Source organism: Rana temporaria, chromosome 2 (assembly GCF_905171775.1).
Source record: "Rana temporaria chromosome 2, aRanTem1.1, whole genome shotgun sequence".
NCBI classification, from domain to species: domain Eukaryota; kingdom Metazoa; phylum Chordata; class Amphibia; order Anura; family Ranidae; genus Rana; species Rana temporaria.
The window spans coordinates 452208697-452352875 of record NC_053490.1 but is presented as its reverse complement, the minus strand read 5'-3'; the positions used below and the strand labels follow the sequence as shown (position 1 = coordinate 452352875).

Below are 144179 nucleotides of genomic sequence, written 5' to 3'. Positions count from 1 at the left end.
CTGTGACATACTGAAGCAGAGCATAATCCCCCTCCCTTCGTGGACTGAGCCGCAGGGCAGTATTTCAACATGATCACGACCCCAAACACACTTCAAAATCCACCACTGCCTTGCTAAAGAAGCTGAGGGTAAAGGTGATGGACTGGTCAAGCATGTCTCCAGACCTAAACACTATTGAGCATCTGTGGGGCATCCTCAAATGGGAGATGGAGGAGCGCAAGGTCTCTAACATCCACCAGCTCAGTGATGTCGTCATGGAGGAGTGGAAGAGGACTCCAGTGGCGACCTGTGAAGCTCTGGTGAACTTCATGCCCAAGAGGGTTAAGGCAGTGCTGGAAAATAATGGTGGCCACACAAAATATTGACACTTTGGGCCCAATTTGACATTTTCACTTAGGGGTGTACTCGCTTTTGTTGCCAGCAGTTTAGACATTAATGGCTGTGTGTTGAGTTAATTTGAGGGGACAGCAAATTTACACTGTTATACAAGCTGTACACTCACTAGTATAATTTCTTCAGTGTTGTCACATGAAAAGACATAATAAAATACTTAAAAAATGCGAAGGGTGTACTCACTTTTGTGAGATACTGTGTATGTTTGTGTATGTATATATAGGGCCAGATTCACGTACCTCGGCGCATCATTAGGCGGGCGTAGCGCATCGCAGTTACACTACGCCGTTGAAACTTCGAGAGGCCAGCAGCCTATTCAGCAAGCAAATGTGCGCTGCGATGCGCCATCGTAACGTAAATTAGACGGCGTAAGCCAACGTAATTCAAATTGGGAAGGAGGTGGGCGTGATCCATTTAAATGAAGCGTGACCCCATGCAAATGAAGGGCTGAACGAACGGCGCATGCGCCGTCACGTGATAGCATGACCCGCGTCTCACTGCGCATGTGCACAACTTTGCCTATCGTATTCCCCGCGATAAGCCGGCCCACTGCTGATGCCCCAGGGTTTAAATACGCCCAGACATGCGCCCGTCCAGCGCAAAAGTACACCTGCAGGTTTGTTTGTTTCGGTGTGGGTACTTTTGGCTGTTTTGGTTCTGAAAATCATGGCTGAAGATGCAGCTGCAAAAGTAAGGAGGCTCAAAAATTTCTCCAGACAGGAGAGGGCCATAATAATTGATGCCATGGTAAGGTACAACAAGTACCTCCATGGTTCTGAAAGTGGCTCTACCAGCAAGGTCCGGAAGGATCAGATCCTTGCGGAGATTGCAGCAGAGGTCAATGCCCTTGGTCATGAGGAACGGACCCCTGAAAAAATTGCCAAAAAGATTAATGACCTGCGGCGTCTTGTGAAGGAGAAGGTGGCCAAGATAAAGAAGCACAGAAGGGGCACCGGAGGTGGACCAGCCCTGAATATATCCCTGACACCTGATGAGGAGGTAATAGCCAGGTGCTTGGAGAAGGAGCAGGTGGAGGGCCTGGAGGGATATGATTCGGTTGATCCGCCCTTGAGGACAGGTGAGTGTGTTTTATCTTTTATCTGGTGTGTAGCATGTGGGGGGGGGGAGGGAATATGTGACAAGTGTGTGGGTCCTCCAACATGTGAATGTTTTGTGTCATCCACAGATGACCAGGATGAAGCGGGCCCATCCTCGGCTGCTGGACGACCAACCCCATCCCAGGATACCAGTGTCCACACCTCTCCTTTAGAGGAAGTGGAGGAGGAGCACGGGGACCTGGAGGATGGAATTTACCTGGGGGACGAGACCACCATCCCGGGAGCCTCCCATACCTCCACCTCCATAGGGGATAGCCCCCCAAGACCCTCCTCCAATGTGGGAACCCCCCCAAGACCCTCCTCCAATGTGGGAACCCCCCTAAGGGCCTCCGACCTTTTGGGAAGCCCCTCCTCCACAAGGGAAGTACCCCCAAGGGCCTCCCCATACAGTCGTCCCGAAGCCACACCTGCACCCAGGAAGGCTTCTAGGAAGTCAAGGGGTGATCTAGACACCCTCGAAGAAACATTAGCGAGGGACCAGGCCAGGCAGACCCAGCATGTCGGTTCCGTGGCATCTGACATGCACCGGATGGCAGCCAGCCTGGCCTCCATGCAGCAGACCCAGGCTGCTTACACTGCCGCCATCACAGAAAATGTGCAGGAGGTCAGTGTTAATAGCACTGCCCTGGTGACCTGCGTGAGGTACCTGGAGGTCACAAATACAGGCCTTGTGGCAGAAGTGAGGAGCCTGGCAGTGGCCATACAGGCCAATACAGCAGCCATTGAGGCGGTGGGGACTCAGACCAATGCGGTCCTCACCCGCATAGCCATGGCTTTAGAGGGAATCCAGGCAGCCAGGGAGAGACCAGGGGATGTTCATCCTCCCACTGACCCACCCCCCCCACCCGTGGCTGCCCCCAGGCAACAGAGGGCCAGGAGCCTTGGCACTAGGCGGAGTCCGCGTCAGGCCAAATGAGTGCCATTTTGACCCAACATTTTTATGTACTCGATATGAGTCTTATTTTGATTTTGTATACTCAAGTTGAGTCTTATATTTATTTTGTATACTCAAGTTGAGTCTTATATTTATTTTGGGGTAAATTAATATACAGCAACATAATTGGAGCCTTGACGTGGCGTTGCTGCTCCCAAGTACCGCACGGTGTACTTCGGTCTAATCCAATTTAATGGGGTTGTGGGGGGGGGGGTGTTAGGGACCACAGTGGTGTGCATGCATGCATTCTCATTGTGACATGTTTCATGTGCGTGTTGAACGTGAAAATAAGCCTACCACGAGGCATCTCCGGACTGCTCTTCCCTCAGCAGACGGGGTAGCCTCGGTTATGGGGGGAAGGTCTGGTTCGGGGGTCAGGTCATCACGTAGGTCAATCTGCAGGCCCTTTCTCATGGCGTAGTTGTGCAGAATGCAACATGCTCCGATGATCTGGCACACAAAGTCTGGGGCATACAACAGGGTACCCCCAGACCTATCTAGGCATCGGAACCGGGACTTCATGAGGCCAAACGTGCGCTCCACCACTGCACGGGTACGAATGTGGGCCTCATTGTATCTTCTCTCTCCTGGTGTTTGTGGATTCCGGAAAGGGGTCATGAGATGGGGTCCAAGGGCATATGCAGAGTCACCTGGAAGGGAAAAGACAGGAGGATGTTAGTCATGCATGTGCCCCTCGTGATGTCTGCATCATGGGGGGGGGACATACCTGACACCCATGTCACTCACCAAGCAGCCAGCTGTCCCCATACACGTTCTCTTCAAATTGTCTTGGGATGTCGCTTTGCCGGTAGATAAAGCGGTCATGGGTGGCCCCGGGGTGTTTGGCACGGACGTGCCATATCAGGCATTGAGCATCGGCTATTACCTGTACATTAATGGAATGCCAATTCTTCCTGTTACGGTACATGTGGTCTGCGTCACGGGGGGGCTGGAGTGCCACATGGGTACAATCTATGGCCCCGATGGTGCGTGGAAATCTGGCTATTTTGTAAAAATCAGTTCTTGCCTTCGCCTGCTGGACCTCCTGGGTGGGTCTGACAATGTGGTGTGACATCCGTCTCAGGATAGCGGGTACAACTTGGTGCACGCACCTGCTCATTGTGGATTGTGACATCCCAGCCAAATTTCCACTGGTTCTTTGAAAAGATCCACTGGCCAAAAAATGCAGGGTTGCCATGACCTTGAGCAGTGGCGGCACTGCTTGTGATCGATGTGTTGGGCTGGTGAGGTCATTCTGCAGGGATCGTACTATTTCCAGGATGGCTTCATTGTCAAATCGGAACAAGCGATACACCTCCGATTCCACTATGCCAAAGAGGTCCATGCGATCTCGGGGTACCCTCTCCTGTGCCCTCCTCCTCCTCCTACGTGCGCGTAGACGCAGTAGTGCTATGACCACGGCTGCCCCTGACATGTTGGCACACAGATGTGTTGTCCTGCAAGTGTTGTTGCTCAGCTCCTCTGTCACGCTGCTGCGGTTGCTGCTCTCCAGCTGACCTGTGCAAGTCTGTTGCAAAGTTACCCCTGCTTTTATGAGGGGTAACTTTAGACCAGGCGTGCAGCTTACGCGCACCGCGCGTAGCCTACGACGGACAAGCGTACGCTTGTGAATCGGCATTTCTCCCTCATTTGCATAACTGAATAGCAAATCAATGGGAACAAAGGATGCGCCCAGCCTAAATATGCGCCTAAGTTCCGCCGGCGGAGGATAGTTACGTTGGATGGGTGAAGACGATTTTCAACGCGTATGTGCTTCTGTGGGTACGGCGCATCGATACGACGGCGCACATTTACACTTACGCCGCGCGTTTCGAGATACACCATCGTATCTCTTTGTGAATCTGGCCCATAGAGTTGTGCTTATACACACACACAGACACAATAAACACACACAGTATACATACACACAGTATACATACACACAGAATACACACACAGTATACATACACACACTGAGAAGGTACTGGAGAGGATTTTTAGACCAAAAGGATGTCGGTAAGGGACATTTCAGAGACAGATTTTTTTTTCTGTTGAAAAGCCTGTGGCGTGCAAAACACAACCCAAAAACTCCACCCGGTGCAGAGAAAAATGTGCACACACATAGAGTGACATCACAAAAAACTGCGACAGGTGCATACGTCAGTGGTCCTCCGAAGAGGACCCGTCTCTGATCCCCCGGGGCGTTAGGCTCCTGACAGGGAAAAGAGTTACTGTGGTCCATACAGCCGAAGCCATATGGACCCATCTTGGTCCAGGCAGCCGAAGCCACAAGGACCCAACATCCTCGGAGGGACTGCCGAAACAGAACCCTCCTCGGTGAGGCTCCCCCGAAGGGAGACCCCATGAGAGCCGGCGAACTTAGCCAGAAGGCCGGGTCCACCAACTCCCAAGACTTTCAGAGGCAGGCCCCGAGGACCAGCACCCTACTCGCCACACATAAAGTGCCAAGCACCAAACAAAAAAAGTGACAAAACAAACAAACACGGGGTAAAATAAAAAAGGAAAGTGGGGAGAAGGAAGATGGGAGAGTGAGGTAAAGTGGCCGGCCCTCTGGCCAGGAAACAAAAATTCCTCTGGTCCTAGCCAAAAGGCCCGGCCCTAGAGGCAGGTGTGAAAAGTGTGTTGTGGAGATCCGTGACCTGAAGGTGCCACACGATGAGTGCCCCTCAAACACTTGTGCAATGTATGGCACCCCTGGACTGCCACTCCAGGGGCACAATCTCCACGGGCTTTTCAACGGTCCCTAGCCCCCGGTCCGGACCGGCAGCATCCTTCCCAGCCAGGAAGGTGGGAGAAGAGGTCGGGGAGAACCCACCTAAGCAGGCTCTACCCACAACCCCTATCTCTCCCACCTAATCACATTCTGGAAGTACTACCCGCTCCTTCCCGGTTAAAGGAGAAGCAAGGGTTCCCTCCAGAACAACTGACTGGGGCAGATACCGCCAAATCCAGGCCAACGGCCAGGGACCCGGCCTCTTGGCTTCGACCTCATGCCTCTCTGTCCCGATCAGAAGGCTTCCACCTTCACGCCAACAGGCTTAGCGTCCGCCGACTGCCATCCCTTTCCCCCTGCCACAGGGTACCGGGGACAGTCAGCTTAGCACCACCTATTGGCAACTGATAAGAACAGATACTACACTTGATCTTAGCCAAAAGGCCGAGAAGCGACATTTCAGGGACAGATGGGTAAGAAAACACAGATATTTACATACTGTCCCTGGTTTTACTGAGGCTGGCAACCCTGATGGGGCCCCCTAGTGGCATGGGGCCCTCGGGCAGTGCCTGAGAGTCCGAATGGTCAGTCCGCCCCTGGCTGTAGCCAATGACAAGCCGACTTGGCCTTGTGTTTTGGATCATTGTCATTTTGGAATGTCCAAGTACATCCCATGGGCAGCTTCCTGGCTGATGAATGCAAATGTTCCTCCAGTATTTTTTCATAACATGCTACATTCATCTTTCCATCAATTTTGACCAAATTTCCTGTGCATTTGTAGCTCACACATCCCCAAACCATCAGCAATCCACCTTCGTACCTTTCATCATAGGTCTTGTTGACTCCTCTCCAAATGTAGCGTTTATGGTTGTGGTCAAAAAGCTCAATTTTGGTCTCATCACTCCAAATGACTTTATGCCAGAAGGTTTGAGGCTTGTCTCTGTGCTGTTTGGCGTATTGTAAGCGGGGTACTTTGTGGCATTTGCGTAGTAATGGCTTTCTTCTGGCGACTCGACCATGCAGCCCATCTTTCTTCAAGTGCCTCCTTATTTTTCATCTTGAAACAGCCACACCACATGTTTTCAGAGAGTCCTGTATTTCACCTGAAGTTATTTGTGAGATTTTCTTTGCATCCCGAACAATTTTCCTGGCAGTTGTGGCTGAAATTTTAGTTGGTCAACTTGACCGTGGTTTGGTTTTAACAGAACCCCTCATTTTCCACTTCTTGGTTAGAGTTTGAACACTGATGATTGGCATTCCTTCAATTCCTTGGATATCTTTTTATATCTCTTTCCTGTTTTATACAGTTCAACTACTTTTTCCTGCAGATCCTTTGATAATCCCTGTGCTTTCCCCATGACTCAGAATCCAAAAACGTCAGTGCAGCACTGGATGAAAGATGCAAGGGTCTGTCAGTAGTCCAGAAACGCCTTGACCTTTCATACACACACCAGGGCCATCTTTAAGGCAGGGCAAAAGGCCCTGTCATTGTTGTGGGGCCCAAATCAGTTGTCTCATACTTGCCAACTATCCCAGTTTAAATTCCCTTGTCCCTTGAAGTTTTATGCCGCATACACACGAACATTTTTCGGCATAAAAAAAAGACGTTTTTCGGCATGTAGAAAAAACGAAGTTTTTCCAACTTCATCATTAAAACGACGCTGACACCCGCAATCACATAGAGACCAATGTATGTCCCTTTTTCATCCGTAAACGGATGGATGAAAAAGCAGACATACGGTCCGCACGTCTGAAACGGGCCTTATAGCGCACACATCCAAGAATGACATTTATCCTGCAAGGCTAGTTAAAAACACCTGAACATATTAAAAAAAATACGGGGGTTTTGTCACACTATGGTCATATAGTGCTAAGCCCACTTACTGCGACAAAGTACCCCGAATTAGTGGGTCCTACCCTAGTAATAGAATGAAAGATCCTGCGTCTCAACCATGGGAGCCAAACTCCTCCACTTTTGCAGCAGGTTTCTGATCTTCACAAACACTTGCAACATGTCTGCAGCAATAAGATCTTCTCTAGCATATCTGTAGTTGCTGAATATTAAACAACCTTTGATGCTTTCAGGGGCCACAGATGAGGCACCCTATACGTCAAAGTTTAACTATCACAGGTGTGCATACTTAAACTTAAGTTTGTAAATTAGTACTTACCGGTACACTTTCAACATATACTTAGAGCATTCTCAACCTGGCCCCTGTGTGTAGGCAGGTGCAGTCTACTTTCTCCACTGCAGGTTGCGGTCAACTGCAGCGTCATTGCAGAGGGAGAGGGAGAGGGAGTCAAGGGCATCATGGTTCCTCTATGGTTTCCTGGGTCACTCTGGAGGCCATCTTGGATCAGGCAGAATCTATTAAAGACCTTGGCTCCCAAACTTGGCATGCATTTTCCAGTGTGAATAATGTGTAATGTGGTCACCCATCTGGTATGGACAATGATTAGCAGTAGGGAGAGGTTCCAGATGAGTAGGGATATAGACATGCCATCCTTCCTGGAGACCTCCCCATTTGGGTACAGACTGGCCAAGCTGAATTCTGCCCCTCAAGACAGATGCTGTTGACACGTTAGGCCTGCTCTGCTACACAGTGCTGTTACATGCTGTGAGTGTTCCCAATCAGACACCTTCCCACAGGGTTTGTTGTGAAATATTGAATTCTACATTATTACAAATTCTGTTCTGTGCAACTGAATTGTGAGTGTTTTACTGTCGCTATACCTTGCTGCACCTCCCCAAAAATGGAACCCTAAGATTCCTCCAGAGGTTGCTAGTGATTCCTGAAGCTGTGGCTGATTTACCTCTCATCTGATGGTGTCTGCAGAATTCCAGATCCAGTGCCACCTGGCAGAGCCATCTGTACAGCGGTGGCCGGTCCATAAAGGGTGCAAGGGCGCCACCCCCCTAATTTCCATGCAGGGTGCCAGACTCATAGGCCCAGATTCTCAAAAGAGATACGACGGCGCATCTCCAGATACGCCGTCGTATCTCTGCGTAGCGCCGTCGTATCTATGCGACTGATTCTTAGAATCACTTACGCATAGATATCCATTAGATCCGACAGGCGTAAGTCTCTTACGCCATCGGATCTTAACTGCAATTTTTTTTTTGCCCGCTAGGTGGCGCTTTCGTCGATTTCCCCGTCTAGTATGCAAATTAGCTAGATACGCGAATTCCAGAACGTACGCGCGGCCGACGCAGTAAAGTTACGACGTTTACGTTAGGCTTTTCCCGGCGTAAAGTTGCCCCTGGGTCTATGAGGTGCAGCCAATGTTAAGTATGGCCGTCGTTCCCGCGTCGAAAATTTAAAAATTTACGTTGTTTGCGTAAGTCGTCCGTGAATGGGGCTGGACATCATTTACGTTCACGTCGAAACCAATGACGTCCTTGCGGCGCACACTGAGATATTTTATGGACGGCGCATGCGCAGTTTGCGCAGTTCGTTCGGCGCGGGGACACGCTTTATTTAAATGAAACACGCCCCCTACCTCTTGTGATATTAGCGAATCAATATTCGCTATTGTCTTCTGACTTCTCCTCCCAGCCAATCAGGACAGGAGGTGGATCTTAAAGAGGTAGTAAAGTCTTCCTCTTTAATTGTACCTACAGGTAAGCATAGAGTAAGGCTTACCTGTAGATACTGTAAATATCTCCTACATTTGCACCGTTTAGGGTATATTTACTATATACGATGCCACCGACGTCATCGGTGCATGTGCACTGAAGGAATGGCCCTCTCGTGCAGTTTCTTCAGGGCCCGCGCCGTACAAGAGTGATGTCTTCGTGGCTCCGGCCAATCACAAACTCGGAAGTAACCCTAGGAAAGATGTCAGTCCTGTCAGCAGTGTGCCAGCCTCGATTCAGGGCCTTGTTTCATAATAAACTAGGTAAGTAGTATTTCATAGTAGTAGTATTTCATAATAATCTAACTTATTATGCCTTCGTCTTGCAGGTTGTTTTTTTTTTTGGAGGTTTACAACCTCTTTAGGATCGCATTAGCTGGGAGAAGAAGCTGGGGATGCCACGACCATGGATGGGGTGAGTGTGGACCTTGCAGGGGGTTTGTTTGTCGTTTTCCCCAAAAATTGAGCACCAGCCACCACTGAAGCTGTTTGACAAAACATATCTATTTAGCTGTTTGTGAGGATGGCATTCTGACCAGGGCCGGATTCCAGACAAGGCCAACAAAGCCAGGCCTCGGAGCGGCAGTGGGTGCAGGGGCGGCACTGTGGCTGAGGGGTGAGGACACTTTCACCACTTTCATTTCGGGAGTTCCCCCCTGTCATGTCACGGATGGTGAGAGGAGAGAAAACTGAGGGAAGAGGTGGTGAGCACCCCCCCAGTTCTCAATGTCATATTCGGCTATTCGGCAGCAGCACTCCCCCCCCCCCCCCCCGCTTCTCAGTGTTTTGCCAAAAAAGTCCCCCGGCGGATAATGTCCCCCCTGTACTGCGCAGGCGGGGGCAGCAAAGGGAGTAAATCCGGGCCTGATTCTGACCAGTGACCACCACTGTTAGGGCCCTTTCACACGTACGGACCATATGTCCGCATTTTCATCCGTCCGTTGCGGATGAAAACGGGACATACATGGGTCCCTATGTGATTACGGGTGTCAGCGGATGACCATCCGCTAACATCCGTAATTTGTCCGCCTCCGCAAAGATCCACATTTTCGGACGGAAGAAAACCCTATTTTTCTTTCGTTTGCCGGATCAGATAAACACGGACATACGGTCCGTGTTCATCCGATTCCCTATAGGGGAGAGCGGAGGAAAGACAGGGCGGTCCCTGCACACTGTGCAGGGACCGCCCTGTCAGCTCCCAGCTCAGCGGGGATTTTACGGAGGATCCCCGCTAAACTGTATGGACACACGGAGGCAAATCATTACTGATCCGCCCCGTGTGAAAGGGCCCTAAGTGGGGCATCTTTCTAACTCGCCAACAATGTAATGGGCGTTATTCCCACTGAGCCCGACCAATGAATTTTTAGCAGGGGTTCCCCAAGATCTGAACATTATTTCATGGGTTCCTCTGTAGTAAAAGGTTTGTGAAAGGCTGACTTTGAGCAATTACAGATTTGGGTAATACATTTTAACAATCCCGTCTACTGTAAGGGAGGCTGGGAAAGAAACAGCTGATTATATGGGACCAATCCCAGAGGCACAGTCTGCACAGCTGTGGAATGTATCCACATACCCAGCTTTCCCCGTAATCCCCTATGAAAACTCCACTGGGTTTCTTAATACAACTTTGATTAGTGTGCTGTAATAAAGAAGGTCTTTCTTTTAAATTCCTTGCAGATCACAGACTAGAAATAGGTCACAGGCTGTGCCACAGTGCACAATGGGCCCTTCTCCTAGGGGGCGGAGGGAACAGTAATAATAAAGGACAGCAACATGAAAGGCAGGATGACAAATGACGGCGTAGTATGGGGACAAATTTTAAAAAGAAGCTCATTCCTATGGGTCCATTTACATCACACCACCAGCCTAACACAGCAACACTGGCCACATACGCCCCTGTCACACCCTCCTAGGGGAGCCCGGGAGGTAACTAAAGTTCACATCGCTATGGGAAAAGAATAACACAGAGGGATTAATATTGTACATCCAGACTAGGAAGAAATCTGTTTCACACTAGAACTCGGTTAGAACATTTTGTCTATACAGATACTGCCACCGAGAAAGTGAGCCAAAGGTCTATGCTTTCATTTATTTTATGATAAAAAAAATGTGACATTTAACGTTTCCTTGACTTCAGGCAGACATAACAATTTTAAAGATTAAAATACGCCTGGCTTGAGATAAGGGGACTGCCATTGCTGACCCCCTTTTTGAAAATGTTCATTAACTGGCTGTCATACTAACTAAAGCTGAACTCCAAGTAGAGATAAAATACAAGAAATGATTCTGCTCTGTGGTCATTAACCACTTAACCCCCAGACCATATTGCTGGTCAAAGACCAGAGCACTTTTTGCGATTCGGCACTGCGTCGCTTTAACTGACAATTGCGCGGTCGTGCAACGTGGCTCCCAAACAAAATTGGCTTCCTTTTTTTCCCCACAAATAGAGCTTTCTTTGGGTGGTATTTGATCACCTCTGCGGTTTTTAGTGTTTGCGCTATAAACAAAAATAAAGCGACAATTTTGAAAAAAATCTATATTTTTTACTTTTTGCCATAATAAATATCCCCCAAAAATATATATATAAAAAAAAAATTTTCCTCAGTTTAGGCTGATACGTATTCTTCTACATATTTTTGGGTTAAAAAAAATCGCAATAAACGTTAATTGATTGGTTTGCGCAAAAGTTAAAGCATTTACAAAATAGGGGGTATTTTTATGGCATTTTTATTAATATTTTTTTTTGTACTAGTAATGGCGGCGAGCAGCGATTTTTTTTCGGTACTGCGACATGATGGCGGACACTTCGGACACTTTTGACACATTTTTGGGACCATTGGCATTTTTATAGCGATCAGTGCTATAAAAATCCATTGGATTACTATAAAAATGCCACTGGCAGGGAAGGGGTTAACACTAGGGGGCGGAGAAGGGGTTAAGTATGTTCCTTGGGTGTGTTCTAACTGTAGGGGGGGTGGACTGACTGAGGGAAATTACTAATCTTCTGTTCATACGTTGTATGAGCAGAAGATCAGCATTTCTCTCCCTGACAGGACCGGGAGCTGTGTGTTTACACACACACAGCTCCCGGTCCTTGCTCTGTAACGAGCGATCGCGTGTGCCCGGCGGTGATCGCGCCCACCGGGCACGCGCACGGGAGTCGGGGGAGAGTGTGAGAGCCGACGTATAGCTACGGGCTCTCGCGCAGGGGAGCCGGCCTGCCGCTGTATAACTGCGGCGACAGGTCGGCAAGCAGTTAATACAAAATTTAAAGCCTAATAAAAAAAAATATATATATATATATATATATATATATATATATATATATATTTTTTTTTTTACAGTAAAAATAAATGAAGTGTGCCACACCTATGGCTGATGCAACATTCTTTAAGCCTCTGGTCACACTGGTGCGATTAATATGTTCAAATCGCCATGACAAGTCGCACCCAATTGTCGACAATGGAACTGCTCAAATCGGTGCGACAACGATTTTTCAAAAACAGGATTTTTATAACAGCTTACCTGTAAAATCCTTTTCTTGGAGTACATCACGGGACACAGAGCAGCCATAGTAATTACTATGTGGGTTATACGCCACCTATAGGTGAATGGACACTGGCACACCCAAAAGACAGGAAGTCTCCCTCTATAAAACCCCTCCAATACAGGAAGTACCTCCGTTTTTGTAGCAAAGCAATATATATCCCAATAAGAGGGGAGGGACCTCTGTGTCCCGTGATGTACTCCAAGAAAAGGATGTTACAGGTAAGCTGTTATAAAAAATACTATTTTCTTTTTTTTACATCACGGGACACGGAGCAGCCATAGTAATTACTATGTGGGATGTCCCAAAGCAATGCCTCTGAGAGGAGGGAGACCTTGAGACACTGGTAAAAAAAAAACGGAGGTACTTCCTGTATGGGAGGGGCTATATAGAGGGGGACTTCCTGTCTTTTGGGTGTGCCAGTGTCCATTCACCTATAGGTGGCGTATAACCTACATAGTAATTACTATGGCTGCTCTGTGTCCCATGATGTACGATAAAGAAATGTAATTCCTGCACTACTTTTTTTCGATATCAGGTGTGACTTGACATAGACATCTGTGCATGAAATCCCACAGATGTCAGCCAAGTAGCACCTGATGTCGCACTGACATGCGGCTTTGAAATAGTGCGATTTCAAGTGAAGTCGCATGATTCCAAAGTCGGATTTGGTGTGACCGGGGGCTAAACCTTTTAGGTCCCTTTTTACATGGGCGTTCTGATCAGATCCGCCTGTCACTATTTCAAATGAACCTGATCAGAAGCTCCATCTGAGTCTATAGGCAGGCCATTGGTGTGTGCAGCCTATTATGTAAGGGTGTGCACCCCAGAGCACACAAACACACATGCGTGTATACATTGGTGTGCACAGCCTATTGCATTAAGGTGTGCGCTCCAAATCACAAACACACATGCGTGTATATCAGCAGAGCAGTGGACGGTTTCAGTAGAGAAGAGATTGGTGGGGGGCTTTGGTGAAATATCAAGAGTCTTAAGAGACCCCTGATAGCTCACTTTTGAAACAGAGAAAGGGACTGAGGACAATGATTTCCCTGTAAAATCTTCAGAATTTACTAGTATAGTAAACAAGGCCCATAGGGCTGAAACGCGTTTACCTCTGCTGTCTGTTAGGCCGGGTACTCACGAGCAAACGTGTACGGTGAAACCGGTCCGTCGGACCGTTTTCACCGTACATGCCTGCCAGAGGGCTTCTGTACGATGGTTGTACTAACCATCGTACAGAAGTCCGCGAGTAAACACTACGCGGGGCGTGTCCGCGTCGTCGCCGCGACGATGACACGGCGATGGCGCGGCGACGTGGGCGGGCCTGCCATTTAAAGGCTTCCACGCATGCGTCAAAGTCATTCGACGCATGCGAGGGACGGCGGGCGCTCGGACATGTACGGTAGGTCTGTACTGACGACCGTACATGTCCGAGCGGGCAGGATTCCAGCGGACGGTTTTAAAACACGTCCAAGAATATTTGCCCGCTGGGAAAAGGCCCGGCGGGCAAATGTTTGCTGGAATTCGGCCCGCTCGCGCCTACACACGACCGAACATATATGCTGAAACTGGCCCGCGGACCAGTTTCAGCATACATGTTTGGTCGTGTGTACGGGGCCTTACTGTGTCTTTTATGGAGAAACAATAAATTCTGAAGATTTTAAAGCGCAAGCAAGAAGTTGCAGACTTTGGGCTGGATTCACGTAGCTCGGCGCATCTTTATACCGGCGTAGCGCATCTCATATGCGCTACGCCGACGTAACTCAGTGAGGCAAGAACAGTATTCACAAAGCACTTACGCCAACGTTGCGCCGGCGTAACGTAAATTGTCCGGCGTAAGCCCGCCTAATTCAAAGTAGGAAGGAAGTGGGCGTGATCCATTTAAATGAAGCTTGACCCCATGCAAATGATGGGTCGAACGAACGGCGCATGCGCGCCCATGGTCAGAATCACGTCGAATTTACTCCCTAAAATACAACGGCTCAATGCCTATGACGTGAACGTAACCTACGCCCAGCCTCATTCACGTACGACTTACGTAAACGACTTAAAATGCGACGGCTGTTCCGTCGTCCATACCTTTGCATGGGTTGTGCCTCCCTATAGGTGTTTTAACTATACGCCGGACGTACGCCTTACGTAAACGGCGTATACTTATGCGACGGGCGCAAGTACGTTCGTGAATCGGCGTATCTCGGTCATTTGCATATTCGATGCGTAAATCAATGGAAGACTTACGTCGGTCAGATGAAGCCACATTTCAGGCGTATCTTGCATTGAGACTCAGGCGCATAGATACGACGGCGCATCTGTGCACTTACGCGGCGTATCTACACATACGTCGGCGTAAGTGTTACCTGAATCCAGCCCTTTGTCTTTTCATTATTGCCATTGCAGCTGTGCGACTGCCTTTCCACACCCAGATAGCAAGATTTCTTATCTTATTTTATCCCCAGCATCCAATCAGACAGCAGCATGGAAAGTTCTGTATATACACTGTTTTTTGTTTTTTTTTAACAGAAGGTCCCAATGTCACTAATAACTCTTCAACTGGCCCTACACTTTAGATTCAGGTTGTACAAATTCCATACAATTGTCTTTGAAATTATCAAAATCAATATGGGGATAAATCCAAATAACCTATCCAATTGGTATCCAATCAGGCAAGCCCTTGATTGTAGATCTAATGGAGATTGTACAACCAGATTGTATGGCCAGCTTTACAAAACCCTAAGGCCGCGTACACACGGTCGTTCCAAACCGATGAGAATGGTCCGACGGGCCATTTCCATCGGTTCCAAAAACTGATCGGGTCAGAACGCGGTGACGTAAAACACACGACGTGCTGAAAAAAACGAAGTTCAATGCTTCCAAGCATGCGTCGACTTGATTCTGAGCATGCGCGGGTTTTGAACCAATTCTTTCTGTACTAACCATCGGTTTGGACCGATCGGGCAGTGGTCCATCGGTTCGATTTTAAAGCATGTTTTAAAATTTTGGACCAAAGGACAACAGACCGATGGGCCATACACATGGTCGGTTTGGACCGATGAAACTGGACTTAAGGCCGTTTTCATTGGTTTGGACCGACCGTGTGTACGCGGCCTAACTGGCTTACCCTACTGTCTTCCACATGCATGTGTACACATATTTGAAAGCATCACTAGAAAACCTTTCTAAGCAAATTTTGGTGACTACTTATCACAACAATTGGCTAATATCAAACCGTTAGCTAATATAATATAGAAATAAAGAAATTAGAGACAGTTGTTTAATTACCTATAACTGGGGCGATGTAACAAAAAGTGGATTTAAGAGTGTTTTTTAGAAAACCAAAATTAAAGGCTGACTTCTTATTCTGCAAATGTTAGTTATCTGGCTGTTATGTGGCTTTGTGACATGGTGCATTATCCTCCTGGAAGTTGCCATCAGAAGATGGGTATACTATAGTCATAAAGGGGTGGACATGGTCAGTGACAATACTAAAGTAGGCTGCGGCATTTAAACAATGCTCAATTGGTACTAAGGGGCCCAAAGTGTGCCAAGAAAATAACCCCCACACCATTACACCACCACCAGCCTGATCCGTTGATACAAGGCAGGATGGATCCATGCTTTCATGTTGTTTACGCCAAATTCTGCTCCTTTAATATGAATGTGGCAGCTGAAATCGAGACTCATCAGACCAGGCAACATTTTTCCGATCTTCTTTTGCCCAATTTTGGTGAGCCTGTGCGAATTGTAGCTCTAGTTTCCTGTTCTTAGCTGACAGGAGCGGCAGCCAGTGTGGTCTGCTGCTGTAGCACATCTGCTTCAAGGTTCGATGTGCTGTGCATTCAGAGATTGTATTCTGCATACCTTGGTTGTAACGGATGGTTATTTAAGTTACTGTTGCCTTTCTATCATCTTGAACGAGTCTGCCCATTCTCCTCTGACCTCAACAAGGCATTTTTGTCCACACAACTGCCGCCCATTGGATATTTAGGCCCAGATTCACAAAGAGTTACACCGGCGTATCAGTAGATACGCCGACGTAACTCGGAATCTAAGCCCGTCGTAAGTTTAAGTGTATGCTCAAACTGAGATACACTTAAACCTAGCTAAGATACGACGGCCTGTGCCGTCGTATCTTGGGGTGCAATTTTCCCGCTGGCCGCTAGGTGGCGCTTCCGTTGATTTCGGCGTAGAATATGTAAATGACTAGATACGCCGATTCACGAACGTACGCTTGCCCTTCGCAGTAAAGATACGCCGTTTCCGTAAGAGGTATGCTGGCGTAACGATAAACATGCCCCCTTGGTGGCGTAGCCAATGTTAAGTATGGCCGTCGTTCCCGCGTCGAAATTTGAAAATTTTACGTCGTTTGCGTAAGTTGTCCGTGAATGGGGCTGGACGTAATTTACGTTCACATCGAAACCAATACGTCCCTGCGGCGTACTTTGGAGCAATGCACACTGGGATATGTACACGGACGGCGCATGCGCCGTTCGTAAAAAACGTCAATCATGTCGGGTCACCACCCATTTACATAAAACATGCCCCCCCATCCTCATTTGAATTAGGAGGCAAGTGCTTTGTGAATACAGCACTTGCCTCTCTGACTTACGGCGGCGTAGCGTAAATACAATACGCTACGCCGCCGTAATAATGCGCCGGACTACGTGAATCCGGCCCTAATCTTTTTCGGACCATTCTCTGTAAACCCGAGAGATGGCTGTGTGCGAAAATACCAGTAGATTAGCAGTTTTTGAAATACTCATACCAGCCTGTCTGGGACCAACAACCATGCCACATTCAAAAGGCACTTAAATTCCTTTTATTCCCCATTCTGAAGCTCGGATTGAACTTTAGCAAGTTGTCTTCACCACGTCTAGATGCCTAAATGCATTGAGTTGCTGCCATGTGATTGGCTGATTAGCTATTTGTGTTACAGAGCAATTGAACAGGTGTACCTAATAAAGTGGCCGGTCGGTCAGTGTATATAGTGAGAGAAGGGGGAGTCACTGGTGAAAAATAATAATAAAAAAATAAATTAAAAAAAAGCTGATTTATACTCAACTCCCTCTCTCGTGTGTAAAAATGAAAAAAAGATCAAATGATCAGCTCTCTGGACTAAATACAAAAATGTTCCTTTATTACATTATATATCAAAGTTAAAACCACACCAAAAACACCACCCATTCATAAACACACCTTAAAAACATGTGCCTGCCTCTTTTAACCACTTAAGCCCCGGACCTTTAGGCAGCTAAATGCCCAGGCCAGGTTTTGCGATTCGGCACTGCGTCGCTTTAACAGACAATTGCGCGGTCGTGCGATGTGGCTCCCAAACAAAATTGGCGTCCTTTTTTCCCCACAAATAGAGCTTTCTTTTGGTGGTATTTGATCACCTCTGCGGTTTTTATTTTTTACGCTATAAACAAAAATAGAGCGACAATTTTGAAAAAAATGCAATATTTTTTACTTTTTGTTATAATAAATATCCCCCAAAAACATATCTAAAAAAATATTTTTCCCTCAGTTTAGGCCGATACGTATTCTTCGACCTATTTTTAGTAAAAAAAAACGCAATAAGCGTTTATCGATTGGTTTGCGCAAAATTTATAACGTTTACAAAATAGGGGATAGTTTTATTGCATTTTTATTCATTATTTTTTTTACTACTAATGGCGGCGATCAGCGATTTTTTTCGTGACTGCGACATTATGGCGGACACTTCGCACAATTTTGACACATTTTTGGGACCATTGTCATTTTCACAGCAAAAAATGCATTTAAATTGCATTGTTTATTGTGAAAATTACAGTTGCAGTTTGGGAGTTAACCACAGGGGGCGCTGTAGGAGTTAGGGTTCACCTAGTGTGTGTTTACAACTGTAGGGGGGTGTGGCTGTAGGACTGACGTCATCGATCGAGTCTCCCTTATATAAGGGATCACTCGATCGATACGCTGCCACAGTGAAGCACGGGGAAGCCGTGTTTACATAAGGCTCTCCCCGTTCTTCAGCTCCGGGGAGCGATCGCGACGGAGCGGCTCCCCGAGGGAACCCGACCGCCGCATGTAGCGGGGGGGGGGGGTCACGATCGGACCCACCACCCGCTAGAAGGCAAGGACGTACATGTACGCCCATTTGCCTGTACGTGCCATTCTGTGGACGTACATATACATGCGGTGGTCGGGAAGTGGTTAAGAGGTGATCACCCCTACCCATAATATCTCATCCTGTATTATACTCTATTAATAAGGTTATAATGGTAGAAGTTTGGGTGATCCTGTGGTGATTTTCCAGATGGAAACACTCCCATGCACTGAGCCAGCCAATAAGCAAACAAGTTCAAGGAATATACACTATATTACCAATAGTATTGGGACACCTGCCTTTACATGCGCATAAACTTTAATGGCATCCCAGTCTTAGTCCATAGGGTTCAATATTGAGTTGACCGACCATTTTCAGCTATAACAGCTTCAACTCTTATGGGAAGGCTGTCCACAAGGTTTAGCAGTGTGTCTATGGGAATATTTGGCCATCCTTCCAAAAGCGCATTTGTGAGGTCAGGCGCCTATGTGGAACGAGAAGGCCTGTCTCCACTCTAAGTCTCCACTCTAATTCATCCCAAAGGTGTTATATTGGGTTGAGGTCAGGACTCTGTGCAGGCCAGTCACCCCAAACTCGCTCACCCATGTGTTTATGGACCTTGTTTGTGCACTGGTGCGCAGTCATGTTGGAACAGGAAGGGGCCATCCTCAAAATGTTCCCACAAAGTTGGGAGCATGAAATTGGCCAAAATGTCTTGGTATGCTGATGCCTTAAGAGTTCCCTTCACTGGAACTAAGGGGCCAAGCCCAACCCCTGAAAAACAACCCCACACCATAATGACACCATAATCACACCATAACCCCCCCTCCACCAAATAATTTGGACCAGTGCACAAAGCAAGGTCCAAAAAGACATGGATGAGTGAGTTTGGGGTGGAGGAACTAGACTGGCCAGATCGAACACCTTTGGGATAAATTAATGCGGAGACTGTGAGCCAGGCCTTCTTGTCCACATCAGTGCCTGACCTCACAAATGCGCTTCTGGAAGAATGGTCAAACATTCCCATAGACACACTCCAAAACCTTGTGGACAGTCTTCCAAGAAGATTTGAAGCTTTGATAGCTGCAAAGGGTGGGCCAACTCAATATTGAACCCTACGGGCTAAGACTGGGATGCCATTAAAGTTCATGTAAAGGCAAGTGTGCCAATACTCTTGGTAATATACTGTATATCCACTGAGGGTGCAATCCACAAAAGGTAAGCAGAATCCCAGAGTTTAATAATGTTATTTGCTGAAAAGCCCCCATATGGTACACTGATAATGCCCTCATAGGGCACTGTGGTCCAGAATATGTGTATTTCCTTCAAACAAATTCCTCGTACACATGACCGGTTTTCCCATGGGGAAAAACTGCCATGAGAGCTTTTGGCCAGGAAAAGCGGCCGTGTGTATGCTCCATCGCAGGAAAACAGACGGAAAAAAAATAGAACCAGCTCTCTTTTTTCCCGTCAGGATTCCCGGCGGTCTTTTTCCCGGCAGTTTTCCTATGTGAATAACTGCGATGGAGCATACACACGGCCGGGATTCCCGACTAAAGCTCCATCGCAGTTTTCCTGTCGGGAAAACCTCTTGTGTGTAGGAGGAAAAACTTACTGAGCAGGTTCTCGGTTTTCCCCTCGGGATTCCCGGCAGACTTTATACCGCCGGGAATCCCGTACGTGTGTACTAGGCAATAGTGATCCAGAACTGTTCTGTGCATTTTGATCTCATAGACTTCAAGTGATTTTGTGTGTTTTTGTGCAATTTTTTTTTACGCACCACAACCTCCTCTCTTCTCGCCTAGGAGCTAAAAAAAAATACACATGACAAAAATAAGCGTATATACATGCATAAAATGCCTGTAGAAAGTGCTTTTGAAAGGCACTTACTAGTAGGTAGATTCACGTACGGCGGCGCTTCTTTAGGTTGGCGTAGCGCATCTCATATACGCTACGTCGCCGTAAGTTAGAGAGGCAAGTACAGTATTCACAAAAAACTTGCGTCCTAAGTTACGGCGGCGTAGTGTAAATGGGCCAGCGTAAGCGCGCGTAATTCAAAGTAGGCTGTAGTGGGCGTCCGTGGACGTATCCCAGTGCGCATGCTCAAACTTACGTCGCAAATACTCAATGCTTTCGATGTGAACGTAACTGACGCTGAGCCCCATTCACGGACGACTTACGCAAACGACGTAAAACGGGGAATATTCGACGCTGATCCGACGTCCATACTTAACATTGGCTGCGCCATATTTTTGGTGGTTTATCTTTACGCCTGAAAACGCCTTACGTAAACGGCGTATCTTGCATGCGACTGGCGTGCGTATGTTTGTGAATAGGCGTATCTTGATCATTTGCATATTCTCGGCGTAAATCGACGTACACGCCCCTAGCGGCCAGCGTAAATATGCAGCTACGATACAACGGCGTAGGAGACTTACGCCGGTCGTATCTTAGCAACAGATAAGCGTATCTCAGATTGAGAATACGCTTATAGATATAGATTCGGACTTACGACGGCGTATCTACTGATACGCCGTCGTAAGTCTTTGTGAATCTAGCCCTAGGTGTGAAGCTCATGAGAGGAGCAGGCAGTGTTTTTGTAGTCCAAATCAGAAGTGAGTAGTCTAAGGTGACAACGCTACTCCTCCATAGATATGGTATAGTGATCGTTGTCACTCTAGGACGGGGATTAGGTTACCAACAGCTAATGCAGCTATCACAGGATTTGTAACATTGTTGTTATTGGGTTTAGATACACAGGGCACTCGCTCCACAATAATTCTGACTGCGACAAAACAGTCATCAGAATAAAACATTTTCATCACTATGAGTAGCCAGTAGTAGGAGTGTCTGGCTTTCCATTCACTTACTGCATAGCACAAGATCTCTCTATACAATAGGCGACACATTGAATAGATGAAAGGAGATAGTATTCCTATTATTAATAAAGAGAAGCAGGGGGTTTCCTCAGGAAGGGGGTTTTTGTGACTGGCTTAGTGCTATGTAAGGGATCACTCTGTGGAGTGCTATGAGGAGAAGTAGTGAAGAAGTTGGATGTTGCCAGTCTAGCACCTCCTCCTCCTGCTTTTCATTTGTGTGAAGATCAGACCACCTCATAAAGCCCCTGATAAATGCTGCAGGCTCCGGCTGCTGTCTCCTGCTTGTGGTGCTGAACTGAGTCAGCCATGAAGGAGATCCTGACTCTTCTACTAAGCTGCATCACTTGTAGAGTTCTGGGGTTAGAGAGCAGCCTTCATGTACAGGACTGTGCACTGCTCTCTGTCCAGGGACATCACACCCACTACCAGGTAACAGATGGCCAGGAGCTGGTGACCTCCACCTGGGGCACCAGGAGACAACTGGCATCATGTTCTGTGGAGCAGGATGAAGGGACAGTCAGTTCTTTCCTTACCCAGTGCAGCAGGCAAGATGATGTGTTGTACAGGAGCTATGGGGGCTTTGCTGAAGCCAGGATGGCTTGCTTATATTTCCTGCAATCAAATCAGCCTGGAAGGAGAATAGAATCAAATGATCAACATGCAAGAGTCAAGAGGGGCCTTACCTATCCAGGGACCCTGTGGTGTGGAGCTGGGAATATTGCAGACAAAGAAACTGATCTAGGTAAGAGCAAAGCTTGTACCAATTTCTAGATAACCTTTAGAGCAGTGTTTCTCAACTCCAGTCCTCAAGGCACCCAACAGGTCATGTTTTCAGGCTTTCCATTATTTTGCACAGGTGATTTGATCAGTTTCACTGCCTTAGAGCCGGTTCACACTGGGGTGACTCGTCAGGCGACTCAGCCGCCTGACAAGTCGCATCCCATTGTAGTCAATAGAACCGTTCTAATAGGAGCGACGCAAGACGACTTCGGAGGCGACTTGCATTGACTTCTATACAGAAGTCATTTTGCAGGTCGCCTTGCCGAGTCGCCCCCGAAGTCGTGTCGCCCTAGTGTGAACCGACTCTTAGTAGTTACCACAGCTGTTAAATCTGAGGAAAATCCTGAAAACATGACCTGTTGGGGCGCCTTGAGCAGTGCCGATCCTGACCTCCCTGGGGCCCTAAGCAAAATGACATGGCACATTAAATTTGAGAAGCGCGGGGGGGGGGGGGCGCTGCCGACAGTGACATGTCACATTAAAGAAAGTTGAGAAGCGGGAGGAGGGGGTGTTCTGCTGTCAGAAATTACATCTTACATTAAAGTGAGAAGCGGGGGGGGGGGTGCTGACTTCTTACCTCTTCTTCCATGCAGCCAGCGAGTTGAGAAGCGGGGTGAGGGGCCGAAAATGACTTCTCACCAGGCGGGGCCTCTAGTAATTTGGGGGGCCCTTCGCAGCTTTGCGGGGCCCTAAGCGGCTTGCATAGTGAGCCTATAGGGCGGATCGGCCCTGGCCTTGAGGACTGGAGTTGAGAAACACTGCTTTAGACAAGCCTTTGGTTCCTCCAGAGTTGCTATGGGTTCCTTGAGCAACGTCTGCCTCTCAGATGAGTAACCCCTGACATCAATGATCATTTTAGCCACCTGTAAGCTCCTGATGACCATGAAAAAAAAGAATATTAATCCCACAGACCAGTGAGTTGTATATATAGTAATTTTTTGCAGGGCTTCCCTGAGCCCAGGAACTTATTTTAAGGGTTCCCCCATGTTGAGAGGGTTCAGAAAGGCTGGACTAGACAGAACAATGACCTGGTAGATACATTAAAACCTTGAATTGCAAGCATAATTCATTCCAGAAATATGCTTGTAATCCAAAGCACTTGTATATCAAAGCAAATTTCTCCATAAGAAATAATGGAAACTCAAATGATTCGTTCCACAAGCATTTATTCATAGGTTCTTTCGTTTATAGTCCCTATAAAAATATTATAGCAATGTGATAGGATGTGTAACCATAAAATGTCCCTCCACAAATAGAAGCCTCCCTAAGGGGATTAGAAGCAAAATCCAGCAGGAGCTACAGAGTATAAGGGCCACTTCACACCTGACGCAGTTCCGTACGGTTTTGTGTGCATTTTTCTGCACTAAAAATGCATGCACAGTGTTTTCCACGTATGGCTCTAGTTCACACCATGCAGTCAGTTTCTGTTAGTTTCCGGTGCAGAAACTGACCGGAAATTGACTGCATGGTGTGAACTAGAGCCATTGGAATACATGGAAAACACTGTGGAAAAAAACGCACACGAAACTGCGTTTGGTGTGAACTGGCCCTAAAAGAGAAGAGAGGCGCCTCTAAGTGTAGCAATATGTTGCTAAATGTTGTACCTTCATTAAATGTAACCATATTGCTACACTAATGCCGCATACACGCAATCGGAAATTCCGACAAGAAAAGTTCGATGTGAGCATTTGGTCGGAAATTCCGATCGTGTGTAGGCCCCACCGGACTTTTTCTGTTGGAATTTCCGACAGCAAAAATTTGAGAGCTGGTTCTCAAATTTTCAGACAGGAAAAGTTCTTGTATGCAATTCCGACGCTCAAAAATTCGACGCATGTTTGGAATCATTGGACTTTATTTTTCTCGGCTCGTCGTAGTGTTGTACGTCACCGCGTTTGACGGTCGGAATTTTGTGTGACCGTGTGTATGCAACACAAGTTTGAGCCAAAATTCAGTCGAAAAAAAAATCCACGGTTTTCGGAATTTCCGATCGGGTGTACGCGGCATTAGAGGAGCCTCTTTTATACTCAGTTGTGACGTGACACTACTTGTATATCAAGACAACGCTTGTATATCAAGACAAAATGTATTTAAAAATGTTGCTTGTCTTGCAAAGCGCTCTGAAACCAAGTTACTCTCAAACCAAGGTTTTACTGTATATGAAGGTGGAAGAAGGTCCTAAGAATTCAGTGACTGCTGAATTCAGAAGGTTGACGCTTGGCAGGTCTAGGCAATTGATTTTTCAAAGGTAAAAGTAGAGCCGTTGTCCTTAGCAACCAAAGAATGTCCTTATGTCATTTCACCAAAGCAGAATAATTGGCTGATTACAACATATAGTCACCTGCATCAAAATCTAACAGTGCAAAACATTTTTTTACTTTTTTTTTTTTAATGATATTAAAGCTTTTATTTCTGATTTATTGAACCAGATAATAAGTATCCTTTACTAGTTTTTTGTTTTCCTCCAAGAACATTTGCCTGGATTTCTTTGGAAACACAAAAAGTGCTGAATCATAAAGTTTTGTTCTGCTGGAGAGCACACCCTCAGCATACCATGAAAGTGACAACACAAGAATTCCCTTTCACTGGCTTATTGGCAATCTCAGACAAACGCTTTTCAATGTTTCAGTGGGTGTCATTTAGGAACAGCTAGAAAAGCTAGAATTACTCATAGCAACCAGCTTTTGTCACAGGAGAATAGGATGGGGTGCTGAAGAAGGAACTGAAATTTTCCAATGGTCTCAGTTTTATTATTCGGGAAAAAAGGCAGCTTTTAAAACAAAGTCCCTGTCTAGATTTGCCCTGTGTTATAATTTATTATGATGTGATAATTACTGTATTTATCGGCGTATAACATGCACAGGCGTATAACGTGCACCCTAACTTTTTAAAGGGGTTGTAAAGGTTTGTTTTTTATTTCCTAAATAGGTTCCTTTAAGCTAGTGCATTGTTGGTTCACTTACCTTTTCCTTCAATTTCCCTTCTAAATGTTTATTTTCTTTGTATGAATTTCTCACTTCCTGTTTCTCCTCAGTAAGCTTGCACCCATCATCCGAGCCGTTCTGGCTGGAGGTTAGTCAGCCAGAACAACAGGAAGTGAGAAATTCAGACAAAAAAAAACAAAGAAAAAAAAACATTTAGAAGGGAAATCGAAGGAAAAGGTAAGTGAACCAACAATGCACTAGCTTAACCACTTAAGACCCGGACCAAAATGCAGGTAAAGGACCCGGCCAGTTTTTGCGATTCGGCACTGCGTCGCTTTAACTGACAATTGCGCGGTCGTGCGACGTGGCTCCCAAACAAAATTGATGTCCTTTTTTTCCCACAAATAGAGCTTTCTTTTGGTGGTATTTGATCACCTCTGCAGTTTTTATTTTTTTACAAAAATAGAGCGACAATTTTGAAAAAAATTCAATATTTTTTCCTTTTTGCTATAATAAATATCCCCCAAAAATATACAAAAACATTTTTTTTTCCTCAGTTTAGGCCGATATGTATTCTTCTACATATTTTTGGTAATAAGCGTTTATCGATTGGTTTGCGCAAAATTTATAGTGTTTACAAAATAGGGGATAGTTTTATTGCATTTTTATTATCAAAACTATTTTTTTTTACTACTAATGGCGGCGATCAGCGATTTTTTTCGTAACCGCGACATTATGGCGGACACATCGGACAATTTTGACACATTTTTGGGACAATTGTCATTTTCACAGCAAAAAATGCTATAAAAAATGCATTGTTTACTGTGAAAATGACAATTGCAGTTTGGGAGTTAACCACTAGGGGGCGCTGAAGGGGTTAAGTGTGACCTCATATGTGTTTCTAACTGTAGGGGGGCGAGGCTGGACGTGTGACATCATTGATCGTGTTTCCCTATATCAGGGAACACACAATCAATGACGGCGCCACAGTGAAGAACGGGGAAGCTATGTTTACACACAGCTCTCTCCGTCCTTCAGCTCCGGGGACCAATCGCAGGACTCCAGCGGCGATAGGGTCCGCGGGTCCCGAGGCCGCGGTCACGAGGCCGCGGTCCTTAAAGAGGACGTACAGGTACGTGCTTGTGCCCAGCCGTGCCATTCTGCCGACGTATATGTGCAGGAGGCGGTCCTTAAGTGGTTAAAGGAACCTATTTAGAAAATAAAAAACTAACCTTTACAACCCCTTTAAGAGGGAAGTTTCAGGAAAAAACGTTACCCTCTATTTTCAGAGTAAAAAAGTGAGTGTTATACGCCAATAAATACAGTACTTACAGTTCAATGTTATGGAAACTGAGCTGTCAAAACCTGGTGATTGTACATATTTGTTGAAGACAATCTGTCACCAAGAGACCTCAACTGCTGTCAGTTGAGAACATTAAAGTTGAACTAAAGGCAAAACCTTTTCTTTTTTCTTTCTTTTTTTTTGGATAGAGTAATGCCGCATACAGACGGTCGTTTTTTGTGATGAAAAAAAACGACGTTTTAAAAAACGTCATTTAAAATGATAGTGTGTGGGCAAAACGTCGTTTTATGTCTTCAAAGAAACGACAAAAAAAAAAATTCGAACATGCTTGAATTTTTTGTGTCGTTTTTCAAAACGTCGTTTTTTACTTCACAGAAAATGACCGTGTGTAGCAAAAAACGACGTTTAAAACGACGTTTTTACACCCGCGCATGCCCAGGAGCTAGTTATGAAGCAAGCTTCAATGGAAAAAAGTAACCTCGCTTTGCTAGAGCATTGTGAAAAAACGATGGTGTGTAGGCAACTTCGTCTTTGAAAATGATGTTTCAAAAACGTCGTTTTATTTCATGATTTAAAACGTCGTTTTTTTTTTCATCACAAAAAACGACCGTCTGTACGCGGCATAAGGGAGGGTTATAACTCTTGTAAGGTTTATTTTTGCCATCTGTGTCCCATTGAAGAGATTTCCCTTCACTTCCTGTGCCATAGCTAAAAAAGTGAGAGAAAATCCCTCTAAAGTGAGGGAATCCCTGAACTAAACTTGTCCCCATTGGAAGATTTACCCTCTATTTATGTTTTGATGACACTTTTAGCTATATCAGTAAACAGAACAAAAAAACAGCAATACAAAACCTGACAGGTGCTCTAATCCCTCTCCACTTCATCCAAAACTGAATAAAAAAAGTTTAGCCTTAAGGCTTTTTTTTCCGGCGTTCTTTCGCGCGGATTCATGCTTATTTTCGCATTTACATACAGCGTCGTCCGACGTTTTTGTACTTCAACGTTTTTTATTTTAGCCAATAGGAAAAATGATCATCTTTTCATCACTTGTTGCTATGTTGGTAGATTTTTTTTATCTTCTGCCTGGGTGAAATGTTCTATTGATTAAAGCGACAAAACGCCCGTAGCAAACGCTCGTTGTCGCGCTAGTCGTTTGAATCGAGCGCTTCCATTACTTTCTATGGGAAATGGAAACGCTCAAAAATGCCCAAACCGCCCGATTCTTGACAGGTACCCTTTTCCACTTCCGGGAGTCCGGCCGCAGCCATGACGCGGCAGTGAAGTCACCGCAGGGCTCCCTCCTCCTTCCCTGGCTGCTGGGCTAATAGGAGAGAGGATCGGGGCCTCCCGCGCATGCGCAGTAGGGTTCCCAGCATGGAGCCGAAAGGTTACGCAATAGCGGCGGCAGTGTAGCCTTTTGGCTTCACGCCGGGAACCATACTGCCGACATCGCTGGACTCCAGTACAGGTAAGTGTCCATTTATTAAAAGCCAGCAGCTGCAGTATGTGTAATTTTTTTTGTTCCCTTTTTTACCTCCTCTTTAACAATTAATGGCACTGCTGTGTATTTGCTAAAGGGAGGCACATTTCTGTGGTGTGTATGTCGAGCCTTTTTAAAAATTTGCATAGAGTAGGGGAAGGGTTAACACTAGTGTTGTTTTTGCTGTCGGTATCCCAGAACAAAGTTTGTGGAGAAAACCAACAGCTCTCCCTTCTTTACTAGTCATTTTTAAGTTATGCAATTCAGTATCTTCAAATTGGAAGGTGCCTGATCTCACAAATGCATATCTGGAAGAATGGTCAAACATTCCCATAGACACACTCGTAAATCTTGTGGACAGCCTTCCCAGAAGAGTTTAAGCTGTTATAGCTGCAAAGGGAGGGCCAACTCAATATTGAACTCTATGGACTAATGCCACGTACACACAATCGGTCCATCCGATGAAAATGGACTGATGGATTTTTTCATCAGTTATCCGATGAAGCTGACTGATGATCAGTGGTGCCTACACACCATCGATTAAAAAAACGATCGTGTTAGAACGCGGTGATGTAAAACACAACGACGTGCTGAGAAAAATAAAGTTCAATGCTTCCGAGCACGCGCCGACTTGATTCTGAGCATGCATGGATTTTTAACCGAGGGACGTGTCCACAGACGATCGTTTTTTTCTATCGGTTAGTTAACCATCAGATAATTTTAAAACAAGTTCCTCGTTTTTTTTAACCGAAGGATAAAAAACCAATGGGGCCCACACACGATCGGTTAGTCTGATGAAAATGGTCCATCAGACTGTTTTCATCAGACAAACCGATCGTGTGTACGCGGCATTAGACTGGGATGCCATTAAAATGTATGTGTGTGCAAAGGCAGGTGTCTCAATACTTTTGACATGTGTGTTTTTTGTATTTTATATATATATATTTTTATGTGTGTGTATGTATATATATTTTTTTCAGGTGAACACAGAGAAACCGACTTTTGCTGTCGGACACATGACCACTGTGAGCACGTAATCCACCCTTTAACATCCAACTATGGCCACTGGAACCTCCGTTGGCACACCCTCAGTCACTGCCAATGTGACAACAAGTACGTTTCTTATTTGTCATTGTTGGGGTGACTGGCAGGGACTGGTATTTTTTAAAAAGAAGTTTTGTTGAAATATGGAATTGTAAAAATGTACAAGTGGTCGCTGCTAAATCGGTAGAAGTCCTATGACATCTTTAGTACTGGCAAAGATATTGCTACAAAATTCTTAAAGCGTCAGCGGTAAAATGCTGCTATTTTTACCGCCGATGCTATGGGCGGATTTGCGGCGCAGTTCGGCCGCTAGCTGGACGCATTTAAATTCCCGCTAGCGGCCGAGAAAGGGTCGCACTGGCTGCACTGTCCCATTGATATTAATGGGCAGCAACGGTGGAGGAGCGGTATACACACCGCTCCTTCACCGCTCCAAAGATTCGGCTAACAGGACTTTTCTTACCGTGCTATTTTTAACGCTATAGCGCCTGCAATACGCCCTCAGTGTGAAAGGGGTCTAACTGACAATTGCGCGGTCGTGCGACATTGCACCCAAACAAAATTTACATCCTTTTTTTCCCACAAATAGAGCTTTCTTTTGATGGTATTTTATCACCTCTGCGGTTTTATTTTTTGCGCTATAAAACAAAAAAAGATTGACAATTTTGAAAAAAAAGCAATATTTTTTACATTTTGCTATAATAAATATCCCCAAAAAATATACAAAAAAAAATAATTTTTTTTTCCTCAATTCAGGCCAATATGTATTTCTCTACATATTATTGGTAAAAAAAAAAAAAATCACAATAAGCGTATATTAATTGGTTTGTGCAAAAGTTATAGCATTTACAAAATAGGGGATAGATTTATGGCATTTTTATTCATTTATTTTTTACTAGTAATGGCAGCGATCTACGATTTATATCATGACTGCGACATTATGGCGGACACATCGGACACTTTTGACACTATTTTGGGACCATTGTCATTTATACAGCGATCAGTGCTATAAAAATGCACTGTTTACTGTGTAAATGACACTGGCAGGGAAGAGGTTAACCACTATGGGGCGAGGAAGGGGAAGTGTGTTCTAGGGAGTGATTCTAACTGTGGGGGGATGGGCTACAAGTGACACGACAGTGATCACTGCTCCCGATGACAGGGAGCAGTAGTTCCTGTCCTGTCACTAGGCAGAAGAGGGAAATGCCTTGTTTACATAGGCATCTCCCCGTTCTGCCACTCCCTGAGACGCTCGCGGGCACTTGGCTGACATCGAGTCTGCAAAACCCGCGGGCACGCTGACCGAGCGGAAGCGAGCACATGCCCGCACGGCGGAAAATTCAAAGGGACGTACAGGTACGTCCCTTTGCGCAGCCGTGCCATTCTGGCAACGTTTATATACATGCGGCGGTCGGCAAGTGGTTAATGGAGATACATTTTTGACTATGTACAAAAAAAACGTATGAACGCAAACGCGGCTAAACGCGTGTAAATTAATGTTTCTAAATGTCGGTTACTATCTGTCAAGTTCAATTATTTAGGAAAGGTTTTAAAATGTCCTGTGTACATTTAAGCCCTGTACACACGATTGGTTCGTCTGATGAAAACGGACCGATGGACTCTTTTCATCTGATGAACCGATCGTGTGTGGGCCCCATCGGTTTTTTATCCATCGGTGAAAAAAAATAAAACCTGTTTTACATTTTTCTTATGGTTAAAAAACAGATAGAAAAAAAGCGATCGTCTGTGGGCACGTCCATCGGTCAAAAATCCACGCATTCTCAGAATCAAGTCCACGCATGCTCGGAAGCATTGAACTTAATTTTTCTCAGCACATCGTAGTGTTTTACGTCACCGCGTTGGACACGATCGGATTTTTTAACCGATGGTGTGTAGGCATGACTGATGAAAGTCAGCTTCATCGGATAGATTCCATCAGATATCCGATCGTGTGTACAGGGCTTAAGCCTTATGCACAGTACTTCCTTCACAGTTGACCAGAACACATCACAAGTAGACTTTCATTGCTGTTACAAGGGGAACAAAACTCATCCAGCCAAGAGTCCAGTCTATCACCCTTGCAATTACAATAATTGTACATTTTCCTTATATGTGTATGGAATTTCCGCTGTTGTTATTTACTGATTAGGGAGAAATTCACTGATATTGTCTCACCAGTGTATAGAATGAGCCACACTGTACCCAAACAATAAAAGTCTGTCCTTGGTAACATGGGCCCAGATTCACGTAGAATCGCGGCGGCGTAACGTATCGTAGATACGTTACACCGCCGCAAGTTTTCATCGCAAGTGCCTGATTCACAAAGCACTTGCGAGAAAACTTACGCTGGCGGCCTCCGGCGTAAGCCCTCGTAATTCAAAGGGGCATGTGCCATTTAAATTAGGCGCGCTCCCGCGCCGGACCTACTGCGCATGCTCCCTTTTGAATTTCCCGCCGTGCTTAGCGAGAAGTAACGTAATTTTTTCGAACGGCGACGTGCGTAGCGTACTTCCGTATTCCCGGACGTCTTACGCAAGAAGGAAAATTTTTTCAATTTCGACGCGGGAACGACGGCCATACTTTATACAGCACATACGTGTGCTGTGTAAAGTTAGGGCACCTAAAACGATGACTAACTTTGCGACGGGAAACTAGACTAGCAGCGACGTAGCGAATGCGAAAAACCGTCGTGGATCGCCGTAACTACTAATTTGCATACCCGACGCTGGTTTACGACGCGAACTCCCCCCAGCGGCGGCCGCGGTATTGCATCCTAAGATTCGACAGTGTAAAACAATTACACCTGTCGGATCTTAGGGCTATCTATGCGTAACTGATTCTATGAATCAGTCGCATAGATACTCTGAGAGATACGACGGCGTATCTGAGATACTCTGTCGTATCTCTGCTGTGAATCTGGCCCATGATTTCTTTCACTTAAAACCTCTTAAGCAGTTTCACGAACAATCTAATAAGCCTAAACCAGAACAAATCCAACAATGGAGTGTGATCTGATACTGTCAGTTACTGTACTTGCCCATGAGTTTTGCCTTTTTTTTTGCTCTGGCTTAAATTAGCCAGGTCGTTTTAATAATTAACTCCACTGTACTTTACATTTTTTTGATGTGGAACATTTTCACAGAGGACAAGCAATGCTACATTTTTATGTCTTATGGATTCTTTCTTGGAATTCATAGAACATTTTTTAGAATCTCTGCTAAACAAAACTCACTGTGAGTTGGTTATGCCTATTGTAGCACTACTCCCATAGGAGCCATAGGAATTGCTGTCCAAATCTTCCCGAACAGACACACAATAGGTTCATTCACTCACTAACGACCAGTCTAGGGGATGTTGTATTTTTATTTTTGGAGAACTTGGATAGGGATGAGGGAAGTGGTGGGATACTCCAAAGATAAGAACTATGGGCCAGGTTCACAAAAGGGATACTCCGTCGTATCTCTGTTTCTATCTATGCGACTGATTCATAGAATCAGTTACGCATAGATAGCCAGAAGATCCGACAGGTGTAATTGTTTTACACTGTCGGATCTTAGGATGCAATACCGCGGCCGCCGCTGGGGGGAGTTTGCGTCGTAAACCAGCGTCAGGTATGCAAATTAGGAGTTACGGCGATCGACGACGGTTTTTCGCGTTCGCTACGTCGCCGCTAGTCTAGTTTCCCGTTGCAAAGTTAGTCGTCGTTTTGGGTGCCTTAACTTTAGTCAGCAAACATATTGCTGTCTAAAGTATGGCCGTCGTTCCCGCGTCGAAATTTAAAATTTAACGTTGTTTGCGTAACACGTCCGGGAATACGGAAGTACGCTACGCGCGTCGCTGTTTGAAAAAATGACGTCACTTTGCGCAAAGCACGGCGGGAGTTACGAAACGGAGCATGCGCAGTAGGTCCGGCGCGAGAGCGCGCCTAATTTAAATGGCACACGCCCATTTAAATTATGCGGGCTTACGCCGGAGGCCGCCGGCGTAGTTTTTATCGCAAGTGCTTTGTGAATCAGGCACTTGCGATGAAAACTTGCGGCGGTGTAACATATCTACGATACCGTATAGAGCCGAGTCACAGTCCAGCTTCTTTCGGCAACTCGTGACGCGCTGTATGTGCCGGTCGGAAGCATGTCAATCAATTAGGAACACCCAGTCCCGCAGAAGCCGCGGTGAACATATATATATAAAACGGTATGTACGGCAAGGATTTTAAAAAAAACAGCCAATTGTCATTCTAACAACTCGCCTGAATGTAATGTTAAAAAAAATTTTGGGGGTGAACCCCGCTTTAAAGCGGAGCTCCGCTGAAAAAAAAATATTAAAAGCCAGCAGCTACAAATACTGCAGCTGCTGACTTTTAATATTAGGACACTTACTTGTCCTGGAGTCCAGCGCCGTCCGCAGCAGAGGACGAGCGATCGCTCGTCACTCTGCTGCCCCCCCACCATCATCGGTGAGGGAACCAGGAAGTGAAGCGCTCCGGCTTCACTGCCCGGTTTCCTACGGCGCATGTGCGAGTCGCGCTACGCCTGCCGAGTGTTCCCAGAACACAACCGTGGGGGGACGGGAGGTGACCTCATGCCCGCAGTCTGCCCGAGACTGTGTGGCCGGAAGTGGGTGCAAATACCTGTCTTTAGGCAGGTATCTGCACCCCCCTCCCCCCTGAAAGGTGTCAAATGTGACACCGGAGGGGGGAGGGTTCCGATCAGCGCTTTAAAGCTAGTGCATTGTTGGTTCACTCACCTTTTCCTTCAATTTCCCTTCTAAACGTTTTTTTTTCTTTGTTTTCTTTGTCTGAATTTCTCACTTCCTGTTTCTCCTCAGTAAGGTGTTCAGTAAGCTGTTCTAAATGACTTTCCACCACTCGGATGATGGTGGAAAGCTTACTGAGGACAAACAGGAAGTGAGAAATTCAAACAAAGAAAAAAAACATTTAGAAGGGAAATCGAAGGAAAAGGTAAGTGAACCAACAATGCACTAGCTTAAAGGAACCTATTTAGAAAATAAAAGACGAACCTTTACAACCCCTTTAAGCTTAAAGGAGAAGTATAGCCAAAGCTTGTTTGGCTGTACTTCTTCTGTGGATCACAGGAGTTCAGTTCATTCTGCACTCCCGTGACGCGTTTTCAGCTGAAGCCCGCTGTCGGCTGACATCACAGAGCAGGTCCAGGCTCAGGCAGGATCACGACAATGAAGTCAAGATCCACCCACATGCCTGGACTGGCACCCAGCTCAGCCTCTCCACAGTCTCCCACTCTCTCCACAGCCCAGTGCTCCAGTGAGTGAGGAGGGGGCAGAGCAGACAGCGGTGATAGACAGTCACCAGCTCTCTGCTCAGGAAGCCCTGAGAACCGAGCGATCGGCGGTGTTAGATTGCTCAGTTCTCAGTGTTAGAGCCGGTGGAGAACAGATGCAGCATCGGACCGATGAAACATCCAGCTAGGCAAATATAATTTTTAAAATTCAAAAAAAAGTCCATACTTCTCTTTTAAGTAGAAGTGGAGACATTAGAGCAAATTCCCTTTAAGTAGGAAAATGGCTAGACAGAGTTCTTCAGGACACCAGCTGGTGTCCCTTTTTATACACCCACAGCTGACTATAACAAGGCAGCAGAGAGGGTGGCTAAAGTACAAGGTCCCCAAGATCTCAGAGGGGCAGAATGGGGATCTGTCAATGTAAACAAACAGATCCTGGTTCTGTCAGTGCCGGTTCACACAGGGGCAACACGATTCTGGGCGCGACTTGGGGTGACTTATAACGTGTCTTCAAGTCACCTCAAGGACAGGCAACTTTGCCAATGGCTAATCAAACAATTATCAGCTCTGTGGGAGGGAGGGGTTTGCCTGAGAAAACTAGTTTCTCTTCCTGTAACGTTGCTTCAGTTAAGATGGAGATCCAACGTTGGAGGCGACTTCCATTGAAATCAATGGGTACAAGTCGCCTTGAAGTAGTACAAGAACCATTTCTGAAGTCGGAGCGACTTCAGTAGTGTGCATCAAGATGGCTCTCATTCACTTCCATGTAATTTGTCATGTTGTGCAACTTGGGGAGACGTGGGGCAACACAAGTGGCCCCCCAGGTCGTGGTAGTGTGAACCAGCTCTCAAGGGAGTAGAGAGAAATTGTCTGTTCCCAGTGATCAGGAACAGCAATCTCTCTGTACTCCCTGTCAGTCTACTCCCCCACAGTTAGAAACACCTCCCTAGGACACACTTAACCCCTTGATCGCCCCCCTAGTGTTAACCCCTTCTCTGCCAGTGTCATTTATACAGTCATCAGTGGCTATTTTATAGCACTGATCGCTGTATAAATGTTACCGGTCTGAAAAAAAGTGTCCCATCTGTCTGCCACAATGTCGAATGTCTCACTAAAAATCGCTGATTACTGGCATTACTAGTAAAAAAAAGACAAATCTATTCCCTATTTTGAATAACTTGTGCGAAAACCATTTAATATACACTTATTGAGATTTTTTTTACCACGTATATGTAGTAGAATACATATTGGCCTAAACTGATGAAGAAATTACATTTTTTTTTTTTTATTTGGGGGATATTTTGTTATAGCAAAAAGTAAAAATTTTTGCTTTTTTTCAAAATTGTCGCTCTTGTTTTGTTTATAGCACACAAAATAAAAACCATAGAGGTGATCAAATACAACCCAAAAAAATCTCTCTATTTGTGGGGAAAATGGGAACATCAATTTTGTTTGGGTACAGTGTCGCATGACCACGCAATTGTCAGTTAAAGTGACGAAGTGCCGTATCACAAAAAATGGCCTGGTCATTAAGGGGGTAAATCCTTCCGAGGGCTGAAGTGGTTAAGGACATTTAAAATGAACAGACTTACTGGAAGAATTGCAGTAACAGTTGAAAAAAATTTTTTTTTTGATGTCACAATGTAGAGAATAAGATTTCCTATCATCTGTGCCCAGTCTTGCCACACAGAGTTAATCCAGCTCTGAGCAATCCTCTTTTTATTGTTCAGGGAAATAAAACAGACTTCCAGATAAAAACCAAAGTCCTTGCTTGAGTGACAGGTTATTTGCATATCTCGTGCACTGCTTGCAGACATACACAGCTTCTGTAAAAAGTGCTCAATTCACATCCCCCTCCCCTCTTCCCTCCAGCTCTATGTATATTCTGATGGCTGTTGCATTTTCTCATGGCACTGAACTGTGACTCACCCCATGTTTTGATAACATGTAATTAAAACACAGGGGAGGGGATGTGAATTGTGCACTTTTTTTTCAGAAGCAAGGACTTTGGTTTTTATCTGGAAGTCTGTTGTATTTCACTGAACAATAAAAGAGGATTGCTCGGAGATGGATTAACTCTGTGTGGCAAGACTGGGCACAGATGATAGGAAATCTTATACTCTACATTGTGACATTGGGTTTACATCCACTTTAAGCCTAAAAAGAAAGCTAATGCAACTATCACATCTAATAACTTGTAAGCTGTAATATATTAAAGTGGTTGTAAACGCTTACATATACCCAGTAAAGTGAATAGCCTCAGGTAATACACAGAAGTGAAACAAATCCTCCTACATAAGTTGTACCTGTTTATCTGCTTCCATTCAAGCCCAGAATTTATATAGCTTGTTTGGGCCTCCAGAAAACGGGGCAGAAAGCTGAAATTACACATTGCAGAGCTCAGGGAGGAGAGCTCTGAGAGCTGATTGGAGGAAAGGGGCACACCCCCTTCACACAGCACACAGGAACAGAGCTGAGGTTGTCAATCACAGACTGTATGCTTGAGGTCTGTCCCGTCACCTTTTTTCTCTTGGTGTCAGGAACATTTATCAGAAGTGATTCATGCTGATATCAGAGGAACAAATAAGAAGATGGGAATGACACATGGGGGACATCCCCCAGCACTCAAAATCTGGTGCAACTGTGCAGTTAGCCAATCAGCTTCTCACTTGTTCAATTAGGCTTTGACAATAAAATCTGGAAGCTGATTGATTTCTATGCAGCGCTGCCCCATAATTTGCACGCTCCAGTTTTAGTAAATTTTACTATTAGTGCTTAATAGATACAAGTACACTATAGAGCAGGGATATGCAATTAGCGGACCTCCAGCTGTTGCAGAACTCATGAGGCATAGCAAGACTCTGACAGCCACAAGCATGACACCCAGAGGCAGAGGCATGATGGGACTTGTAGTTTTGCAACAGCTGGAGGTCCGCTAATTGCATACCCCTGCTACAGAGTGATAAACTTAAATTTTCATGTCTGAGATTTACAACCACTTTGATTTGTTTTTGGGTTTAATACGGCATGAAGCCTGTTGTTAGCTACGCAATTGACAGTGAATAAGTAAATGAAACTTTGCACTTAAAGTGTATGGACCTTTTCACACAGGCTTTCCGACTAGGTCCGCCTGCCAGTTTTTCAGGTGGACCTGATCGGAAGCTCCATTCACTCCTATGTCAGTGGTGACATGTCTGCTGACACCCGCGGCTATCCGATCCGTGAAATCCAGATGAATGGAGACCCTATTTTCCATCAGAACAGATCGGATAAAAACGGACAGGCGGTTTCGTTTTCAACCAATCTCCCCATAGAGGAGAGCTGGGCTCTGACAGGTCCATCTATGCACAGTGAGCAAAAACGGACCTGTCATTTGCCTGGTCAGCGGGGATCAGTGGAGACAAGCCCGTGTGAAAGGACCCTATGAAAAAGACCTATTGCCTTCTTGCAACGCAACTTTACCACTGCATTAATGTGCTGTTGATTGTTACGTTTTTCTCCTAGGTTTAAAGATTGCCTTCGAAAAGTCAATGATACAGCTTCACGGGTGGTGGGGCAGGCTTTCTTTAATGTAATTAAGGTGCAGTGCTTTGAGTTGACCTACAAGGAGCAATGTGCAAAAAGGACCTGGTATGGATGGTAAGTACAGTGAAAGCAGACATTTTTTTGCCAACACATATAGGTATGTCAGTGTTATACTGTCCATATAAAACCAATACACTGCCTGAGCTAGTCCACAGACCTTGGTAAAGACAGGTAGGTAGATTCAGGTAGAGTAGTGTATACTTGCGGCGGCGTAGCTTAGCGTGTTTAGGCTACGCCGCCATAAGTTAGCTAGGCAAGTACTTGATTCTCAAAGTACTTGCCTGCTAAGTTACGGCGGCGTAGCCTAAAGCGGGCGGGCGTAAGGGCGCCTAATTCAAATGTGTCTAAGGGGGCGTGTTTTATGTTAATGGTGCTTGACCTTACTGCGGTCTATTAGCTAGATTCAGGTACGGCGGCGCATCTTTCAGGCGGCGTATCGTATTTACGCTACGCCGCTGTAAGTCAGAGAGGCAAGTGCTGTATTCACAAAGCACTTGCCTCCTAAGTTACGGCGGTGTAGCGTAAATGGGGCCGGCGTAAGTGCGCCTAATTCAAATGAGGATGAGGGGGGCGTGTTTTATGTAAATGGTTGGTGACCCGACGTGATTGAAGTTTTTTACGAACGGCGCATGCGCCGTCCGTGTACATATCCCAGTGTGCATTGCTCCAAAGTACGCCGCAAGGACGTATTGGTTTCGACGTGAACGTAAATTACGTCCAGCCCCATTCACGGACGACTTACGCAAACAACGTAAAATGTTCAAATTTCGACGCTGGAACGACGGCCATACTTAACATTGACTAGGCCAGCTATTTGTTCGACTAACTTTACGCTGGAAAAAGCCATACGTAAATGGCGTAAAAAAAATGCAAGAGTTAATTTGGACATTATTGGGTTAACCCGACGAGCACTGCAGTATCTAAGAAACTGATGCCAGGTAGGTGAGTGTCAGCTTTGGCAAGGTCACTGAGCTTTTGCAACATTAGATTGTCTGGTGTACTGAAGGAAAAGTAGGCAGATTATCTTGAGAGGTGGTAGGAGTAGTGTACTGACCTTGGTTGAAGGATACAGCTGCTCTGACTGCGAGCTAAAGTTATGGGTGAGGAATATGACGCAACAGAGTGTCTGCTACTGTTAAGTCCTTCACTTTCACTAACAGCTTGCTCTAAAACTTTTAAAGGAACACTAAAGGCAAAAATTTTTTTTTTTTAAATAACAAACATGTTATACTTACCTCCACTGTGCAGCTCGTTTTGCACAGAGTGGCCCCGAACCCTGTCTTCTGGGGTCCTTCGGCGGCTGTCTCGGCTCCTCCTCGCAAAAGCTTTCCACCTTCATGCAAGCGAGCTCGCTTGGTGGAAAGCTTTTGCCAGCACGCTCCCGTGATACAGCGGTGGGCATAGCCGCCGACTGTATCACTCGGCCCCGCCCCCCAGTGCGCAGCGTCATCCGCTGTGATTGACAGCAGTGGCAGCCAATGGCAGCGCTGCTATCAATCCGTCCAGCCTAGCCAATCAACGGCCAGGCTGGAAACCGAAGAGGATCACGTGGACGCGCGCGGGAGACTTTCGAGGGGTCAGGTAAGTAAAAAGGGGGTTCGGGGGGGGGGGGGCGGTACCGTTGGATGTTTTTTCACCTTAATGCATAGGATGTATTAAGGTAAAAACATTTACCTTTACAACCCCTTTAACCTTGTCATTGGCTGTGGCTAGCGTGTTCGCATTGTTTCTTTAAAGATTCCACCTCGGCTCTCTTGCATGCAGCTTCTTCTTCCATCTCTGCTTTCTTGCAGGCTGCTTCTATGGCTTCTGCTTTCATCTTTGCTATCTTGCATACAGTTTGTTTTTATCTCTGCTTTGCTTCAAGCAAAGGCTCTCTATATTTTAGAAGCTTCAGCATCGTTTCTTTAATTGGCTTTAATTGGTTTTAGGCTGTGTGGAAGATGTTGATTGTAGAGAATTTGCAGATCTTGTGTAGTATTTTGTAGAGTGATGAGAGTAAGGCCGACCATACGCGGTTTGATATACACATATTCGCGAGCACACCAAGGATCATTTAAAAAAGTCCAAAAATTTAATGCATATTAGCAATCCAAAAAAGCAATGTTTCGAGGTCGCGCAGGACCTCTTCGTCAGGCAAAAGATCTTTTGCCTGACGAAGAGGTCCTGCGCGACTTCGAAACGTTGCTTTTTTGGATCGCTAATATGCATTACATTTTTGGACGTTTTTTAAATGATCCTTGGTGTGCTGGCGAATATGTGTATATGATTTGCTTTCCGGTTCCCAGCCGGTAATCGTTTCAGCACCCTTTTATTCATTGGCCATTTTTCCTGGAAGGTGTGCAATTGGAATATTTTTGAAACCATACGCGGTTTGAATCGCAGTCGGGTCAGCAGGAACCGGACGAGATTCGAACCGTTATGGGCAGGCTGAATGTACCAAGCTGATCAATAAATCTGGGTACAATCCACCTGCCGGATTAACATGCTGATTAAGAGCAGTGCATTTGCCTGCAGGTTGGGAACATGCAATTTTTTTTTTTTTAATAAACATTTTATTGAAAGTTTTTCAATAATTACAGTATAATCCAAGACATATATATGTCATTCATTTTCCAAATAAAGTCTTAACAGGATCTTATGTTAACAATTGATCATAAATAATATGTCATACAAGACAAAATAACGACATTGTTGTTTATAAATGGGTCAGATCCTGCGAACAAGTATCAAAGTGCAAACAATAAATTCCACGTTAACAGAAGAAAATGAAGCATTATAGCTCTCCGCTAAACCTTTGTGACAGCGGCCCCCTTCCGCCCTACCCACCCCTTAACGGGGACATTCTGTGGGCAGCGCCGAGAGGGGAAGGGCAAAAGTCGGAGCAAAATAGGCTTAACTTCCAGTGTTCCAAAAGGGCAGTAAAAGTAACAGCAGGGGTTTGGCATATCAGAGATGTATCTCACCCCTTTTTCCCCTTTATTATCTTTTGAGAAGAGTCAAGTCAGACTCTATGTTCAAAGGAAGTGTGTGGGCCTATGTGTGTGGGGGGGGGGGGGGGGGGGGGAGGGGGTTGAGGCCAGATGGAAAGGAAAAAAAAAAGTGAGAAAGTACCTAACTATTAGGTTTTTGGGTGAGTATAACTCCAGATGTTATGTTAGAATTTCTCCGGGTATCAGATGGTATTTGTGTAGGGGGGTTTCTATACAATGACCAGCATGACCATGTATGTCTGTATTTCTCGTGCATGTCCTTAGCTTGGTGAATAAGGCGCTCCATTTCCTCCACCCTGTCAACACGTGCATGCCAATCATCAATTGTTGGAATAGTTTTGGACTTCCAGTATACAGGGATGCATTGGGTAGCTGCATTGACAAGGTGGAGTGTTAGGGATCTCCGGTATTGCGATCTTGGAATGGGAGTGTGATGTAGCAGGAATTGCGCTGGGGTAAGACTTATCGGTATTGTTGTTATTTGTACAATACGATCATGTACCTCTTTCCAGAACCGGACTAGTAGCGGGCAGTCCCACCAGATATGTAAAAGCGAGCCATCCGCTCCATCACACCTCCAGCAAGACGGGGAAACCGCTGGAAAAATTTTATGGAGTTTTTCCGGTGTTCGGTACCACCTAGTACAGAGCTTGTATCGATTTTCTTGTGCTGAAACATTAATGGATCCTCTGTGTGTGTGATCCCATATAACACATGATGAGCTAGTAAAAGCCAGAGAAGAACTCCTTGAGGAAGTTAAGAGAAGACTTGCCCGTAAACACACACTCACAAGCAAACTGTTCTATGAACACGGGAACAAGTCTGGCAAACTTTTAGCTGCGGCTTTACAAAAAAAAAAGGCATCCTATACCATCAATAATATAACCACCAGTTCCGGGGAATCCATTGTTACTAATAGTGGAATTGCAGATCAATTCGTAAAATACTTTTCTGGGCTATACAACTTGCAGAAATCCCGTCAGCAGGTAGAAGCTCCTGATAGGAAGACTTTGTTAGAGGAATTTTTATCTGAATTTTGCCCAACGTACACCACCCCCGAAGACATAGCAGACCTAGGCTCCCCAATCACCACTGAAGAAATCACTTTAGCACTAAGCCAACTTAAACCAGGGAAGAGTCCCGGTCCAGACGGCCTGCCAGTAGGTTACTACAAGACCTTTTCCGATATACTAATTCCCAATTTTCTGTCAACATTTAACACCCTTTTGGATTCCCCTTCACGCTCAAAAGACTTTTTAGAGGCTCATATATCTCTGATTCCCAAACCAGGCAAAGATGCTACACTTGTCTCCAACTATAGACCGATATCGCTATTGAATGTTGACGTCAAGTTATACGCCAAAATACTTTCCAACCGTATTCTCCCATTACTCCCCAAACTCATTTCAACTGATCAGGTTGGGTTTGTCCCTGGAAGGGAAGCCAGGGACAATACTATTAAAGCTCTTAATATACATCACTGGCTTTCCTCCTCCAAAAAAAGCGTTTTTTTTCTGTCACTAGACGCTGAGAAGGCGTTCGATAGAGTGGCCTGGGATTTCATGCAAGCGGTTCTGACTAAGATGGGCTTACCATCACGCCTTACCCAAATGATCCAATTGCTGTACACTGGTCCCACTGCACGGGTGAGGGTCAATGGCCACCTATCGAGCGCCTTCTCTATAACTAATGGAACCCGTCAGGGCTGTCCCTTATCCCCCCTCATTTTTATTCTCACGATGGAACCCTTTCTCAGAAAGCTTCGGGAGAACGATTCCATCAAGGGAGTCGAGATCCGGGGAAAGCATTACAAGACAGCAGCTTACGCTGATGATGTGTTGCTGTTCCTTTCGGACCCGATAACCACAATTCCCAATCTCTTAAAAGACTTCAAATTGTAAAACACTTTGTCCAACCTACAAATTAATTTCGAAAAATCGATAGCTTTAAATATCTCTCTGCCAAACCATGTAGTTGAGTTATGTAAACAAAACTTTCCCTTTAAATGGGAGTCTAACTATATTACATACTTGGGCATTAAGATCCCTAAAGAACTGAGTAAGCTATTTGCACTAAATTTTCTACCAAGCCTTGCAACAATCAAATCAGACTTATCGGATTGGAACAATGGCAGATTTTCGTGGTTTGGTAGAACAGCAATCCTTAAAATGAATATCCTCCCGAGGATCTTATACCTTCTCCAGGGGAACATGCAATTTTGTGCATGTTCCCGATCAATAATGTGACCTGGCCCTAGATAAAGTTGTGTGATTCTGACTTTGTAATAATAAACTCTCTCTCTAGATCAGAGGTCTCAAACTGGTTGCCCTCCAGCTGTAGCGAAACTACAAATCCCATGAGGCATTGCAAGGCTGGCGGTTACAAGCATGATTCCCGCAGGCAGAGGCATGATGGGACTTGTAGTTTCGCAACAGCAGGGCCGCCAGTTTGAGACCCCTGCTCTAGATTAAGTGCATCAAATCCTTTTAATCTGCACAATTTTTGAAATCAGTTCTTATGCACATATGGTGTGAACAAGTGCTAATTATTCCTTCAGTGTTGTACCCGTTTAGGTGGGTGTATTTAACCAGTTAAGCCCCGGACCAATATGCAGCCTAAAGACCCAAGGTGTTTTTACAGTTCGGGACTGCGTCGCTTTAACAGACAATTGCACGGTCGTGCGACGTGGCTCCCAAACAAAATTTGCGTCCTTTTTCCCCCCACAAATAGAGCTTTCTTTTGGTGGTATTTGATCACATCTGCGGTTTTTAGTTTTTGCGCTATAAACAAAAATAGAGCGACAATTTTGAAAAAAATGCAATATTTTTTACTTTTTGCTGTAATAAATATCCCCCAAAAACATATATAAAAACATTTTTTTTCCTCAGTTTAGGCCGATACGTATTCTTCTACCTATTTTTAGTAAAAAAATCGCAATAAGCGTTTATCGATTGGTTTGCGCAAAATTTATAGTGTTTACAAAATAGGGGATAGTTTTATTGCATTTTTATTAATTTTTTTTTTTTTACTACTAATGGCGGCGATCAGCAATTTTTTTCGTGACTGCGACATTATGGCGGACACTTCGGACAATTTTGACACATTTTTGGGACCATTGTCATTTTCACAGCAAAAAATGCATTTAAATTGCATTCTTTATTGTGAAAATGACAGTTGCAGTTTGGGAGTTAACCACAGGTGGCGCTGTAAGAGTTAGGGTGCACCTAGTATGTGTTTACAACTGTAGGGGGGTGTGGCTGTAGGAATGACGTCATCGATCGTGTCTTCCCTATAAAGGGAATGACGCGATCGATGCGCCGCCATAGTGAAGGACGGGGAAGCCGTGTTTACATACGGCTCTCCCCGTTCTTCAGCTCCGGGGAGCGATCGCGACGGAGCGGCTATAAACAAATAGCCGCGCCGTGGTCCCGGATCGCTCCCCGAGCGGACCCGACCTCCGCATGTAGCGGGGGGGGTCCCGATCGGACCCCCCACCCGCTAATAGGCAAGGACGTACATGTACGCCCATGTGCCTGTACGTGCCATATTGTGGACGTATATGTACATGCGGGGGTCGGGAACTGGTTAAAGTAGAACTAAAGGCAACACTTTTTTCCATTTTGGATAGAGTAAGGGAGGGTTATGACCAGGGCCATCTTTTCCATTGGGCACGCTGGGAAGTTGCCCGGGGGCCCCGCTTGCCTGGGGGGCCCCACCAGCTGCCCAGCAACCCCAGTAAAAAAATGTGGAGAGTGAAGGGTTAGAACTGCCCATGGCCAGTTTGCGGAAATCACAGAGAAGATCAGGTCCTCCATGAATGCGGGGGGTTGCTCATGTAAGGGGGGAGTGAATGCAAAAATGTAAGGGGGCACTGATATAAAGGTTCCCCCTCCTATATTAGTGACCCCACTTACCTTAGTGTATTTACTCTACGAAAGGTGGTCTCTGGTCACCAGAGTGCCCCCCACATCAGAGTTCCCCTTTACATCAGAGTCTGCAGGATTCCCCCTTAAAATGCAAGGGGGAACTCAGTCTGCAGACCCTGATGTAAGTGGGAAAGAGAAAGCAGTGGACTCGGATATAAGGTGGTCTCTGGTCACCAGAGCCCCCTCCACATCAGAGTTCCCCCTTTAGATCGTGATCTGCAGTGTTCCCCTTTGTTCCCTTTCACTGTAAGGGGGAATCCTGCAGACTCTTAACACATTGCTAATAGCACTAGCTATATGTTTATAGTTTAAATACTGACATTTGCATTGTTCGGCACTGAAAACTGTAATTTTGGGTACTTTTTTTGCAGTGGCAGTAAAAGATGTGGTTCTGCCAGTAAATTTTATAATCTTTGTCAGTAAATTCTCGTGCGTGATTGTGTAGACAGGGCCCCAGTGCACTGTATTGCCCGGGGGCCTATAATGCTCTTAAGATGACACTGGTTATGACCCCTGTAACATTTTGATTTGTCCAATTGTGCAGATCTCCCTTCATTTTCTGCCCCATAGCCAAAGCAGGAAGTGATAAAGTAAAGGAATTCATATCTGTCATATGAACTAGTGTCTCCATTGGAAAGTATCCCTACTTTTCCTGTTCTGGGGACAACCCAAAATTTGGCATTTTCTTCTACTTTCCTTGATAATGGTAAATAAAGAGAGTGACTCTCCATAACGAGGGCACAGACAGAAATATAAACCTGACAGGTTTTCTATAGGGGTGTTGAAAATAATTGTGTAATCGATGCATCGCGATTCAGCTTTAAATGATTCTGCATCAATGCAGAGCGTGACTGAACCGCGATTGCATCAATTACATCATCAGTCCCTGTCAGAGTCCTCCCCTCCCTCCTCCTCTCTATGTCTTATCTGTGTATATCCAGCACAGAGCAGGGATCTCCCACTGTTACACGGAGCTTGCATCTGAAACTCCTGGCGGCCAGTGTAACAAAGTCCCAGCTCCTATGATAGATGGCACACTGATCCAATGCTGGGAAATTTAATCAGTGTGACGTGTGTCATAGGAGTCGGTCTAGGGGGCAGGACTTTGTCGACAGTAGCCACCGAGATGTTGAAATCCAAGCTCCATGCTACAGCGGAAGATCCCCGCTCTGTGTGTGATCCGGGCACTGATGAGGCTGCATTGATGGGCACTGATTAGCACGAAAAAGGCTGCACTGATAAACTGTACTGATAGTTTTTGATAAAAACCATGATGCTGTAATCATGACGCATTGCTGAATCTAATCGTTGACAGGATAATCGAATAGTGAGGCCAGTGAAGATACACGGCTCAAATGTTCTAATCCCTCTCCACTACGAGACTTAAAAAATAAATAAAAACAGTTTTGCATTTAGTTACACATTAAAGCACAGTCTTTGATAACTCTCATAGGCAGCAATGAATTGCTTTCAGGACACACTTGGGGAGACAATATTATAAGCAGAAATCAGAATGGCATGTGGGAACGTAGGAAGCTTATACTGTATACATATATGCAGGGCCGCTGATAAGCCAGTACAACTGGCCCTGTTGTAGGGGGCCCCCGGGCCAGCAGGGGCCCGGATGGCAACCCCCTTTAAAAAAAAAAACCCCCTTTTTTTTTTTTTTTTTTAGGGGTCCGGAGGTCCCCAGGGGCCCGGAGGCCCACAGGGTCTCAGATGACAACTCCCCTTTTTTTTATTTATTTTTTATAAAAAAAAATATATTTTTTCTAATATATATATTTTTTTATTTTTTATTAAAGGGACAATTTTTTTTTCTTAGGGGTACGGGGGTCCCCAGGGGCCCGGAGGCCCACAGGGTCTCAGATGACAACTCCCCTTTTTTTTATTTATTTTTTTTAAAAAATATATATATTTTTTTAATATATTTTTATTTGAATTTTTATTAAAGGGCCATTTTTTTTTTTTTTAGAGGTCCGGGGGTCCCCAGGGGTTCGAAGGCCCCCAGGGCCCCGGATGGCAACCCCCCTTTTTTTAATTTATTTTTTATAAAAAAAAATATATTTTTTCTAATATATATATTTTTGTATTTTTTATTAAAGGGACAATTTTTTTTTCTTAGGGGTACGGGGGTCCCCAGGGGCCCGGGATAAAAACACCCCTTTTTTTATAAAAAAATAAATACATTTTTAAAAATTTTTTAATTTCATATATATATATATATATATATATATATTATTAAAGGTCCCCAGAGCCCCGGATGGCAATCCCCCTTTTTTTATAGTTTTTTTTTTTCATATTTTATTTCATTTTTTTTTCTTTTTATTCCTTATATATGTGTATGTGTGTGTATATATATATATATATATATATATATATATATATATTAAAGGGCTCATGAGGTCTCCATGTGGAAAACCCCAGGTGCCTACCAATGCCGCCAATCCCGTAACGTGCTGCAGAGACAGTTTCAAGGCGGGGCCAGGGGTGGAGCTAAAGGCAGGACCAGGGGTGGAGCTGAAGGGGGCCCCGTCAGGTAGGCTGTACGGGGCCCCATGATCAGCGGCCCTGCATATATGATGCACAAAACTGACTTGCAGAACCGCTATATTAGAAAACACTGGAGTATTGCTGTATTGTAAACTGTGGGATGTTGTGCTGCCATTTACAGGCTTGTGTGGAAAACGCTGCACTGTCCTACAGTGCTGTATATTCAAGGTCCCCACCACAACCCCTCCCCGAGCACCCCGACTTCTGGTGCCTCCCAGGCTGGCACCTGTCGTTGGGGCCCTCTGGGACAGTTGGAGCAGACTGTTCCTTCAGGAGAAAAACGCTCAAGTACCCTATGACAGGCACACACAGGGCTGCCAATAAGGCAGTACAACTGGTCCTGTTGTACTGGGCCCAGACCTCATCCTCTAAACAAGGGGGCCCAGGGCAATTTTATTTTTCATATCTTTCTAAATGAAGGCGTGGATTTTACTAGACAACCCCCCCCCCCCCCCCCTGCTTTTACTTGTTTGCCGGGGCTTAAATTATATTTCCCATCAGATCAACAGAGTGGCCCGGGAACTGGGGCCTTTTTTTTTTTCATTTTTGGAGCATAGGGAGGTAAATTCAGTGTTGCTGCACCCCTAAGGGGGTGTGTGGGGTGTAGGTAGGGTTAGGGGGGCCATGATTTTTAACAGCAGCCCTAGGCACACCCAGAATATATAGTGGCCCCAAGTTCGGGGCTAGCACCTTGATGAATACTCAGTTGGGAATAGTTGACAGGCCAAATGGCAGGGCCACAAACTGAAAATAAAGGACGTTCACTGCAGGAACACTTGACGGGAAGACAGGAATATGCCGATAATCATCCTCGATATCCACAGATGTCAAAAAATCCCCGTCGGAGGGAGGCAACCACTGACTGCACAGATTCCATCTGGAACTTCTGTACTCAGAAACCTGGATGAGTCTCTCACCCAAATGAGTGAAATGAATGTGCTACTGTGACCGCCCAAATGCAAGCTGCACCACATGGTACATTGTGAACCTATGATTGAAAACGAATAGCAGCGCTAATAACTAAAGCGCTCCAAAATATCAAGTGCAATTGTGCTATAATAAAGTGTACTAAAGAGAACCACAAATTTATGCAACTAGTTAATACTGAAGTGCTCCAAGAAATTAAGTGCAATTGTGCTACAATAAAGTGCACTAAACATAAAATCCCACAAATAAAATTGCAAATTCACATCAACATGTGCCTGAGCCTTGCACTTAAAGGGGTTGTAAATCCTCATGTTTTTCACCTTAATGCATCCAACACCTTGCAGTGTCCAGCCCCCCTGTTTTACCCAAATTTCCGTGGGCGCGATCCCACATCGCTCTCACCGCGGCTCTTCATTGGATAGATTGATAGCAGCGCAGCCATTGGCTCCCGCTACTGTCAATCAAATCCAATGAGGGAGCGCCGCTGCTCTGCAATGTTTCATGACGTCGGATCCACCCAAGCCTTAGCCACAAAGCGTTTTGACCCATCCAGGTGTAGCAGGACAGACTGAGGTATTAACTCCCATGTAATGTAATCAAAGTTCACTGTTTATTACAAATGTTTTAAGAGATTATAATGTACATCATCTATATGTATGGCTATTTTCAGGTGTGAGACGTACGTCAATATGACAGTGGCTGTTCCGAAAGAGTCAGGCCTGTATGATTATGGAGGAAATCTCATTGACAAACCAACTCTAACAAAGGAAGAAATAGATCCCACTAAGCCACCATCAGCAAACCTGTCACCCGAGCCACCAACTTTGGGGCAAGTCATTAAAGCTACTGAAGACCTGCTGAAGATCATGATGACAATAAGTCCAGGCACCTCGCCCGACCAGTCCAAAGTGGATGATGACACCACCACTGGAAAGAAGAAAGATAAAAGAAAGAAGAAAGAAAGGAAAAATAAAAAAGGAAAGGGCCTCAAAGGTAAAAGAAAAAATCAATCTAAAAAGGAGAACATTGACTCTCCAGCCAAAGACATATTGGGTGAGAACACGGTAAAGGATGAGAAGGCTGTGCCAGAGAACCAGCCACTTGACATCTTGGATGTAGAATCTAAGCAGGATGCATTCAATGATGTCCTCAATGATGAGCCCATCAAAAACAGTGATGCATCAATAACACCTACATCAATAACCTCTACCTACAAAAAGGAAGAACTGAAAGATAAGATAACGTCACCTCCTCCAGTATCTAGACCTTCCACCAGGAAACCCCAAAGGAAAAACGGGCAGGAACGAAAGGGGAGACGAGAGAGAAAGAAGAAACCGAAGACAGAATCTTGTGGTCCTTCAAACACACAGTGCAGTGCGTTTTCTAATCCTTAATATGCTATATTTCTGTATACAAATGCTGGTGAATAGGCTAAATTCCAGAGAAGTGTGCAGAAATAATGACATTAATCACTTTGCTGCTAAATATTTAGCCATGATCAATACTTTTTTCTGCGTTGCATACAAGTAAATACGATGTGCTGTGTATGCGTGTGTGCGCTCCGTAACAAACTACATTAATGCCGATGAGCTGGAACTGGATTCCTGTATGATTTGGTGTCAAACAGTTGCAATTTATTCCCTGCCTTTATTTTCTCCAAAGGATACATTCACACTGCATGATTTTACATGTGTTACTGTTAATTGCTATGGAAGTAGCAAGCAGGATTGTTTAACATGGCTAAAAGAATGGACAGCCGCACCTCCAAAACAAACCCTTGGGTTGTCTTTAATTTAAAAAAGAACAAGTGCATTACAAAATACAGCAGGGCAGTGGGATAGCATCCTACGCGTTTCACACTGCGACCAGTGCTTAATCATGATTAATAATAATAAGCCATGATTAAGCACTGACCACAGTGTGAAACGCGTAGGCTGCTATCCCACTGCCCTGCTGTATTTTGTAGTGCACTTGTTCTTTTTTAAATTAAAGACAACCCATGTTTTTTTTTGGAGGTGCGGCGGTCCATTCTTTTAGCCTTTATAATTTGCCTTGTGCATTGCCGGCACTCCTGGTCTCCTGAGAAGCCACCGATTATCTAGCATACCCACCTGGAGCGGTAACTCCCTTTTTCCAGGATTGTTTAACACACGGCACAAAAGCCCAGAGAGGTGAATGTACCCAACATTGCAATAGAATTGTGTGTTATGCACAGGAAGGAGTATTACACTCAATCACAAATTACAACTCTACGTTTTATATATACCTAATATATACAGTACATATGCTACTAAAATAAATGTTAAATCTTGCTTGAACTAAAATGGATGTTGTGGAATTTTTAACATGGGCGCATCTTATTTTTACATTACCAGTTGAAGAGCAGGCCTTTTCTGACACTTTGTTTACAAGTAAAAAATCTTTCATTTGCTAGAAAATTACTTAAAACTCCCAAAACATATTTTTTATATATATATATATATATATATATATATATTTATCAGAGGCCCTGTAGAATAAAATGGTGGTCATTGCAATTTTTTGTGGCACACGGTATTTGCGCAGCAGTTTTTCAAATGCAATTTTTAAATAAAAAATACACTGAATTTTATTGCAAAAATATAAATAAAAAAAACACCACAACCGTATTTTGTTTGGGGTAAAATAGAAAAATTGTTACGCCGAGTAAAGAGATATCTAACAAGTCACGCTTTAAAATTGCACACGCTCATGAAGTGGCGACGAACTACGATACTTAATCTCCATAGGCAACACTTGTTTACAGGTTACCAAGTTAAGACTAGAGCAAGAATGATTACTCTTGCTGTAACGGTCACGGCGATATCTCACATGTGTAGCGTGAACACTGTTTGCATATGCATACGCGAACTACGTATGCATTCGCCTCTGGGCAAGAGCATTGGGAGTGATCCAAAAAATAAATAAATAAAAGTGATCAAAAAAAAGACAGGGTTGAAAAAAAAATGTATATTAAACCACCGCACGCTGTAAAATAACGGCAGCAGGGTGGTTCCTTAACTCTGGGAGGACGTTATACAATGTCCTCCCAGAATCTCGGTCACGCGCACCCCCAAGGACCCGCCGCATCACGGATCGCAGAAAATGGACGCTGATATCGGCTGTTTACCACATGATCGCCCCGTCAAATGACGGAGCGATAACTTGTAAACAAACCGGCGTTGTGTCATGCGTCTGCCATCCCTGCAACACTCTGCCATCCCTGCAATACCTGGTGATACCCAGCCATGCTCGGCCATACTCCGCCTCTGTATGTGGCCAGGCTGTGGAAGTCTCATGTGGTATCGCCGTACTCAGGAGTAGGAAGAATCAATTTTGGGGTGTAATTTTTGGCATGTACATGCTATGTGTTCAAAATATTGTATAAATGCACAACTTTGTGTTAAAAAAAAAAAATGCGTTTTAACCACTTCCCGCCCGTCGGCCATCATATGACATCCTTGACTTTGTGCAGGGATATCTGAATGATGGTTGCAGGTACAGGCATCATTCAGATATCAGCTTTTTCAATCAGCGATTCCCTACACCATAACAATGATCATAGCGGCTGTTACACCGCTTGATCGTTCTTACGGGAGGTGAGAGGGGACGTCCCCTACTCCTGCCGCCCTCTGGTGCTTCTACCAACTCACCGCTACGATCGAAGCTAGGATCATTTTTTTTATTTCAGGCTTCCCAGCCTAGAGATGAGATGTGAGGTCTTATTGACCCCATATCTCACTGTAAAGAGGACTTGTCATGCCATATTCCTATTATAAGTGATGTTTACATTCCTTGTTAAAGGATCAAAAAATGATTAAAAAATATATTTTTGGAAAAAAAAGCCTCAAACTAAAATAAAGAAAGTAAAAAAAAAAAAATTGTTTATTTTAAAGCGCTCCGTCCCCGGTAGCTCGCATGCAGAAGCGAACGCATACGTAAGTCCCGCCTACATATGAAAACGGTGTTCAAGCTACACATGTGAGGTATCGCTGCGAACGTTAGAGCGAGAGCAATAATTTTGGCCCTAGACCTCCTCTGTAACTAAAAACATGTAACCAATAAAAAAATTAAAGCGTCGCCTATGGGGATTTTTAAGTAGTGAAGTTTGGCGCCATTCCACAGGCGTGTGCAATTTTGAAGGGTGGCATGTTAGGTATCCATTTACTCGGCGTAACTTCATCTTTCATTGGTCTAAGTTTACTGTTTTTTTTTTTTAAGCACTAAACATTTTTTTTTAAAACGCGTTCGAAAAACTGCTGCGCAAATACCATGCGAGATACAAATAATGGCCGCCATTGTATTCTCTAGGGTCTTTGCTAAAAAAAAGCATATATAATGTTTTGGGGTTCTATGTAATTTTCCAGCAAATAAATGATGATTTTTCCATGTAGGAGAGGAATGTCAGAACTGGTCTGGGTGCTCCAGAACGCCTGATGGTGCTCCCTGCATGTTGGGCCTCTGTATGTGGCCACGCTGGGTAAAAGTCTCACACATGTGGTATCGCCATACTCAGGAGGAATAGCAGAATGTGTTTTGGGGTGTAATTTGTGGTATGCATATGCTTTGTGTTAGAAATAACCTGCTAATATGAACATTTTGTGAAAGAAAAGAAAAAAAGAAAATCTTGATTTTGCAAAGAATTGTAGGAAAAAAAATGACAACTTTAAAAAAACTCACCATGCCTCTTTCTAAATACCTTGGAATGTCTTCTTTACAAAAAGGGGTCATTTGGGGGGTATTTGTCCTTTTCTGGCATGTTAGGGTCTCAAGAAATGAGATAGGCCGTCAGTACTTCAGGTGTGATCAATTTTCAGATATTGGCACCATAGCTTGTGGACTCTATAACTTTCACAAAGACCAAATAATATACACCAATTTGTACTTATTTTTACCAAAGATATGTAGTAGTATACATTTTGGCCAAAATTTATGAAGAAAAATTACAATTTTTTTTTTACAGAATTTTCAGTCTTTTTTTCTTTTATAGCGCAAAAAATAAAAAACCCAAAGTGATTATATACCACCAAAAGAAAGCTCTATTTGTATGGAAAAAAGGACAAAAATCTCATATGGGTACAATGTTGTATGACTAAGTAATTGTCATTCAAATTGTGAGAGCACCGAAAGCTGGAAATTAGTCTGGTTAGGAAGGGGGTTTAAGTGCCCAGTGGTCAAGAGGATAAGGATGCAAACTGATCATGCCAGCACGGACCTGCTTTTGTGACTGGACTGGCATGGTCAATTTGATAAAGGCACCAAGGGCAGTGAAGGACCAGGTATATAGCAATTAATGAGTCACTACATTTTGAACAACCATAGATATAATCCAACATAACAAAAAATGTTTTGGGGTAACATGCACTTAATCGTACTGCCTTCAAAGCAGTGTATGGGGAGGGGGACTGATAATCCCACTGGATGACTTATGTTGTTGTCCCTGCGACTGCAAAAGTTACCTGAGAGGTTCACGCAGAGAACCCATTAGGGCAGTAACATGGTCAAGAACAAAAATGGGTTCTGTGTAAGCAAAAGTAAGCAAGGCCTCAAAGAGGCAAAGAAAATAGAAATGGGTGACTGAGAAGAGCAACATCTTGGATAGAGGAGGTTGAAAGTTGGAACATTCAAGGTGTTTGGATGAAAATATACAAAGCCTAGGAAAGACTTGTAGGGTATCGATGACTAGGTGTTTGTCGATTTCGATTTAAGGAGTATGTGGGGGAGAAATTGGTTGCCCCCAAGGTACTCAGCTTAAATGTTGTAGGCGATTAGGATACTATTAAAGATTTTGAAAAATTCTCAGCCTGCAGAGCAGAACATACTCAGAATCATTTGGTGATAGAACCTGGCAGTCTGGAACCCCAAAGGGAGAGTAAGGGGCAATAAGATCTTTTCCAGTCTTTCTAGTCTAACAAAAGTAGTTTTACCAGGTCCAAAATACAAGTATGAAAAACATCTCTGATAAGGTAAAAAGCAATTTGGTGATCATTAATCCGAGTAATGAAGGAAGTGTAGAGCAAGCTCAGAGCAGAGCCTGATGGTTGTAGGCCAGAGAAATCCATAGAACAGAGTAAAGGGTGCAGACAATGGAGCTACCCTCCCCACATAGTGAGAAGTAAAGGATAAGTAGGTTGAGTGGTGAAGTCAGGCACTGGCTGGCTTAATGAGTAGGCCTGTAGACCCTGAGGGAGATGACCAAGGGGTGCCAATTACATTATGGCCCTGAACATAGAGACAACCATAGAGAAATGGTTGTGTTGTCAGGATTAGCCCCAAACAGCTTAAAGTGATTCTAAACCTTAGTGTTTAAAAAAAAAAAAGTCACACTCATCTCCACTGTGGCGTTGGTTTTGCACAATGTGGTCCAATCACCATCTACTGGGGTCCCCTGGAGGCACTCTCGGCTCCTCCTCACATCGGTTAACCTCCCGGGAGAAGTGCTCTCCCAGGGGGTTACCTTGCGGGCACACTCCTGAGTCTAGCATTTGCGTCCATAGACACAGAATGCCGGAATTGGCCATCCCCCCGGCGCCCGCATCATTGGATTTGGTTGACAGCAGTGGGAGCCAATGACTGCGCTGCTATCAATCTATCCAATCAAGAGCCGAGAACCCCGGGCAGAGAGGTACAGCGCATCTCCGCAGAGGGAACAAAGGGCTCAGGTGAGTAAAAGGGGGGTTTAGGGGGCAGTCAGTGTCATTAGTTTTTTCACTTTAATGCATAGGATGCGTTAAGGTGAAAAAATGCAAGTTTACAACCTCTAACTATTAAAGAGGAAAACGTGTCTGAGGGGATGTGGTAACAACCACCGTGAGAAATAAGGGCATCAGTGCATAGGCCTATGGATCAAGGATTTGATTAAGAAGTGTTTGAGACAAAAAAGTCTCCAAAGTACTATGGGAAAGTACAGGTTTATGTAGAGGGCTCCTGATCTAGTACCACAGGTTATGGTGGGTATAGGAGTGGTATAATACATTGAAGTGTGAATATACTGGGAATAAAAGCTCCTCCTCGAGTGAGAGTACCCGTTATGTAAACGGTGTAGTGGTGTTAAACCTATTGGGGATTTTGTCAGAAACCAAAATGTTGCAATGGATTTAAGACAGGCCAGGAAGCTGGGTATGCTAGTAATATATAAACAGGTGTTTTTTAGGGGCATGAGGAGACATGCTGTTATAAGTATGCAAGGGTTCACCTGCAAGATTTTAAAGTCCTTGTAACCCAACCAGAGGGAAGCAGATTACTTTTTCTCGCTGACTGCAAGAAGTACCGTATATGGAAGAAAAGTCTGGATTGTGCAGCAGCCCGTAAGAATATGGTGTAGAAGAGGACAGCAAGAGATTATATACACCTGTCAAAATATAGAATGAATGGTCCGGGACATCTTTTCACGAGATGGGGTAAATGTGAAATAGATGCAATTCTTCCCCTTGGCAGGAGTGATCTTAAACCCTCAATGAGAGAACCATTTTTAAGCAGGTTTAATGGACTTTAGTCCATGGAGTTATACAGTCTGCCTTGAAGACAAGGACCGACAGTGGATTTTATAGGCCTGGGTGGGTGAACCAATCCTCAAATGTACGGTAGTGGAGACCCATCAAAGAGGGAAGGATGATTTTAGATAGTGGGGTAGAAAAACCCCCTTCCCTCACAGTAGCCACCTCAAGGAATTAATCAAGGGAGGTTTCAAAAAAGGAGTTCACCCTTGCACAGAAAGAACCTTTAGTCAGTTAGTCATGGTCTGGGCAACTACCATGTAGAGCTGCACAATTTTGGCCATAACGAGAATCACAATATTTTTGCTTAGAATAAAGATCACAATTCTCAAGGTATAACATCTTTCACATTATACAAACAAATTGGGCCAACGTTACAGTTTAGTATTTAAAATTTCATTTTAAGTGTGCCTTTTTCCTAAAAAAAAATGCGTTTGAAAGACCGCTGCGCAAATACTGTGTCTCATAAAATATTGTAACAGCCATTTTATTCTCTAAGGTCTCTGCTTAAAAAAAAATATGTTTGGAGATTCTAAGTAATTTTCTAGAAAAAAAAAAAATACAGATAACTTGCAAGCAACAAGCTTCAGAAAAAGTTTAGTCTAAGGCCCCTTTCACACATGCGGGGACCGTATGTCCACTTTTTCATCCATTGGTCCCTACGAGATGAACATCCGCTGACACCCGATCTCATCCGGGTCCGCATTCCGCCAACCCTAATAGGGAAAACCCTATTTTTCAATCCGTCTGCGGATGGGTGAACAGGGACAGACGGTTCGTGTTCATCCGATCCCCCCATAGAGGAGAGCGGAGAAAAGACAGAGTGGTCCCCAGTGTGCAGGGACCGCCCTATCATCCGCCGGCTCAGCAGGGACCAACAGAGCGATCCCCGCTGAGCAAGCAGAGGTTCACGGGCAGGTCATTACTGATCCGCCCCATGTGAAAGGGCCCTTAGTGGTTAAGATTCCCTCTTTTACAGACCGAAGCTCTTTCCTTTGATCTAAAAGGACTAAAGTGTTGCAATGGGGGCGGTAGGGGGTAGAATCTTGATTCTTTAAGGATTAAAGTGCAGCTCTACTACCCTGGTAGCAACAGTCAATTTCATGGCAGTCCCTGCCACAGCAAAAAAAAAAAAAAAAGTCAAAAGGAGTCTCCAAACATAAATCAACTGAATCCTTGAGGAAGGAACATAAATCAATAGTAAACAGCAGATTGAGTGAGTGCGGCATTGGCTGGGTCTACAGTGGAAAGAGATGACCTCCTCAAACTCCATAGGCATCAAAACGTCAGAAGGAGGGAATAAAACTTGAGTTGACCAATTCTGCCGGATCTAAAATAAGGAAAGACTTAAAAGATTTTTTTTTTTTTTTTCTAAAGTGCTTAGAAGAGCATGGAGTAGCACTAGGCCTATCTATTCAGAGACTAGTATGCATTGCATCAACTAAAAAGTCCACAGCAGCAAGAATGCAATTAGCAAAATCATGAAACTCTGGCAGTGAAAAAACATTTGCAAATTCCTCTATAATGGCAGCAAAATGGAAAGGCAGTATGCCATTAGGCATGAAATGTCAGTAAGGAGAGGAAGACCATTTACACTAGATAGCATGCAGCAATTTCAGGAGTGGTGATAGTCTTTGGAAAAGATCAGATATAGTGGCAGAGAACTCTGCTTTAGACAGACTATGGGGTTGATTTACTAGAGGAAATCCACTTTGCTCTACACACGCACTTGGAAGTGCAGTCGCTGTAGATCTGAGGGGAAGATCTGAAATGAGGGGGAAGCTCTGAAATGAGGGGGAAGCTCTGAAATGAGGGGGAAGCTCTGAAAGGAGGGGGAAGCTCTGAAAGGAGGGGGAAGCTCTGAAAGGAGGGGGAAGCTCTGAAATGAGGGGGAAGATCTGAAATGAGGGGGAAGATCTGCCGATTTTATCATCCAATCATTTACAAGCAAAAATCGGAGTTAGGCTTACCGGTAACTCTGTTTTCAGGAGTCTTCCAGGACAGCCCTGTAGATGTAGCTCCTCCCTCCGGGACAGGAAACACAATCACCCCCAATTATAAAAGGCGGTCCTCCAGGCCTTCTCCTCAGTTCATCCAAGAATTCCTGAAGGGCTCTGAAAAACATATCTACCAACACATCGTTAGTACAAACTTCCATTTCCAGTTTAGAAATATAAACACCGGGTGGGAAGCCAGGCTGTCCTGGAAGACTCCTGAAAACAGAGTTACCGGTAAGCCTAACTCCGATTTTACCCTTTCGTCTTCCAGGACAGCCCTGTAGATGATTGACAAGAAACTTACTTATCAGGGTGGGGTTACTGCTTGGAGGACCCTCCTACCAAATGCCTGATCCTTCTCAGACATCAAGTCCAGGCGATAGTGCTTGGCGAAAGTAGTATAACTTGACCACGTTGCCGCCTTGCAAATCTCTTCTGGTGAGGCTCCGGCCCTCTCAGCCCATGAACTCGAAACTGCTCTGGTCGAGTGTGCTTTAACAAATGGGGCTTGTAGGCCCTCTAACTCATAAGCCTTTCCTATTGCCATCTTGATCCATCTGGCAATGGAGGATTTGGACGCTTTATGTCCCTTCTTACTACCTGAAAAATTAACAAAAAGGGAATCGCTCTTCCTAAACTCTTTGGAAGCTTCTAAGTAAAAGGCACCTCCTAACATCTAATAAGTTTTGGGGTGCTCCCTCTGAGTCTGAGGTGAAACAGAAAGAAGGAAGGACAATGTCCTGTGTCCTATGGAACTTGGACACAACCTTAGGAAGAAAACTGGGGTCTGTTTTCAAAATAATCCTATCATCAAAAATTAACAAAAAAGGCTCCAAAATTGACAGAGCCTGTAGCTCGCTCACCCGTCTGGCTGAGGTCACTGCCACCAAGAGGACTGTTTTAAGTGTAACCCATTTAAGGATGGATTCCTCCAGAGGTTCAAAAGGTTTGCCTGAAAGTGCTCTGAGCACCATCGAAAGATCCCAAGAAGGACAGGTCGAAACCCTCACTGGCCTTGATCTTGATAAGGCCTTGAAAAAACTCCTAACGTATGAATTCTGCTGAAGGGAACACTGCAAGAAGACACTCAGGGCTGCTACCTGTACTTTTAGGGTGCTAGGGGAGAGACCCAGATCTACCCCAGCCTGTAAAAAATCCAGAATAGCTGGAATACCTGGATGATCTAATCTCTGTTCTTTCATCCAGGAACAAAATCTCTTCCAGAATTTGGCATAGATTGCTCTCGTAACTGGCTTCCTGCACTGCAATAGGGTGTTTATTACCTTCTCTGAGAAACCCTCTGCTCTCAATAACTGTTCCTCAGATACCACGCAGTTAGACTCAATCTGTCTATCTGCGGGTGTAGGATTGGACCCTGCGAGATCAGATCCTTCCGGATTGGAAGGGGAAATGGAGGGAGAATGCATAGTTCCTTCAGGATTGCGAACCAAGGCCTCTTTGGCCAGCAGGGCGCGATCAAAATCAAGTCTGTCGCCTCCAACCGAAATTTCTGGAGCACTGCTGCCATCATCCTTACTGGGGGGAAGGCGTAGCAGATGTTGAACCTCCAAAGACTGGTAAATGTCCAAGGCCTGGTCTCTGGGATGTATTGAGAAGAACTGGGTTACCTTCCTGTTCTTTTCTGAGGCAAAAAGATCTATTTCCGGAAGACCCCACCTCTGTGTTATCTGAGTAAATACCTCTTCGTTTAGGGACCATTCGTCCTGCTTCACTGGCTGGCGACTTAAGTAATCTGCCAGAGAGTTTTGAGTACCCTTTAGGTGGACTGCTGTCAGTGAAAACAAGTTGGTCTCCGCCCAGGAGAGGATTTTGTTGGATATTTCTTGCAAAGCCGGACTTCTTGTCCCTCCCTGCTTGTTCAGGTACGCAACAGCCGCTGCGTTGTCCGAGCGAACTTGCAGGTGATGTCCTACCAACCTTTCCTGAAATGACTATTGTCCTTAGGATTGGCAACAGCTCTCTTTGGTTGGAAGAACGACTTGCCTCCGCTGGAGACCATGCTCCCTGGGCTACTGCTTCCTCTAGGTGGGCTCCCCAGCCCCAGGCACTTGCGTCCGTTGTCACTATTACTTCTACCGGGAAGGACCAGTCTAGACCCTTGCTCAGATTGTGATGTCCTCGCCACCACCACAACTTCCTCTTTACTTTGGCTGAGATTGGAATCAGTGACTCTAAATCCTGACTTTGGCCACTCCAGAGACGGAGCATAAGTTCCTGTAATGGGCGTTGATGATGTCTTGCCCAAGGAACTGCAGGGAAACAGGATGTCATGAATCCCAGGACTCTCATTACCTCTCTGATTGAAATCCACTGATTGGACTGTAGCTGGGCAACAGCCTCACTTACTTTGGTAACCTTTTCCTCGGGGAGATACATTTTTCTCTTTATCGAAGATATCTTGTACCCCAGGTATACCACCTCCTGGGATGGCACCAACTGGGATTTGTCCCGGTTGATTATCCACCCGAGTGAGGAGAGATACTCCTGCGCAACCAGTAAATCCCTTTCTAACTGTTGAGCCGATCTTGCCACAAACAGTAGATCGTCCAGATATGGGATTACTGTGATCGCTTGATCCCTGAGAGGGGCAAGAGCTTCTGCCAGAACCTTTGTAAAAATTCTCGGTGACGAGGATAGACCAAAGGGCAGGGCTTGGAACTGGAAGTGTTGAATCCCTAGAGTTGCCATTACTGCTACCCTGAGAAACTTTTGGTAATCTGGATGTATAGGGATGTGCAGATAAGCATCCCTGAGATCCAGGGTCGCCATGTAACACCCCGGGAACAAACATCTTGCTACTGTAAAGATCGACTCCATTCTGAACCTTTTGTATTTTACAAATCTGTTCAGGGGCCGAAGGTTCAGGATCATCCTGAACTTCCCTGATGGTTTCTTTACTATGAAAATATGGGAATATACTCCCTGTCCCTGCTCCTCCAGGGGCACCGGAATTAGGACGCTCTGATCCACCAATTCTCCTAGAGACAGCATGAGAGCTTCTGCCTTTGCCTTTTCCCTGGGTGGATGAGTCACCCTGAAGTTCCAGTGAGGCAGTGACGCAAACTCCAGCTTGTATCCGCTCTCTATTAGATTTAGAATGAACGGGCTTGAAGTTGCCTTGGTCCATTGTGGGAGGAACTGCCCCAACCTTCCTCCCACGGGGACACAGGAGTCATTGCGGTTTTGGGGGGGGGTTGAGGAGGATTAAACAGGATTCCTCCTCTACCACGCCCCTTGTGGCCTGCCCAGTGCTTCTTGGGTTGGCCTTCCTTCTGGTTTTGCCAAAAGTTTGAACCCCTGAAGCCACGAAAAAAACTCTTTCCCTCAGCCTTTTTCTTTTTCTCAGGAAAGGCCTTCTTCCTGTCCTGAGTACGTTCCAAAGCCTCTTGGAGGCCGGGTCCAAAAAGGTGATCTCCTGAAAACGGAAGACCACACAATTTTAATTTTGAGGCGGCATCTCCCGTCCAAGTTTTTAGCCATACTGATCTTCTGGCTGCATTGACAAGGGCTGCTGACCTGGCAGCCAACTTTACTGACTCCTCTGAGGCGTCAGCTAGAAAACCCACTGCCTTGAACAAGAGTGGAAAAGATTTTAAAAGCTCCTGTCTAGAGGTACCGGCCAAGATGTGTGCCTGTAACTGGGTGAGCCAACACTCTAAGTTCCTTGCTACACAAGTAGCTGATAGAGCTGGTTTTAAACTGATCGCAGAGGCGTCCCAAGCTCTTTTCAATAATAGGTCCCCCCTTTTGTCCATTGGGTCCCTAAGGGAACCTAGGTCATCAAATGCAAAATCTGTCCTCCTGGAGACCTTGGTTAAAGGGGCATCCAGTCTAGGAACCTTGTTCCAAGGATGAGACACATCTGATTCAAATGGAAACCTACGTTTGAGGCTGCCTGAAAAAAAGGGTCTTCTTTCAGGTTGTTCCCACTCTCGCAGAATCATATCAATCAAAGACTTATGAACCGGAAAAACTTTGGTTCTAGTCGCATTCCCCTGATACATGAGGTCATGCCGTGAGAGCTGAACCTGTTCCTCTTGGATATCTAAAGTGTCATAGATGGCATTTAGAAGATCCCCCACATCATCTAATGATAATTTGTATCTGGCCGCCCTGGAGGAATCCTCCTCTCCCTCTGATTCAGATGCTGAACCTGCCTGAGAGGAAACAACTGATCTGGGAGTTCCTCTAACCTCCTCCTCTTCTTCCTGAATTTGCAAGGAAGGAGCACTAGAGGCCCTAGTTAGGGACGGGGCTGGAGCCTGCATCCTGTCTATCAGTCCCTTAAACGACTGAAATGTGGATGCCATTTCATCCTTAAAAGATGATAACATTTGGTTACAAGTGGTTATTGAACTTTCCTTAACCAAGCTATTAACACAGTCAGGACATAAAGGCTTATCCCAGTTAGAACTTAGCTTTGTCCCACACACTGCACATTTCTTCCTAGGAGGCTGGTTCTTATCATGGGCCTTGACCTGTTAAAATAAACAACACAGTTTGACCACATTACAACCAGCTAGACCTACATTCACCACTGTGAAAAGGTTTCCTAGAAGGTGCAGAACCCTCCACCAAACAGGCTCACCACCTAGGGGGGGTATCTGGGGTAACAATCCCCTACCTAACAGAGTAAGCCATGTGCCATCACCAGGCCTTACCTGAGAGGTACCGGTGCCTGTTGGACCAGGATCGGAAATAGCCGCTGCTGCATCCATGGTCTTGTGTTATTCGTTTCAGCCTCACTGAACAAACACTAGCGCCGGGATCCTTCGAGTCTCCTCCGCGCCCTTTTTTGAAGTAGGAACGATACTTCCGGGCGCCCCCTGATGACGCGCTTCCGCCGAGAATACACCTTCCTCTCTTTGGAACGCACGGAACCCGCCCCCTATCGAACACCGGAAGTGGCGCGCCGATTCGATGGCGTCTCTCACCTCGCAGCCATGCCATCCGGATCATCCAGGGGACGGATCCCGCCGTCAACGGGGTCCGACTCTCGCCGAGCTCTCGGCGGGGGAGACTCCAGCTATGCTCTCTACCCCTAGGGCCAGAGGAGTGCTGAAGGTCTGAGGTAGGTTCTCTCACACAAAAAAACAAGATAGGTTCCCCGATTGTATCTCCTCCCGTCCGGCAGGAAACACAAAAAACTGAGGAGAAGGCCTGGAGGACCGCCTTTTATAATTGGGGGTGATTGTGTTTCCTGTCCCGGAGGGAGGAGCTACATCTACAGGGCTGTCCTGGAAGACGAAAGGGTAAAATGCTGTTTCTTATTTTCCTTGCATGTCCCCCTCATATCTACAGCGACTTCACTTGCAAGTGCACTTGTGGTGCAAAGTGGATTTGGCTTTAGTAAATAAACACCCCTATGTTGTATGTCTGAGGGAGCCTGAATTAGGAGGCTGAAACTGTGTCGGTGTGAGCTGTTGCTTCAGGACAAAAAGGAACGGCTATCAAACTGAGAGGAACTTGAAGTTTCCTCAGGGACTGCACCTACATTCCTGTAATAAGCAGCAAATTATTGTAGAAGTGTCAGTTGAAGTACGGACATACGGTATAAGGACCAGACGCAGTTCTGTGTGCTTTTTGCACTAGAAACTGACTCCATGGTGTGATCTAGAGCCATTGGAATACATGGAAAACACTGTGCATGCATTTTTTGTGCAAAGAAAAAAAAACGCACAGAACAGTGTCTGGCGTGAACTGGCCCTTAAAGCGGAGGTTCACCCTAAAACAATTAAATACCATTACATCCAGCATACTTCCGACATCCACAGTATGCTGATATTTTTTTTTTTTCCCGCTGTACATACCGTCTTATAGTTCTTTTTCACCCGGCTTCCGGGTTCTCACTCGCGCCGGGAGTAGGCGTTCCTATAAAGAGGCGTAGATGATTGACCTGCGGATAAGGCGCGTCACGCGTTCCGAAAATAGCCGGACTGGGACTCGGCTCTATACGGCGCCGGCGCAGTCAGCTCTACACGGCTCCTAATCTGTGCGCAGGCGCCGTATAGAGCCGAATCCCAGTCCAGGCTATTTTCGGAACAAGTGACGCACCTTATCCACATATCAATCTACGCCTCTTCATAGGAAAGCCTATTCCCCACGGGAGTGAGAACCCCGGAAGCCGGGTGAAAAAGAACTATAAGACCGTATGTACAGCGAAAAAAAATAAAAATACCAGCATACTGTACATGTTGGAAGTATGCTGGGTGTAATGGTATATAAATGTTTTTTAGGGTGAACCTCCGCTTTAAATTATTTTCCAAACAGGAGAAGGGATCCATCTCCTAAGAACACTAGCAAAAAAAAGTGGAGCCTTATGGAGTTAAATGGGTAACACTGGGAGATTCCAACCCAGAAAAGCTTTGACTAATGTCCGGTCATATGAAGGTAGAGCCACATAACCCAATGGTCTAGGAATGAATTTCTTTGTCCTGCACCACTGTACTAGTAAGATGTAATTTTTCAACACTCTCCCCCCAAAACCACGAAAGTAATTGGCCTCCAATTACAAGAAGGTTATATGCCTTCCTCATCTCTCTGCTCACTAGCTCATCATACTAGGCACTTGTTGGGTAGACCGTGTCTTTAGGGAAGGCTACCACAGCAGAACCTGAAAGCATGTATATATAGAAAATTGCCTTCAGTCACACATCTAATAATGTACATGTGCAATAAGTGGTGAACACATCATTAGCTTCCCAACAATGGCATGAAGAGAATAGGGATTTGAACTACATGATGGGTTTTAAGTAAAGCCTCGTACACACGATCAGATTTTTCTGACGAGAATTGTGTGATGACCGTTTGTACGCTCCATCAGACAACTGTTGTCCAACTTTCCGCCGACTAATGTTGGATGGCAGGCCAATACATTTTCTGCGGACAAAGGTTTGTTATAAGATTTTCCTATTGCTTGTACATAAGTCCATCACACAAAAGTACAAACACGCATGTAGTCATGAATATGAAGTGCCCTGTTACATACAACTGAAGAAAAAAAAATTGAGTTAAAGCGGGAGTTCACCTAATTATTTTTTTTTCTCTTTTCCCCTTAGATTCCTGCTCGTTTTGTCTAGGGGAATTGGCTAGTTGTTTTAAAATATGAGCTGTACTTACCGTTTTCGAGATGCATCTTCTCCGCCGCTTCCGGGTATGGGTCTTCGGGAGCGGGCGTTCCTTCTTGATTGACAGTCTTCCGAGAGGCTTCCGACGGTCGCATCCATCGCGTCACTAGTAGCCGAAAGAAGCCGAACGTCGGTGCGGCTCTATACTGCGCCCCGACGTTCGGCTTCTTTCGGAAAATCGTGATGCGATGGATGCGACCGTCGGAAGCCTCTCGGAAGACTGTCAATCAAAATAGGAACGCCCAGTCCCGCAGCCCATACCCGGAAGCGGCGGAGAAGATGCATCTCGTAAACGGTAAGTACAGCTCATATTTTAAAACAACTAGCCGATTCCCCTAGACAAAACGAGCAGGAATCTAAGGGGAAAAATAGTGATGTATGGGTGAACCTCCGCTTTAACTTTAGCTACCAGATGTGTCAAACTACAAACTTCTGGAAAGAAAAAAAGGTGTTGCAGCCAGCACAACCATGTACATTTTGACATAAACATCCCCCCCCCAAAAAAAGAAACTTTTTCAATCAGGCATCAAAACACACAAAACTAGAAGTCACTATTTTATTTGTCTGCTGCCAAAACAAATCAAATAAAAGTTATAATAAAGATAACTTTAGGTGCCATCAGAAATCCATGATACCTGTACACTGCAATGAAAATGACATAAAAAAAGAAAAAGAAAAAAAAAAACAAAGCTTCATCTCATACTTAAGCACCGAGACTGTGTAGGGACACAGTCGCAAACTTACAGTTAGCTGCACATTGCAGTGAAGCATGAAAATAGAGCAAGGATGAAAAATAAATACCCAAATGCATAAAACATTGTAGCATGTTCCTCCGTATTTTTTTTTTTTTTTTTAAGAGGATATTCCGAGAAGAGACTATATTGTCTGTCCCCAGTCGCTTATTGTCCGACCCCAGTCGCTTAATGCTCCCCTTTAGTTCCATGTATCCATATAAAATGGCTCCAGCCAGTCGACGTCATATTACAGAAATGAGATCTTAGCTTCAGACCTCTCATTTTATTTTGCATTCTTTGGCAGAATATGCAATTTAAAAAGAACAGTGAACCCCATTTATGTTTAAAACATAGCCCATAAAAACATAACTGTTTTTCTACTGAGGTCAACTTAGCACTTTTACCTCTCTTCTTGGAAGTAAACCAACACTTTCATTTTAATATAAACACAATCTGATATTGATGCTTGGTGCTAAAGCATGATTTCAAGCACTTTAAATCGAGCATTACACTGGAAAGGTCCAATCTTCCCATGGTGGTCAGTGGATATATCAGACATAACCAACCTCCACTGCCAGTTTGGGAACCTTTTTGTACAACTGTCAAAAGTAAAATGGGCAAAGTGATGTTCTCAAGTGTCCTTTGAGTTGGTTTCCCATCTCCTGCACTCATCGGTCCATTTCATCCAGTAGTGGCGTGGCATCCCCTGCGACGGACATGGGTGTACTCTCTATCATAGGACTTGGAGATGCACGAGGGGTTAACCGCTGCTTCTGTTTTCGCCTCTCTGCCTCTTTTTCATGCAGCCACTGTTCAGCCATTTTGCCCCAATCAATGGGGGTCTGACTACTAGTTCTGGTAAAAGACACAAAATCAGAATGTTAATGTGGAATGATATATATCACAATAAAAAAAAAAAAAAAAAAAAAAAGAAAGAAAAAAAAAAGTCAACATGCAGCTTTACTGAGTGCTCTCAACATCGCCTGCCTTGTGACGCAAAAGTGCAATGTGTGGGTGTAAAAGCCGCGTATGTTACATACGCGGCTTAAACACCCAGGCAGTCACAGGTTAAAATGTGAGCACTGCATTGGCTATAACCAGATCTCCTCAAGGTCTTTGTCTTCCTTAGCTGTGGTGTGTGTGTTGGGTATCCTAACAACAAATAAGGAGGGCAGGAAGTGGAAGACTACATATTGGCCAAGAAAACGCACGATCTTTATTTTCGTTAATAAGTCCTCATTGTACACTGGACTTTATAAAAAATGCCAGTAGCTGTAGAATGAGTTCTGCCGCATTTTTGCAGTAGTGTGTTTGTTCGCAACACTTAACTCCCACAAAGGCTTATGGCTCAAAAAGGCTGATAAAGGCAGGACAGCCACGTTTTTCAATCTTATTCAGAGTTAAGGCCCATACACACGAGCAGACTTTGCAAAAACAGGTCCGTTGGAGGTTTGTTGTCAGACAATCCGACCGTGTGTACGCGCCATCTGAAAAACCTTTTTGCTTTTTCATCGGACAAAAAAGTGTGCACAGACAAACTTTCCGGCAACAAATGTCCTACGTCGGCTAATCCGATTGTGTGTATACAAGTCCATCGGACTAAAGGCCAAAGTACAAACACGCATTCTCAGAACCAATGTTAAAGATCAGACAACAATAGCAGAAGTTGCCCAAAGGGTGGCGGTAAAGAGCAGAAAAACCACGTAGTACGTCAATACGTTCGTGTTTGTTGGCTGCTGTGTGTATGCATACCAAGTTCACGGACAACGCCCTTCGGAGCAAAATCTGCGGAAAAGTCTGTTGGAAGTCCGATCGCGTCTATGAGGCTTTAGAGCGTTTTTACAGCGGAAAAACTCCTCTTAAAAACCCACTAGTTCTAGGTTTGCTTTGCGAGACACAGATCCGAACAGGTTATATTTATAAATTTAGGCTTTTATTTTTTATTTAACAAAATAAGGCTGGGTTCACACTGCTCCGATATGAAAGACGGGTGACTTTGAAGCACCTTCTGGAAAAATCTTCCTGTAATGTCGGATCCAAATCACAATAATTAGGATGAGGATATGACTTCCATTCAATTCTATGAGCTGAAATCGGACATAAGTCTGACCAAAGTAGTGCAGGAACCTTTTCCAACGTCAGACCAGTTAAGATGGCTCATAGGGAAATATTGTTTTTTTATTTATTTTTTACATGTTATGCGACATTTGTCGGGGTGCACATCGCACCAGTGTGAACTGGCATCAACCTTATTAAAAAAAAAAAAAAAAAAAATTGTATCAAAGTGCAATTTTTTTTCCCCTTCCTCCTACACTGAACTGCTTTTTATTACACGTTATATAGTCCAAAAAGCGAGGGTTCTTACATCAATCTTCCTGCAGAACATAAATGTTTACATACACCAGTGAATATTATACACCTACCCTACTACCACACTAAGCATATAGATTGAAGAGGCCAAAATGAAGAAAGAAAATTGGGTGATAATATTTTAAAGAAAAAGGTTTCTCATTTCCAAGGACAGTAGCTTACTTAGTAATATAGTACAGGAAATATATATATATATATATATATATATATATATATATATATATATATATATATATATATATATATATATATATATATATATATATATATATATATATAGCCAACATCCTGTGTTTATTCTTTATTAGACCAGCGTTTCTCAACACAGAGGAACCCTTGAGAGTAAAGTAAAAAAAAAAAAAAAACCCCAAAAAAAACTTAAAAAAAAATAAAAAAAAAAAAACACTTTCCGGTCTCAAGAAACCCTATAACGCATATGTTAGTGTAATGGTCAGTGGGAGGAATTCTCACACTTGTGGTCACTGGGAGGAGTTACCCCCTTACAAATCACTATAAAGATCAATGGTGTCCAGGCGAAGTTATCTGTCTCATCGCTCAGGGAACCCCAAGCAAGCAAACTCTGTAGGAACCCTGGGGTTCCATGAAACTCTAGTTGAGAAACCCTGCATTAGACGAACAATGAATCAAAAGGTGGGACATGAAACACTCATGCATTTTGCATATTTGTTTTTCAGCAGGCAGAAAAGTCGCTCTCGCTGATGAGCAACAGAAAATGACACTTTTACAGCACAAGAGTTTAAAAAGAAGAAATAAAACTGAAAAGTTTTTCCTTATATTTAATGAAACCTTACAAAAATCAAACCTTTTACCTCTCCACTGATGCGGTCTGTTGCTTGAGGGAGCAGGAAAATACTTGAAATTGTCATACTGGATGATCTTCCTTTATAAAAGTGATTTTAAAGGCAGATTTGTTTTTTTTCAACCATGGTATACTTGCCCACTTCTGTGTAGTGTTTTTTCACAGAGCAACCCAAATCCGCCTCTTCTTGGGTCCCCCACTATCACTCCTGGCCCCTCCTCCTTGCTGAGTGCCCCCGCAGCAAGCAGCTTGCTATGGGGTCTCTCGAACCGCTGCTTTGGGTGTCCATACACACTGAGCGCAGCTAGGCCCCGACCCCACACTCTCATTGGCTCACAGGCTGTGCTTGACAGTAGCGTGAGCCAATTGCTCCCGCTGCTGTCTCAGCCAATGAGGAAGAGATCCGAGAGATCCACTGCTCTTGTACACGAGTATTAGGGCAGGGGGGGCTAATGCACACAATGTTTTTTTTACCTTCATGCATATACTGCATTAAGAGAAAAGGCTTAGCTGTAAAAGGAATAACACAAATCTAATTTGATTATGAACAGATCCTTTACTTACTTGGATTGCTGCCTGTGTCGGGAACTTGATGTTGATGAACTTTGCGAATGAGAGGATTGTGGTGTGGGTGGTGCGGGGGTTGGTGTAGCATTTGGCGGTAGTTGATGGTACTGTGGTGTTGTAATAGGTTGGCTGGGAGTAGCATAAGAGTAGCTGGGGGTCATCAGAGGTGTAGCCATAGGCTGCTGTGCTGGAGTCGCAAAAACCTAAAAGGAAAAATAAAATTAGAAAAAATTGTTACCATACTAAGGTAAACAGATGAAGACCGTTAAAGTGTATAGTATGCAGAAAATTAAAGAAACCAAAAAAGGAAATGCTTCCAACAGCAAAATATGCTAGAGCTGGAAAACAGCCAAAACAAAATTAAAGCAAACTAAAAAGGCAGAAAATACTCACCTGTTCAATGGTCCCTTCCGGTGCCAGCATCTTCTTGTGTGCTGCTTTTTGGGAGTCTTCATTGGCTGGCTTGGGATGATGTCCCTCCTGCAAAGGAGCTAGTCATCCCAGCATACAGGATCGGGCCGGCTGCTGTAAGATGAGCTGCACATGCACAGTTCAGCTTAGCTTACATGCCAGGGACTGCTGTGATCAGGCACATCGGTGTAGTTTTTTTTGCAGAAAAGACCAGGTAGTGTACAAGGTGTAAAAATTGTTTACCCCTTCCTCATACAAGGACTGTCTGTGCAACATATGCCCAATTAGCAACTATGGTCAAAATCAAAAATGACATAATACAGTGACACAATCACTTAAGACCCGGACCATTATGCAGGTAAAGGACCAGGCCCCTTTTTGCGATTCGGCACTGCGTCACTTTAACGGACAATTGCGTGGTCGTGCAAAGTGGCTCCCAAACAAAATTGGCGTCCATTTCTTCCCCACAAATAGAGCTTTCTTTTGGTGATATTTGATCACCTCTGCAGTTTTTATTTTTTGCGCTATAAACAAAAATAGAGCGACAATTTAAAAAAAAAAAATCTATATTTTGCTATAATAAATACCCCCCAAAAAAATATAAAACGTTTCTCCTCAGGTTAAGCCGATAATTATTTTTATTTTTTTACCAAAAATATGTAGAAAAATACGTATCGCAATAAGCGTTTGATTGGTTTGCGCAAAAGTTATAGCATTTACAAAATAGGGGGTAGTTTTATGGCATTTTTATTAATACTTTTTTTTTTTTACTAGTAATGGCGATCAGCGTTTTTTTTCGTGACTGCGACATTATGGCGGACACATCTGACACATTTTTGGGACCATTGTCATTTTCACAGCGAAAAGTGCTATAAAAATGCACTGATTACTGTGAAAATGACAATGGCAGTGAAGGGGTTAACCACTAGGGGGCGCTAAACGGGTTAAGTGTGTCTTACTGTAGATGGGGTGTGGCTGGACGTGTGACGTCACTGATATTAGTTCCCTATGACAGGGAACAGACGATCAGTGACAAGCCACAGAGAAGAACGGGAAGAATTGTTTACACTCGCCTCTCCCCAGCTCCTGTGACCCCGAAAGCGGACACCGGCGGTGATCGGGTCCACGGGTCCCGCAATCACGAAACTTCGGACCGGGTTGCGAGCAAGTAGGTCTGGTTTTCAACTTTTAACGTGGAACTAAAGGTAGCAATACTTACCTCTATTCCAACAGTCTGACGCTCCCCATGAGGTCCCTTGCCGGCATTTTCTCCTTGGTTTCGGCAGTTTTGATTGGCCGATGCAGGATGACATCAATCGCACACATGTGCGAGAGTCATTCATCCTGCCACGCGTAAATGGCCGATGCGGGATGGCGACATTGCTGTGCATGTGCCATTTACATTCTGCAGAGTATTGCAGATAATTGTTTCCTATTCAATAGCTTTTATTAATGCATACATACAAGAAAATGGTAATAGGAGATCTCAGATTAGAGACATAACTGGTAGTTAGGCATTGACATTAATAAAAAAATAAAAATAAATAAAGGAAGTTGCGTTTAGTTCCTCTTAACTACTTGCCGACCGCCCACCGTCGTTATACGTCATCACTTTGAAGATGGATATCTCGGTAACGGCAGCAGCTGCTGCCACAACCGAGATATTCATCTCTTCAGTGGGCGGTCCTGTCAGCGATAACGGCGGTCTCCGCAGCGAGATCGCCGTTATCGGTGGCGGGAGAGGGCCCCCCCCCCCGCCGCTTACCATAGCCGTCGGTAGCGGCGGAGGAGATCGGGACCGTTCGGCAGCTGTGTGGGGTTGCGACTGAGGGAAAAAAAATCGCCCCCACCCGTCCCCATAGCTCTGCTGGGCGGAAGTGACGTCAAAACGTCAGTCCCGCCCAGCGTCTTAAAGCAACATTTTTTTTTTTTGTCATTTGAAAAAATGCATTTAAGCCTAAATATGAGATGTGAGGTCTTTTTGACCCCAGATCTTATATTTAAGAGGACCTGTCATGCTTTTTTCTATTACAAGGGATGTTTACATTCCTTGTAATAGGAATAAAAGTGATATTTTTTTAATTTTTTTTTATTTCAGTGTTAAAAATTGTAAAATAAATAAAAATAAATACGAAGACCAAAAAAATCATTTTTTAAAGCGCCCCGTCCCGACGAGCTCGCGCGTAGAAGCGAACGTATACGTGAGTAGCGCCCGCATATGAAAACTGTGTTCAAACCACACAAGTGAGGTATCGCCGCGATAGTTAGAGCGAGAGCAATAATTTTAGCCCTAGGCCTACTCTAACTCAAAAAATGCTACCTGTAGAATTTTTTAAACGTCGCCCATCGAGATTTTTTTAAGGGTAAAAGTTTAACGCCATGCCACGAGCGGGCGCAATTTTTAAGCGTGACATGTTGGTTATCATTTTACTCGGCGTAACATTATCTTTCACAATATATAAAAAAATTGGGCCAAATTTATTGTTGTCTTATTTTTTAATTTAAAAAAGTGATTTTTTTCCAAAAAAAAGTGCGCTTGTAAGACCGCTGCGCAAATACGGTGTGACAAAAAGTATTGCAATGACTGCCATTTTATTCTCTAGGGTGTTAAAAAAAAAAATATATAATGTTTGGGGGTTTTAAGTAATTTTCTAGCAAAAAAAAAAATGTTAGACTCGTAAACACCGAATCTGAAAAACAGGCCCGGGGCTTAAGTGGTTAAACAACCCAAGTTGTTTGGCAAAAGGCAGCAGTTAAAAAGTTGAAAACACCAACAGGGGTGCTTACAATTGTCAGCTATTTAAATTAAAAAAACTATTTCTGGAACTGCTTAAAGGTGTTAGCTGGAGTTTGGCTTTACATTGTTAGTCACTACCATAAAGTACCATTTAAATCTACTAGCCCATCTAATACTACCATCGCCACTGTTTGACAAGGGTGGCTACATTGCTCCTCTATAGATGAAAGTGTGAATCAAGCAACTCTAAGACAGGAAGTGCGTTACTGGCCAACCAGTAGGCGAAAAAGGAATAGAAACCTTGGAAAATGAATAAATGTAGCCACCACATACAATGAGTGGTAAGCTACAATATAGACACTTTTTGTTTTTAAGTTTAGTTACCGTATTTATCGGCGTATAACACGCACACCAATTTAAGAGGGAAGTTTCAGGATTTTTTTTTTTTTTTTTTAAATAAACCACTTTGAAGCAAAATAATGGTATCTGAGCATCAATACAGCCTGATCTGTGCCCATCTACAGCCTCAATGCAGCCTGATCTGTGCCCATCTACAGCCTGAATGCAGCCCGATTAGTGCCTATCTGCAGCCTTACCTTTCAGTGTCAGATCATCTCTGCTGTCTCCGAGGGAAGAGGGGGAGCGAGCGCCACTGAATTACAGCCGTGATCTCCTTCCTGTGTACTTGCCGCTCTGTCACTCACAGCCACGCCTCCTGCCCATATGATAGACAGTACAGTGGTCCAATGCGGGGCCAGGAGGCGTGGCTGTGCGTGACGGAGCGCCGGATACACAGGAAGGAGATCACGGCTCTACGTAATTCTGCATCGCTCGCTCCTCTTCCCTCAGACAGCAGCGATCGGCGTATTATACGCACATGTGATTTTCCCCTGATTTCAAGGGGGAAAAAAGTGCGCGTTAACCGCCGATAAATACGGTATTTATGCCTGGTAACTTACATAGATCACTAATTATAGTGCAATAAACTTATCAATAACACAATAGAAAAGCAATCAGAAATCATTGATTTCTGCCCATGTCCGATAAAGACTATAATAAAGGATAGATGAAAAAAGGGCATACTCACATGATAAGCACTGCTCCCACCTCCACTGCCGCCACCATAACCATACTGACTGGATGCCCATTGAGCTGGTGTGGCATTGGGATTTTGCCCATGTCCAGTAACTGCAGCAATAGCGTTAAACATTTGGGAGGTCATATTTTGCGGTAGAGCATTCACAGCACGGGTCAGATCTGAAACCAGAAAATATAAAAGTAATCCAAACAGCCAAGAAAACTAGTTTACATTAAGAAATTAAACATGGCCACTTACCTGCAAGATTAATATTGGCAGGAGTGGCACTCATGGAGGCCGGAGTCCTAGTTCTACTGCTGCTACTAGGGGTAATACCTGTCAAGTACAAAATGTATATGTCAACAATAAGTCTATTGAAGGTATGCAATTATGGCTCAAATTTTCTGAGCAGCACAAAGTAAAAGAAAAAATAAATATAAGAGACATATTGAGTAGTCAGTTCAAATCCATGCTACGTAGTCTTCACATTTTTTTTTTTTTTTTTTACAAGAAATAGTCTTCACATTTTTAACAGACCACAAGTCACTCACCTGGTACAGGGTCTTGGTAGTGGTCTTTGAACCATCGGAAAAGGCCATTGACTGAAGGGAATATCTGACCTCTATATCTGAAACCTTCTGGTGTCACGGTTACGTACTCAACTCTAAAACAGAACATATTGACAGAATTACATTTATTGTCGATCAAAAAAATGGTCTTTATAGATTGGCATCAGCAGTCACAGCACTCACCTTGGCTTAGCTCGGGGCTGATAGCCCAACAAAAATTTGCCTGGGAGCTCCTTATTCGCAGCGATGAAGTATGGAATGAATGTAGGCTTTTCCTTCTTTGTCTTTATCAATAATTCCTCTAATTTCTAGACACGGACAATGAAAACAAGAACAGTTGTATGAGAAATAATATACTGGACTGAAGACAGGACAGCCAAATTTAGCCAGCAATGTACAGAATATGCTTGAAGAAAAAAATACAGTTTTGATTTACCTGTAAACTCCATATATTGGACAGGACATCACATGTATAGGCACAGACCATGGGTGATCTGCTGTTGCTTTCAGGTGATTGGACACTAGCAAAAGCTTAGCTGGGAGCTCTCTACTCTCCCCCCACCCCGGTCCAACCTTAAAACTAGGACTCCAGTTTTGTAGCAGTCAATAACGAGAAACACAAAAGGGGTGGAGAAACCTGTGTCCTGTACCGTACTTTAAGTTAGTTAAAATTCCCATTATCTTAATCGAACAGCACCGGACACAAAACGCTCAACAATAGACTGACTGAGGGATGTCCCCAAGCAATAAACTGAGGGGTGGACAATGGCAACAGGTCGCCAAGAAACAAAATTCAACAGACACCAAAACTCAGATGACAGCTCAAACAACCTTGCACCTGAAGGTCACATCAACTGATGCCTGGAACTTGGAGGGGGTACGAGAAGACGACCAGGTGGCTGCTTTGCAGACCTAAAAAATGGACGCCTGATGCAGAAAGGTGCAAGAAACATCAACAGATCGGAGTGGAATGGGTCCTGATAGGAAATGAGAGAACCCTTTCCTTGTGGGTATAAGCTCTGGAAATTAGCTGCCTGGGCCACCTAGGTGGAAGAGTAAGCAGGATGTCCCTTCTTAGGACCTACAGGCAGGACAAAAATGGAATTTGTTTTCTGTAATGAAGATGTTGTTGCTAGTTAAATCTTAGCTACGCTGAACACATCCAATCAATGAAATTAAATCTTTGCATCATTCAATACAGGACAGAGGGAAGGGAGGATAATATCCTCATTGAGAAGACAGAGACCACCTTGGGAAGGAAGGTGGGTATGGATCTTAGGACCATTTTATCTGTATGTAAAATAACAAAATGGTCTTTACAAGAAAATGCAGCCAACTTGGGAGGCATAGGGTAAATGCAGCACCTAAAAGTAAAATCATAAGAAGATTGTTCATAGATATCAATCATATCAATATAGAGACTCAAAGTAACTCTAGAAATCTGCACTGATAGGTAGTGAGATGACCCGCAAGGAATCGATATCTGCAATTTTTTTTTTATAGATATAGGGTAAATACACTGCCTAAAAAAAATAAAAATGGATAGTGCAAATAACTCAATGATATGAAAGAAAATGTGTGCAACCCAAAATACACCATCATGAAATGAATAATGAAACACAAAATAGTGCCAAGCACAAGTATCACAAAACAAAAAAAAACAACAAAAAAAGTGTCCATCAAAAGGTTCAGCAAGGTTTGTACATCAGTGATAGGAATTTTTCCACTGATGATGCAGTTTAAAGCCGATGTCCGCTGATTTTTTTTTATTAAAAGTCAACAGCTACAAATACTGCAGCTGCTGACTTTTAATATTAGGACGCTTACCTGTCCTGGAGTCCAGCGCCGTCCGCAGCAGAGGACGAGCGATCGCTCGTCACTCTGCTGCCCGTCGCCATCCTCGGTGAGGGAACCAGAAAGTGAAGAGCTCCGGCTTCACTGCCTGGTTCCCTACGGCGCATGAGCGAGTCGCGCTACGCCTGCCGATTAGCTCCTGCTGTGTACTGGGAGCTGAGTGTTCCCAGAACACAACGGGGGGGACGAGAGGTGACGTCATGCCCGCAGTCTGCCCGAGACTGTGTGGCCAGAAGTGGGTGCAAATACCTGTCTTTAGACAGGAATCTGCACCCCCCTTCCCCCTGAAAGGTGTCAAATGCGACACCGGAGGGGGGAGGGTTCCGATCAGCGGGAGTTCCACCTTAGGGTGGAGCTCCGCTTTAAGTGGCAGATGCACTGTAACTTCTATATCCCAAATACGGAGGAGGAAGGAATACAACACCCACCACCCGGAGGTAACTCTTGCGCTTACCAAGATCTATAGCCCCAATCAGAGGCAAAACAGCATGTGTAAGCCGGCACAGGCTGAATGGATCTCTCATTCAAGAGAACACCCAAAAAAACTGAGATCCTATTTGTATGAAATGAGATCATTACGTTTCTATTAATTTGTAAGACCTAGTATCATTAAAAAAAAATCATTTGTGCCTGCTATACAATTACCCTTACAATACGGAGTCAGAAAACCAAAGATCCAAATTAAAATGCACAACCACACTAACCTTTTTATCTTCACAATCCTGATAATATTTATGGTTTATAAGATCTCTTGCAAAAGATGCCATGGGCTGCACAAATCGAGCAATAATTTCGTCCAAGTCTTCAAACTCCTAAAGACAGAAAAACACAAAATATTCAGCAAGGGGAGGGAGAGAGAGGGAGAAAATCCTAAATAGTGGAATTTTAAACCACATACGCTTTGCCACAGGGCTTCATTCAAAAGCACAAAGAAACAACTCTGACAGCAGTAGATTTAACATTCACTGTTCTAGTAAATATGTTTCAGCAAGCTTTGAACAGCTGTGCCAACTAGAATGGCACACGCCACTATAAAAACGGAACAAAAAACATGTGCGCACATGTGTTTGCAACAGTATATACTGTATAAGCCTAAATAAATGAAAGCCATTTTAATTGTACCTTTACAGGGTGCACACTGCTCATTTCTACCTACCTCAGTGTTAATCCACAGCGTTGATCCCAGACTGAATGCATTCTCCTTCCCTTCCTCTCGTACATCCACATGTTGGTAAATACCTTCGCTAACCTTCCATGTGACTGTTAGATGATTCTCCCCCTTACTGCTTGGTCGAATAATGACATCACCCTGGTCCATTGTCTCCATCATCTTTTCAGCTTGCTTGAAGTTAATATTGTGGAAAGAGGGATGTGCGATGACACGCTTTATGTAAGCTGAAAATGGACACATGCACTGATTAGTTAAGGGCCTAGGGGTTGGCAGATTACACAAGAACTCCCCCCCCTTAAAAAAAAAAAAGCAGTTATGTGGACCCAAAAATGATGCTTGCAGACAATTAAGCCAAACACTACCAGAGATGAAGTCACCAAATATTGCGGCAAGTTTCTGACTTCATATGAAGATGTCTAGAGATTACCATGATGAAAGGAACCATTTGGTCGCCATTTTCATTTTTTAAAGGTTTAATACCTTTCTGCATAGGACTGCTGTATATGCATATACCCATAACAAAACATTACTATGGTCTGTTCGAAAATGATGACTGGATTGGATATTTCGTGCATACAAATTGTGCAGACAGCAAGCTCTAGGACAGGGGTGCCCAACCAGTGGCCCGCGACTTCCTGCTCTGGGATGGAATAAAATGGAATACTGGTATTAAAAGGCAAGTTTATTACTAAAATCACAGTGTATAAATGGGAATATCTGTTCGCCGATACAGACCCCCCCACAGGGCCACCAGCGCGACCGACGCGTCTGTACCAGATCACTAGACCTGGCCACTAACTTCGACACCCTTGCGGTGGAGACGAGCGGCCAGGAGATCCATGCCCTGTGAGGCTCACCTCCTGCAAGGGAGCCGAAACACCCCAAGCACAAAGACCAGTCGCCCTGGTCCAGCATCTGGCGACTCCAGTAGTCCACCTGCCGGTGTACGTGATGGTAGACCGAAGCCACGGCCGTGGCGTAGTCCGGCTGAAACCAGATCGGACGACCTTGCAACTTCGACCACGAGGAGAAGCATAGCCTGATCGCCTAAAATAGTAGGACAATGAACGGTTGAAAGCACCTGGTATTCCAAGGCGGTCTCCTCCGCCCAGGCACTAGCTACCGAGACCAGACGAGAGCGGGCACATTCAGGGCGGTGTGGCCGTAGGTCCACGCAAGTCCAGCGACTCAGGGCCGACTGGACCCCCCCAGGTGTCCCCACAACCCATTGTAAACACTGACCACTGGAAGGAAGAAACAACTTCCCGGACCGAAGAGTCTGGGATCTCAGTCATCAACGCAGAGACCGACTAGGTGGCGCACCGGAATCTGATGATTTTAGAGACAGGAGATGTTTACCACCTGGACAGTATTTCCCCTGGAAAACCCGAGTGTGGAACTGGGCATACAGTATCGCCTCAAAGGAGGCTACCCACAGGCCCCGGACCAGCAGGTGCCCGGAGAATAGACCGATTGCGTGATGCCAATGTGATCTGAATGGGTGGCTGCGAAGAGGCCGAGTGGGTGGCCGTGGGCCCTAGGGACAGCCCAGCTTCCTGTCCCACATGCAGCCCAGCTCACTGTTGGGATGCACCATCTGCATATGCCTGGATGCGGGAGATGCGGAGCTTCTCGCGTCCGGAAATCCCCTTTTCATTCTCAGGCTGCCCCTAACCTGCAGTCACAGCCAATGAGGAGGGGGACCTCCGAAACCCCTGCCTGATGTGTGCTGTAGCGGCACCCATGCACAGAACTGCTGAAAAAAAAATTGCCTGTCAATTTGCCACCCCCCTTAAAGTGCCGCCTGGGACCATAGGACCCACCAGCTAGCCCTGTCCAAGAAGCTATACAGCCAAAAGGAAAACTCAGGAGCCAAAACAGTTCCAATGGAACTGAAATGCAGTACCGCTTTCTTAAGCCTCGTACACACGATAGGTTAACCAGAGGACAACAGTCTGAAGGACCGTTGTCATAGGTTAACCGATGAAGCTGACCGATGGTCAGTCACGCCTACACACCATAGGTTAAATAATCGATCGTGTCAGAATGCGGCGACGTAAAACACAACGACGTGCTGAAAAAAACGAAGTTCAATGCTTCCAAGCATGCGTCGACTTGATTCTGAGCATGCATGGGTTTTTAACCGATGGTCGTGCCTACTAACGATCGGTTTTGACCTATCGGTTACCAATCTATAGGTTAATTTTAAAGCAAGTTGTCTTTTTTTGAACCTATGGTTAAATAACCTATGGGGCCCACACACGATCGGTTTTGACCGATGAAAAACGGTCCTTCAGACCGTTGTCCTCTGGTTAACCTATCGTGTGTACGAGGCTTTAGTGTTCAACTTCCAACATGCAATGTATACTGTTATAAACTATAGTTTTGCTGTATTCCAGAACAATAAGACATAAGCACATATGGAAAAACTTGTAATAAACCACAACCACAAGCTCAAACTATGGCTTTCACATCCACCAACTCTGTGTGCTAGCAGCCAGGAGCTTACTCACTTGTACGCTGCTGTTTCTTTCTCAGCTCTTCATCTTGTTTGAGATGTGTAGCCTCTGTGTCAAAGTCATAGTAAGTGTCCTTGGGTAACTTCCACTCATTGTTTTTGTCCGACAGATCTGAGGTTCGGCATGTCATGTCCACACTAAATTTCTCAATGTTGATTTTCATTATCCGACAATGGACAGTCATGCCTACCTACATTGGAAAGAAACAGCCATATTAGGCTTACATTCTCAAGCTATCATAGCCACCACAAAACAAGTCTCCATATAATACTGTCACATACCTTTACTCTTTCTTCGGGTCGTTTAACTACTTTATCACTAATAAATTTTGTTGGAATGAAGCCAGTCACACCATTGTCTAGACGGGCTTTAACACCAACAGCCTGACCAGGGCAAGAGCCGCTGTCAAAATGATTCCATACCTACAATAAAGATAAATAACCCAATTATCACACAAAACAAGATTAACATCTAAAGAAAAAGGGGGTTTGGGGATTTTAAATGAGGTGCATGAGGCACAAGACACATTAGGAGAAACTAGAAAATTGTTTAATTGACATATGAACAAAGTATACCTCAAACTTATGATACATGGTTGAACATGGAGTATTTTACAAGGCAATGGCATACAGAAAAGGAGATAGAGAGGTTATATTATAAAAATATATAATATATATATATACACATACACACACACACACACACACACACACACACACACACATATATATATATATATACACACACACACACACACTTATAATCGTAGAGTATCCAATGGAATTAATGTAAGAAGCCAACTGCTTAAGGAGTAGTGGAAACAAATGGGTTATAGGATGCAAATAAATCAGTTGAGGTCAAGCTATGTGTTGGAAACATGACATTGATAGGCTCGACGCGTTTTGTGGCCAGGTGCCACTCATTAGGAGAAAACCTATGGCATGTCTGAAAAAATGTACCAAATAGGATTTAATATTTTGCCCGAATAGTAAAAAAAGGTAGGGGCAAGGGGAAACAAGATATATATCTCCCTGGAATACTTGTGTATAAATTGTTCCAAATAAGCAGTGTTGCAAGTCAGGATCTGCGAGGGATACTATGCGATTTCAGATGTGTGCATGTGTATATACATGTATATGAATCCTCCTTTTCTGTATGCCATTGACTTGTATATAGATAAAAATACTCATGTTCAACCATGTATCATACGTTTATGGAGGTATACTTTGTTCATATGTCTATTAAACTGTTTTATAATTTCTCCTACCACGTGTCTTGTGCCTCACTCAAAGTCCCAAAAAAAAACTTTAAGACCAATACCTGCACACATTACCTTTATTTTTTTTTAAAGACGACATACCTCACTAAGCTCTGGGAAATTATCTTGTTGGCAAAATGGACACTGCCAAAGTCCTGTCTCATCATTCCTGATAGCTTGGTCGTAACTTTCTCCTTGAGGTCGTCTATGTGCAATACCAATAACATTACAGGTGATCAATTTACCTGGAAAAAAAATAAAATAAAAAAATCAATCAATACAGCTCTGTAGCATGTCAGCTGGCCAGGGATTTTAAAACACAAGAAAATACATTTACTGAATGAAATCTTTCCAAATATGCCATGAAAGATGAAATTTAGCAGGAAAAAAGCAAATCACCTATGTAGAACGTCTCTGGTGTTTCTTTGGTCAGCATGTTAAAGACCTCCTCTGGGTTAGCTGACCTGTAAGGCGTTCGAAGGTCTTTGTACCTGCAGCTAAGCTCAGCTCGAATATCATACAATGTGATATGTTTATCGCCATAACCCTGCAAAGGATAGGAAGTTTATTGTTCGGGTTTAAATGCACTTAAAATGGATGGAAAAAAGTAAAAAAATAAAATAAAGTACCTGTCTCTCAAGTTCTTCAGCAAATGCATCCAAGTCCAGATCCTTCAGCCTCTCGGGATTTTCTAGAATCTCTTCTAGAGCTCCAGCAGGGTTGGCATCTTCAGCAGACTCGTCATACTCTAAAGCATCAACTGCCATTTTGCGTGCCCATTCATAGGTTTCAGGGTGCACTCGCGAGCCATCCAATACTTCAATATAGGAATCCGTACTAGGTTGAGAAAATGCTACAATGTTAGGATGCTGGAGGAAAAGTACTAATCTTTACTATATTATCTTGGTCCTAAGTCAAAGAACCCATAGATTTTCACATAAGCAATGGTGTCTGCAAAAGAAAACATTCACATTTGGTGGAAAGGCAATCAGATTACTACTCTGGATCAAGTTGTCTGAATACATAGGAGGGCTTCCAAGACAGCCTGAATTGCAAAACCATCACTGGTTCAACAGAAATGAAGAGACTGATGGCTCAAAGCTTAGAATAAGTTGGAAAACACTTGACTTCCTAAAGACAGATGCTGTAGGTGTGTTAACCTTGACACCAATGAGTTTTTTTTCCTATTAACTCTAAGCAAATATACAACATATGAAAAAATTGTGGCTTTGTCCAAAGGACAGGTTGCAGAGTTACAATAAATGGACCAGTAAAATACAAGATTTAGTCCTTACCCATTAGCCACTTGACGGTCGAGGACGTCTATGGACTTCCTCGGCTTTGTGCGGTGATATCTGAATGATGCCTGCAGCTACAGGCATCATTCAAATATTACCGTCTTCAGCCGCCGATTCTGTGCACGATAAGAACGATAAAAGCGTCAGTTCCGCAACTTGATCTTTCTTATAGGCAGCGGGAGGCGACGTCCCTCCCGCCGCCATCCGTTGCTTCTCCGGGCTCTCCCGTGCCAATCGGGGGCACGGAGAGTGAATCGGCCGGCGCTAGCTGGGAAAGCATAGAGATGACCGGTGACCAGATGGTCACCGGTCATCTCTATGACCGTCGAAGGTCGGGGCACGACGTTATGACGTCACGCCCGGTACCCGTAAGTAAACAAAGCCGCAATCGTGGCTGTCGGCATTAGATCTGTGAATTTTTTTCACGGTCTAATGCTTGTAAGCCTGGAGGAGAGATTTGGGGTCTTATTGACCCCCACATCTCTCCATAAAGAGGACAGGTCACAGTGATTCATATTACAAGGGATGTTTACATTCCTTGTAATAGGAATAAAAGTAAAAAAAAAAAAAAAAAAAACGCCCCTGTCCCCGGTAGCTCACGCTTAGAAGCGAACACGCATGCAAGTCCCGCCCACATATGTAAACACCGTTCAAACCCCACATGTGAGGTATCGTCGCGTGCGTTAGAGCGTGTGCAACAATTCTAGCACTAGACCTCCTCTAACTCAAAAATAGTAGCCTGAATTTTTTTTAAAGCGTCGCCTATGGAGATTTTTAAGTACCGAAGTTTGGCGCCATTCCATGAGGGTGCGCAATTTTAAAGCGTGACATGTTAGGTATCTATTTACTCGACATAACATCATCTTTCACATTATACAAAAAAATTGGGCTAACTTTACTGTTTTGTTATTTTTTTTATTCATGAAACCGTTTTCTTTTCCTAAAAAAAAGGCGTTTGAAAAACGATTGCGCAAATACTGTGCGAGGAAAAAAAGTTGCAATGACCGCCATTTTATTCCCTAGGGTGTCTGCTAAAAATTATATATATATATATATATATATATATATATATATATATATATATATATATATATATATATATATATATATATATATATATATATATATATATATATATATATATATATATATATATATATATATATATATATATATATATATATACACACACACAGGGAGTGCAGAATTATTAGGCAAATGAGTATTTTGACCACATCATCCTCTTTATGCATGTTGTCTTACTCCAAGCTGTATAGGCTCAAAAGCCTACTACCAATTAAGCATAATAGGTGATGTGCATCTCTGTAATGAGAAGGTGTGTGGTCTAATGACATCAACACCCTATATCAGGTGTGCAGAATTATTAGTCAACTTCCTTTCCTTTGGCAAAATGGGTCAAAAGAAGGACTTGACAGGCTCAGAAAAGTCAAAAATAGTGAGATATCTTGCAGAGGGATGCAGCACTCTTAAAATTGCAAAGCTTCTGAAGCGTGATCATCGAACAATCAAGCGTTTCATTCAAAATAGTCAACAGGGACGCAAGAAGCGTGTGGAAAAACCAAGGCGCAAAATAACTGCCCATGAACTGAGAAAAGTCAAGCGTGCAGCTGCCAAGATGCCACTTGCCACCAGATTGGCCATATTTCAGAGCTGCAACATCACTGGAGTGCCCAAAAGCACAAGGTGTGCAATACTCAGAGACATGGCCAAGGTAAGAAAGGCTGAAAGACGACCACCACTGAACAAGACACACAAGCTGAAAAGTCAAGACTGGGCCAAGAAATATCTCAAGACTGATTTTTCTAAGGTTTTATGGACTGATGAAATGAGAGTGAGTCTTGATGGGCCAGATGGATGGGCCCGTGGCTGGATTGGTAAAGGGCAGAGAGCTCCAGTCCGACTCAGACGCCAGCAAGGTGGAGGTGGAGTACTGGTTTGGGCTGGTATCATCAAAGATGAGCTTGTGGGGCCTTTTCGGGTTGAGGATGGAGTCAAGCTCAACTCCCAGTCCTACTGCCAGTTTCTGGAAGACACCTTCTTCAAGCAGTGGTACAGGAAGAAGTCTGCATCCTTCAAGAAAAACATGATTTTCATGCAGGACAATGCTCCATCACACGCGTCCAAGTACTCCACAGCGTGGCTGGCAGGAAAGGGTATAAAAGAAGGAAAACGAATGACATGGCCTCCTTGTTCACCTGATCTGAACCCCATTGAGAACCTGTGGTCCATCATCAAATGTGAGATTTACAAGGAGGGAAAACAGTACACCTCTCTGAACAGTGTCTGGGAGGCTGTGGTTGCTGCTGCACGCAATGTTGATGGTGAACAGATCAAAACACTGACAGAATCCATGGATGTCAGGCTTTTGAGTGTCCTTGCAAAGAAAGGTGGCTATATTGCTCACTGATTTGTTTTTGTGTTGTTTTTGAATGTCAGAAATGTATATTTGTGAATGTTGAGATGTTATATTGGTTTCACTGGTAAAAATAAATAATTGAAATGGGTATATATTTGTTTTTTGTTAAGTTGCCTAATAATTATGCACAGTAATAGTCACCTGCACACACAGATATCCCCCTAAAATAGCTAAAACTAAAAACAAACTAAAAACTACTTCCAAAAATATTCAGCTTTGATATTAATGAGTTTTTTGGGTTCATTGAGAACATGGTTGTTGTTCAATAATAAAATTAATCCTCAAAAATACAACTTGCCTAATAATTCTGCACTCCCTGTATATATATATATATATATATATATATATATATATATATATATATATATATATATATATATATATATATATATAATATGTTTGGGGGGTTCTGATTAATTTTCTAGCAAAAAATTTTGATTTTTACATGAAGGAGAGAAGTGCCAAAATAGGCCCGGTTGTCAAGTGGTTAAGTATCTAATTTTAAGAATGGATTCTCCTTATATTGTCGTCATTATTATATTTCATTTTTTCCTTGAGTGCTGATATTGGCAACAGTATTCTTCATGCAAATGTTGGCTTTTTACTGAAAGAGAATTCAAGACACTCCACATTTAGAACTGTGAACCCAATTTACACTGTAAAAGGAAATTGGACATGTGAGTATGACAATAACCTGCTACAGTCAACGCTTTCCTAGTCAGGCAAACAAAGACTGTGCCAATTCAAACTTGGATCATCTGTGCAGCTTTTTACAAACTGATCAAGATTGTCAGGCCCCCAGCACTAGAAGGTAGCCTTGTCTGTAGCAGGTAATATCCATTCTGGCAAATCCTCTGGCATAGTTTTACTGTACTTGAACAAAATGTAATTCAGCTACAGCTTATATCTAATTTAAAGAGCTTGAATGTCAGAAAACTAAAATACAAACCTATCACCAAGAGAGTTTGTGTCTATCTTGATGAAGCCAGCGCAGTTGATGAAAACTTTGGGACCCATATGGCACATTGTTACCAGCTGGGTACGATTTTCTAGACGTGTATTGTTTTGCTTGAGAATCTGAGAAAAGAAAAACGAATTTAAAGACCTAAAGACAGTATAGTAAACAATGTCTCTTACCTGCTGGAAATTAAATGGAAAGCTATATCATGTGCATTTATGCTTACAGATAAATTAAAAAGATCCATCGCTTCTGAAGAAGCGGGCTTTGTCCTGTAACATGTATTGATTGTGGAAATTTCATCCATTACACTTGACTGTAAATTAATACCTAGAACTATTTGTGTGGATATTTGTACAAAATGTTGTGATGACAAGCAAATGTGCATAAAATGTTCTAAGGGCTGATTTTAACTTAAGTCTAAAATAAACTTTTGCTACATTTTATAGTTAAACTGACTGCAGTGGTAGCATGAAAGTCCCATTTGTTATTTTGGAAGGGGATTTATTTACAAGTTCTTCACTCCTGGGATGTGGACCGCAGAGATCGCTGGCCAGTGAGTGCCAGTGCCCCCTTGGTGGTTCATATAAGTCACAGCCTGGGCATTGTCCAACTGTGCCCCGATTGGGTGTCAATGCAGTAGAGGGGGTTTCAGTGTTGCAAAGCCATCCAAGCAGCTCTGAGCTCCAGGATGTTGAAGGGGATCTTAACTTCTACAGGTTAATATTTTTCCCTAGGGACTGGAACACTGCTTCCTAGCCTGGCATCTGTTGGTATGGCTTTACAGTGATAGGGAAAGGGGACTTTGACTGTTGACTATTTTTAGGGCTGGGATGAAAATCCACCAAGATATGGAATTTCTTCTTTGGCAGATCATGGGTAAATCGAGACAAGGCGCATGCTGGTTCTAAAATGTTGTATTAGAGACATCCTGAATGAAATTTGGGCAAATGATATTTCCTCAAAGAAAGCTACGATGAGACCTAGAAGTCTCAAATCTCAAGCTGGGGTTCGGAGATAAAGAATTTATTTTCTAGAAGGAAATCCTTTGCTTGGTATGCTTCCAAGACCAGACCCACGTATTCCAGACAAAGAAAAGGGTGGAGAGAAGACTTACTTTTTTTTTTTGATTATCCAGCTGAAAGCCTGGATCATCTAAGTTGTCCTGTGGACATTTGCTGACAGCTGGAAGGGGGACAAATCCTTCAGACAGCTGTCTAAGTGACCTGGATGTCCTGAGTTCTAGGAAGGGCAAGGAAAGATGCTTTTGACCTTTGTGCATTTTCTAGGAACAGAGGATAGGCCACAGGGCAGTGCAACAAAGTGATTGCCACTGCAAAGAGCAGAAAGCGCTGGTTGAACGGGAACATGCAGATAAGCACCTTAAATGTATACAGATGCCATGCAATCCCCTTGTCCCAGAAAGTCAAATGCAGACTTAGCGGATTTAATGTGAAATTTTGCAATGTGAAAATATTTGTTGAGAGATTTTAAGCCTAGAATAGTACCAAATATCCCCACTGGGCTTTGGAACCTTGAACAGGGTTGAATCAAATCCTCTAAACTGATCTTGTGTGGGTACTGGCACAACTACCCCCTGAAACAGATGGTTTAGGGAATATTGGAAATCTCACTATACTTGAAAAATCTTTGGATGATTTGAGAGAAGAAATCAGTAAGGGGGGGGTGAGTTTTAAACTCTTTGGTGTACCCCTATAAACCACTGACTAAACATATAGGTCTGAGACATCTATGACCCAGAGAAAGGAAAACAGTAATCCCTCACTCTTAGGAGTGAGAGCACCCCTTCACTGGGAAAAGAGCTTTGGGGAAGGATTGCTTGGCTTTGTGGCTCAAGTCTTGCGCTGAAAGTAGGGGTTGAACTTAGGTTTGGAGGCTGAAGACTGGCTAGAGCAATTAGCTGTTCTGTGTTTTGCAGAGGTAGAGGCTCCTGAGGATGGGGGCTTGGGATCTTGTGCTGTGGAAGTAAATTCTTCCCTTCTCTGACACCTTTCATGAATTGGTCAAATGCTGCTTCAAACATATTCCTTGAAAATGCATGTGTGTGAGGTGTTCATTACAGGCTGCTTCAGCTGTTCAGGCTTTTAGCCAAAAGATTCTGTGCATGTGAATGGAGATTAAAGCCATTCTGGAAATCTAGGTCATAACTTATTCAAGGACATCCGGACACAAAAGCAGAGAAGGTAACTGCTCTGCTAAAGCATGATCCTGAAAACAGAGTCATGTGGGTTGTTCATTGCGCTAGTCAGTTGGCTGCAGTATGACATACAAGCCTTTAGCAGAGTCTTAAACTTTGTATCTGCAGAATATTTGAAAGTAGTTACAACTTTTAAAGCTGCGGTAGAGAAAAAAAGACATCCATTCTCCTAGGACACTAGCAAGGGGGAGGGGTTTTATCGCACGATCACTTGTTTTTGTCAACGTCCAATTCCTCCTGCGGGCAACAGTATAACTCATGTCGCTAAATTTCAATCTGTGGGCCAACTCCTCACAGGATCCCATCGCGGAGGCCTGCATCAACCACCTGGAAGGGATAGGACTTCAGCAACTCATATGCGGACCCACGCATGTTTCAGGTCACACACTCGACCTAATTTTCAGACAAAATCTGAAAATAAACATTGTGGGCAATGAACCTTTGCCATGGACAGACCACCATGCAATAAGCTTCATAATTCCCAGAATTCCACTAGCTATGAAGGTTCCCAAGCCGGTTACAATACACTGGGCTAGATCTCAGAGAAGGCTCCACTCGGAACTTTTCAGATCCACCCTGGTAAACCGAATTGAGGGTATTCCGCCTCAGCTAGCAGCCTCAGATACACTGGATGCCATAAATACAGCTCTGCTACAGTCAGCCGACATAGCAGCACCAAAGCGCAAAGTCCGCGGCCGGGCAAAAAAGTCCAGCTGGTTCAATAACCAGCTGTCACTACTGAAGCAAGAGCGCAGAAGGGCGGAAGCCGCCTGGAAAAGAAGTCCTTCAGATGACCGCCTCAACTTCTACAAAGCAGTAACAACACGATATCACAAGGAAATTTTTAAAGCCAAAAAACTTTACTTTTCCATGGTGATTAACAGCGCAATGAATCGCCCACGCGAACTCTTCAGGATGGTCACCCAGACCATGAATCCGGGATGTCTTGAAGTCCCCACTTCAGACTCCCAAGAGTTCTGCAATGAACTATCGGATTTCTTCATCAACAAAATTGAAACAATTCGGGTAAGTATTCGGCAAAACAATACTCCACTCAGTCCCCTCTTCAATCAAAACACAGAAGGAACGCCTCTACAATCAATTAAGTTCACTTTGGAACCCATCTCCATCGATACCACCAAAAAATTCATTGGTGCGCTGCGGAACAGCACTGCACCCAACGACATCATTCCCACCAAGCTACTGAAGGAATGTGCCGACATCCTGGCGCCTCCAATCACTCAGCTTATAAATCAGTCATTCAAGGAAGGCATAGTGCCTTCCCTGCTGAAAGAGGGCACAATCCTGCCGATCTTGAAAAAAACTAATTTGGATCCTATGGACCCAACTCACCGCCGTCCCATCACAGGTCTAAATGCTCTGTCAAAGATAATGGAGAAAGTGGTGGTAAATCAGCTGCAACAGCATCTGGATACCCACAACCTACTTGATCCATTTCAGTCCGGGTTCCGCCCCGGACACGGGACAGAAACGGCCTTACTGAAAATATGGGACGATGCGCTCGAGGCCGCAGACGAAGGAGAGTCATGTCTCCTGGTTCTGCTGGACCTAAGCGCAGCCTTTGACACAGTAGACCATAAATTGCTACTGAGACGACTCACAGAAGTCGCCGGAGTCACAGAAGACGTTTTACCATGGTTCTCCTCTTTTCTCGGAAACCGATCACAAACAGTGAAACTGGGATCTTTCACGTCAGCAAAACGCACGGTGCCTTGCGGGGTCCCACAAGGATCCCCCCTATCACCGGTGCTGTTTAATATCTATCTTCGTCCTCTCTTTGATATTATCAGTAGCCAAGAACTACTTTATCACTCTTATGCAGACGACACGCAATTGTATTTTCGCATCTGCCACAAAAAGGATCATCATCTCAGATTAGAGAAATGTCTCTCTTCAATAGAAAACTGGATGACTAAGAGTTATCTCAAACTCAATAGCGCTAAAACAGAACTGTTCATCTTCGATGCCAGTCGGAAGAGACTACCAGCAACTAACTGGACACCATCGCCCATTCTGGGACAAATCATCGCCCCTAGCTCCAAAGTCAAAAGTCTAGGAGTCACGTTTGACACCTTCATGACTATGGACGCACAAATAGGGTCAGTAGTCAGCGGGGCCCACCATTTGATGCGCCTACTACGCAGACTCATTCCTTTTATCCCCAAAGAAGACGTAGCAGTCGTGGTGGGAACAATCGTGAATTCCAGACTGGACTATGCAAATGCCCTTTACCTCGGGCTCCCCAAGTACCAAATCGCTCGTCTTCAAGTCGTACAGAATACGGCCGCAAGACTTGTGACTGGGAAAAAATCTTGGGAATCAATTTCACCTTCACTGAGATCCCTTCACTGGTTGCCAGTGAAAGACAGAATTGCATTCAAAGCACTCTGCCTGACACATAAGTGCATCTATGGGAAGGCTCCTAGATATCTATGCGACAAGATCAAACCGCACAATTGCAACCGCATTCTGCGTTCCACCGACCAAAAATTGGTCATGGTTCCTAAAACCAAATACAAAGCTAAAGGAGAAAGAAGGTTTGCTTTCCAGGGCCCCAGGCTTTGGAATGCTTTACCAACCAGCATTCGGTTGGAGCAAAACCACCTGTCGTTCAGAAGGCAGATCAAGACCCTGCTTTTCTGATGGCATGAGACACAAACAACCAGCGCCCAGAGGCGATTCAGTTCGCATGTGCCGCGCTATATAAATTTTTCATTCATTCATTCATTAAATTCAGTGTTACTCAATGAAGGAGAAAGAATTAAAATTTTTCACAGAAGTGAGAGTTTGACATTGAATGTGATGTCTCCACATGTGAACATATAGGAAGCACTAATTCACCTCTTTCTAAACTGCCAAGAATTATACTTGCCTTCAGTAAATGAGTGCCTTTACGTGGTCCAAGGCCACACACATACTGGATCAGGGACTGTGTGTATGGGTGAGAAATGGCTTTGTTAACATCCACTCCAACCTCATTGACTCGGTTGATGAATTCACAATAAAGGGAGTTCAGCAGATCCTCTTTCACTACTTGATCCTAAGAGGGAAAATAAATAAAAGGTATAAAACAAGCTTTGACATTCATATTAAAGATCAGCTAGACTGGAAGAAGAGGTAGAAATTACCTGCAATGGGTGAAGTTTCAGACAAAGGATATCATCATCAGTGCTGCAGACTTGGGAAAATTCAATCAGAGGATCCTGGACACGGCGAGCAATAGAAACCGCTTGGCGTAAAATTGGGGGATAGTCCCGGAAATCACTCTGTGGAATAAAGTGCTAAAATCAAACCCGAGTGCTGAGCTTAACCACTTCCCACTGGCTCCCGCCGCCCCTTCAAGTGTATCCCCATGCCAGAGGTGATTCCTGTGACTTCCTGAACATAATATTGCTGTGATTGGCTGTGACTGAATTCATGTGATTGGGAGCCCATCATACTGGCTTCCGATTTTCAACAGTAACCATCAGTGACAGCGCTAAGGCTGCAAGACAGATAAAGCGCCTGGCACAAAACATGGACACTGGTCATATGCATATATGTAGCAGCACAGAATAAAGTCCTCCTCTATTCTGCCAGTGTGAAGGGGTTAAAAACCTAATGGTATGTTCTGTAATGAATATACAGAAAACAAAAGAACAGATAGAAGCAAAGATGATGTGATTTACTTGCAGTAATGTTTCCCTTTAAGAAACCTAAAAGCAATCAAAATGTTTTTTCCTGATGGCCCAGGTTTCACGCTTACCTCTGATTTTTTACTGTTCATATATAAAACAGCTAGCTCATTATCAACCATCTCCACCCCAATAGAAGACATCTGCTGTGCTTGCTCCAGCTCATGAACAATTCGTTTAACATCTTCAATCATCATCTGTGCATCTCTGCAGAAAGATTAACTCCAGTTACAATAGAAGTCTTAAATCACACCTATAAATGTTCAAACAATATCAGAATCAAGATGTCAAGCCTTTGTGTATCAGAAAACAGCTTCACACCCAGACAGAGCAGAGAACAATGTGAAGAGATATGGTCTTGGCAAACCCTTGATATAGCCCCAAGAGAAAATACTGCAGTCCAAAAAGAAAAATTCCCAAGTGGAACTATGGAATTTATAAATCTTAAGAAAACATTTTCAGATGTCTTGCCTCCTAAGGCACCAATCTACAACAGAGCATTCACTTCCAATGCAGTGTGGTATAGTCCAGTAGAAAGCATACCTCCATCTGCTTTTTGCTTAGGATCCAATCTCCTAAGGTAGTGGTCTCAAAACAGCGGCCCTTTGCTTGCCTTTATCGGGCCCTTGGGGCACTTTTCCTCCCACTGATGGAAGACATTCCTCCCACTAACACCAACAATGGGGCATAAATCCCATTACTGACCTTAACAACAGGGCACTATTCCTCATACCGACAAGAATGGTGTGGCACTATGCCTCATACAGACACGAATGGTGTGGCACTATGCCTCATGCCGACACGAATGGTGTGGCACTATGCCTCATGCCGACACGAATGGTGTGGCACTATGCCTCATGCCGACACGAATGGTGTGGCACTATGCCTCATGCCGACACGAATGGTGTGGCACTATGCCTCACGCCGACACGAATGGTGTGGCACTATGCCTCACGCCGACACGAATGGTGTGGCACTATGCCTCACGCCGACACGAATGGTGTGGCACTATGCCTCACGCCGACACGAATGGTGTGGCACTATGCCTCACGCCGACACGAATGGTGTGGCACTATGCCTCACGCCGACACGAATGGTGTGGCACTATGCCTCACGCCGACACGAATGGTGTGGCACTATGCCTCACGCCGACACGAATGGTGTGGCACTATGCCTCACGCCGACACGAATGGTGTGGCACTATTCCTCACGCCGACACGAATGGTGTGGCACTATTCCTCACGCTGACACGAATGGTGTGGCACTATGCCTCATACCGACACGAATGGTGTGGCACTATGCCTCATACCGACACGAATGGTGTGGCACGATTCCTCACGCTGACACGAATGGTGTGGCACGATTCCTCACACTGACACGAATGGTGTGGCACTATTTCTCCCTTTAATACTAAAGCTGCTCTGTTGACTTCCCGTGATGTCAGGACAATTTGTGTAGAAAGTTTGGAGACCCCTGTCCTGAGGCATACTGCAGCTAATACTTCAGTGGTTTGCTGCCCCCTCCCCTCACAAATATTCAGAGACATAGGCAAACAGTAAATTTAAACAAGAGGTAATCTTACCGATTCTCACTAGCAATGGCAACAACATGAGGTTTCTTGCTAATCAAAAATTTTTTTAGACTCTCCATGTCCGTAGCCTGTCAAATGTAAGACATGACAATATTAGCTCACATTTTCTGCATGTTTTTAAATAAAGAATTCTTAATAAAAAGGTCAACACTACCTTACGCTCTCGCTCCTCCTCACGCCAAGCATTCTTCCGCTTTGTAAAGTACGGCAAGCGCAGGAAGTCAGTGACCTCACCTTCCCCATTAATTAGAGAGCAAAAAACAGGGTGGTCCCTGAGGGGGAAAAAAACAAAAACAAAGGGGTAAAGTAATGGAGAAAAAAAAAAGGAAAATCCAGGACAAGGAAAAGGGCACAAAAACCAGTTCCATTTATAAAAACATACAGTACCTTGCTGAAGAAAAAGCTACACCCAAAACACGGATTCCTTTCCCTTGGTTATCCTCCATGAAATCATCATCTTCCTCCACTTGTTGATCTGGCCGATATGCGGCTACCTTCAACCAGTTGTACATTTTACGGCTACATGCCTAGCAAAACAAATATAAAATATATTGAGATTCATGCAGGAGTTGATCTCATTTATTTTTGTGGCGGCAAAGATGGCCATAGCCAGGTCACAAAAGTCAGCAGTGATACCTATAGATTTAATTTGGCATCAACTGCCCTGGATTATGGTTAATGAACAGCTATCCGTAATACTTAACGACAAACTTAAACTGTTGGCAAAAACCTGGAGCCCCTGCATTTGATATTTATCGGGAGACACCCAGGCTCACTTGGTTTAAATAGCAGTCTGGGCTGGAGGAGTTGGCACATTCTACCTTCTCTTCTTTCTAGATCTTTCCTGTCTACCCCCCTTTTTTTTTTTTTACCGATTGTGTGGGATGTCAACTCATTTTTTTGTGTTGCAAAGTCATTACTTCCAATTGGAGGTCAGGAGCCACGTATTATGCCTGTGCACAAGACTGTGGAGTGTGTATTTGGCTAATAGGATAGATGTCTCCTGTTGAGACTTGGCTGTGAAGGTCACCTTGTGCCTCAGCGGTTTACTGTCAAGATAAAGTGGCTAACTGAACCCTTAGGCTTGATTAAGTTGCCAAGTACCATGGCGGTAAGATTTTGTTATTTTTGTGTATGAGGCTCACCACAACCATGGGACTTCAGCATGTCCCGATTTCCTTAAAGGGGTGGTTCCCCCTTAAAACACATTTCTAACAATACATTTGGAAGACTGCTTACACTGCGGGTAGGCTGGCTTTTTTATTTTTTTTTCGTACATACCTCGATATCGCCGTTTCATCCCTCGACTTCCGGGTATGAGTCTTGTGGCGGTGAGAGTTCCAAGTTGATTGACGTTCCTCCGACCGACGTATACTTGACGTCACGACTTTCCGAAAGAAGCCGAACGTCGCTGCGCAGGCGCCGTATAGAGCCGACTCTATACGGCGCCTGCGCAATGTCGTTCGGCTTCTGTCGGAAAGTCGTGACGCGCAGTATGCGCCGGTCGGAGGAACGTCAATCAACTAGGTCCAGCAAGACTCATACCCGGAAGCCGAGGGATGAAACGGCGATATCGAGGTATGTACGGGAAAAAAAAAAAAAAAGCCAGCCTACCCGCAGTGTAAGCAGTCTTCCGAACCACCCCTTTAACACGAAAAGGCCTTATTTCTAGCATGACGTTAAAGCTAGAAATGTACCATAATTGGTCTCTCACCTTAATAACATATTCTTTGGCCTCCAGGAGAAGTTTACTTTTCAACTCTTTACCCATTTGAGGGTAAATGAACTGCTTTAGGCCCCTTTCAATGGCCAGTGTGCGCTGTCTGTTCCACTCCTGAACCTGGTGACTGAACTCATCTCTGTAATAGAATTGCTTGATCTCCTCAAAATAGGTCTGCTCATTTCCAAAACTGTGGAATGAAAAAAAAAAAAACATTTATTTTAAAGCAACAAATTAAAGAAGGATATATTTTCTGCAGATAATTTGTTCAATTCACGGGCTTTGATTATATTTGTCTTGTTATATAAAACACTGATAAAAGCTGCCAAACCAAAAAAATAATTAAAAAAAATGTTGCTGTAGCTTCTCAAGCAAGTTCCTCCATTACAGTATTTATGACAGCGGTCCTAAAATCTTCATATGCTACATCAACTCAGGGAATATTAGGTCAACTATGTACTACAGTTGAACCTTGGATTACGAGCATAATCTGTTCCAGGAGTACGCTCGTAATCCAAAGTACTCTCATATCAAAGTGAGTTTTCCCACTGAAGTCAACGGAAACAAAAATAATTTGTTCCATGTTAAGTTCAATGGGATGCAAATACCGAATGCGGGGGGTGCCAGAGAGGGCCGAAAATGCCTGAGGACACTTCGGCTTGTTTCCTGCGCCCCGGACCTAAGGCCAAATGAGGTCCAGCAGGCCAATGTCTGGATTTTCTCTGCTCCTGCACCCCCGTACCTCAGGCCAAATGAGGTACTGCAGGCCTATTTAGCTTGCATTTTGCTTGTGTTGCGAGTCACTCGCAAACCGAGTCGGAATAAAAAAAAAAAGGAAGAACTGGCTGGGAGTGTTACTAACTGCCAGTGACATTAATACCGTCGTCATGCTGTACACGGACACTGGCTGGGAAGGTGGTAACATCTAAATGCAAACAAGATGTTAAATGTATAACATGCCCAACAATGTGTGCCGCTTTTACTTTTTTTTACTGATCGCTGATAAGTGTGCAGAGCCTTGTGTGTGTACAGTCAAGCCGATTTCAGCCATGAATCATTGGCTGGAACCAGCTGATAAAATCCATGCAATTACTGAAGGCAGGCGGGAAGCAGCTAATAAAGCAACACAATTTGACCACTATGGCAACAGATATTCTACACTTACCCCTCAACATCCTTCATATCTATGTTGATCTCAATGGAAATTAAACCCTCTTCTTCTGCAATGCACATCTTTAGAAACTGATCATCCCGAAGCTCCTTCACAAGTTTATTTTTCAGATACTTAAAAGCATATGCATAATGGGCTTCATCCACTTCCTGCACATGGGAAAAACAGAATGAATACCAAGTAACAAAAGTTAGTTTTGTGTATCCCTAGTGAACATTAAGAAAGCCAAAATATTCTTTGAATGAAATGCAATCAAAAAGTACACCACTTGCCTTTCTGCCTTTCTTGGATGGCACAACATTGATTTTTCCCCTTTCCTGGAAGGTCTGCCTCAGGACTTGTCTAACTAAAGGTTCTCTGGCAATCTGCAGTGCAACCATATAACGGGCCCCCTCCAGCACTGCCTCAGGCGTTGTGAACTGACTGTAAAAAAAAAAATGAAAAATTATGAAATTATAAGACTAAGCCTTATATAGGCACACTTTATTAACATAGTCTTGTCAACTGCCTATGCTTAAATGGTTTTAACTATGACTTCACTTCTAAATATCGGTTTTATGCATGGCATTAGTACAGCGACGACAGCAGGAAAAAAAAAAAAAATTAGCAACTGTGGAGTTATGATCTGATGTCCATGATATGCACTCCATTAACAGATGTTTATTTGCGTGTAAAACAAAAAGCTTAGACTAACCTGCACACATAATCTTTGGCAAGCTCTAGAGGCTCAGCTGGAAACTGCTCAGTCTCGTGCCTCTGGTAACTGTCTCGCAGGTTTTCTCCAAACTGTTCTGGTGTAAGACCAAACTTCTTTGCCAAGCCATCTGTGAGATTTCATAAGATATGATGGACTCAGTAAATGATCAGGAATATGGACGTGTAGTGAATGGCATCCTAAAGCCAGGAATACTTGCAAGTGATATACAAATATATCAAAAAGCAAAACTTAAAAACCACAGTAGCATTTATACCAAGAGGATTTCTAGGTAAATACCTGGCAGCATGGTAAACTATTAGTCTTGGGTTAAATTCTCACCAAGAAGTGTGTGTGAGGTCTGTATGTTAACTGTGACGGGAACGATTTTGCCTGGGTGTAGAGGGTTTCTCCCACAACTTAAAAATACATTGGCACTTTAAAATGGGTAATACCTATGGGCTTGACTTACTAAAGGCTTTGACAATCATTACAAAATATATAGTGCGAGTTATATTCGAAAGTAAAACAAACAGAAATGAGCTTTTCTAATGATTAGATGGACTACAAGCGCCATCAAGTTTAGTGCATTAATACAGTATTTATAAGTTCACCTTTCAGGGGCTCGCCCACACAGCTACATCATTAATTTACAGCAATCTGTGAATCAATGAACTACAAGAGTCGTTTGCCACTGCGGCAGATGGCTTGTGGTTCTCAATTTACACACGCAAGCTGTCGAACTGACATTTACCTGCAAAAATATGTGCATTATTTTTTTCCTTAACCTTTAAAGCAGGGGTGCCCAACATTTTGAAGAGCGAGGGCCACTTAAGCGACTTGGTAACCGGGGCCACAATGAGCGGAGCGCGTGGATGGCATATCCGTGTTTGCTCTGCATACAGCCCACTTTACTCAAAAAAAAAAAAAAAGGAATAGAGTGAGCTCTATAGAGTAAAGTGGGCTGTATGCAGAGCAGACACGGATATGCCATCCACCCGCTCCGCTCATTGTGGCCCAGTTACCAAGTCGCTTAAGTGGCCCTCGCTCTTCAAAATGTTGGGCACCCCTGCTTTAAAGGCTAAGGAAAAAATAATGCACATATTTTTGCAGGTAAAAGTCAGTTCGAAAGCCGACGTGTGTAAATGGAGAACCACAAGCCATCTGCCACAGTGGCAAACGACTCTTGTAGTTCATTGATTCACAGATTGCTGTAAATTAATGATGCAGCTGTGTGGGCAAGCCCCTGAAAGGTGAACTTATCCTTAGAAATACTGATTAGATAGATAGATCCATCTAAATATACAAAAAAAAAAAACACAGGATTTATATAGCGCCAACATCTTGTGCAGCGCTTTACAACATTAGGACAGATAGTACAGTTACAATACAATACAATACAATACAATACAGGAGAAATCAGCCCTGCTCATTAGAGCTTACAATCTAAGAGGGAGGGTCAAGTGATACAAAAAAGGTAATGGCTGTGAGGGATGAGCTGATGAAGAAAATGTAAGTACAGTTAGGTGGAGGCAGGAAAGGCTTCTCTAAAAATACGTTTTCAGGGATTGCCTAAAACTGGATAGAGTTGGAGATAGGATAGATTGGGGTAGGGAATTCCAAAGGATGGGAGAGGCTCAGGAGAAGTCCTAGGGGAGAGTATAAGAGGTGGTGACTAGAGAGACGGAAAGCAGGAGGTCTTCAGAGGAACGTAGAGTACAATTTGGTTGGTTTTTCAGAGACTAGGTTAGTGATATAGCTGGGGGCAGAGTTGTGGATGGCTTTGTAAATTATTATTAGTTGTTGGGAGAGTGAATGGCAGCCAGTGGAGGGATTGGCAGAGAGGGGTAGCAGACGCTGAGCGGTTTGCAAGGTAGATTAGTCTGCCAGCAACATTCATTAAGGACTGAAGGGGAGATAACCTATTTAAAAATAGGTTAGGAAGGGACTGATTTTGGAGATGTTTCGAAGATTGAGGCTGAAAAGCTTTGGAAAGTGATTGGATGTGGGGCTAAAAGGAGAGTTCCGGAGTCCAGGAGCACACCTAGCACCCTGGCATGCAGGGATGGGTGGACGGTTGTGCCATTGCTCTTGAAGAGAAGTCAGGGCAAGAGGTACGTAACTAAACTTAATCTGACAATACACGGATCAAAATTCGGCCGGTTCAGCAGGAGACCAGCCAAAATTTGAATTCGTGTATGGGCCAGGCTAGTTGTACAGACTGACTTCTGCACCACCACCCTGTTGGATTTTCTCCACTTGATCAGCAACACTGGCTATAGCCAGCAGTGCTCATTATGTTCTGACATTGGGGGGGAAGTCTACCTGCTGTCAGAATGCAATAGCTTAGTGGGGAGGATTCCACTTTGAGTGTATGGACGGGGAAACTGAATAATCCTCCCCCCATTTTTGAGCAGAAAAAAAAAAACTCATCTATGTACTGCTTTAGGCTTTAAGTGCCAAGATATGCTTGCAGATCAAAGAGAGGACACTTACCAAGACCAGCTCCTTGGCAGATAGAATACATATCTCTACGGGAAGCCTGCTTCAACTCTGGTCCCTTCTGCTCCTCCTCTTCTTGTTCTACAGGCTCAGCCCCTGGAAATTCATCAAAAGCAAATTATAAATATGTGTAATTGTAACAATGCAGACACAAGGACATTGACCATAAAAAAAAGTCAGGAAGTCTAGTTTCAACATTATTATTCCACAAACCACAGCACAAACAGTAACAAATAACTAAAGTTACTAAAAGTGCAAATACTGAGAATACACCATAAACTATCAATATATAAAAACAATTGTTGGTTTCAACAATAATTCAATAATTATATTTTCAACATACTGATTCTATATTTGAAACTAGTATGTCAGAGATTAAAAAAGACTATTAAACCACTTTTTTGCACCATAAGTTTGTATTAATTTGCTTGCAATACATTTCTAAAAACTATTTAAAAAGCTTGTAAAAAGCTTAGAAACTCCAGTAAAATCGATACGCTTAGGGTGTGAATGGAGCCTGAATTTTTTAAGGTTGTGGTAGTGAGGTCAAGACTGGCCATTTAGAAATCAGTTCTTAATGCTTTTAAGTACAGTGGCCCCCATCATATACAAACCTTCCTCCTCTCCTTCTTCAGGGATGCGTTTCATCTTTTTCTGTGTGGCCTTGGCTGCATTTTGCATCTTTGGAATGTCTCTCCCATAGTACAGTAGGAAGTGGTTATACACGTCTTTCAATTCATCCATTGATCGGACATCTTTCAGCCTGCATAAAAGTTAAAATTACAGCTATACTTGAGCAAAACATCTTTGAAAAAAGTGAATGTGAAAAAGGAATTTTTACTCATCTGTAAATCCCATGAGTTATAGGTGTGTACCTTATGGTGGTTGGGCACTGGCAAAGCTTTAGAGGACACACCCCCTCCTGGGCACGCCCTCCCCCTAAACCTTACCCACTCCATGAGTCCTCAGTTTTGTAGCAAACGTGGGAAAGTAAACCAGGAATGAAAGGGAGGGTGGCCTGCAACCTGTACTGTACTCTAAGTTATAGTTATAGAATTTACAGGTCAAGTCAAAATTCCTCTTCTCTTTATCGTACAGTACAAAGGCAGAGTATTCATTCATGATGGGATGACTCAAGGCAATGAAGAAGGGGGCATAATGAGGCAAACAGAACTATGCCAACACTGAAGCAGAATGTCCCTTGCCAGGTCCCAAGGATAGGACAAACAAAGAACCTGAACATCCGATAGGAGCAGTAGCCTCAAGGTACGTTCTAATGGCTCCAACTCTGACTGGGCAATGTAGAGAGATTTCCTTTGGAGGCTTAATAGCGGTGCATTACTGAAACCACCTTCATGGCTGGCTGTGAAAGACAACCTTCTCTTTGTGAAGTACGAGGTAAGGCCGTTTACAGGAAAGGGCCACCAGTTCTGACAGACATGATGGCGACCAAAAAGGCTACATAGGTTCAAAGGGTGGTTTCTGCAGGGCAGAATCATGTTGAGATCCAAGGAGCACAGGGTGCTGAAAGGGGCTTAATACAAGATACGCCTTGAGAAAAGAAAAAAGTGAAGCCAAAAGCTTTGAGAGTGAGCAAAAGGAAATGCGAAATAGCGCCAGAGACTCTAAAGTTCGAAATTTGTAGTGATCGACGACCTGTGGATCGCAGCTGCTCTAATTAATGGCAGGACCAAAAAAAAAAATTAAAAAAAAATTATATATACACACCGGTATATATAACAATACACTAAAGAAAAAATGCTGTCCATGCTATCTATGCCAAAAATCCCTAGTGTCTGGTCTGGACACTTGAAAAGTGTGAGTGACTTTTAAATAAATACTTTTATAAATGGTATCACACTATTGGAGCTTCCTTCCCTTACATATATGGATAGCATGGTATGATTCCCTGGAGAGGACCTGGTGCAATTGCCAACGAATACCTCTGACTCAAGCATTTATTGCAAAAAAGGCGCAGCTGCTGGTTTATAATCTGACCAACTATTGGATCTGGCGAGTCAGTTTGGTGCAGCGGGTGGAGGTTCACCTTTGGGTGCTATTGCCAGAGTTTGGATTGTTTTATTCATCATCTTTATATTTTTTCACTATTTTTTTAATTTAATGAAAAAATTTATTCTATTTTGGTCACGCACTTTATATACAAAAAATGTTGTCACTTATTTAAGGACTTTATTGTTGACATTTTTTCTTTATTGTATATATGTTTATTCACAAGCACATTGCACTTTAATGCGATCACAAAACTTAGAACACATGGAGTGTATTAGGGTTATAGGGGAGGTGCCCAGAAGGTTGTCCTCTAAAGCTTTGCCAGTGTCCACAGCTTTAACCCATGGCACAATTAGGATATTTTAAATAGTAACTGAATACAGTGGTTCCATACTAAAGACACTACAGACAATTCTCTGGACGTCTGCTTTTGTGTTACGAGGAAACAGCAGAAGTTCACATTTGTTCATCAAGACTACCTTGCATAGGATAGGATAGGATAGGATGACAGATTAAAAAACTGATTCACATGACAAATTTCTGGGCAGCTCAGAAACTGAAATCAAAAAGTAAATAATTTAACGATGGGCCCCCAAGCTGTTCATACAGATAAAACCTGCTGCCTAAAACTGCCGATTATGTACCATGTTAAATATTACTTTTTTCAAGCAGGTAAGTTTCTAAATGTTATATGCTCCATCATTTTTTAATAACAGTCAATGATAGTTTTTTTTTTCATTCATCAATCACAGTAAGCCTCTACCAGTTACCTATCCATGTCTGCAATATCCAGAGGTCTTATCTCATCAGCGAGTGGCTTATCTGGATCCGCAGAGATCTGCTCATACTGATAAGCCTGCATTTTCTGGAACAGACGCATCAGATTCTGCTTTCTCAATTTAAGTTGGGTCCACTAAAACAAAAACAAAAAATTGCATAAGCGAACATACCTAAAAACGTGTCAATGTCACTGTGTTGACAATTTAAAAGATTTACAGGGCTCCCAACGCTTACAGCAGACAAAGTATTGTTTCAGTAACATATGTCACTACTGTATGTTTAATTACACAGGTTATCCTTAAATAGAAAACCAAAAAAACTAATTATATTAAGCCACAAAGGGGAGACCTTATTCACACTGACGTAGGTTTCTCTAATTAACTGAACTGTGCACTACATCCTCCTGCACCAATTAAATAGGAATGGCCAACATGCAAATGGCATTGTAAATCATATAGCTGAAATTAGAATAAATAGAATAACCATACTAAATCAAAAAATCCATAGACACACAGCGCGGCTTGGCCCCACCCCAAATAACAGCAACAGAAGCCAATGACTGCCGCTATTGCCTATCTGTTCTGCGAGGAGAGAAAGCAGCGTTTCTGCTTTTGGACACAGCACTGGATCAAAAGAAGAGCCAGGTACGTTATTGGGGGGTGTGCTTAGATTTGTAATTAATGGGCTTTCATGTGGAAATGATTTAGGCAGCTTCAAGAGATTCAATCACTTCTACAGCCCACCAAAGCTACCATTCTCCAACGTGATAGCAATAAAGTCAATTATGTATATATTATATACATATTAAAACCCACGAGCATCAGACAGCAATAGCTCTAGGCCCATCATTAACAATTAACTATAAACTAATAACCTATATAGGCTTTTAAAGCGAAGCCTATTGACAATTTAGGGTACCAAAGACGGTCACCATTTTAGAGGTGTGTGCAATTTTATGTTGGGGGGCGGGGTACATCTTTTATACCTTATCAAAAAAATTGGCATTTGATAAACATGGACATTAAGATCATGTGACAAACTTCAATCAGTATTTTATTCTTTCAGAAAATATATACTTGTTTGGGGGTTTAAGTAATATTCAAAAGTGTATTTTAAATAGGTTCAAAAACATAAAAAATGAAAAAAATGGCCCTGGTAGACAAACAGTCTAACAGTATGAAGTATCCATCATAGTACAGCTAGGATCAACCAACTATAAGTGAAATATCCGATTATAAAAACAAAACATTTTTACCTTCTCATCCCATTGCCAGACTCGCCATAAATCATTAATATTGAGCTCCGGTTCCACATATTCTTTTCTGTAAAATGCAATAAAGGGTACCTGGAAAAAAGGCACATAATGTCACTGTTAGGATGAGGGAGTGCCTATCAATTCAACAAAGGAGGAGAAGGAAGAAGGAGAAAGAAGGAAGGAAGGAAGGAAGGAAGGAAGGAAGGAAGGAAGGAAGGAAGGAAGGAAGAAAGAAAGAAAGAAAGAAAGAAAGAAAGAAAGAAAGAAAGAAAGAAAGAAAGAAAGAAAGAAAGAAAGAAAGAAAGAAAGAAAGAAAGAGACCTACAGGCATTGCTTCTCATAATTTTCACATTTTGAACATGTCAAACCAGTAGATTAGGCATGCCAAGCTAATTTCGTTATTTGCAGGTTACATACCTCAAAGTGTTGATTCCTCATGAAATTAAGCGCCTCTCTGATTTTCTGTATAGTGCTAGGTCCTTTGCGGCTAAAACTAGCAGTAACTTGTCCACGTTCCAGGTAATCCCAGTTCTCCTGTTAGAGAAAGAAATTTAAACGGGAGATTTTACAATAAAAAAAAAAAAACTGTTGTGTAGGCCAATCTAATCATGTAGATCAGAGATCTCCAAACTGCGGCCCTGGGGCCCTTTGCTTGCCTTTATCTGGCCCTTGGGGCACCATTCCATCCACTTACACCAACAATGGGGCATATGGAGCACTATCAAAAGGGCACCTTCAATTGATACCAACGATGGGCTACTATTCCTCCCACCAATGATGGGACACTATTCCTCCCACCAACACCAACGATGGGGCACTATTTCTCCCACTGACAGCAATGCTGGGGCAGAATTCTTTCCATTGACAGCAACAATGGGGCACTATTCCTTCCACTGACACTAAAGACAAGGCATGGTTTACTCCCACCGGACACCAGGACATTTTCTACTTCCACCGGCCCTCCTAAAGTCTGAAGGACAGTAAACGTGCCCTTTGCTTAGAAAGTTTGGAGACCCCTGACGTAGATCAATATATGACTTCAAGATAGATCAGACATACATAGTAGGCAGGCAACAAATCTGCCCAGCCCATTGCAGTGTTAGATGTGTGTCATTCCATGTAGGTGTCCTCCACTCAGCCATGCTGCTGCCGCCATCTCCCCTGGGCTCTGTGTTGGTCCTGGAATCCATGCCATCACTCTGCTGCCATAGGTAGAGAGGGGCCACTGGTACCTCCTGGCAGTCTAGAATTCAGCTTTTGAGTCAAGCATGCATCCCCAGCACCGGGGTTCACAGGACAGAGGAGTTAGGGATTTTGGTTCAGAAAGCCTCTGCTGGACTCCAACTTACATGATGTGTTTTCAGTCTCGGGAAAATGTCTACTGGCACACAAGGAGAAGATGCCAAAGTGCACCCCTGTCACCCAGATAAAACCGATACAGAGCTTTCACATCTGCATTCACAGAGGAAGGGGCTAGAACAGGGTGCAAAAATGACAACTGATGTCCACCGCGCCTAGGGTTACCTTCTTTTGCTCCAAGGACAACAAAAAGGCATAAAGAAATTGTTGCAACATGGTTAACCATTTTACTGCCACCAAGAGTGGGTTTACACACACTACCGGACTGAACGCCAGTACATTCGTCTTTTAGATACAAATAACTCAGAAGCGATGTGTATAATGTTACTTTAAGTTTCAGATGTTGCTTTTCTTGGCTGCTGTGGCATTAAGAGAAGAGAAATCAGGGATCTAAAATACACCAGATGTCTTATTAAAGCGGTCTCAAACAATATCACAAAGGGGACTTTTTGTTCCCTATGTAATATAAATACGATTTTTACTAATACGATTAGTAAAAAAGAAAAAAAAAAAAAATTATATATAGTTAAACCCAAACTCCAAAAAAAAAACATTCCCCGCTTGTTCGATATTTTTGTTTTATCCCTGTGCTACAATTAGCGTATACCTTTATATATGTCGCGCTCCTTTTATTCAAACATACATATAGAGGCCATTTAGATCGTTTCCTTTATTTTTTTTGGTCATGCACTCCAATGCAATTTCACCCAGCAACTTTTAGTGGAGATCACGGACACTGCAAGCCAGCCCTGGTTTTGCTGCTCACCTGTTTGGAGACACTCCTGCTGCATGGTCATTTCGTATTATCCCTTGTTGGATACATGCTCACATGACCTTCTCCCACAGAGAGGTCAATCTTTTCTGGTAAGCACATTGTGTGTGTGGAGGAGGATTCTGTTGTCACGTTTACCAGCAGAGGATTCAAACTCGCCTTTTTCACGAGGGACTTTATGGGATTTGCAGATCACCGTTTCATTTATTACTTTATTTGCGCTGCAGATACCCATTGTTTTTGTATTGTTTCTATAGGCTTGTGATTACCCATTTGTGTTCAGCTAGCATTTCATTTTGTTTATTCATATTGGTTGTTCGCGCTGATTGTTTTTCCTATAATAACATTTGTATCATGTATTTTTTCGGGATTTTTGGGTGACATTCTGTCTCAATCATTTGAAATACAGCATGATTAAAAAAAATGAATAGACCCTTAATTACTTTGTAAGTGGGAAAACTTAAAATCTGCAAAACGTAAAAAATTATTTCCCCCACTGTATATATGCAAAGCTTGGTGCCATCCCTGGTTGTAGACTGAAGCACACAGGAAGCCATGGCATGGAAGGAAGGAGGCTGCAGCATGTTGGTCGAGAACCACTTGTATAAAAGATCACAAGAAAAACAAACTGCAAATAAAAAGGTGGTTATTTTAAGGATCATTCACAAGACCAGTAGGTTACCTGTTGAGAGATTGTTGGTGTAGAAAATGCATTTCTGTAAATCCATTCAGCCTCTTCTTCCAACTCATCCTCTTCAGCAGATTTAACTGGAATGGTACGTAGCTAAAGAACAAAAAATATATATATTATGCAGCTATCCTGAGGTACCTAGTTAAGAATGGAACACAACTACAGGAGTCAGTACTGTTTGCCAGTAACAGGAAGTCAATGTGATAATTTAATGCCCTTTGATGCAAAACATGTTAAAGGGAAGCAAAATGGGTTTGTTCATATCCAGTACATTAAGGGCAGCAGTAAAAAAGAAAGTTTAAATTTAACATTTAAGACCGGTTAAAAAAAAAAAAATCTGCTCTCAAAAAAATCAATAGGGGCACAGCAGACCTCTGGAGAATAAGTCCTGCTGCTACAAGGATGGATATAAGGCAGGGACAGACAGGCATCTCTCCCACGTCCGTTAGTTGCACCCATTAACAGTCCGATTCTTAGGTTTTTTTCGCTGACGAAGAAGGGTGCCCCTTGCCACCAGTAGCATCCCTGATTATGTTTTCAAGAGCTGGCCCAAAGTTACACCTTCTCTCAAAGGACATGAGGATCAAATGCTTTCTATAGGAGGAGTTTCAGCAGTTCTGCACTTTAGCCAAAGTGCCTTATGCATATGAACTGACATTTAATGCTACAGCCCTCTGCTTCATGCATTCTCAAGATGAAGGATCAACCGAAGCAGTAGTAGATCTCTGAATAAACATTTGACCAGTCAGACAAGGTTTGACAAAGGAACGTCACAGTCATAATCGGACTAAGGATAGGGCCCGCCAGCAATAAGAAATTTATAGAAAGGGCTTTATATTGCCATCAGTTGTGCCCTTAAAGCAGAAATTCAAGCTAATTTATTTTTAAAATCTGCAGTGAAAAAAGAAGCAAAGTTTTAGTGAACTTTAAATTCATTTGGATTAAGCGGGTCCAACGAAACCATTTCTTTCACCAACACATGCAGCTGTATATAGCATTGTGTTTCAGCAGTGTAGCGGAGACTTCTTGTCAAACTACAAGAAAAAAAATATTGAGCTGGGCTGCGAGTTGCTCAGCTATTCACAGGCAGCTTTGTATTTTCTGAACAAAGACAAAGCCTCCTCTTATTGATTGGAGACAAAGAGGAAAAAAAAAAAAAAAACACAGGCTACTGAAAATATTGCACATGCAAATTCACGAGCATTGATCATATTGTGAACAGAAAAACAAACACATTACACAAGCTGTCAATTACCCAATATAGGGCAGCACAGTGGTGCAGTGAATAGCACTTTCGCCTAGCAGCAAAAAGGTTCGCTGGTTCGAATCCCAACCACGACACCATCTGCCTGGAGTTTGCATGTTCTCCCTGTGTCTGCGTGGGTTCCCTCCGGGTACTCCGGTTTCCTCCGGGTACTCCGGTTTCCTCCCACACTCCAAAGACATGCTGGTAGGTAAATTGGATCTCGTCAAAAAATTGGCCCAGTATATATGTATATATGTATATATGTGTGTATGACTGTGTGTCCCTAGCGTGTCATGATCCTACGGGGTAAAAATGACCGCCCCAGCCAAGCAGATACTGGCTGGAAAAAGCGTCCAGAGGCGATTCAGTTCGCATGCGTTGCGCTATACAAGTCATTCATTCATTCATTCATTCATTCAAGCAAGCCTGTGGTTGTGAGAAAGATTACGTTCATTATATTTAGAACTTAAAATTCAAGATGCATGCCAAGCCAAGAAGAAAGCATGCAGTACGTACCTGGAATCTTTCTGGGAGATCTGTTGATCGGATCTCGTTGTCTTGATCAGTCAAGTGGCTACTCTCCAGTTCACTAGGTTCATAGATTTCAAAAATGCTTCGCCTGCTCACGCGCTTTTTGGCAGTTTTCTTGGGGCGAACACGCACTTCTCCATCTGCTTCCTCATCTTCATATTCATACTCCTCCATTTCTTCATCTTCCTCATTGTACTTTTCAAGATCCTCAAAATCAAAGTCCACACCGAAGATCTCCTGGGCTTCCTGCAAAGCACTGGAAAAAAAAAAAAAAAAAAATGATATCAAAAGTGACATTAAAGTCCTACTTATACTGAAAATTACTGAAACAAAATGAGCTAAAATCTAAAGTTTACAATATATAACGGGAAAGCAAAATATTTCTCAGGCAGACTAAAATAAATAACAGACTTGGGGAGGGACACCATTACATTAATGAAGAGAAAATAATTTTGACTGATCTATAAATTTCATATCTTAGAGTGCAGAACGGGTTGGATATTCATTGACCCTGGGTTATAAGCTACTACCGTCCAGGTGATTGTACACCGAGTGTCTGTGTCTTTTACTTTACCCCTAGCTATGGAATTTACAGGCAAGTCAAATTTCATTTTATCCCAATCGTACATGAATACTGGCCTTACAAAGCTGGGCAGCAGAGGCTTGGTGTCTGGGAAACGCTCACTGATCTGGGTAGAGCGTTGCCTTATCCATATAGCAATAGTAGCTTGTGAAGCAGAGCGCCCTTTATGAGGCCCTGTCAGCAGGACAAAGAGAATCCTTCCTTGGGCACAAGACAAATGTATGCTTGAAGGAAGGATCAGAAATGGCTTCTTACAAGAGAACCACGAAGAAGGCCATCTTGTAGGAGAGATCAAGGGGGAGTTCCCCAATGAGTCCAAAACATGAGAGAACCTAGAAGCAGTGTATTGTAAGAGTGGTCCGATCTGTGAAAAGCCTTGAATAAAGATTTAAAGACTGTACGTAGTCTCGGCTACAAAAAACAGTATACAGCACTGTGTTATAGATGTGAGATGAGACAATGTCTCACAATTAGAACAAAATAGTGTTGTGCTGAGCACCACACAGCCATTTAAAGGCAGCTTTGTATTCTATCAATGTTACTGGTCAGATCACCAGGTGAGAACAGAGGGCAAAAACCTACAAAAAGAAAGCTAATGCAGCCACAATTAGCGATTAATAAGCTGCAATATATTACATTTTTGGTTTTAATGCTGTATCAATAACATTTATTGAATAATTCTAACTTGAGCTCACTTTTAGGAAACTCAAAGCTAGTGGGTTTAGTCATGCTTTAAGTACTATGGATAAGCAAATGCTATCCTTTTAGAACATTACAGTGTCAAAACTTACGCATCAGTATATCCCGGAAGCTTCTTTCTCCATTTAGGTTTTTTTATCGGTTGTCCATCATCATCAACAATAAAGTCGTCAATGTCTGCAAAGCAACAAAAAAAACATATCAAGTTTGCACTTTGCTACACTTTTGTCTTAGGGCTCAGACAGGTACTGAGATCAGTCCTTCGTGCTGAGCTGCTTTTTGGTGCATCTGCATACACCTTAGAGCCTTGCACAGGCAGCCCTATAGGAGGTGGAAGTAGACAACAGGCACAATTGAATATCAAAATTTGAAATACAGGCTGGAGAGGGTGGCACAGATCTGAATGCATAGGGTTGGTTTACTAAAGGTAAATAGAGTGTGCACTTTGCAGTTGGTCCAGAGCTTAGTAAATGAGCAGAAGCTCTGCTGGACTTCTATCATGTAATCATGTGCAAGCAAATTGCTTTTTTTTTCATGCACGCGATTAGGTATTCTTTGCAAATGGAGATTTACCCTTATTTACGAAGCAACTGCACCGTCTTTTTGCCTTTAGTTAATCAACCCTAATGTCTGCGTTCAGATTTGTGCGCTTGCTTCTGCCCGCATATCAGGTTTTGACATGCAACCGTGTCCATGTAACCCCTGTGTCTGCATCCACCTCTATGGGCTGCGTTTGTGCAGCAAAATCTGCTCAGCACGGTGGACGGGTGTTGGTGCATGTCTGATTGAGCCCTTAAACTTGGTTTATTGTCAAGCAAAAATTCCACTTTAACTCCCCCTCCTGCTACCCACACTGGCTAACATGTGTAAAAAAATACCCACTCCAGTCACAAGATCCTCTGTGTCATGTCAATTAGCAGTGGCTGCAGGGGAGAGGGAGCGCTCAACAATGGCTTGGAATGCCAGGAGCTGCAATGTCACTTAAAGGCTCCCATGTCCCCACTGTTAGCACACCCTCTCCCCTGCAGCAGCCGCTGACTGGCACAAATTAAGTGATATTAAAGTGTTGGTGTTTTATTGCTTAAAAAACAAACATGTTCTACTTGCCTGCTCTGTGCAGTGGTTTTGCACAGAGCAGTCCAGATCCTCCTCTTCTCAGGTCCCTCGCCAGTGCTCCTGGCCCCTCCCTCCTGCTGTGCGCCCCCCACAGCAAGCAGCTTGCTATGGGGGCACCCAAGCCAAAGCTCTGCGTACATTCAGACACGGAGCATTGGCCCCCTCCCTCTCATTGGCCCACCAACTTTGTGAGCAGCAGGATGCAATAGCGCCCACTTCTGTGTCCCAGCCAATTAGGAGGGAGAGTCCCGGAACGGCCGAGTCTCTCATGCAACATCACTGGATCAAAATGGGTTCAGGTAAGTATTAGGGGGGGCTGCTGCACACAGAAGCTTGTTTATCTTCATGCATAGAATGCACTAAGATAAAAACAATCTTCTGCCTTTAGAACCACTTTATGTGATGTTAGTACAGCTATCTTCCCACTGACTGGTCCCATCCCGGGGTCTCAGACAGTCAAGTCTCTCATGCACCATAGCTGGATCTAGATGGGTGCTCAGATAAGTATTAGGGGGGCTTCTGCACATAGAACGCATTAAGATAAAAAAAAACTTCTGCCTTTAGAACCACTTTAAGCTAAAGCTGCAGATCACGTGAACAGAGTTAAAAAACAAAAAAAGTAAACCATCCCCCCCCAGACAGACAGACAGACAGACACACACACACACACACACACACACACACAGGTTAGGTATAGCATAGGTAGAAGAAACATTTTAAACAGCGTCATGCAGGAATTTTATCCCATGGATTAAATGAATCCGAGTTACCGTCGCTTTTGGAAGGTTTCTCCTCAGGGGGATGAAAAAAGGTAAGGTAATGACAAGTGGAATTCCTGTAATCTATACCATGGGCATTGTTGAACACAATTGAGACACCCTTGGTCCCTTTGGGCTGGGGGGAGAAATAAGTACTCTTACCCCCCAATGTGGACCCAACTCACCCTACAGTGGTGGATCGCTTGCGCTTATGTCCAAATCAGGGACTCGAGGGAACCGGATCTGCAGGTCATCTCCTCTCTCATCCATGGCACCTCCTCCAGGATTAATAACTCCAAAGCAGGGACCCGATATGGCGGGATAGAATATCCAGATCAAAAAAACTTTCCCAGATGTCAAACATATAAAAAGGAAAGGGAAATCTTCCACATAGTGGAAATCCAAAAAACTAAAATTTATAAAAATCTTAAAAAGCTCCACAATTTAAATGTTATAAAAAATCCAAATAAAATCCAAAACGAACAATCCAAAAGCGTGGTATGGGCAGCTGGAGCTAGCGTATGACCAGCTGCCCATATGCTAGCTCCAGCTGCCCATACCACGCTTTTGAATTGTTCGTTTTAGATTTTATTTGGATTTTTTTATAACATTTAAGTTGTGGAGCTTAAGATTTTAATAAATTCAGTTTTTTGGATTTACACTAGGTGGAGGATTTCCCTTCCCTTTTCATACGTTTGACATCTGGGAAAGTTTTTTTGATCTGGATATTCTATCCCGCCATATCGGGTCCCTGCTTTGGAGTTACCAATCCTGGAGGAGGTGCCGTGGATAAGAGAGATGACCTGCAGATCTGGTTCCCTCGAGTCCATGATTTGGACATAAGCGCAAGCGATCCACCACTGTAGGGCGAGTTGGGTCCACATTGGGGGGTAAGAGTACTTATTTCTCCCCCCAGCCCAAAGATGAAGGCACTCCCTGGTGACGTTTCTGAACAGCACACCACCCCTGCTTATAAAGATCAGTTGAAGTTATTGATAATTTCTTCACACCATTTGTGATATTCCACTTGGACACTTATTGATGATCCCATAGTGACGGATGTCACGGAATTCACTTTGGACTCTATTTATTCCATTCAGCGATTATTTGATTAATTTCTTTATCGCAGTGGTCTTTTATGTCACCCTCAGTTCTTATTTTTTGTGTTTTTCACCATTATGATCAGCAGCGTTTATGAATTTATGTTGTGTACACACACACAATATTTTTGTATGGGTACAGTGTTTTGCACACATCATTGGTTCTCATATTGTATTTAGCATTTCTATGCTATAGAGTGGGGTTATCTCATCTTATACTCAGCGCTACACTCTATCACTCTTGCACCCTTGTTACAATTTTTGTCTTATTGTTGTGTTAGCAGGTTTCACTATTATTATTATTATAATACTTTGGCGCAATATCTTATATATTTTTTGTGATTAGTATAGGTGGTTGCCAGTGGGGGTATTCTGTGTTTCTACTGAATTTTACTTTGACTCATTAACATTAGGCAAGCACATTTAAAAAGACCTACCAGACTCTTCATCATCATCCTCTTCCTCTCCATCACCATCTATAAGTGGCTGGTCAGCAGACTCGTGCCTCCCCTCATGCCTCCCCTCATCATCTCCCTCTTCAAAGATTTCTCCAGCAATGACTTCCTTCTCATGCTCCTCCCTTCCTGCATCTTCTTCCTCATCCTCGTCTTCGGACATCTTTCGCACACGTCTGAACTTTTGCTGTATTGGTAAAGAGCCAGGTAAATACAGCTCTTGTATACAAATTGACTGCCAATATCTGAGATCAACTGCTTGTCGACCAAAATGGCTCCCCTGCGCGAATCGCCGTAGCTGAACGGTGGCCGCTTTAACGGGGTGGGCACGTCCCGCCGCGGTGCTGAGGAGCCAATGCGCATACCTAGCGGCCCTGATGTCCGCCGATCAGCCGCGAGATCGCTCCCGACAGAGCCAGAATGGGGATCTGTGTGTAACCCCTTCCCCTGCCAGTGACATATATACAGTAATCAGTGGCTATTTTTAGATCTGATCGCTGTATAAAATGTCAGCGGTCCCCCCCCCAAAAAAAAAAAAGTGTCAAAGTGTCCGATATGTCGCAGTCCCAATAAAAATTAAAAAATAAATCAAAAACGCAGATCGCCATTACTAGTAAAAAAAAATGCCATAAAACATATCCCCTATTTTGTAGACGCTATAACTTTTGCGCAAACCAATCAATATACGCTCACTGCAATATTTTTTTACCAAAAATATGTAGATTACATATCGGCCTAAACCGAGGAAAAAAATAGTTTTTTAAATTTGGGGATATTTATTATAGCAAAAAGTTAATATTGTTAAATTTACGCTCTTTTTTGTTTATAGCGCAACAAAAATTATAAAAACGCATAGGTGAACAAATACCACCAAAAAAAAAAAAAAAAAATGCAGAAAAAAAAAAAAGAAAAAAAAAGGGGGGTCAATTTTGGGTACAACGTCGCACGCTTGCGCGCTTGTCAGTTAGAGCGAGGCAGTGCCGTACCGCAAAAATGGCCCGTCAGGAAAATCCTTCCAGGCTGAAGTAGTTAAAAAGAAAATTGATATCAAAGTATATAACATGCTTTAGGCATTACTTACACGTTTGACTTTCACACCCAAGTTCTCCTCAATTAGATCAAAATCATCATCTTCCAGTCTGTCATCGAATGCTGCAAGTTCACAGAAAGTGATATTAATGACAATGTAACTGTAAGACCCCTTTCACACTGAGGTGCTTTACAGGCACTAAAGCGATGTAAAGCCCCTCTCCCGTCACCCCAACATGAAAGCCCGAGGGCTTTCACACTGGAGCGGTGCGCTGGCAGGACGTCAAAGTCCGTAAAGCAGCTTCTTTGAGATGCTTTAGGTATACACCGCTCCTAAAGCGCCTCTGCCCATTGAAATCAATGGGCAGTGCCGCCAAAGCGCTGGCAAAGCACTGATGCAGCAGCGATTTAAACCCCTTTTTTGGGCACTAGCGGGGGTTAAAAGTTCCCCGTTAGCAGCCCAAAAGCGCCGCTGAGACGACGGTAAGGGGCGAAGCCGCCAACGCCCCAGTGTGAAAGGGCTCTAAATGATGCTTTCAATGTTTCAAAACAACTTACGGCGTTTCTTTGGCTTGTGAACAACTTCAGCCTCTGATCCTTCAGAACCACTTCTTGCCCCCCCCCCATCCTCCTCTTCCTCCTCGTCTTCATCATCATCATCATCGTTAATAAAACCTTTCAAATTTCCTTGTTCATCTTGGTCCTCTGGGTTTTCCTCCTCCTCCTCTTCATCTATTAAAAAAAAAAAAAAGAAGAAGAAAAGAAAAAATTGTGAAAAAATAAACGCAACTGCAAAAATAAATAATGCTCTATATTCATAATTCATATGCAAGCTTGAAACCTCTCTTCCAGAGACCCCGTTGCTATATATAAATCGATCCAATCAATAACCTTGCTTAAAGCGGTGTTCCGCCCAAAAAAATTAAAAGCCAGCAGCTACACATACTGCAGGTTTTTAATAATGGACACTTACCTGTCCTGAAGTCCGGGAAGTGGGAAAGGATACCTGTCAGAATGGTATTCAGACCCCTCCGAAAGGTGCCAATTGTAGCACCTGAGGGGGGGGGAGGAATCAGATGAGCGCAAGTTCCACTTTTGGGTGGAACTCCGCTTTAACAAATGCTGCATGAGAATCCATGAGAGCATAAACACTCCAGGTTTTTGACACATTTTGGACCTGTATCAGCAGGGTACATTTTGTTTCAAATTGTGTTTTTGCATTCCTATGCCAGTTAACAAAAGTGCAAAACCTACTAGAAGCAGGTCAAACGCAGTTCACATGTATGTCAACTGCAGTTCAAATACACCCCACAATGAATTCTAAATGATCTCAGGAGGAATGTCAAACTGACCCCAAGTTGATGCCATCGACAATGGGTCAAAGGTCCTAATACATACGAATATACTTGCTTACATCAAGCTCACCATTTTCATTTTAAGGATAAAGACAGATCTTGCATCTTCTTGTTATTCCCGAAGGATTTACAATAGCCCTTGTTCATGTTTGAGCATTCTGTCACTTGTAGCAAAATGCCTGTCGCTCCAAAAAGTACATGAAGGAGCGTGAACGGAAGCTGTCCTGTATGGGTGCTTGAATCCCCTGCTCTCTCTCAGCCCGTAGCTACCAGGCACTTTCCGCTTCAGATAAATGGGCAGATACAGGACAGTCCGCTCCGCCACAGAAATCGCAATAAGTGTATACTGATTGGTTTGCGCAAAAGTTATAGCGTCTACAAAATAGGGGATAGATTTATGGATTTTTTTTTTTTTTACTAGTAATGGCGGTGATGAGCAATTTTTAGCGGGACTGCGACATTGCGGTGGCAACTTTTATACAGCCATCAGTGCTTTAAAAAAAAAAAAATGCAGATTACTGTATAAATGACACTGGCAGGGAAGGGGTTAAAGCGGAGGTTCACAAAAAAAAGTGAACCTCCGCTTTTTGGATCTCTCCTTCCCTCCGGTATCATATTTGGCACCTTTCAGGGGGGTGCAGATACCTGTCTGAGACAGGTAATTTGCACCACTTTCAGTGTTCCGACTCCCGCAGGAGTCGAGCCTCGTCACGTCACCTCCCCCGCTGTCTTCTGGGAAACACTGTTCCCAGGAGAGAGCGGGGACCAGCGACGGCGCACCACGATCCTCGCGCATGCGAAGTAGGAAATCGGGCAGTGAAGCCGCAAGGCCGAGGATAGCGGCGGAAGCAGCCGAGGACCGAGCGATTGCTCAGCCTCGTCTGCTGACATCGCGGGCGCGCTGGACAGGCAAGTGTCATTTTTTTTTTAAAAGTCAGCAGCTGCAGTATGTCTATTAAAAAAAAAAAAGAAAAAAAAAAAAGAAAAAAAGCGGTTGGACCTCCGCTTTAACACTAGGGGGCGATCAATGGGTTAAGCCTGTTCCCTAAGGGTATTTCTAACTGTGAGGGGGGGGGACTGACGGAGTAGAGAGCGATAGCTGTTCCTAATCACTAGGAACAGACGATCACTCCACTCCCCTAACAGAACGGGATCGGTTTGTTTACATTGACCCGATCACGGGTGGCAGGCGGACATCGCGGCCCCTGGTCACACGCTGTGGGCACCGTGCGTGCGCCCACTCTATTGCACAAAGCGACGTCCACCTTCGGTGGTTCCTGCAATCGAGCCGACCTGCCGCAGTATATTGACGGCGGCTGGTCGGCAAGTGGTTTAAGGATCACTAAAGGAAAAACATTTTTTGCTGAAATGACTGTTTACAGGGTATAGAGACATAATAGTTAACTGATTCCTTTTAAAAACGATTAAAAATAGATAAAAAGCAATCATATAATATGCCTCCAAGATGCAAAAAGAAAAAAAGTGAAACTAGTTTAGTCTTTGCATGTTATTTTATGCCTCTGTGCTGGACAGTGCCATAGAGAGTCATGGCTAGGAAAACGAAACGAAAGTCTCCCATGACTTTTTTCATACGGAGCCAGACAACCAGGAAGTGTCCACAACAGAGCAGAATTACAGCATCATCAGAGCAAAAACGAGCAATGAGGACATGAAACCAGGACTGCAGTAAGGTAAAGGAAGCCATTTAGCTAAAAAAAAAAAAAATTCCTTTAGTGACCCTTTAAGGCTCCATGACCCCTAGCATTTTTTATAAAAAAAAGCTAGTAAAAAAAACGCTGGATAAAAAATGGTGATTAAACCATTAAGTTTTATTAGCATTTTTACAGTACACAAACAAGAAAAAAAAAAAAGCTTGAAAAAAAAAAAAATAAAAAAAAAAGTAGTTTGTGTTTAACGCTTTTTTTCTGCCGCACTCAAAAACCACAAAACTTTTTTTTTGGGCTCCTTGCACACTAGTTTAAGACTCCAAGAATACTAGAAGCTTTTTGCGCCATCTTTTAGCAGCAATTAGGAGAGAAATCTTACAGAGTGCTCCATGTACATGGAACACCATGGGTGAAGGGATCTCACATCAGCTATTGTATTCTGACATTCAAAAACTGAAAAAAAATTGTAGGTTGATAAGAAAGGGGGGGGCGTGGCTTTGCGACCTTCTGCAGGCCTCGGCTTCCTTCTGTGATCTGGCGCCATCTTGTGGTGGCCGTTGGCATTACAGGTTACATTACATTACATTACATTACAAGTAGCAAAACAGCAGTTCTAATGTGTTTTCACTGCCATCTACTTTCCTCTAATTAGAAACCCCAAACATTATATATCATTTTTATTCTAACACCCTAGATCAGGGATATGCAATTAGCGGACCTCCAGCTGTTGCAAAACTACAAGTCCCATCATGCCTCGGACTCTAGGTGTTATGCTTGTGGCTGTCAGTCTAGCTATGCCTCATGGGAATCGTAGTTCTGCAACAGCTGGAGGTCCGCTAATTGCATATTCCCGCCCTAGAGAATAAAATGCCGGTCGTTGCAATACTTTGTCACACCGTATTTGCGCAGCGGGGTGCGTTTTTTGGCACCTAACTTTTTTAGCTGGCTCCTGGATTCCAAGCAAATTTGTCAAACCCTGAGGAAAGGCATATGCCTACAGCAGGGTTTCTAAAACTGGGGTTCAAAATCCATTTTGTGGCAGATGTATGCCAGCCAATGTAGTTACCAGTGTTGCTCTTAAAAGGGTGGAAAAGGTTCATGTTTTTTCACCTTAATGCATTCTACGCATTAAGGTGAAAAAACATCAGAGGATTAGCGGCCCCCCCGAGCCCCCGTTTACTTTAAAAAGGGGGGGGAGGACATCCTGCATCCCATCAGTACCCCGTTCATGGATAAATTATTGTCCCAGTACTTAAATACGTACCATCATCATCATCTTCTACAAACTTCTTGGTAGGTCTCTGTACAACGTCTCCATCCTCATTGTAGTCTCCCTCAGACTCCTCGGCTTCACTCTCCACAAAATCAGACATGTTCATTTTGAATATATGTGTGATTTCTGAAACAAAATATGAAATACTTATAATATATTGGTCATCTCTCAGAAATTAGGATGTTTTATGTAAAATCATTGAGCCCATGCAATACAACAGATAATTGTATCTATAGAGAAGAGACGGATGGGCAGATATTGATTGCAATAGACTAGTGGTAAGAAATGAACCCAGCACTTCTCTGCTCTTGTGCATCGTCTTACCGGCAAAGTGATAGGATTGCAGGAATGAAGATCAAGGAAGGGGGACAGGAAAAGACAAAGACCGAAATTGCAACAACAAGATCTTTTCAGTTTTTTTCTCCAAGTAGCCCATCACTACAGCTTTTTTTTTATTTTTTTCAAATTTTTTTATTTGTAAACAGAGGGACTCGCCCGTCTCGGGCCATAGCATTTTCAGTCATTACGGCATAGACAACCCAGTCCACACATGCATTAAAAAAGGCATCAAGAGAAATAATAGCATGACAGGGCATCGCATTCGCTTTTATCATTAACGTTTCCCCACTGGGACCATGTCTTTCCAAGATGGCAGAAGGTACATAGCCCGAGAGCCAATACGGCTTCCCCTTAAATAATGAGTAGCAGCCTTGATAGATCTCCAACTGCTTTTGTCATGTAGTAGATGTGGTAGTATGGATGTGTATGTGGAACAGGACCGGAGGTCCGAGAGGTCCAGTCCCCCCTCCAATTTTCACATTTTCCTTAAGGAGGTGTAGGAAAGCTAGAATATAAGGAGGTAAGAAAAGAAAGAGAGAAATAGGGGGAGGATGAAGAGGGGGGGGGGGGGGGATACAGCTTATTTTTATATAGCGTTTGAAGAATCCAGTGAGGTCATATTCGAGTAAACTGATGCCACTGATGTGAAATAACCATAGCAGAAGTGACCACAACTAATCTAATTAAAAAGCATTATTAAAAGATCAGTAAAGAAAACACTTTTTTTTTTTTAAAACAACAAACATGTTATACCGTACTACTTACCTCCACTGTGCAGCTCGTTTTGCACAGAGTTTTCCCCGAACTGCTTCTTCTGGGGTCCCTCGGCGGCTGTCTCGGCTTCTCCAGGCAACCACTCCACACCTTAATGCGAGCAAGCTCGCATGGAGTGGAGTCCTTGCAGACACGCTACCGTGAGGGGGGGCGGTATTGTCAGAAGTTTTTTTAACATTAAATGCATAGGACGCATTAAGGTGAAAACTTTTACCTTTACAATCCCTTTAAACCCAAAAGCAAACTTTATATTGCAGCGTAACATTTTTTTTAATACTTTACACTGCAAAAAGAAAAACAAAAAAAGTACAGAACCAAGTAATCTCATACATTTTAGAAAAATAAAATAAAATATAGCATTTATGGCCTCGATCAGCACAAGAACACATTCCACTCAAAAAAACTAATCGACCATATGGACCAAAATACACCAAGTCCATGCACATATTAGTCACTAGTAATGGCAAGATCTGAGGAGCGCCAAACATTCCATACTTTACTGTATTTACTATATATTTGCGGGGCAACCCCAGTGCCCATATAAAAAAAATGTTCACGCAAGACAATATCTCGCTAACTGCACGCAGCCATTGTGTTAGAGGGGGGAGTGGGCTGCATCCATCTAATTGCCATCTGTTTCCAAACCAAAAATAAGGATTGATACAAAAAGCATTCTAAAAAGGATGAGTCCGTAACTCTTCATATAATAAGCCCAAAAGACACACCTCAGGTGTGAGCGGAGAAAACCACAATCACTGGGCACAACCACATCAGATGGTTAAAATCTGCTCCCAAGTGTCCACAACATATACAAGCGGGGGTAGGGAGGCATCCCATTGCATGTAGTCACACCAGAGTATGATATACAATTGTATAAGTAATGAGTTTATTATTAGCTGCTGGAGAGGCGGCTAGGCGAGATGCACATGCCTCCTCCCAGTCTTCCTTCTCTAAATCCAAACAGATCTCCTGCCAGCATGCCCTGGCAAGAATGGGCACTACACAGATTGAGACTCAGTAGATGAAAGTATAAGCTAGATATTAATCCCGTCGGGCCTTGTGAATGTAATATCCCAATCAGAGGAGAAGTAGAAATGGAGGAGTTTTGGGTGCCAAATTGAGCATAATGGGCATGCCTAAGCCGTAGGCAATGATAAAAAGCATTATGGGCTATATCAAAATGTCTATGTAAATAGTCAAAGGATTGTATGGTACCATTGTCATAAACATCAGAGCCAGGGTTTGACAAATTTGCTTGGAATCTAGGAGCCAGCTCAAAAAGTTAGGAGCCAGAAAACGCACCCCGTCAAGCTCACGTGCAGAAACGAACACATACGTGAGTAGCGCCCCCATATGTAAACGGTATTCAAACCACACATGTGAGGTATCTCCACGATCGTTAGAGCGAGAGCAATAATTCTAGCCCTAGACCTCCTCTAACTCAAAACATGCAACTTGTAGAATTTTTTAAAAGTCGTCTATGGAGATTTTGAAGAGTAAAAGTTTGTCGGCATTCCACGAGCGGACGCAATTTTGAAGCGTGACATGTTGGGTATCAATTTACTCGGCGTAACATTATCTTTCACAATATATATATATATATATATATATATATATATATATATATATATAAAAAAAAAATTGGGATAACTTAACTGTTGTATTATTTTTTAATTAAAAAAAGTGTATTTTTTCCCAAAAAAAGTGCGCTTGTAAGACCACTTCGCAAATACGGTGTGACAGAAAGTATTGCAACGATCGCCATTTTATTCTCTAGGGTGTTAGAATAAAAAAATATACATAATGTTTGGGGGGGTTCTAATTAGAGGGAAGGAGAAGGCAGTGAAAACAGTAAAAAATAAAAAAAAAACATTAGAACTGCTGTTTTACTTGTAATGCCAACAGCCACCACCAGATGGCGCCAGGTCACAGAAGGAAGCTTGGGTCTTCACAAGGCTGCAAAGCCGCTGCCTAAATTACCGGCCGTTGCGGGCCCACCACGATCGTGGGGAGGCGCACAGAGACACGGGATCCTGTGCCTCCGTGCGCCCCCACCTCACGATGGCGGCGGGCCCGCGACAGTCGGTAACTGAGGCCGCTGCCTCGATTACCGGGGGGCGCGGGAGCCAGGTCACAATTTCTTGTTGCAATTGCGACCTGGTGCCCGGATTTTGTCAAGCCCTGCATCAGACAATGTAGAATCTCAAATTCTCTTCCAGACTGGTCTGTTCTCCAATGTTGTAAGGTGTGGGAACATTGGATTGTCCTATAGAGGTAATTCCAGGGGGTTATCAGTGTACAGAGACAGCTTCTTTACTTCCCACCACACAGATCTAGCTAGATTTAGAATAGGTAGTTTGGATTTAAACCTATTGGATATAGGAGCTTCCAATCCCACTAAAAGGTTAGTTATTTTTAGCACATATAGTATATGAGCCGCTGCCCCTATAGGCTGGTCTGTAGATAGATGTGCTTTAGTTGGCCCGCCAGGTAGTAAAAGTAGACATCTGGCAGTGCAATGCCGACCTCACTCTTAGGTCTTTGTAGGGTAGTTCGTAGGGTTGCACCGATACCACTTTAAGACCGAGTACAAGTACTCGCCAACACCGATACTTTTTATGTCATGTGACAGTGGCACCAATATGCAGCACTGATGAGGTGTGGACTGTGTCGATATAGATAGATAGATATTTATTGGGGGGGGGTTGGTGAGTGGATGGTGTCAGTTTTTTTTTTAATGTAACAGCAATAATCCTGCGAGTCGCCACTCCTATAGGCTTAAATGTAATCAATATAAATAAAGCGGCTAGCGTGAAAAAACTCTCATAAATGTGTGCCAAATTAAATGAACAAACAAAACACAGCATGAGAAACTTAGTAGTGCGCACACCACTACAAAAAACTGGCGAGTAAGCGATACAAAATGATAAAAATACCAGAAAATTAAATGTACAGTGCAAATCGCATAATCATGCAACAGTGCAAAAACATGCATAAATATATATATAAAAAAAATGGTGATAAACAATAAATCCTAAAGGATAAATATATATTGACACACAAGTCCTTGTATAAATATTCTTTAAGTGCTCCAGTGCATATAATGAATACTCCAAAGTGCTTCAGTGCATGCAATATTCAAATAGCAGCATTCCTGGAATGCTACTAGCCCAGTGAGGGATCTATAACTGTGCTGTCACACACTGTCACACAGGTGCTCCCCCAAAATAATGGACCATCACCTCAGAACGTGCGACCTTGAGTGAGTGAATAACTTGTACAGCGCTACAAATGCGAACTGAATCGCCTCAAGGCGCTTATTTCCATCCAGCATCGTCCTTATCCTTCAGAAGAGAGTCTTAAGTTTTTTCCGGAAAGCCCATATGGAAGAAAACCATCGGATGTTTGTGGGCAGAGCGTTCCATAGCCGTGGTCCTTGGACTGCAAATCTTCGTTCTCCCTTTGATTTGTAGCGGGACTTGGGGATGTGGAGGAGGTTTTGGTTGGTCGGAGAAGGCGATTGGGGGTGTAATGCTTTATTTTCTTACACAAGTATTGAGGCGCGTTTCCTTGTGTCCACTTGTGGGTAAGACAGAGAGTCTTGAATGTGACCCTATCCTTTACGGTTAGCCAATGAAGGGTCCTCAGTGAAGGGGTGATGGATTCCCAGGGATTTTTCCCCGTTACCAATCTGGCTGCCGTGTTCTGGACAACTTGTAGATGCAAAATCTGATATTTAGGTAGTCCACTATAGAGAGAATTTGCGTAGTCAAGCCGGGAATTGATCATAGTTCCAACTACTACTGCTATGGGATGAAGGGGATGAGTCTACACAGCAGTCGGAAGAGATGGTTGGATCCACTGACTACTGATCCTATTTGTGCATCCATCGACATTTCAGAGCCAAAGATGACTCCGAGACTTTTGACTTTGGTGCTTGGGGTGATCATCTGTCCGAGGATGGTGGTGTTTATGAAGTCTCAGCTTTTGTCTTTCGGTTTGCGTGGAGGAGAAGAAGTTCTGTTCTGGATCCATTGAGTTTGAGGGAACTCTCAGTCATCCAATCATCGATCAATGCGAGGCATTTTTCCAGACCGTTATATGTATCTTTTTTTCCGGTGATGCGAAAGTAGAGTGGAGTGTCGTCAGCGTATAAGTGGTAGCACAGGTCCTGTTTACTGATGATTTTGAGGAGTGGGCGAAGGTAGAGCACGGGTGACAGGAGTGATCCTTGAGGGACTCCGCAAAAAATTGTGCGAGTTTCAGAGGTGAAGACTCCTAAATTTACTGTCTGAACGATTTTCTAGGAAGGATGCTAACCAAGGTAGGTCTGCGTCTGACTCCTGCTACTTCTTTAAAGGAGTTGTAAAGGGAAAAAAAAATGTGCCTAAAATGTCTGCAAGGTAGACGGATAGAATAGTGTAATGATTCTGTTAAAAAACTGGTAAATACCTATTAAATTCCTTCATCTATATCACCTCCAGCATTCTAGTTTATGTTCTCTCATTCACTTCCTGGTTTGCATCGCTCGTTCATGTAAGAACTACATTTCCCAGTATGAATTGCGGCACAGCAATTCACACCTCCATGAAGTCTCTAACACGTAGAGAGCGTCCTGCCACACAGATGTAGTTCCCAGGAGGGGGTGAGCACGTCACTGACCACCGCAGTAAAGCCTCCCTTCACAATGGTGAGTAAAATCAGACAAGCAGGAAGTGAAAAGAACAGAGAAGAAATAGAGCGACTTCTGAGCAAAAACGAACAATGAGGAAGTGAAAAGAGGAATGTCTGCAGGTAAAGGATGCTTATTATGAAAAAAAAATGTTTCCTTTACAACCCCTTTAAGGCGAATGAGTAGAGTTTTGTGGTCTACAGTGTCGAATGCTACACTAAGATCCAGCAGCACCAGGGGACATGATTCTCCGTCATCTGCTGCTTCGAGGGCATCATCCCATATTTTGAGAAGTGCAATTTCAGTGCCATGGCCTGGGCGGAAACCTGATTGAAGTGGGTCCAAGAGTGCAGCTAAGCTTGGTCTTGTGCACGCTTATGAACCACACCTGGGATCTCAGTCTCCTTAGTATATGTTCCAGATCATAGAAGATAGAAGTCGGAGCCAAGCAGGTAAGGACAGAGTGGCATTAGTGCTGACTTTTGCCAGTTTATTCGTAAACCAGAAAAGGTACCATATCCATCAATAGAGTGCATAGCAGTATCCAAAGAAGCTGTGGTATCTGGCATATAAAGGACGAGGTCGTCAGCATATAAACCAAGCTTGTCGGTTACATCACTGATAGCGATGCCGGGAATTAAAGGGGATTGTCTACCAATTCTCTCTTTTTTGGGGCTTACTTCTATTTTCATCTGGTAAACCAACCAGTAAGTCTATTTTTCAAAAGCTCAAGCTCTCCAGCAGAAAATATCAGTTTACATTAGGTTTCACCGATATCAATATTAGGTACCCAATTTTTTGTGGATTGCTCCAAACTACAGGTCCCAAGCTGAGCCAAGACTCAGGCACCCCGTGTTGAGCCCCGGCTCTGGTCCGAGAGTTACTATTCAACGTTTATGCCTTAAAACACACTTTTTATGCAATGCCTATTGCCGATTAATTTTTTCCTCCTTTCTTGTGTGTCCGGTTTAAGTTTTGTTTGACACCATTCTTGTGGATTGCTCCACACTCCAGCCCCTGAGCCCTAAGGCTCAGGCCCCCCGTGTTGACCCCTGGCTCTGGTCGGAGGGTCACTGTTGTTCTACAGTTTATGTTTTAAAAGACACTCCATATTTGTATATTTTATGCTATACCTTCTGATAGTATCCCCTGCATGGGAATGCTACGACTGTATTCTTATAGCTCAAAAATATTATAACAGAAAAATACAGTGGAACCTCGGATTACGAGCATAATACGTTCTAGGTGAATGCTCAGAATCCAAAGTACTCGCATATCAAAGCGAGTTTCCCCATTGAAGTCAATGGAAAGAAAAATTATTTGTTCCGCATTGACTTCAATGGCATGCAATACCGCATGCGGCCAGAGGGCGCCCGAGATCCTTCGGAAATGGACGAAAAGGCCCGAGGACACCACGGCGACACCTCAGTGAGTGTGCCGTTACCGGTGCATTCGTGGGAGTGACATCATCGCGGCTCCGGCCAATCACATCGCTGGAGACCGTGATATTTGTAAGTAACTCCGGGATGTTGTCGGCTGGAGGGGTGTACAAGGACCGCTGCGGGGACATCGATGTAAGGTAAGCAATTCATGCCTTTGTCTTGCAGGGTTTTCTTTTGCTAGGATTTACAATCACTTTAAAAAACTGTTTGGGTTTGTGGTATTTGTAATGTGACCTTCATCTGATTTAACATGACAGATTTCTATGCATAAACTACCAACATTGTTTCTGTTCCTCTTTATTAACCCAATATAGTTTCTGTTTCCTTCTTCTTGTTTGTTTACAATAAGGCTAGGTTCACATCAGCGTGAAGCAGGTTCCGCAAATAGGGCAGCCCACCCATTTCAATGGCCTGCCCTACCAGCAGAAATGCAGATAACGAAGTGCCAGACTTTTTTTTCCCTTTAAATTGTGCTGCAACATCATGCAGTTTCACCTAAGTGATAACATAAGCATTTTTCAGATGTGTGGAAGGGCCATTAAGAATAATTGGCACCCCCATGGGTCTGCTAAAGAGCAGCACGTTTTGTCTGTAGGTCGGGAACCTGTGCAATTTTAAGAGTATCCCTGACCCCCGCAAAAGTGTTAAGGCCAAGGGTGCATGATTTGCTACAGCACAGGCCTTAATTGCTGGGAGGGCATCAATAGACGTCCTCCCATGCAAGTGCTGCCTGCGCGGCACGCTCTGATCACTGAGCCAATGAGACTCGGCTGATAACAGATCAGAGTAAGGGGGCGATCCTTCAGTGCAGCCTCATCAGCAACCATTAATGAAGAAAAATTACCCATTTTCAAAATCTTATAACAAACTATGAAACTGTTTATTCTCTCTTTTTTGTTTGTTTTTTAGCAAAAATTAAAAAACCCAGAAGTGATTAAATACCATCAAAAGAAAGCTCTACTTGTGTGAAAAAAAAATGATAACAATTTTATTTGGGTAGTGTTGCATGTCATTTAAAGCATGACAGCGCTGAAAGCTGAAAATTGTCCTGGGCAGGAAGGGCGTTTAAGTGCCCAGTAAGCCAGTGGTTAAGAAGAAACCAGGAATTTTAGCATGTATGTTATTCTCTTAAAAGTTTTTCTTTAAGGCGGAAATAACGTTTTGTTTTTTACTTGTACCTACAGGTAAGCCTATAATAAGGTTTACCTGTGGATACAGTGAATATCTCCTAAACATGCAACGTTTAGGAGATATTCTAGCAAGCAGCCAATGACATCACCGGCACATGCACTCTAAAGGAACGGCATACCTGTGCTGTCGCTTCAGAGCTGTGCGTCGTGACTCCTACATGCATGTGCGGGAGTGACGTCATCGTGGCTCGGCCAGTCAGATGAAAGGAGCACGCAAACCCAGAAGGAACACCGGGTGAAGAGGAAAGCCCTGTTAGCATTGACAGCGCACCGCTGGATGTCTTTGTTTTACGGTTATCATTTCATAATGTGCTAGTATGCGATTCATACAAGCACAATATGCCATGGTCTTGCAGGTTTTTTTTTAAAGGCCGCTGTTTAATATTTAAGTGTAGACATACAATAAAAACATATTTGTGACCTGTGTCTTAACCTGCAAAAGCAGCTAAAAAATTTACAGCAATATAGCTTGCACAAAACTGGCTGAATTTGGAAGACATTCAATGATAAGGTCCTTTTACAGGAGGCTAGAACAAAGACGCATTAAGGCACTTTGCGGAAGTTTACAAGTATTTTTAAAGAATTTATAAGTGGAACAATTTGTGGTCTGTGGTCGGTCTTCACATTCAAATGACTAAGTATGCCACTTTCTTTATTGCAGGTAAAATAAGACCAGCAAAGCAGTTATGCATGCCAAAACTACCAGCAAAATATAACATTATGTCCAAAGTTGCTACTGAACATAGAGCCTACTAGCCAGGAAAAATAGAAGCAACACCAGAATTTTAAAGTACACTGGCTGCAAATTACCGTATATACTCGAGTATAAGCCGAGTTTTTCAGCACATTTTTTTGTGCTGAAAATGCCCCCCTCGGCTTACACTCGAGTCACCTTTTTGCGCCTGATCTCCCGGACTTTGGGGACCTGGTGCCGGCCGTAGGTCCCCTTCCATAGACTCCCATGTTAAACATCAGTCTATGCATGGGGAAAGTGAGGCATGGGCATGGACACCCTAGGCTTATACTCGAGTCAATACATTTTCCAAGTTTTTTGGGGTAAAATTAGGTGCCTTGGCTTATACTCGAGTATATACGGTAATCACATCTATGCTTTTTTTTATATGCACAAATAACCCAATAGTGCAGGTGTAGGCTACCCCGGAACTGGTGCCGCCAACCTCTTTTGCCGGCACTCGACTCCCTCCCCATCAGCAGAGCAGTACAGGGAAGTGTCAGTGAGACACTAAGGCATTCAAATTTCAGAATTTTGCACGCTCCACCGAGGGGGAGGCACTGTACACAGTCTCACACACACACACACACACATTGTAAAAGATGGGAAACATGGTTTAGTTCTCAAACTGTTGCTGCAATAATCAGATTGTGTGATGGGGAAGAGATTGGGTGCAGTTCTGGTGGGGGGGGCGGTCCCTGTTTCCAGAAGGAGTAGGACTGTCATTGGTCACTGCTAAAGCCAATCACAGTCCTGCTAGCCCCGCCCACCATCTGAAGGAAGATGACTCGCTTGGTTGCCACTACCAATCTCAGAAAGAAGGGATTTCACTGTGATTGAAAAAAACACAACCAGGTGACTATTTGTGGAATTACTGTTGAGCTTCTGGGAATTTTGTTGACATTATTCCTGAACCATTGTGTCACTTACTACTGAACCCCGAAACTCTGTGTCCCTTTAAACCACATCCAGTATTCAGCGCAATGAAAAATCACACCCAACTTTTGCTGCCGTGCTTCGCGCCACACTTTTCCTCAGCTGTGGGAGCCCAACTTATGATCCTGCACACAGGCCCACTGCTTTCAGAAAATGCCCCTGACCTGAGCTCATCATTGCGCATCTATTCCAGATGTTTGTATGCGACATCACATACAAGCACGTGGGCTGGATGTGAGAGGTGGATCAGCAGGATGAATGTGCCAGGACAGGTAGATGCGTCTCATCTCTGCTTCTTTTCACCACTCTACATATCATAGAAGAGAAGAGGGTACAGTGGTGGAACAGATGAGGAGGGGTTTAGAGGTGGGACAGAAGAGCAGGGAGGTACAGTGGTGGAAGCGATGAGAAGGGGGTTCAGCAATGGGACAGATGAGCAGGGGGGTTTAGTGGTGGAACAGAAAGGCAGGGGGGTAGACAAGTGGGGCAGATGTGAAAGGAGGTGTATTGGTGGGACAGATGAGCAGGGGGGAACAGAGGTGAGACAGATGTGCAGGAGGTACATTGGTGGGGAAGATGAGAAAGCGGGTTACAGTGGTGCGGCAGATGAGTTTAGTGTTAGGACAGATAAGGTGATTCAATGGTGATACAGATAAGCATGGGGATACGGCAGGGGAGCAGATGTGCAGGGAGGTACAGTGGCGGGGCAGATGAGAAAATGTGTACATTGATGGGGCAGATGAGCAGGGGAGTTACAGTGGTGGGACAGAAAATCAGGGGGGTTACAGTGGTGGGAAAAGATTAATAGGGGGGGGTTCACTGTTGGGGCAGATGAGAAGGGGGTTCAGCGGTGGGACATTAGAGCAAGGGGGCACAGCAGTGGGGCAGATGTGAAAGGAAGTGAATTGGTGGGACAGATGAGCAGGGGATTACAATGGTTGGGCAGAAGAGCAGGGGGTACAGTGGCGGGGAAGAGGAGAAAGGAGGTACATTGGTGGGACAGATGAGTAGGGGGTTACCGCGGTGGGGCAAAGGAGCACAGAAGTGGGGCAGATGTGCAGAGGAGAAAGGAGGTACATTGGTGGAACACATTAACAGGGGGTTACAGTGGTGGGGCAGAAAAGCAGGGGGAACAGAGGTAGGCCAGATGTGCAGGAGGTACAGTGGTGTGGCAGATGAGAAAGGGGGTTACAATGGTGGGGCAGATGAGAAGAGAGTTCAGCGGTGAGACAGAAGAGCATTGGGGTATGGCGGTGGAGCAGATGTGCAGGGAGGTACAGTGGTGGAGAAAGGGGGAACATTGGTAGGGTAGATGAGCAGGGGGTTACAGTGGTGGGACAGATGAGCATTGGGGTATGGCGGTGGAGCAGATGTGCAGGGGGTTACAGTGGTGGGACAGATGAGCATTGGGGTATGGCGGTGGAGCAGATGTGCAGGGGGTTACAGTGGTGGAGAAAGGGGGAACATTGGAAGGGTAGATGAGCAGGGGGTTAAAGTGGTGGGACAGATGAGCAGGTGAATTGAGGCTAATCTAAGGCGTGAGAGTGCAGGATGTTCATTTCTCACTACTAAAGTAGTTTAAAGCATTTACTTTATAAAAAAATATTTTTGTGATTGAGAGTGTGAAGTTGATATTTTTTTGTTATAAAATCGGGACACTCAATTTCTTTGAAAACATTTTTCGGCACACTGTGCTCAGAAAGATTGCCTACCACTGCAATAGTGTATATTTTGAGTGGACAGCCTGTGTATTACTCTTATAATGTACAGTTCACTTTGATTCCAGCTGTCTAATCATAAGCTTGCCAATATAACTTCCTTTAATAACCAGTCTGACTGCTTACTCACAAACCAATAAAAGAAAAAATGTTTGCACAGAAATTATTGCTGACAAGTCCCAAACATTACTTGATGAGCATATTTTTCTTTGCTCCTGGATGTGTCTGACCAGCATTAAAGGGGTTGTAAAGGTTCGTCTTTTATTTTCTAAATAGGTTCCTTTAAGCTAGTGCATTGTTGGTTCACTTACGTTTTCCTTCGATTTCCCTTCCAAATGTTTTTTTTCTTTGTTTGAATTTCTCACTTCCTGTTTCTCCTCAGTAAGTTTTCCACCATCAACCGAGCGGTGGAAAGTCATTTAGAACAGCTTACTGAACACCTTACTGAGGAACAGGAAGTGAGAAATTCAGACAAAGAAAACAAAAACAAAAAACATTTAGAAGGGAAATTGAAGGAAAAGCTAAGTGAACCAACAATGCACTAGCTTAAAGGAACCTGTTTAAAAAATAAAAAACAAACCTTTACAACCCCTTTAAAAATGTTCCTTTACTGTGAACAAAATAGACATAGAGATTATATATATATATATATATATATATATATATATATATATATATATATACACACACATACATACAAATACACACACACACATATACATACACACACACCATTAAAGTAAATAGGGAAGCGCCAATATCAAGTATTTTCAGGAGTACTCATGAAAATGCTCCCCATACCAAAACCAATACTTTGCGGTGCAATTTACGTCCATACAACATGAATAGGGGTGCAACGGATCAAAAAACTCACGGATCGGATCGATCCTCGGATCAGGAGTCACGGATCGGATCATTTTCGGATCAGCAAAAAAAAAAAAAAAAGGGTCCGTTTTTTCATTGGTCCAAAAAAAAAAAAAAATTATATATATATATATATTTATTTTTTTGGACCAATTAAAAAAAAGGAACCTTTTTTTTTTTTTTGCTGATCCGAAAAAAGAGCACAATAGCAATTCACAGGGGTGGATTAAAGAGGAAGCAGGTGAGGCTATTTGGGACTTAAAGTACAATCTTGATGTTTTTACAGCAAAATATATATATATATATATATATATATATATATATATATATATATATATATATATATTTTTTTTTTTTTTTTGCTGTAAAAACATCAAGATTGTACTTTAAGTCCCAAACAGCCTCACCTGCTTCCTCTTTAATCCACCCCTGTGAATTGCTATTGTGCTCTTTTTTCCCCCTTTCCCCCCCCCCCCTCCTCTCACACCAGTGCTTCACTGCTAACATTCCCATTCAGCTTGCTAGAGCCCAGTGCACAGCGTGACACGCCTCCCCGGGGAGGCGTGTCACGCTGGGCTCTGGCAAGCAGACTGGCCATCGCTCCGGAGCTAGGCCGAAGCCGGGGACTTTCCTAGGCTCCGGAGCGCTCCGCGGATCGCGGGGTGTGCCGATCCGAACGGGGTGGCCCGTTCGGATCACGGATCGGTGACGATCCGTTACACCCCTAAACATGAATGGGTGCAAATTGCTCTGCAAAGAATCTATTGCAATTTGAACAGGAATTCGGTGCAATCCCTGCCCGAATCTCATGTGGTTTCCTGCACTGCTTCTTGAATTCAGGCTGAAATCTCTATGACAAGCCTGGGTTCACACAGGATTCGAACAGAAATCGCACCGCATTCCTGTTCAAATCGCATGCAGTTCTTTGCAGAGAGATTAGCACCTATTCATTTTGTATGGACACAAATCGCACTGCACAGGAAAAAAAATTTAGTTTTGGCTTTAGCCGTTGTTTTCCAGCTCTGAACTTAGATGTGCATTGAGCCGAGTGCTTCCAGGTCCATTTTTTCTGGGAGGATCAACAGATGTCCCTTGGTACCCACTATGGAGAGCAGTCAGGACTAAGGATGAGCTCCAGCGTGTTCGCAGGGTACACGAGCAGAGCCCGCCAGGAAGTCTGCACGGCGCTGTGCTAATCACAACCAGGGAGACATTTCCCGACAATGTCTCCCTGGCTGTGATTAGCGCAGCGCCGTGCAGAATTCCTGGCGGGCTCTGCACGTTTACAATGCGAACACGCTGGAGCTCATCCTTAGTCAGGACCAGAACAGTAAAACTCCAAGCTTCTATAGCAGCCAGGAGTTTACTAAGGTGAAACTAAAGTAACAAATGCTTACCTCTGCTCCAACAGTCCAATTCCCATGAGGCCCCTCACCACGATCTTCTCCCCAGCTTCTGGGTAGCCAGACGCCAATTCCAGGAAATAGATAGAAGAGGGCATCAGATGCCCACAGTGGAGATGGACCCTGCCAGCTTTAAAAGTTAAAATCTTTTTTTTTTTGCTAGAAAACTACTTAGATCCCCCGAACATTATATACCTCCAGTGAGAAGAGGAACAAAGACCATGACATCGCAAGCATGTGCGGAAGCGATGTCATGGCAGCTCCGGCCAATCACATAGCCGGAGCCTGGGAACCTGGAAGACAGACAGGGGGAACATGTCGGCCATCTCAGCTGTGACTTTCTAGCGCTGGAGTACTTTGTTCCAAGGGGAGCATTTCATAATGTGGTAGTATGCGATGCATACTACCACATTATGCCATTGTGGTTTTTTTTGAACATCGACAGCTTAGAACCACTTTAACAAAAAGAGACTTACCTGTCCAGGGGGCCAGCGCTATCCTCACCTCGGCCAGTTCTTCTCCGATCTATGGTTCCCGATCTATGGTTCCCCAGCACGACCATGTTAAATGTGGGAAGCCAGCTGTGACTCCCACTGCGCATAGATGAGCTGCACCGAGCTCTGAATGGCCTCCTGGGGAATGTGGGCTACAGGTAAGCCTAGAATTTGTTTTGTATTTACCTGTAGCTCCCCCGGATATCTCCTAAACATGGTTCAGGAGATCACCCCTGTATCAGCATGTGCAGACGTCATCAGCACGTCCGTGCCATTGCTTCAGCTAGTATGCCGTTACCAGCGTCATCGTGGCTCCGGCCAATCACAGTGCCAGAGCCCGCGATACCAGGAAGTAACCCCCGGGAGCGGCGTTCGCGGTGTACGAGGACCGCAGCAAGGGCTTCGATCTGCCGTAAGTAATTCATAGCTCATTATACCTTTGTCTTGCATGTTTTTTGGGTATTTTTACAACCACTTTAATTTTCAGAGATTTCCTCTCACTTCCTGGTTGGCTATGGGACAGGAAGTGAAGGGAAATCAACAAAATGGAACACAAACAAAATATATTTTTGCCTATAGGTCTCCTCTAAGGGAAGCATGTTGTGAGCTGTGCTCTCGGGAACTGGTGGAAGACTGATGGCCTCCCTCACTGTAATGTGTTTACCAATTGGCAGATACATTTTTCCCCCTTCAGGCCTCTCCTGATCAGAGGAAGGGATCGGGTGAGGCCCCCGGGATGTTTATGCTGGTAATCAGAGCCTAGAGCTGGGCCAGCCGCACTGCTCCGTGTCCAGGCCTCACCATCACAGATCCGCACCATCGCCCCGACTCCCGGAGAGGAAGTCAGGCCTAAAACAGCGGTCTCCGTTACCGGATAAGAGTGCCTCACCTCAACAGCCGAGCGTCTCCTTCCCCGTCTTGATCTTTCCGTATGACACGATGAAATCCGTGGGCCCCTCTTCCAGGTACTAAGACCAGCGAAGGGGAGAAGACTGAGGCGCCCCACGTTACGTCACTTCCCCCCACAGTGCGCAGGCGCCCTCCTCCAGGCCACTTGGCCTGAGTTCCCAACACGCATGCGCGAAGGCGTGGCGAACCTAGAAGTGCGACCTGGTGGTCTGCTCTAGCGCATGCGTTCTACATGGCGAGATTAGATTGCGTAATTGAGGACATTTTGTAGTAAACAAATCCTGCCATGTAAAGAAAAACGGAGACACCAAGTCCCTGATGCTTTCCATAGGTTGTGGAATTACAGGGGACCGAGTCTTGTCGCATCAGTGGTTAAAATGCACCACACGGCTCGCTGTTATTGTAATACTTCTCAACGCGCCATTTACAATGACAGAAACGTTCTTGGTACGATAAAAATAAGTCGCAGTTTATTTGAAAACATAAACACCGAATAACACTGCGGTAGCGCTTGCTGGTTTTTGCCAGTAACCAAAATGGCGGCAAGGACCTCGCGGTTTCCCAAGCGGCGATGGGGCGGGAGTTGCACTTCCGGGTCATCCTGCTTACGTTTGTGTGCTACACCGGCCGGCGAGAGCGATGATGAAGATGCAGGAAGGAGCAGGCTCTCTCCTGCTCTTCATCACCCCGTTGTTGCTTCCACAGAGCTTCGCTTCTGAGATCTCTGTGGTAACATGCGGCTCGGCGGTGAAGCTGCTTAACACCAAACACAACGTCCGTCTACACTCCCATGACGTCAGATACGGCTCAGGTAAGGAGAGGGGTGACGTCATTCCGTCAGCAGTAAACAAATGTCATTCATTAGTGTCCCTCAAAGGCAGCAGCACTATCACTGAGGCCGTTTTCAGGCGATTTAGTGCTAGAAATAGCGCCTGAAAACTGCCTCCGATGCCACCGAATGTAAAAGCCCGAGTGCTTTCACGCTGGCACGGTGCGTTTGTGGGACGTTAAGTTCCGCAAGCAGCATCTTTAACCATTTAACACCCGGACCATATTGCTGGTCAAAGACCAGGCCACTTTTTGCGATTCGGCACTGCGTCGCTTAAACTGACAATTGCGCGGTCGTGCGACTTGGCTCCCAAATAAAATTGGCGTCCTTTTTTCCCCCACAAATAGAGCTTTGTTTTGGTGGTATTTGATCACCTCTGCGGTTTTTAGTTTTTGCGCTTTAAATAAAAATAAAGCGACAATTTTGAAAAAAATGAATATTTTTTGCTATAATAAATATCCCCTAAAAATATATAAAAAATATATATTTTTCCTCAGTTTAGGCCGATACGTATTCTTCTACATATTTTTCGTAAAAAAAATTGAAATAAGCGTTTGGTTTGCGCAAAAGTTATAGCGTTTACAAAATAGGGGATAGTATTATGGCATCTTTCTTAATATTTTTTTTTTTTTTTACTAGTAATGGTGGCGATTTTCGGTACTGCGACATTATGGCAGACACTTTTGGCACGTTTTTTAGACCATTGGCATTTTTATAGCGATCAGTGTTATAAAAATGCATTTTTTACTATAAAATTGCCACTGGCAGTGAAGGGGTTAACACTAGGGGGCGAGGAAGGGGTTAATCATGTTCCCTGGGTGTGTTCTAACTGAAGGGGGGGGGGTGGGACTGACATGGGGAAAAGACTAATCACTGTTCATACATTGTATTGTCATTTCCCCCCCCTGACAGGACCGAGAGCTGTGTGTTTACACACACGGCTCCTGGTACTCGCTCTGTAACGAGCGGGTGCCCTGCGGTGATTGCGGCGGGCACGTGCGTCAGCGGCGAGTGCGCCCCTATTGGCTGCTGGGAGAAGTGACGTATAGCTACGTGCTCTCGCCCAGCAGAGCCGACCTGCCGCCGTATAACTGCGGCGGCTGGTCGGCAAGCAGTTAAGGTGGTGTATTCAACGCTCCCAAAACGCCCCTGCCCATTGAAATGAATGGGCAGCACTTCCGAAGGGCGGTATTAACCCAAAGGGGGTTAAAAGCGCCCTGCCCTAGCTGAAAAGCGCCACTTAAACAATGCGGCCGCAATGTGAAAGTAGCCTTAATCCCAAATGCAATCTTTTGTTATATTTTAGCTTACCAGTTCCTAGCCAACATTTGCAGAACGTTTCCAGGGGTACCCTTTTTTTGGCATGTGTCAAGCAAGACGTGTACGTGGAGAATCTATTTTAACGGCCGCTCACCGTATAGACAAATGACGGGTGGCTTCCCCTTTTGTTCTGGGCCGACGTTGCCCGGTCCCCCTGGTAGTGTGCAGCACAGTGATCGGGGGCTCGCTGTGTCCATTTCCCTTGGACAGGGTGCAACCCTGATCTCAGTAAAGAGCTAATGACGTGGCTCCTTACTCATGTGATCGGCTGTGTCCAATCACATTTAGCCCTGGTTCACACTGGGTACGATTTGGAACGATTTGAGATGCGATTTGACATGTCAAATTGCATCTCAAATCGGCGGCAATTGTCGGCAATGGCACTGTCCTAATCAGTGCGACGCCGCATCTGCGATTTCAAAAAGTAGTTCCTGTACTACTTTTTGCGATTTCGGGCCGCGATTTACATTAAATTGCGGCCGAAATCGCAGCCGCGAAATCGCGGCAAAATCGTGCATTTTACCGCAATTTTGAATTCGCAGCAGTGTGAACCTAGGCTTAAACACGGATGTACTGGTAATTGGCTCTCTTCGCACTGACAGCGTGTGAGGAGAGCTGATCGGTGGCATCTCCTTACAGGGGAGCATATAAAATATAGATGCGCTAATATTAACTTAAAAGGTGATAAAACGTACAAAGAAAACTAATCAGGGAGAACACTCCATAAACTGTGAATTACTAATATGTCCTTACAGGGGAGACCTATACAGATAATCAGGGCACTGCTCACCAGTGCAGCCCCAACAGTGCCCATCAGTGAACACCAATCTGTGCCCATCGGTGATTAAAATCATTGCTGCATATTAGTTCCATCTCATCAGTGCCCATAAGGGCACGTTGGTGAAGGAGAAACATTAAAAACCCAGAGGGGATTAAATAGCACCAAAAGAAAGCTCTACCCATAACAGGCCTAAATGTCTTCTCCAAGGTAATGGAGAAAGAAGTTGTACAACAGCTACAACATCATTTAGACACCCATAAATTACTCGATCCGTTTCAATCGGGGTTCCATCCGGGTCACGGAACTGAAACGGCACTTCTCAAAATATGGGATGACGCTCTCGAGGCAGCTGACGAAGGAGAATCTTGTGTCCTGATGCTGTTGGACCTAAGTGCTGCTTTTCATACTGTAGACCACGATTTATTACTGATTCAGCTAACTGAGGTAGCCAGATTCTCGGAAGGTGATTTATCCTGGTTCTCCTCCTTCTTGGAAAACCGATCACAAACAGTGAAACTGGGGTCTTTCACTTCTGAAAAACGCAGTGTCATGCGGTGTCCCTCAGGGATCCCCTTTGTCGCCTGTTCTATTCAATATCTATCTCCGCCCACTTTTTGAAATCATTAGTAACCAGACGTTACTCTACCACTCTTATGCAGATGACACACAACTGTATTTTCGGATCAGCAACAAAAAGGATCGTTATCTCGGACTAGAGAAATGCCTCACTATGATAGAAAACTGGATGACAAAGAATTATCTTAAACTCAACGGCTCAAAAACAGAACTTCTCCTGTTTCACGCCAACCGAAAAAACCATCCCGCAACAACATGGACGCCCCCGCCCATTCTGGGTAAAATCATCACCCCCTAGCACCAAAGTCAAAAGCCTCTGAGTCATTTTTGACACCTACATGACAATGGATGCGCAAATATGGTCAGTAGTCAGCGGATCGCACCATCTGCTGCGCCTACTACGCAGACTCACCCTCTTTATTCCAAAAGAAGACATAGCAGTCGTGGTGGGTACAATTATCAACTCCAGACTTGACTATGCAAATGCCCTCTATCTTGGGCTCCCAAAGTACCAAATCACTCGTCTGCAAGTCGTTCAAAATACGGGCGGCTCGACTAGTGACTGGCAAAAAACATGGGAATCAATCTCATCTTCTCTGAGATCCCTTCATTGGCTGCCAGTAAAAGACAGAATCGCTTTCAAGGCACTCTGCCTAACGCATAAGTGTATTCAAGGAAAGGCCCCCAATATCTATGCAAAAAACAAAAAGCTCACAACCCCAATCGCGTTCTGCGATCCACAAACCAAAACGTACTCCAGATACCCAAAGCCAGATACAAATCCAAAGGAGAACGTAGATTTGCATTCCAAGGACCTAGATTGTGGAACGCTCTACCAACTAACATCCGATTGGAGATGGAACCACTCGGCCTTCAGAAGAAAGATCAAAACCTATCTCTTCTGAGGTCAAAAAAGCCTCACTCAGGAAATGGACACTAAGCGCCCAGAGGCGATTCAGTTCGCATGTGTTGCGCTATATGTTTTTCACTCACTATCTGTGGGAAAAAATGTAATTTTGGGTACAGTGTTGCATGACCCCGCAATTATCAGTCAAGGTGTGACAGTGCTGAAAATTGTCCTGGGCAGGAAGGGGGTGAAAGTGCCCTGTAGGCACGTGGTTAAATAGAGGAGGGACATTCATCTAAAATAGGTGTTGTGTCTGAAACTGTTTACATCAATAGAAACACACAGCCCTGTAACCTACGATGGTAAGGCACTCCCCTGCCCCCCTTTTTCTCCAAGTCAACCCACTAAAAAAAAAGTTTGGATAAGCTTTAAAGAACTCTCGGGAGCATTACAAATTTAATACAGGTCCATACATTCATGTCTAAATATCCGTATTTACTTGTCTGATGAAATATGAAGAAAATATATTATATAGACTTTGCCTTTCAGCCTCTCTGCTCCTCCCTTGACATAAGCCCAATTTGTGGGCAATCCTAGTGTTGAGCTTAGGCAGAGGCCACTTGCCACTGCCACCCATTCAGTGAGTATGCCTGTCAGGATTGCTGTCAGTTCCCCTATTCCACCCCCTCTGTCTTTTCAAGCATGCAGTTGGGTCACGTAGTATTTTTTGCCAGGATGAAGGTAGTTGAATCGTACAGCACATCATTGGTCCCCTCTAGCCCTGTACAGGAAAATAGTATACCTGGGTCTGACTTTAGCGTAAATGCTGACCAGGTTAGTAGTTTTTCTTCTCAAACGTTGGGCCCTTTCAGCAGGTTCAGTTCAACAGGAAGTAACTGAGGCTTGTGGTAATCTTGCAGGTTCCTCTGGTAGATGCTGCAGTCATCCTAGTGCCACTGCAGGGCCAACACCTTCTTCTGCGGTGCCTGCAAAGCACCAAGGGCAAAAAGTCTTCTGGTGGCCGTAAACGTCCCCTTTTTATTTTTAAGCTACCTCTCAAAGAGGACCAGTTGTACCGAGGGCTGAGGTTCCATCCTGCTTTACAGTAACTAATTTTAATGGCCTAGCCATTAAAAGCCAGGTACTGCGTTATAACGGGATGAGTGGGTGGCTATTTACCTCGGCCCGCAGGGTTTCGGAGTTGGCGGCATTATCCTTTCGTTGTCCCTATTTAGTACTCAATAGAAATAAAGTGGTTCTTCGTCCCTGTCTGTCATTTCTGCCCAAGGTCGTGTCTGACCTCCCATTTGCATAAGGACATTGTGTTGCTGTCCTTGTTTCCTGAGCCGGCTCATCCCAAGGAATTTGCTTTGCATACCTTGGATGTGGTTCGTGTGATTCAAGTGTGGATGGAGAGTAAGATGGAGAGCAGAGCAGTACTCCTCGGGTAAGTAAAATAGAATGTGTGAACACTGAATACTAGAGTACCACCCATTTCCACACTGCCATCTGCACAATGCACCCAGAGACCAATCCCACTCTTCATTTACACACCAGACAATGAGAGGAACAGAGCTACCAGTTACCTTGGGCACGTATCAATAAAACTTCACAACTCAATGTGGAGGGGGGAGAGTGGGCAGAGGGGCAGAACATGTTTAATGTCTTTTCACTGATCATCACCAATGTAAGGAACATTCTTCCAACTGACCATTTAAAAAAAGAATCGGTATCGGCGAGTACATGAAAAAAAGTATCGGTACTTGTACTCGGTCTTAACCACTTAACCCCCGGACCATATTGCTGCCCAAAGACCAGAGCATTTTTTGCGATTCGGGACTGCGCCGCTTTAACTGACAATTGCGCGGTCGTGCGATGTGGCTCCCAAACAAAATTGGCGTCCTTTTTTTCCCACAAATAGAGCTTTCTTTTGGTGGTATTTGATCACCTCTGCGGTTTTTATTTTTTGCGCTATAAACAAAAATAGAGTGACAAATGTGAAAAAAATGCAATATTTTTTACTTTTTGCTGTAATAAATATCCCCCAAAAATATATAAAAAAAAAACATTTTTTTTCCTCAGTTTAGGCCGATACGTATTCTTCTACATATTTTTCGTAAAAAAAAATCGCAATAAGCGTTTATTGATTGGTTTGCGCAAAAGTTATAGCATTTACAAAATAGGGGGTATTTTTATGGCATTTTTATTAATATATTTTTTTTACTAGTAATGGCAGCGATCAGCGATTTTTTTTTTTTATTTTTTTTTATTTATTTTTTATTTATTTTTTTTTCGGTACTGCGACATTATTGCGGACACTTCGGACACTTTTGACACATTTTTGGGACCATTGGCATTTTTATAGCGATCAGTGCTATAAAAATGCATTGGATTATTATAAAAATGCCACTGGCAGTGAAGGGGTTAACACTAGGGGGCGGGGAAGGGGTTAAGTATGTCCCTGTGTGTTATCTTACTGTGGGGGGGGGGGTGGCCTCACTAGGGGAAAAACTGATCCTCTGTTCACACACAGCTCCCGGTCCCCGCTCTGTAACGAGCAATCGCTGGTGCCCGGCGGCAATCGAGCCCGTCGGGCACACGCACGGGAGTCGGGGGCGCGCACGCGCCCCTAGTGGCCGCTCGAAAAGCGGACGTATAGCTACGGGCTCTCGCCCAGGAGAGCCGACCTGCCGCCGTATAATGACGGTGGCTGGTCGGCTAGTAGTTAAAGTGGTATCCGGACAACCCTACTTGCTAGAAAAGATACAATTTTAGAGTTCTCAGCCTTGCCTTCCCCTTTGTATCTGAGTAAAGGCAAACAAATCCTTCCACTGCAAAGGTTCTTTTGAAATGGACCTCAGGAAGTTGTACTGTTATCCTAAATAACTTCCATACCGCAGGCCGTCATATGATGTTCTGGGCTTTCAGTGGTGATATCTGAATGAAACCTGCAGCTACAGGCATCATTCGGATATTGTTTTTTTCAGCCGGCAATTTTTTTTTCCCTTCATTGTAAGAAAAATCATAGCGGCAGTTCAACAGCTTGATCGTTCTTAAAGGCAGCGGGAGTTGGCCATAGAGGTTTCTGAAGGACAGATGGCGTCACGTACAGGCCGGCAGAAGTAAACAATGCCGGGGACTTGGCTGGAAAACCTGAGATTGTTTGTTTTAAATTTTTTGGGGATCTAAGGCGAGAGAGAGAGAATTCTAGCCCAAGAGCTCCCATGTAACCTTTTTAAACTTATTTTTTAAAGTCTTGCCTATTGAGATTTTTAAGTACCTCGCACTCTCGCCATTCTACGATAGTGCACAATGTTAAGATATCTATTTACTCGACATAACCTCTGTCACAAAAAAAAATTGGGCTAACTTTACTGGTATTTTTATTTAAAAAAAAAAAAAATTATTTGAAAACTTTCTGCTCAAATGGCATGTGACACAAAAAGTTGCAATGACCGCCATTTTTTGTTACCTAGGGTCTCTGTTAAAAAAAAATATGCTTGGCCGTTCTTGGTAATTTTCTCGCAAAAAAAATACGATTTTTACATGTAGGAGAGGAGTGCTAGAATGTGCGCGGTATGGAAGTGGTTAAAGTGGTACTTTACTTTCCAAAGTGGAAAATGGGTGGCAGGCAGGATTTTTAATACAGAATAGACATGCTTTGTCTCTTCTACATTAAAGCCACTTGCCTGCCTGTCAGCCCCTGTACAGTAAGCTGCGCAATTTTAACAATGCCCAATCTGATGGACTGATTGTCATCTTGGCCTGGACAGTGCATCATTGAATTTGAGGTAAGTATAGTTCCGCTTTAAAAATGTTAACATTCTAGAAATTATTGTAAAAAATAAAAAAAAAACATGGTGGTTTACCAGTTTTTGATCATTTTATGATTTCCCCATAGGCAGTGGTCAGCAGTCAGTGACTGGAGTCACTACTGCAGATGATGGCAATAGTTACTGGAGAATCCGTGGAAAAACCTCCACAGTGTGTGAGAGAGGAACACTAATAAAATGCGGACAATCTATCCGTCTTACACATGTCAATACTGGGCGTAACCTCCACAGTCATCACTTTACCTCTCCATTATCGGGAAACCAGGTAATCCGCATTAGTGTTTAATATAGAGATCATTGTTATTGATGTTATTTGTATTTCTTTATCGTACATCACGGGACACAGCGGAATATTCATTACTATACGGGGTAAAAAAGGAGTACCTTCAGGTGATGGACACTGGCAATCTCAAACAGGAAGTCCCCTCCCTATATAACCCCCTCCCATAGAGGAAGTACCTCAGTTTTTTCGCCAGTGTCTTAGGTGTTGGTCACGAATTAGCTTTGCCTCCACGTCCTTGGGACCAAGGCAGGCTAACCGGATCTGTCCAAGGTGCCTCCGAGCCAAAGTGCACAGTACCCGGGCCCCAAGTCGTGGGGTTTTGCCTAGGGTTGTCCCGATACCAATATCGGTATCGGGACCGATACCGAGTATTTGCGGGAGTACTTGTACTCCCGCAAATACCCCCGATACCTAAATAGAATACTATCCGCCGCTGCCGCGTTAATCACTGTGCGGCGAACATTACAGGCACCTTTAGTTTGAATAGCTGTTTTGCCCGCCGCGCCGTGTATAGACACTCCCCCTTGGACGGATCTGTCCAATCCCGAGCAAGGGAGAGTGTCCTTTACACAGCGTGGCGGGGAAAACAGCTATTCAAACGAAAGCTGCCTGTAATGTTCGCCGCACCGTTGCGCCTGTGAAATTGTAAATACATCCCGAACGGACCGCAGCCGCTCTATCCCCAGCCTGCAGACAGTGCTGCCCTAGTAGCGGCGGCAGTGAGAAGATGAGGGGAGAGAGCCGGGACGAGGAGCAGCCGGCCGGAAGTGCCACATGATTGCCACATTCGGAAGACTGGTTACACTGCGGTTGGGCTGGGTGTTTTTTTTTTGTTTTTTTTTGTACATACCTCGATCTTGCCGTTTCATCCCTCGGCTTCCGGGTATGATTCTTGTGGGGCTGGGCGTTCCTAGTTGATTGACGGTCCTCCGACTGACGCATACTTGACGTCACGACTTTCCGAAAGAAGCCGAACGTCGCTGCGCAGGCGCCGTATAGAGCCGACTCTATACGGCACCTGCGCAATGACGTTCGGCTTCTGTCGGAAAGTCGTGACGCGCAGTATGCGACGGTCGGAGGAACGTCAATCAACTAGGTCCAGCAAGAATCATACCCGGAAGCGGAGGGATGAAACGGCGAGATCGAGGTATGTACAAAAAAAAAAACCCAGCCTAACCGCAGTGTAACCAGTCTTCCGAATGTATTGTTAGAATTTTTTTTTTAGGGGGAACCACCCCTTTAAGTATCACCTTGGGGAGATGCAGACTAGAATACTGCAATCACTGAGGAGAAAATTATATCGCCTGTGATGTATTTCAGTTATCTTGCGAACCTGGCCTCTTGGTGGGTCCTGAGGACAGGAGTTGGGGACCACTGCCTTAGAGGGTACTTCACATTCATTATTCTGCTAAATGTGTGTATTCCTTGCAGGAAGTCAGTGCATTTGGAGAGGATGGAGAAGGAGACTTCCTAGATGACTGGACTATACTCTGCAATGGAGAATACTGGCAGCGGGATGAAGAGGTGCGGGTCAAACATGAGTCAACCAACGTATTGCTGTCTGTCACAGGAGAACAGTATGGGCGTCCCATAAATGGGCAGAGAGAAGTGCACGGCATGACGTATGCAAGTCCGCACAACTACTGGAAAGTAATGGAAGGCATTTTCATGAAACCGAGTGAGCCTCCAAGGACTGACTACATGCACTCTGAGTTATGACAGCCCTAACATAGACTTTATAAAGTCCTCCAGTCTTCTTTCTTAACCGCACAGTGTTTTGAGCTCTACAGTGATTTTTCAGAAAATCAGTAAAGCTCTGAGATTTTAGCAATGAATTCAGGGGCACTGTTTGGTGCAACCTTATTTGTTTTGTTATCATATATTTTATTGTTAAGGCAGCATGGGGCCATTCTGTTAGTATGGTCACACCTCAGCAGAACAAATTCTTCATATAATTGGCAGCAAGTGAATTTAAATACAAATGGTTCAAATTGTGATTCCATTCGTTATTGCTAGATAACTTTTTGTTTTATGCCCTACCAAGTTCATGTATTATGTTTTTATTGACAGACACCTTAAAATACGGCAAGTTTATAGAAATGCCAAAGGCTACCAATTGTATTCTTTATTTCACCCCCCCCCCCCTTTCTTTAATTAATTTCTATTAATAATATATATATACCTAAACTTTATTGTGTGGTGCTGTACAAAGTAAGGGCTTGTCTATGCTTTTGGCATTTAAAGTGAAAGCCAAGGCAAAATTAAAGGGGGGGGGGGGGGGGGAGAGACACATCTTCAGTACAATTCTGAAATTCATGCACATCCCCTCATGTTGTATACCAGGAAAAAAAAAAACGTTTGAAGTGCTAGAAATATAGAAAGTAATTTACTAAAACTGGAGCATGCAAAATCTGCTGCAGCTCTGTATAGAAA

General features: G+C 44.0%; 3 protein-coding genes and 1 pseudogene across 3 annotated transcripts; 2 read left to right on the top strand and 2 right to left on the bottom strand.

Moving 5' to 3' along the window:
* Positions 1-5504: 5504 nt before the first annotated feature.
* Positions 5505-5635, bottom strand: LOC120929949 (annotated as a pseudogene).
* A 15840-nt stretch (positions 5636-21475) lies between these two features.
* Positions 21476-49876, top strand: PROCA1 (protein interacting with cyclin A1). Its single transcript, XM_040338519.1, has 4 exons — positions 21476-22065; positions 28788-28920; positions 37614-37748; positions 48764-49876. Exons 1-4 carry the CDS (start codon positions 21630-21632, stop codon positions 49485-49487), a joined length of 1428 nt encoding a protein of 475 aa, XP_040194453.1. The 5' UTR covers positions 21476-21629; the 3' UTR covers positions 49488-49876.
* Positions 49877-65294: 15418 nt separating this feature from the next.
* Positions 65295-133414, bottom strand: SUPT6H (SPT6 homolog, histone chaperone and transcription elongation factor). The gene is made up of 37 exons (XM_040338516.1): positions 133258-133414; positions 117795-117929; positions 114067-114240; positions 113561-113631; positions 112462-112666; positions 109143-109227; positions 107754-108024; positions 105983-106084; positions 103587-103703; positions 103170-103259; positions 101905-102047; positions 99739-99887; positions 99119-99220; positions 96623-96752; positions 96201-96351; positions 95923-96077; positions 94752-94947; positions 93425-93564; positions 93192-93309; positions 93029-93105; positions 91518-91653; positions 90901-91038; positions 90645-90812; positions 85525-85652; positions 81470-81677; positions 81240-81387; positions 80943-81085; positions 79864-80004; positions 79577-79772; positions 77049-77287; positions 76597-76704; positions 74222-74346; positions 74021-74133; positions 73728-73805; positions 73479-73648; positions 69241-69446; positions 65295-66341 (listed from the first exon to the last, which is right to left on the bottom strand). The coding sequence occupies exons 2-37, from the start codon at positions 117907-117909 to the stop codon at positions 66155-66157; spliced, it is 5223 nt and encodes a 1740-aa protein (XP_040194450.1). The 5' UTR covers positions 117910-117929; positions 133258-133414; the 3' UTR covers positions 65295-66154.
* A 448-nt stretch (positions 133415-133862) lies between these two features.
* On the top strand, positions 133863-143858 carry SDF2 (stromal cell derived factor 2). Its single transcript, XM_040338518.1, has 3 exons — positions 133863-134088; positions 141532-141728; positions 143178-143858. The coding sequence occupies exons 1-3, from the start codon at positions 133917-133919 to the stop codon at positions 143463-143465; spliced, it is 657 nt and encodes a 218-aa protein (XP_040194452.1). The 5' UTR covers positions 133863-133916; the 3' UTR covers positions 143466-143858.
* The last annotated feature ends 321 nt before the right edge of the window (positions 143859-144179 follow it).

Coding starts and splice junctions, on each gene's coding strand:
- PROCA1 (XM_040338519.1), top strand. CDS start 21,630: ATGAAGGAGATCCTGACTCTTCTACTAAGCTGCATCACTTGTAGAGTT. Junction 28,921..37,613: donor CACTGCCAATGTGACAACAA/GTACGTTTCTTA, acceptor TTTTTCTCCTAG/GTTTAAAGATTGCCTTCGAA. Junction 37,749..48,763: donor AAAAGGACCTGGTATGGATG/GTAAGTACAGTG, acceptor GGCTATTTTCAG/GTGTGAGACGTACGTCAATA.
- SUPT6H (XM_040338516.1), bottom strand. CDS start 117,909: ATGAACATGTCTGATTTTGTGGAGAGTGAAGCCGAGGAGTCTGAGGGA. Junction 108,025..109,142: donor CTTCCGGGATATACTGATGC/GTAAGTTTTGAC, acceptor TTTTTTTTCCAG/TGCTTTGCAGGAAGCCCAGG. Junction 74,347..76,596: donor AGGATTGTGAAGATAAAAAG/GTTAGTGTGGTT, acceptor GTCCGTGTCTAG/AAATTAGAGGAATTATTGAT.
- SDF2 (XM_040338518.1), top strand. CDS start 133,917: ATGATGAAGATGCAGGAAGGAGCAGGCTCTCTCCTGCTCTTCATCACC. Junction 134,089..141,531: donor TGACGTCAGATACGGCTCAG/GTAAGGAGAGGG, acceptor ATTTCCCCATAG/GCAGTGGTCAGCAGTCAGTG. Junction 141,729..143,177: donor CTCCATTATCGGGAAACCAG/GTAATCCGCATT, acceptor TATTCCTTGCAG/GAAGTCAGTGCATTTGGAGA.